General features: G+C 46.4%; 3 protein-coding genes and 1 long non-coding RNA gene across 12 annotated transcripts in view; 2 read left to right on the top strand and 2 right to left on the bottom strand.

The window, feature by feature from the left end:
- The first annotated feature begins 1,164 nt into the window (after positions 1-1,164).
- MKRN2OS (MKRN2 opposite strand) lies at positions 1,165-7,799 on the top strand. 3 transcript variants are annotated; one of them, XM_039231389.1, is made up of 4 exons: positions 1,165-1,417; positions 5,006-5,055; positions 6,056-6,218; positions 7,408-7,799. In XM_039231389.1, exons 1-4 carry the CDS (start codon positions 1,200-1,202, stop codon positions 7,646-7,648), a joined length of 672 nt encoding a protein of 223 aa, XP_039087320.1. In that variant the 5' UTR covers positions 1,165-1,199; the 3' UTR covers positions 7,649-7,799. The 3 variants fall into 3 exon arrangements, with proteins under 3 accessions (XP_039087320.1, XP_039087321.1, XP_039087322.1); XM_039231391.1 differs by lacking the exon at positions 1,165-1,417 and adding an exon at positions 3,551-3,613; XM_039231390.1 differs by lacking the exon at positions 5,006-5,055 and having other exon boundaries at positions 1,258-1,417.
- Positions 7,800-17,381: 9,582 nt separating this feature from the next.
- On the bottom strand, positions 17,382-63,304 carry TSEN2 (tRNA splicing endonuclease subunit 2). 3 transcript variants are annotated; one of them, XM_039231436.1, is made up of 13 exons: positions 63,217-63,304; positions 58,579-58,651; positions 57,345-57,546; positions 56,544-56,625; positions 50,150-50,186; positions 43,182-43,713; positions 41,915-41,992; positions 32,761-32,811; positions 29,686-29,824; positions 21,151-21,187; positions 20,322-20,433; positions 19,210-19,299; positions 17,382-18,249 (listed from the first exon to the last, which is right to left on the bottom strand). In XM_039231436.1, exons 3-13 carry the CDS (start codon positions 57,531-57,533, stop codon positions 18,190-18,192), a joined length of 1,407 nt encoding a protein of 468 aa, XP_039087367.1. In that variant the 5' UTR covers positions 57,534-57,546; positions 58,579-58,651; positions 63,217-63,304; the 3' UTR covers positions 17,382-18,189. The 3 variants fall into 3 exon arrangements, with proteins under 3 accessions (XP_039087367.1, XP_039087365.1, XP_039087368.1); XM_039231434.1 differs by having other exon boundaries at positions 63,188-63,251; XM_039231437.1 differs by lacking the exon at positions 58,579-58,651 and having other exon boundaries at positions 63,188-63,219.
- Positions 63,305-67,023: 3,719 nt separating this feature from the next.
- LOC120231324 lies at positions 67,024-75,754 on the top strand. The gene is made up of 3 exons (XR_005528304.1): positions 67,024-67,329; positions 74,777-75,059; positions 75,207-75,754. It is a non-coding gene; the product is annotated as an uncharacterized LOC120231324 (long non-coding RNA).
- A 31,338-nt stretch (positions 75,755-107,092) lies between these two features.
- PPARG (peroxisome proliferator activated receptor gamma) overlaps positions 107,093-121,704 on the bottom strand; it is a 134,785-nt gene continuing 120,173 nt past the window's right edge. For 4 of the 5 annotated variants that reach the window (XM_039231311.1, XM_039231310.1, XM_039231312.1 and 1 more), the window contains one exon: positions 107,097-107,550. In XM_039231311.1, coding sequence (XP_039087242.1) covers positions 107,303-107,550 — 248 coding nt within the window. In that variant the 3' untranslated portion in view covers positions 107,097-107,302. Of the gene's footprint in view, positions 107,551-121,704 lie in introns of all 5 variants that reach the window. The other variant, XM_039231308.1, reaches the window with a different exon arrangement.

Genomic DNA, 121,704 nt, shown 5'->3' on the forward strand with positions numbered 1-121,704 from the left:
GACTTTACCCGCCATGATACATTCTCTGTGTGTCTTCCCTCTTCCATTGATTTTCTCTGGAACTATAGGCATTGATAGGGGTTTGGCTGAATAAAGTGCGGTGTAGGGGTGCCTGGCTGCCTCAGTCAGTAGAGCGCATGATTCTCAATCGGGGCTGTGAATTCAAGCCCCACGTGGTGTGTATAGATTACTTAACAGAAAAAAAAAAAGTGTGGTGCAACCAAACTATGGATTCATTTGCAATCATCTGGGTAGGATGTAGATTGTAGATACATTTCCAAAATGAGAAAAATATACACATTCCAAATGTTTGCTGCATAACAACGGTGAGGGTTTTAAAAACTATGGAAATTTTCATTTAACGTAACATTCGTTTTCTAAGGGAACTGGATTTGATGAGTGGATAAATGTTATGGAACAGAAGACATTACCTTTTTTCCTTACATTTTTGTGCAGTTTCTCAAAATTATTTTAAAATTGAAGAATCATATAGCGCCTGTAGTAAAATGTCCAGCCTGAGGTATTGTCACAAAAATTTCACAAACTCTCATACAATCAAACCTTTGATCATGAGTCAGAACGGCTCCAGACCCCCCGAAACTCCCTCATGTCTTCTCCCAGTCAGTTCCCCCACCCATTTCTAACTGTGCTGTTAATTTTTTATGAGCAAGATTACTTCTACAATATAAAACATCAAAGGAAAACAGCCTCCACGAATTTCATTCCTGTATTTATCCAATATCAAAACAACATAACTTATTCTAGAAACACAAAAGTGAATGTGGGTTCTTAACTCCGAGAAGCTCACAGGCTAATGACTGACTAATCAAGTATCAGAGCCCTGGTAGAAGCGTGAATCTAGTCCCACAGCGCAAGGGACCAGTCGGGGAAGTGAAGGCAAGTTTCACAGAAAAGTGGGGCTTTAAATATGAGCAGGAGCTGCCAGTCGACAGTCGCAGAGCGTCCAAGGCTGGAAAGAACCTTTGTCAGTGAGCACAAAAGAAAAGTAGCCCTTTAAGACACCAGTTTATGGGGCAGTCTGGTAACGGGTTAATCCTATTTGGTTTGGCTTCCGAAGCCGTCAATCAGAATGACGTCATTGTCGGTCAGGTTCCTCGGGAGGCGTACCTTTGCCAGCCAGGTAACGACGAAAAGGAAGTCTCGGGAAGCCATCGCTGGTTGCCCGGGAGGGGGAAGCCATGCACCCTGCAGAGGCTGGAAAGCCTTTAATTAAATTCAACCACTGTAAGAAATACATCTACAGCTTCAGCGTGCCCCAGTGCTGCCCCCTCTGCCAGCAGGTCATGGGCTCGAGGAAGCTGGAGGAAGCACCTGTGAGCATCTCCAATCCGTTTACCAATGGGCATCAAGAACAGTGTTCCTTCCTCCTCCGACCGACCCAAGGGACGTTTCTTAGGTACAGTGCTTAAGTGTTACATTGCATTCTGTAAACTTTTCCTTTTGTGTTGTAGTCCCCAAAACGTTCTAACACGTACTACCCAGTGTGAGGCTTAGTGGATAATCTCGCCAGTGTTTGGGCATTAAATCCTAAAATGAAGATCTACTCATTTCATAAAGATAGATGGTGTAGGTACTTTCCTAGAGCGTAATTGCAAGAATATATGACTATGTGAAGGTCAAACCTGCTTATACAATCGTAAGAGAGGAAAACTGATAGCTTGGAGCTTTTTTTTACCCATACAGTTTGCGCCAAGAGGCTAACTGGGAAAGTGACCCAGCAGCTACTCCAGTCAAAATAATTCCTTTACTTCGAGTGAGCCTGTAATTTCTGTGACAAGCAGGTACCTTGCACAAAAGCCTGAAGAATGGCCACATACAGACTATTCTGCGTGGTGGTGAGTTAAGGTGAAGACCAGAGCTGGTCTGCCTCAATTGTGGATGCCACCTGCCTTTAAGAAAGATTTCAGAAATCAAAGGAAAGGACCTTACCCCCTTAGTGTCCCTGTGGAGTTCCAAAGGAAGCAGCCCAGTATGAGCCCGGTGTTGAGGGCACGGATGCTGAGGAACGATGGCACGTGCTTTAGGAAGCGTGTTCGTGAGCATCATTGTGGCCTAATGCCGAGAATCCTAGCCCTCGAGACCTCCCCTCTCCCAATACTCATGTGCCCTCAAGAGCGCTGGTTTGGGATAAGGCGGTTGGATCTGTCTATTTATTTCCCTGCCTACCAACTTCCTTAATTGCTTTCCTTCCTTTCCTTCTGTGGATGAAACGAAGCAAAGTCTGCAGAGTTTTGCATCCCTGACCCTTCCTGGAGGTCAAAGGATACAGAGAGAGTAGTGCAGGCCATGGTGCCACAAAGCCCCCAATTCCTATCCTGTTTTCAGACCAGCTCCAGACCCTCTGGAGTCTCTGTTCCTCATCCACAAAATGAGGGTCCTGCTGACCTTGCAGGGTGGTGAGGGGCAGTGAGAAGGCAGATAAACATGGCCCAGTCACAAAGTTGAGCCACCATGCTCCTTTCCATGCTATTCTTTTCATACTCCGTTCAGAACTGGCAGAAACTTCCTTTCCCGTATCTAAATCATGAAGCCCAAACTGTTTCGTGAGATCCCCTCATTCATGCTAATTTGCTAACATTAACTGGCTGGATTCTGAAAGCTTTTGAATAAAGGGATTAAAGTTCAGAATTCATTCACTATAACATTGATTCATTCAACACATCCTTACCAAGCATCTGTGTGTGGGAAATGCTAGGGATGTCACAGTGAATGAGGCACAGCCCTGCTCTCTAGAACATGACAGGCTTTCGGGTTGGCCCCTAATAAGCATTTATTTACTCTGTGATGTAGCGATCCTTATGGGCCTGGCCTTCCTTGGCATTGGCAGAAGGGAGGTGGTGGTGTTGAAACAGCATCCCTCCCAACCTCTCAGGCCAGGACCTTCAGAACTCCAAGTAGTCCCCTGCCCACCAGACCTTCTAAGGCCAACTTCTAAACTGTTCCTTTCTCTCTCATCCAATTTCCAAACTCTCAGGACTGACTCCCGCTATTCACCTTGAGACAATTTCACCTACTTTGTAAAAGGGAGCCTTCAATGACCCAAAGAAATCAGTGAGGTTCTCATCAAACTAAGTGAAGATCTCTCAGGGCTGCCACATATGGTTGTACAGGTTGTAGACTGCACAAAGGTGCTTTGCCAAGGTGATTTTGGGTCCTGAAACTCAGTACACCCTATACCTAGGAGGCAAAACCTGCTGGGCAGAGCTGCATCTGCAAGAAAAAGAGAAACCTTTTCTTAACTTGCACAAGAGTTGTATGGGGGAGGGGTGGCTCTGCCACTGCCCCCATGACATGCTGCTGTAACATTCTATATTTTTTCCCCTTTAGAGCACTTATCTATTAAAAGCTTGTTAAACTAAAGGTCTTCACTGGAAGCAAGCAAACTCCAAGAGGACGGAGACCTTGTCAGTCTTATTTCCTTGTGCTACTAGCCTTTTGCTTCAAATGACAGGCCCACAGTTCACACCCAATAAACATCTGTTGCCGGACTGAGAAATAACTGAAGGATGGGGGGAGGAGGAACACCTAGGATTTAGGCAGGAAACAAAGCACAGTGACACGCTCACGCAGTGATCTTCGGGTAGATCATGGGGTAAGTGCGGCACCACAATCAGACTCTTACTGTGTCGCTCAGCTTCATTCTTATCCTCTGAACCCAGAGGGTCTCAAAACCCTCAAAGCGGCTGCAACGAGATGACCTGGGGGGTCACTCAGAAGGTGGTGCAGCCATTTGTGTTCTCAGTCATCTTAAAGCCTCGGACTGCTCGCTTTAGTGGGGAACCTACGGTCTGATGAAGGAGCTTTATCATTTAACAATAACCTTTGATTTATGTATTAAAATTAAAAAAAATTTTTTAATGTTTTTTTAAAAAATTTATTTCTGAGAGAGAGAGAGAGAGAGAGAGAGTGTGAGCAGGGGAGGGTCAGAGAGAGAGGGAGAAACAGAATCTGAAACAGGTTCCAGGCTCTGAGCTGTCAGCACAGAGCCCGACGTGGGGCTCGAACCCACGAACCGTGAGATCATGACCTGAGCCGAAGTTGAATGCTCAACCAATTGAGCCACCCAGGTGCCCCAGTATTAAACATTTTTTAATGTTTATTTTTGAGAGAGAGAGAGAGCGAGCGAGCACCTGAGCAGGGCACAGAAAGAGACACAGAATCTGAAGCAGGCCACAGTCTGTGAACTGCCAGCACAGAGCCGGATGCAGGGCTCCAACCCACGGACCGCAAGGTCATGACCTGAGCTGAAGTTGGACACTTACCAAATGAGCCAACAATAACCTCTGATTCATTCAACACTTGTACATGGCAGGCACTCAACAGGTATTTTATTCTTGCAACCAGCTTGCTAGGAGGTTTATGATATTCCCATTTTCCAGATGAGGAAACTGAGATCAGAGAGAGAAAGTGACTTGCTAACGTCCCCGTGCTAGTAAGTGACGGCCTGGGATTGTACATCAAGGTTAAATCATTTGGAATCATAGATTTAATGAACAGTCTCAGGTAAAGAGTAATTTCAGGAAATAAGGGCTCTCCAAGAAAAGTGGGTGTGGCTCTAAAGCCCAAAAGACTCTCCTTTAGTTTTGAAGGTAGAAGCCACTGAGATGCACTCAGGATCCTCTCCCCGGTCAGCCTGTAAGCTCACCTACAGGCGCAAAGAATGAGGAGCCACTTCAGCACGTGGCTGCCTGCTGCGCCCCTCGGCTGGGCAGACGAGTCAAGCTGACTTTATGCTCCAGCAGCACTGGCCCTCCAGCCACCGCCTTGCGGGGAGTGGGGGGCAAGAAAATCCAGCTGGGGGCCGGGGGGGGTATTTTCTACCTCACATGTACTCTTGGCTCAACCAGTTTTGAAACTGCTTCCACTCACGTGGCCACTGATGCTAAGTTTTGGCACCGGCCATGATCGTTCTCCTACCTTAAATACGGACTCTTCTCGCCAGTCGTGTGCAAATGAGAAAAAACACAAAACGTGTTTCTTTCAGGGAGTACGATGGAAGGTCTGACCTTCACGTTGGAATAACCAACACAAATGGTGAGTGCACCGTCACGGATTTTTGTTTTTTAAAGCTTAAAACGTCCCCACAATCTCTAGCTAGGGGAGAGTGGTATTTCTAGAGGAAAAGTGATCATGACAGCATTTACTTGGGGAATTCCTCTTTCCCCTGGGTGCTCATACTGTACCGTTAGGTGGGGGATGCTACCCCCACGAGAGAAATAGTTGACTTTACAGTAACTTAGTACTACTGATGATGCTAAATATTTGAAAGTTTTAATGTTTTCTCAGCCAAGAGTATCACCATGCCTGTTTTGTTGGTTTTTTAAAGAGAGGAAGGTCTTCTGATCTCTTGGGCATGTGGTGGGTAGAACATCCGGTCCGCAGGAAAAGGGCCTGGGCCCCCAGTCACAGGGGGCCGTGGGCCTGGGGGCGGCGAGCCAAGCCAGGCGGCTGAGGCTGTGATCACGGCCCGGCAGGTCAAGGCTGACGGCAGCCTTTCTCCACCTGCTCGAGGTGGGAGAAACTGACCAGTGAACAGAAACCCAGGACTGGACCTCTGAACTCCGAGTTACCCACATGAGCAAATTTACCGCCCAGTCCACCAGGGGAGATTTATTGCGGATGTAGGGGAAGAAGACAGACTCATTTGTAAATAGAAAACTTGAACAAAAAATATTTGGAGATGATTATCCTGGCGTCTGTCGTCGTTTCCATTTCCTGGGGGCCAACCTGACGGTGCGGAAGAACAGGTGGAGCCAGAACCGAGCTTCCCTGGAAGAGCTTTGCTGAGCACCCGGGAGGCAGAGGCTCCACTGCCCTGGGACCTGCTCCCTGTCAGGTGGGGGGCTGCCTCCCGGGCTTGCTCCTGCAGGAGATTCTGCGGCCTCTCGGTCTGCTGCTCTGCGGCAGTCATCCGAAAGTGCATCCTGAGTTTCGGTTGGGTGGCTTCCCCCGGAAGCTCAGCCTCTGAACCCACGGGGTCTAGACAGAGATGCGTTTCCCCTTAGGCTTCCGTGTGACTCCAGTTTTGTTGCAGGGGTTGTGTATAATTACACCGCGCACGGGGTCCGGCGAGACGAAGCAGGGTGGGAGCAGAGTGTAAGCATCCCCTTGGTGCAGCCTGGCATGTTTGGACTGATGGGTCAGTGGGACAAGTACCTGGAAGAATTCTCCGCCTCGGGAGCCTGGCTGCCTCAGAGGTACGGGGCTGCAGGGACCACGCACGTGTGACTGCTGCTCGGAGGGCTCTTAAGCGGTTTAGCTCACGGTGAGCCTGTACCAAGCTAGTAGTACCTGTAACAAAGTTTAAACAGGGGTCGCATTACTTTGGGTTTTCTGCAGAACGTCTTTTTTTTTTTTTTTTTTAAATAAATAGTCATTTTAGAGAGAGAGAGAACATGTAAGTGGGGGAGGGGCAGAGGGGGGAGAGAGGATTCAAAGTGGGCTCTGCAGTGACAACAGCAAGCCTGATGTGGGTCTCGAACTCATGAACCCTGAGATCATGACCTGAGTCAAAGACGCTCAACCGACGGAGCCCCCCAGGGGCCCCAGAATCACCGCATCTTAAGAACTAAAAGGACCATAGCTTAGTACTCCAGTTACTGGACTAGGTATTTTACACATTCAACATTTAATATGTACAGCAAGAGCCATTTGATTCCCTTAAACATTTTTTAATCGTTTAAAATGTAAAAATATCTAACGCTTTTTTTTTTTTGATTTAGCAAATTTGAAATTTATTTCTCAATTTCTTGCTCCCTCAACACTTTAGATATATAGCATACTTGTGAAGCTAAATTGTTTTGAGGCTCTCCTTAAGCTAAGTTTAGACACTGGGATACCCTAAAACGTGGAAGTGGAGCTCCATTTCTAGAACGTCAGCTCCCAAAGCTGGCAGTTTCTGTACAATGTGAGTCTGCACATGTAGACATGTCCACTCCTATCTTATCTAAGTTGCAAGTGGACATGGCCCAAGCCACCAAGCGTCCCTCAGAACTGCACCTCTGGGAGCTCTGTCACCAAGGGGGTCGGACACAAAGGGGCCCAGTGCACTGAAAGCCCACTTTCAACTCTGCAAGTCCTTCAGCAGCTTCATGGCCTGTTCCTAAGCAGCCTTTTTTAATTTTTAAAAGAATGTTTAATGTTTATTTATTTTTGAGAGAGAGACAGAGTGTGAGTAGGGGAGGGGCAGAGAGAGAGGGAGACACAGAATTCAAAGCAGGCCCCAGGCTCCGAGCTGTCAGCACAGAGCTGATGTGGGGCTTGAACTCACCAACTGGGATCATGACCTGAGCTGAAGGCAGACGCTTAACTGACGGAGGCACCCAGGGGCCCCGTGAGCAGCTTTTAAATCTAAGCCTTCCCTCCTCAACACCCTTGTTTTGTAAGGTATGAAGAAGACCATCACAACTGCTACAGTTACACCCTCACGTTCATTAACTGCGTTCTGACCGCAGAAGGCAAGGGGCAACTGGACAAGCGTGAGTTCACGGAGAAGTACGTGGTTCCGAGGACAAGGAAGGCTTCCGAGTACATCACCCTCTACCGGGCGGTAGAGGGGCGTGGCTTCTATGTGACCGACCGCCCTGAGGAAGCGACAGACCCTCCTGAGGGGGGCGGTGTGTGCTGAGTGTGCCGTGTGCCAGCAGAGGGGCAGCTCAGGACTTCCTACCGTTAGAAGACACTAGAGATTTCTACGGGGGCTAAACTGTGGTTAATATGACTTTATTTTTAGCAAATTTCCACTCAATGCAATATAAGAATGTATAAAATTAATAAAGATTGCCGTTTTTAAAAAAATGTTTTATTTAGTGTGTGTGTGTGTGTGTGTATGTGTGTGTGTGAGAGAGAGAGACAGAGAGAGAGAGAGTGTGCATGTGAATATGAGGAAGGGGAAGGGCAGAGAGAAGGAGAGAGAATCCCAAGCAGGCTCTGTGCTGTCAGACTGAGCCTGACCCACAGCTCGATCTCACGAACTGAGTCAAAATCATGACCTGAGTCAAAATAAAAATCAAGAGTCAGTTGCTTAACCGACTGATCCACCCAGGTGCCCCTATAAGGGATTTTTTTTAAGAGAGAGCATGAGCTGGGGGGAGGGGACAGAGAGAGGGAGGGAGAGAATTTTAAGCAGGACCCATGGAGTGTGATATGGGGCTTGATCCCATGACCCTGGGATCATGACCTGAGCCAAAATCAAGAGTTGGATGCTCAACCGACTGAGACACCGGGCCCCATACCCTGGGTTGTACTGGATTACAACTAAATTATTCTCATAATGGTTCGAATTTTAAACTGAGATTCCATGATACAGCAGAGTGGCAGCATTTTTATTTACAGAATGATGAAAACTATTCCTATAATTAAAGCTGAACAAATTCACCTTTCTGTGTGACTCCAGAAAGTGGGAATTTGTAGAAAGGTGAGCAAGACACAATTAATGAAGTAAATTCACTGGATTGTTTTTATTTAAAAAGCACATGGTAGTCTTCTCACAGCAAGAGTGAAAGAAAGAGAAGAAAGAAGGAAAGAAATAAGGAAAGCAAGCAAGCAAGGGTCTTGGAATCTAAGAAAACATAAAGACTAATCTCAATTAGCCTTTATGAGCATATATGCAAAGTGGATGGCAATTCCTCACATCATTCTGTTTCCCTCTCATTTTGCCTGACCTGACATGAGATTGGGGTGTTGAGTTTACCAAGGCAAAGTACATCCCCTGCCTACTTTATTATCTTTTAAACTTTATCTATTTATTGAAGTCACCTCTACACCCAGTGTGGGGCTCGAACTCATGACTCCGAGATTAAGAGTCACATGCTCCACTGACTGAGCCAGCCAGGAGCCCCTCTACTGTCTGCTTTAAATGCAGAATTCAGGAAGGATACAATGAAAGGTGGACTTCTTTCTCTAACACCTTCAGAGGAAGCAAGGGAACAAGTGGGAGGGGTAATTATAAAGAAATGAGGTGACTTAACAACCACATCCTAATTTATATGCGCAAATAGTCACTGGACTTTAAATAGCCAAGGAGCAAAACGTTTCAGCATTCCTCTCCGGAAACTGCTTCCAGAGTTCACTTTTTGACCAAATGCGATATACAGCCACATCCAATCTTATGCCCCAGCAATGGCACCAAATAAATGATGTCTAATTTCTAAAAACCAAATCCATCTTCAAGGAGTCAATACTTTACTCATAATAAAGATATTCAGGGGCGCCTGGGTGGCTTAGTCGGTTAAGCGTCGGACTTTCGCTTAGGTCATGATCTCGCGGTTCGTGGGTTCGAGCCCGGCGTCGGGCTCTGTGCTGACTGCCGGCTCAGAGCCTGGAGCCTGTTTCAGTCTGTGACTCCCTCTCTCTCTGACCCTCCCCTGCTCATCCTGTCTCTCTCTCTATCTCCTAGAAATTAAAAAAAACAAATAAAATAAAGATATTCAGAAACCTTGCTACAGATCCTTAAAACATTTTTCCAAGGAGGCATTTGGGTCATGTTTCAGAACTTGGAAAATTCAGTGGGGAAAAAAATGCACGGGACACCAACATTTGCATTTATAAGTTCAGGTCCTTTGAAAAACAAAACTTCCCACCCAGAATATGATACTGCTTTCAACAGAATCGTGACTACTATTCTGCGGTGTTCAAGAAGTCATAAAGGCTTCACTGGGTAAAGGTGACAAATCAAGTGTTGAGTTTGGGACATGTTCCAATTTGTCCGCATTCTCCTAACACACCATTTTAGGACTCTACTTCTCTGGTCCAGTTCTTTACCCAATTACTGATGATCAGAGCAGCTGTAATTAATGAGTATTGGGGACTCATACTTGAGTAAACTTAATCTTTCTTCCCTTTTAATCCTTAAGGCCACTCAAGAAGTAGGTACTAACAATATGCCCAATTTACACATGAAAAGGGAAACTGAGGAAAAGCCTTGCCCAAAGTCACACAGTAGGAAAAACCAGAGGTCAGGTCTAGGTTTGACTGCGAAGTCCATGCACATAACCACTGGACTACCTGCCAGCCTGAAATCAACCAACGGTACCCAGGGTGCGCGGCAACTGGGTCACCCATTTGCCACCATTAGAGAAGATAAAGGAGAAAATAAACATTTCGCTTTCATCGATATTCAAATATGGGATGGAAGTAAATGTCATAAAAAATCAGATAAAAGAAGAAGGGTAAGTGTTAAAAATGCCAATTTCCTGCTCTCTTGGTGATGCATTCCTTGATTTTCAAACAAAGCTTTCACGGTCTCCAGTCCCTGTTTTAGGGGCTGCCCTCCAACCCGAAGGTGACAAGGCAGTAGTCAGTCTGTTTCTTCTTTCACTTCAGCAGGCTGCAAATTCCCTCATAAGAATCACAGTACCGCCTTACAAACGGCACCCCTGATGAAGGAAATTAAGCACTGACACACCACCAAGAGATGGCAATGTTGCTCAGGTTTGCAGAATTATGAACTGAGAATGCTCCCATTAAGCTTATCATACCAGCGGGGCGCCTGGGTGGCTTAGTCGGTTAAGCGTCCGACTTTCGCTTAGGTCATGATCTCGCGGTTCGTGGTTTCGAGCCCCGCGTCACACTCTGTGCTGGCTGCCAGCTCAGAGCCTGGAGCTTGTTTCAGTCTGTGACTCCCTCTCTCTCTGACCCTCCCCTGTTCAGGCTGTCTCTCTCTCTCTCTCTCTCTCCTAGAAATAAATAAAACATTAAAAAAAAAAAAAAAAAGCTTATCATACCAGCTAAATGCTACCTGAAGGACGAGGAGAGTCAGCATTGGCACCAACTCTGCCTCCCAGAAGAGTTCTCCCTGGCACCCCCTTCCCCCCACAATGCACCTCTTCGTCTCATCGTCTAGTGCTGCCCTGCACACACATCCAGTTCTCTTCAAACCTCACGCAATGACTGCTGGGCTCCTTTTCACTGCAAGGTCATAAACCCTGAAGCTGCTCAGGGTTAACGGATTTGAAAGTCTATAATGATCCACCCAGAGCATTTCCCCAAAGCCTTTAGGGCGTGCACGGAATTACTCCTATAACCAGGAAGACCCAATAAGCATTGTTTTAGAAAAAACACACAAGGGCCATTTCTGGCTCCACTTGCACAGGAGGCGCAAGTTCTCCCCATCTCCGGAGCTGTCTTCACCACTTTATCTCCAACTATTTTTCTGTCACCTCTTTCTCCTCCACTGTGTCACCTACCAGGGCATAAAATAGGCTTTGCGTTTCCTAGAGAAAACAATTATGGCAGTGCTTATACTTTTGGTTTATCTGAAAGGGGAAAAAAGTACACTTGCTTCATGCCAGACCCTTCCATTTAGTCTGCAAAACACACTCAGCTGGCTGCAAGGTCTCCATTTCACAGGCGAGGAAGCAAAGGCTCAGAGTGATAAGGGAAGGCTCCCAAGGGTTCCTGAGCGTAGACTTGGATTTTGGACCTAGGTTTTTCTAATTCCACTCTTTCTACTTTATCAGAAGTTGCCATTTAAAGGTTAGGAAGAGGGTCACCGAGTGGCTCAGTTGGTTAAGTGTCCGACTCTTGATTTTGGTTCAGGTCATGATCTCATGGTCAGTGAGTTCAAGCCCAACACTGGGCTCTGCAATGTCAGTGTGGAGCCTGCTTGGGATTCTCTCTCTCTCTCTCTCTCTCTCTCTGTGCCCCTCCCTAGCTCTCTCTCAAAATAAACAAATAAACATTTAAAAAAAATAAAAGGAAGACTATTTACCTGAAAATACAGTTTCTGAAAATGTAGAGATTCTAAAAAATCTTAAATGCTTGCAACCTTTCATTTTTTAAAAGAGTGAATTACCTTGAAATTAAAAAAACTCTACTTCTTAGTTTAACAGTTTCAGAAATGTGCTTTGTCATATCATGCATTCGTAAGGCATCCCTGTATTACACAAGATGGTAGAAAGACTAAGTTTTTTCAGCTTATATATAAAAAAAAAAGATTGAAGATAAATCAAGCATTAGATAGCTCTCAGTTTCAGAAATGGACCTCCATGGGGCGCCTGGGTGGCTTAGTCGGTTAAGCGTCCAACTTTCGCTTAGGTCATGATCTCGCGGTTTGTGGGTTCGAGGCCCGCGCCGGGCTCTGTGCTGACTGCCAGCTCAGAGCCTGGAGCCTGTTTCAGTCTGTGACTCCCTCTCTCTCTGACCCTCCCCTGCTCATGCTGTGTCTCTCTCTCTCTCTCTCTCCTAGAAATAAATAAAACATTAAAAAAGAAAAGAAATGGACCTCCGTTTCAAGGAGGTTAATATTCATAGTATAATTATTGAGTCTGTAATCAGATTTTTCATGTTGGTTTAATCCCTGCCAAGTGTAATGTATGAATCACTTTATAGAACTGAGTCTCCTTACAGGAGAACGTAGGCCAGTAGAGGATTTCCCCTCATAGTCTGGGAATGAAGTTGGAAAAATGCAGCCTCTGAAACTGAAGCTAAGAATCAATGTACAGTAAGTGACTGCACACATCTCTGCCTTAAGATGATGCGTAATGGTGGGTCTTAAGACAGAACTTCCTCTTGCCTCCCCAAGTGAATCAGCATAGCTGGAAATTACTGGAAGTCCATCATGAGCCAGGCATGCTAATATGCATCTTGTAAGGGCCAAGCCACTTAATCTTCCAGCAAGCCTCTGGGCATCATTATTATTTTTAATTACTTTTTTCATGGAGGGGAGATTCTTATCACATAAACCTATTTTAAAGGGGACAATTCTGCACTTAGTAGATTCAGTGTTGTGCAACCACCACCTCCACTTCCATAAACGAGAGTCTGGACCCACCAAGCAGTTGCTCCCTAGTCCTCCTCCCCCACTGCTCCTGGTACCCACTGATCTGTGTTCTCCACGGATTTATACCTGGAATCAGAAACTAGGTGGCATTGTGTATCTGACTTCCTTCTTTCACTTGATAGGTGTTTGAGACCCATCCACGGTGCGTGTACCAGCATGTCACTCCTTTTTGTGGCTGAACAGTAGTCCCTTGTATGTGAATGCTGATTACATTAACTCTATTTTATAGATGAGGAAACAGCTTCAGATCACACAGCTCGTAAAGGGATGAGTTGGGATGCAAACCTGTGTCTGACTCCAAACCAAGGAGACTTAGCCATCTTGTCATCCAGCCAAGGCCAATCAAAGAGACCAAGCAAGTGCTGACAGCCAGTCTCAACATTTTAAAAGTCCTGAAGATTGGGGGCAACTGGGTGGCTCAGTCGGTTAGGTTAAATGTCCAGCTCTTGATTTCAGCTCAGGTCATGATCTCAGGGCTTGTGGGATCGAGGCCAGTGTTGGGCTGTGCGCTGACAGTGAGGAGCCTGCCTGGGACTTTCCGTCTCCCTCTCTCTCTCTCTGCCCCTCCCCTGCTTGTGCTCTCTCTCTCAAAATAAATAAAAATACAATAAAAATAAATCCTGAAAACTGTAAGCTACTGAGTCTAACCTGAGGAGGTGGTGCCTTAAAGGCTGGGCAGTTTGCAATGCAGAACCATTTATCGGTGCCCCATTGCTAGTCTAGCCATGGGCTCCTCAGATGGCAGGATGAAGGTAAGGCAGTTCATTGTGCTGACAGAACAGCCCTTCTGGCCACCGAAGGCCCTCAGTTCTCCACTTTCTCTGTACAAGTCATACCTGCATGTTATAGGAGGGGCCTGACTTCCACAAATGCATTTCGGTTCTCACCCCAGACTTTGCTCTAAATATAAATAAACTGACATTGTGTCTTTTTGGTCTCTTGCCAGCTTGGTGGGCTTGCATCAAGCCTGGGAAGGGAGGGGAAATTCCATCACATGTCCAGTGCTTCTTGAGCATCTGACTTTGGCTAAGGTCATGATCTCACAGTTTGTGGGTTTGATCCCCACATCGGGCTCTGTGCTGACAGCTTGTAGCCTGGGCAGGAACCTTCTTTGGATTTTGTGTCTCCCTCTTTCTGTCCCTCCCCTGCTTGTTCTCTCTCTCAAAAATAAACATTACAAAGAAACCGAAAGGAGGGCTGAGATTTGACTGGTTCCTTTGTAGAAGGCTCACTCCATTACCTCACCTTCAATAAAATTATCTCTGTGAGACTAATAACAAGTTAAGAACCACACAGTGGTCCCAGGTTCGTAAGTGGGGTTCAGAGACGGTCCTCATGGAAACTGGCAACCTCCTGAAGATTATGCCGAGACCAGATGCAAGAGCATGTTCCTGGTGGGGGCCCAGGCTGCACCCCAACACTGAGGCGGGGGGCCACCAGCCAGCTGTATCAGCACGTTCCCAGCCCTGCCGGCAGTGCTGGTCAGCCTTCCGTTCTAACCTCCACCCAGGCCCTAACAGGGCCGCATTTCTGACTTCGCATGCTTTTCTAGGTTGGTGTCGCTTTAGATGTGGAGATCTTGTAAAGGCGCTAAATAGGACCGAGAGCTCTCGGGTCGAGTCCCCCGCTTGTACTCTGTGGCAGTGGCGTGAGGTGGTCACATCTCTGAGCCTCAAACCTTTGTCCTATGCAGGCTCCCACTATTTGAAGTCCAAAGTGTGTTGTGTGATTCTAAGATTTATACCTTAGTATTTCATGATTTATGTTATGATTTTAAATGGTGCTTTTATTTTTCAATTTCAATTTCAATTGTTCATTTATCTATAGTTGTTGAAGTAAAACTGACTTCCTATATTGGGAAAAAAAAGTCTATTGTGTGATAAGCCAGAACACAGGTGTCTGCCCCATCTTAAACCCCCATCTGAATATTTGCTACAACAATATGCAAAAAAATAAATAAATGAAAAGGTATATTGGCTATCCAAATACAGAATAATGAGTATAGGAGTCTGCAGCAAAATTGTTTAGGTTCTGAGTGCCCAGACCATAGGCCCCCCCGATGCTTGTGCTGTTTAGGTGTGTGGTGTATTGTCACATCATTTCTCCCAGTTTATTAAGTAAAAACATCTCTTAGGGAAGTGGAAAAGCCCATGAAGAAAGTAAGTGATTTTTTTATTTTTATTTATTTATTTTTTAATGTTTTATTTATTTCTAGGAGAGAGAGAGAGACAGCGTGAGCAGGGGAGGGTCAGAGAGAGAGGGAGTCACAGACTGAAACAGGATTTTTTTAAAAAGTTTATTTATTTGAGAAAGAGAGAGAGCATGCAAGCAGGGCAGGTGCAGAGAGAGGGAGAGAGAGAATCTCAGGCAGGCTCCATGCTATCAGCACAGAGCCCAAGGCAGGGCTCGATCCCACAAACCGTGAGATCATGACCTGAGCTAAGATCAAGAGTTGGATGCTTAGCGGACTGGGCCACCCAGGTGCTATGAAAGTGGGGGGTGTTTTAAAGGCCCAAGAAAATTCCCTTTATTAGGAAAAAAAAAAAAAATCAGAAGTGAGAGTTGAGAAAGGTGGTCCTATAAGATATAACCTTGGCCACGTATGTGTTCCTCCTTTTTTGTTTTTTATTTTTTTTGCACTGGGTAACGAAACACAATTTGTAAAAAGTGTTGGTTCCACAAAGTTCCACGGCGTTCTTGAGTGTGGCGTGCTCTTATAAAGCCAGTGAAGTTCTGTATGGACGGTGGGGGGCCAGTTGGCGTGGTGCCACTGGGCACGGGCTGGTGCAGTGGGCAGCTCAGATGCCTTGGGAGACCTGGGTGGGGTGTGTGTGTGTGAAGAACTCCAGTTTTAAAGCAAATCTCAAAGGTTCGAGATTTAAGAACCGCATAAAACATGCTTTGAAGAGAGTGGGTGAAGCAACTTCTGCTCTGTGAGGTGGCAGCATGTCCCCAGTGAAACTCAGCCATGCCTGAAGGCGGTTTTATCACAGCGAATTTCCAATCTTGCTGAACTGGAGCTTTTTTCTAAAAGCACATGCCATCTGTTACATTTATTTCAGAAGGGAAGAAAAAAGGGCCAGGACAGGGGCGCCTGGGTGGCTCAGTCGGTTAAGTGTCCGACTTCGGCTCAGGTCATGATCTCACAGTTCGTGGGTTCGAGCCCCACGTCGGGCTCTGTGCTGACAGCTCAGAGCCTGGAGCCTGTTTCGATTCTGTGTCTCCCTCTCTCTCTGACCCACCCCTGCTCACGCTCTGCCTCCCTCCCTCAAAAATAAATAAAACATTAAAAAAAAAAAAAAGAAAAAAGGGCCAGGACAGGGGCGCCTGGGTGGCTCAGTCGGTTAAGTGTCCGACTTCGGCTCAGGTCATGATCTCACAGTTCGTGGGTTCGAGCCCCACGTCGGGCTCTGTGCTGACAGCTCAGAGCCTGGAGCCTGTTTCGGATTCTGTGTCTCCCTCTCTCTCTGACTCTCCCCTGCTCATACTGTCTCTCTCTCTCTCTCAGAAATAAATAAAACATTAAAAAAAAAAAAAAGAAAAAAGGGCCAGGACATAATACATCTAAAGACAAGCCAATACTGCTTTTAGCTGGTAACTGTGAGGCGCATGTAACCCAAAACCTTTGCTGGTACATTGTTCCAGAACCCCAGGGCCCTTGCGAAATGCTGAGGAGTGTCTGGCCCGCTGCAGCGTGTTCAGTCGGTGTACATGAAGAGGGAAAATCTTTCCTACAAGGCTTGTTTAAAGGTGATGCTTTTGGGCATCCTTCTAGAGCTTTCAGTTACAAGTAATTATCTTTGTAGTCTTGTGGCTTTTCTACATCTTTACTGTAGCCTTCACATGAAGGGGTCACTACAACCTTGAAGGCACATTAGCAGATGATAAGGTATGTGATGTGGAGCTCTCACACGATGACAGAACTGTGAAGGATTCACGGGAGAGTTGTTACCATCAAGGCATATGATGCACTGATCAGGCGTGGAGAGAAGCGTCACCACAAACAACAAATGAAATAGGGAAAAAACAGTGCCTGAAATTTTTGCTGACTTTCAGAGTTTTCAGAAAGTGATGAGGCTTGAAAACAGTCTTTGACTTTGCTAAGGAGCCTGGTGAGGGCAGAGTGGGTAGTAAAAATGTTCGCTAACGAAGAGCAAAAAGGCCTATTACTAAGAAGCTCTTTCAAACTGATGATCATTACTGGTCTGCATCAAAGGGAAAAATAGGAGCTCCCTTACTTGAAGGCCAAATCTTTAAAAATGTAGATCGTGCAGATCTAACGCTTCTGTTGTGAGAGCAGGATGATGACGGGAACGGAAGGAAGCACCACGTTCCAAAACACAACGTCAGGCGGAATCTCAGGCCGTTGGGGCTCTGAGACCACGTGTCACGGGAACGCGAACATTCCAGCTCTCACCGTCCACTTCCGGGTATGCGGTGCCAATGCGGCCATTGTCTTGAATTTGGACACTGGACGGATCTCAGACATCTGCTTCCCTCAGGCTGTGGCTGGTTCCCCCGTGCTCATCTTCCCCTCCACCCCTGCCGCCCTGCAAAACCGTCACTGGTGCGTAACCAGTTTGAAAAAGGCTTTGTTTATTGAGCTAACCTCATTCATCATGTATCTTCATACATTACTTCACTACCTATTTTTATTTTACAAGTTCACTGAAGCACGATGCAATTTTTATCTAATACTGTATAATATTGTTGTGTACTGGACGCTAACGTGCCCATTGGTGAGCTCACTGAGAGTTCAAGATTAGGTAATGATGTTTTTGAAAAGGCTTTATGATACAGAACTCCTTGACAGGCAGTAAGTGGATTTTTAAGTGTTTGAGTAATTGGTTGAAGTTCTTAGATAAGAGGAGACTCATCATTTTTTCCATCTAACCTACGGGCACACAGGGTCTTACAATCCCCAAATCTCGTCTCCGGATATGAGTAACAGGAGACGCACGCGTACAAAAGTGCTTGGGAACCTGTACCGGGCCACACAAATGTAAACTACTGTCATTTTCAGGTAAAATCAGAGAGTAGCAGAGTTTCCTTGCGGCTGGAAGAGTCCTCCTAGAGCTCATCTAGCCCAGCACCCTTACTGAATGGAGGAGGACGCAGGCCCACAGACGCACAGCCCAGCACCGGTCAGGCTCAGCGCCTTAGTCAGGATCAGAGTCTGAAGGCCAGCACGACAGTCTTTGTTCTCTCCTGTGTCAGTTTATCTTTTGAAACAGGAATCGCTTTTTGGTGCTGGGAGGGCCATCCCCTTGATAACTTTTCAATTCTTGGTGATTATAATAAGAGGACTTTTTACCTCACTCAGAACTTGGCTTATGTAGGAGACTCAACAGTATTTGTTGGTAAATCAGAATTCTGAGGTTGAATTGTTAAAGTTCGTCTTGGTCACTCCTCTCTCGTGAAGAAACCCAACGGCGGAGAATCACCTCCTGCAACCAGTCAAAGCAAAAAGGTGACTAAAAATTTCAACATCAGAAATGGAAGAACATGCTAGGTGGGTGACATCATGGCAGCGTTTCACAAGGAACGGTCTGTACACTGATGACACCTGTTCTTTGTCACTGAAACATCTGGGGAAAAGTGAAGGGAGGCGGCACACACCTCATACACAAATACTACCCACACAACCACACAGAGATTTTAAAAGCTAAACTAGCCTTGGCCTTGGCATCCCACTGGCACATTTCAGGAACGGGAGCACGAAAGCCAGCATTTACCATGAGAGCCACATCTGAGACGGTGCTGGGGGATCTGGGCCGCACTGAGAAGGGGGAAGTGGACCTGGGCTGGCGTTTAACGAACAGCTAACCTAGTGGACACGGGTAAGACAGACTGGTCAGATGGGGTGCTGAGGCCGACTGGAGACTGGGGGGGCTGTAGAGGGACAGGGTGGTGTGAACAAGGGGACGGGGTGCAACGTTACAGATGGCAGAGGACGAGGGCGGCTGCATGTGGGGAGGAGTCACAGGCAGAGGGGACGGGCAGAAACAGCAAGTAATCCGCGGGGAGAGCCTGATGAACGTGGCGGTCCTGCTAGAGAAAAACTCGCCAGGAAGACTCAGGAGCCAGATGAGAAGTTCAAGGAGAGAGTGAGCTGGTAGTGACACTGCAGTTTCTGGGAATGGGGCCTGGGAGAGGCCTGGCCAGAAGGTCCCAGGCTGTCTGTGAGAGCAGTTTCAGCTGAATGGTGGGGACGGAGGCCAGGTGACATGGCAGGTAAAGCAGCAGCAGGAGTTAAGGGGCAGCGAGAGCGGGCAGGAAGAGGACCTGTGGGACTTCCCGTTACCAAAGCAAGAAGGTTTTCCTTTCTTTACCTGGGACCATGTGCTCCAGAGGACACAATATGGCGGACAGAATCTTTGGGATGCCCTGAATCTGAGTGTACCTACCTGAACTTTGATTCGTTTCATACACTCTGGCGACTCCATCTCTTTGTCAGTCATGGTAGAGGGTTTAATCAAATAGCACAGCATGAGTTCCTATCGAGAAATGAAGAACAATCTCTACATCGCGCACAGTAACAACACACATCTGGGGGCGTCAGCAGGAAGTGTGGGCAGTCTCCGTGCCCTCCCGCTGGGTGCTCCTGGAAACTCACAAACCACATCGGTTTCCTCCAGGAACACACCCGGGCCCGGGATCTAGACTGAGGACCAGTCTCATAAAATGGGTGCAAAACTACTGGAAACAGTATATATAGATTCCCTATTTCTAAAAGGTAAAGCTACTTTTTACAGGCTAAACCTAAGCAGCTTCACCTGCATGCAATGCAGTCACCCCCTGCCTCCGCTGGGCCTTCGGGCCCCACCTCTCACGGCGCCTCCGGCAGCAGTGGGACGAACCGGAGGGGGCTCGCCGTCTGTTCGGTTAGCACGTTACTGAGTAACAGCGAACACACAAAGCTTTCATCCTTCGTAGTCCTGGCATAGGATGAAATTTCCCTCCGGTCTTGACGGCAGCAGGATAGAGCCGGAGACGAGTCCCGCAGTCACACGACTCTGGGTCTGAATTCCCATTCTGCATATAAACTGCATGACCTTGGGTATGCACCTTAATATCTCTGACTCTGATTCCTCACCCTTAGGGATAAGGACACCAACAGGGTGGTGAGAAAACATGTACGGTGTTTAGCTATAAATATTAATTCCTTCCTCTCGCTTCAAGAGATCTGCTAGCTCTGAAAAGAAATCAATGTTTTGACTCCCTTGTGAATGTGGGTGAGTGACTTTTGAGCGTGTGCTGACGGCCGCCCCAGAATGGGAGGCAATGCTCCTCTACATCAATCACTAGGGATCTTTGAGGCTCAATTTGTGGCGCTCAGTACCAGAGGGTGGGGGCAGGGGATACGAGGGGAGGTCAGCTTCTAGCCTCACCTTTTAGAACCTCACTGGCAGGAACGCTGTGAAGTTCCTACAGATGACTTCTATGATTCTACTACATTCAAGAAAAAAAAAAATCAACCATTTAAGTGACACGTGAATGCCAAAGCTGATGTCATTACCTTGGAGACATTAACTGAAACTCTGCTCAAGGCAGCCAGTGACCTCCAGCTGAAAGGTCTGCGAAGAGAGCCCTCAAAATCGTCGTTGACTAACTCAATAATGACCGAGTAACTGAAAGACACACAGAGGGCATTAAAAAGCATGAAATCAACCTCTTTAAAAAGAATAATGCTTGTTCCACCAAGAACAAAGATATAGAAAATACTATGTACATTGCCTCATTCTAAATTCGCCTACAGTGTTATTGGGAAAAATATTAATGAAAAACTCCCACTTTATATTACAATCTTTCAGGCTGATCTCAACACTGATAAGGAGGGAACAGGAATACTTCGCCCAACAAAGCAAGCTGTGAATTCATTCAACGGTTTAGATATTCACTGATATTAAGATAACAATTATTGCATAGGTTAACTCAATGTGTAATACTAAAACGTAACCTATTTATTACTATGTACATAGTACAACATTAGTGTATAAGCCAAAGTTGCAGAGCATCTATTCCTAACAGGCCAAGAGAAACAGGATTGTAATTGTTTCTGTGGCACCGATTATACTGGAGGTCAGAAATTTCCTCCTGTCCTTTGAAACTACTGCCTTATTAAAAAAAATCACTGCAGGGGCACCTGGGTGGCTCAGCTGGTTGAGCATCCCAGTTTGGCTCAGGTCATGATCTCATGGTTTGTGAGTCGAGCCCCACGATGGGCTCACTGCTATCAGCCCGTCAGTGCAGACCCTGCTTCAGATCCTTCTCTCTGCCCCTCCCTCGCTTAACACTCTTACTCAAAAAATAAATAAAACATTAAAAAAAAAAAAATCACTCCAAACCTTGCATGGTAAAATGGAGGGCCTTTTCGATACAACACTGCAAAGAAAAAGAGAGAAAATGTATAACCTCTTGGAATCAAAATCTTACTTTATTACTGATGTTTCCTCTTCTCCAAAGAGACATAAATACCCAATTATCTGTATATGGTTATCTGCAATATGTCCAGTCATCTATTTTTAAAACCCAACTATTTTTTTTTTCCCCTTGGAACAAAATGAAATTAGTAAAGCAAATCTGTGGCCAGGACCCTAACATTCTCACACCACCCTCAGCCCACAAATGAAATCCAAACTCAAATACAAATGACTTTTGTCTTGCCTCTGGTCTTACAATCTCCAGAGGGAGAATGTGAAACAATGTCACAACATGTGAAGTTCATATAATGCGGACCAACATTTTGTTATTAATTTCACATCAGAGTAATTCAAAGTGTCCGAGCTACTCTACTCTGGCCAGGTACCAATTGACTTGAGTGTTGGTAATAGAGATGAGTCACCACACACGCCACTTGTGGAATTCAGTCTGCCCTACGGATTTAATCTATGGAGGTCAAAAGCCAGTGCCCAAACGAGCCTGGAGCAGGGACTCTGCCACGTGGACTGCACAGGGGATCCTTCCAAGGCCCATAGTCTGTGGAGGGAGTAGCTATTCGTTCATCAAACCTTGCTCTCCTCTCTTTCCAGGCACACGGCCAGACCATGTCTCTGTTTCCCAAGCAGCCAGGCTAGTCATAAAACTCTCCCACGTACCAAGCCTGTGCTTATTCCTTTTTGAAGGTGACCTTGAAAGGCATGTGGTGAAGACACGGAGCTACAAGGAAGAAGCCTGGGCTCCCGAAGCACCTTTGAGAGTCGACTGGCCCACCACAGACACTGGTTTTGAATTTCACATGCAATGAAATTGTTAGGCCTCTGAGATTTGGGGTTTATATGTAACTATAGCTAAAAGAATTATCTTTACTGATAATTACATCTGTAAGCTTGTGGCCAGTGCAAATTAAAGCAGAAAAACTTTTTATCCATTGAGGAGTTGATAGAATTTTCCTTTTTGGCCCTATCAGTAGTGTAGCTAATCACATTTCCCTTAGGCTCAGCAAGCTCAGAGGCAACTTTACAGCCTGAGTTAGTTATCCTGTAGGATCCTACAGACAATACAGCAACCCTTCACCTACAGTACATTTTCTAGGGTCACATTTCCTTTTTATTATTTTATTTCCTATTTAAAGTATGTTTAAAGGATTTGGCAAGCAGCTCAAATTCACTGTGTAAGGGGCACAAATTAAGTAAATACCCAACAAACAATCTTCAGTTTTCTGAGATGCAGGGGAAGGAAACTACATACTGGAATGAACTTGAATTCAGGAGTTTGTTTCCTGTCCATTCGCTGCCACTCTTGGTGGTGTGACTTTCAAACAAGTTACTAGTATCTCTGGGCCTCAGTTTCCAGATTTACAAAATGAAGAACAAGGGGAAACTGGGACCTTCTCTAGCCCTCAAGCACCATGTTTATGATCAGGCACACATCTTAAATCTCACATGCATCTGCCATGCTGGAATATTCACAGCCTGAAAGCAGCTCTTACCTACATTTGGGTCACTTCAGATGACTGATGATGACGGTATGGTTTAGAAGTTAAATGCATGAACACTGACATCAGAAAGACTCGAGTTCAAGCCTTAGGAGTGTCAAGACGACATGATGACACCCTGTGTTTCAATCTCCTTATTATGAAAAACCTGGTGTAGCGACTGAAGATAGAGGCATTGACATAGTGGCTGGCATAAAATAAAGGCTCAAAATGGTACCTAGGAGAGTAATCCTAATGATGACAGTGCATTCAGAAGGTAAAGTAAAACCGTCCTACAAAAATGCCTCTCAAGCAAAAAGATGAAAACTTCAAGTCTAAGAAATCCCGGGCACTCAAAAAAAAAAGTCTGAAAGAACCAGGAAATGAAGGGAAAGCTCCTTTTTGTAAGTGAATGCCAGGGATGGCTGTGGAAGGAATGACAGAATTACAAAATGAGTAGTACAAGTAATTAATTCAGGCAACTGTTGTAATTATTGGGGAACGAGATATGCACAGTCTCACCCTACTCGTTACTTGTTAATCACAAAAGGAAAAATGTAATTTTACAACAGACATCTGACAACGGTCACTTTGGTCATGTGATCATAAGTAGTCTCATCAACAGTGGGACAGCCTGACATTAAGTACCTCCCAATGGGGCACAATAAATACCCACAGCACCCATGCGTGCTAAAGAATGGTGGGCTGGAGTCTAATGATAAGGAAACAATCATATCTAGAATGTGGGATATCCTCTCAGACTCTTCAAGAAAACTCAACGTCATGAAAAATCAACAAGCTACAGAAACTGTTTTAGATTAAAAAAAGTCACAGAGGCTATAGTAAGGTGAAGTGTGGCCCCCAAAAAGTACGTCCAAGTCTTAATACCTGGATCTGGGAATGCAGCTTTATTTGGAGAAGGTCCTTTGCAGAGACTGGAGTGATGTGGCTATAAGCCAAGGGATGCCCGGCGCTGCCAGAAACACTACAGACAGGGGATTGAATTCCCTCCTGCCTTTGGAGGGAGAGTGGGCCTGTGAGCTGTGGTCTCCAGGACTGTGAGAGAGTTTCTGCTGTTTTAAGCCCCCCAGTATGTAGTAATTTATAATGGCAGCCCTAGCAAAATAAAAGAGAAACCTATAGGGGTGCCCGGATGGCTCAGTTGGTTAGACATTCGACTTCTTCATGGGTCCTAGATCATGCTGACAGCTCAGAGCCTAGAGCCTGCTTCGGATTCGATGTCTCCCTCTCTCTCAAAAATAAAATAAGTGTTAAAAAAAAAAAAACTAAAAAAGAAAAAAGAAAAATTCTGATTTCTCTCAGGTATTGTACGATATTACAGTTATGCAGGAGAACATCCCTATTCTTATGAGCTACGTGCAGAAATACTATGGCTTATTTGCACAGATGTGGAAAACATTAAAATATTTAAAAAACTTGACTAGAAAAAAACCCAAGAGAGTCCTGCAGGAAAGAACCAAAAAGGGAGACGGAAGAAGGCTGTTCTGTGAGGAGGACAGAGGAGCTGCTCTGAAGCCTCCCCCTGGTGGGAGAGCGGTTCTCAGTCTCCAGGCGGGGTGCCAAGCCCGGGGATGGTTCCCTCGGGCTCTGGGAACCCTCTAACTCTGCTGGCTCTTTTTTTTTTTTTAATGTTTATTTATTTTTGAGAGAGAGACAGAGACAGAGAGGCAGAGACAGAGAGAGAGAGCAAGGGGCAGAGAGAGGAGGACACAGAATCTGCAGCAGCTCCAGGCTCCGAGCTCTCAGCACAGAGCCCAACATGGGGCTCGAACCCACGAACTGTGAGATCATGACCTGAGCCCCAGTTGGACACTTAACCGACTGAGCCCCCAGTTGCCCCATAACTCTGCTGGCTTCTAACAGCTGCTGTCATTCCACTTGTCCCTCCACTTCTCATTTGCAAGCAGCTGTGAAATCACATGACCAAACTTAGTCAATGCAAATCTAAAACTGGAGTGTGTGGGAAGGAGGCTTGGGAGTAACTACATCTTAAGTCACACCAACCAGTAGCTGCCTGCGTCAGGAAAAACAAATCTACACCTGGTGCTGCACGTTACCTTCCTGGGGCGCAACAGCAGCTCCGTGTGGTGGAAGCACACAGAGATCGGACCCGACAGCCAATCTCTGCACTTACGTGCTGTGGGACCCTTGGCGACTCCCTTGACCCTTTAAAGCCATAATTTCCTCAGCGTCCTATAAAAGGAGGTGAATAACACATGCCTCACAGGAGTACCAGAGGTAAATAAGAGGAGGGAAGGAAAGCACCAAGGCAAAGTGCCCGGTCGTGGGAAGAGCCGGCAGCTGTGGGAGCTTCTGGGTGGGGAATGTAAGGGAAGGCTCCCACTTGGTTTCTAGTCTAGTTTTCATCAGTGGGTGATCAAGGTCAAGTAGCTGGGCAGCTGCCCCTGATTTGAGATCCATATCACTAGCTCGCAGTACCGCTCCTGGAATGAAATGTGACTGACAAGATTTATTCATGGGAAGAGTTTCCCTGATAAGATGTGAATTTCATAAGGGCCCTTTGTCATGAGTCATTACCTCTGTAAACAGAAACAATGGTCAAGAGAGGATGTCCTGGGTTTAACCTGTGTTGGCAGTTCTAGGGCATGTGTGATCAGGTCACCAGCCCTCAAAATAATATTGTTAAAAAACAGCAGCCACTGAGGAACTGTGCCCAGAGAAGAGGTGAAGTTTAGGAAACTGTGCCTCTTTTTAAATTTTGTTTTGTTTTGTTTTTTGAGAGAGAGAGAGAGACCGAGAGAGAGCGTGACAGAGAGCATATGTGAATGAGGGAGGGGGTGAGGAGCAGAGAGAGAGAGAGAGAGAGAGAGAGAGAGAGAGAGAGAGAGAAAATCTTAAGCAGGCTCTATGTTCGGTGCAGAGCCTGATATCAGGATCGATATCACAACTGTGAGATCATGACCTGAGCTGAAATCAAGAGTCAGATGGTTAACTGACTGAGCCACTCAGGGGCCCCTACTTTTTTTTTTTTTTTAAGATTTTAAGTAATCTCTACACCCAATGTGGGGCTCAAACTCACATCCCTGAGATCAAGAGTCGCAGGCTCTCCCGAATGAGCCAGCCAGGCACCCCAGGAAGCCGTTCTTCCTTTCCCAGGCTAGCACTGCTCATGAACCTCTGCTACAGCAGGGACTGTAAAGACACCTTTCATGCCACTGCCGGGCCAGAGGCCGGGTCTCCTATTAATTACACAAGCAGCTTGAAGTTATGTGATAGACCCAGCTGTAGCAAAGGCCTCCAGGGAGTTGGAAAATAGCAACTGTTTCATTTCTTTAAAAAAAAAAAAATCTGTCCTTTCAACCATCCCCATGAGGCACTTTGTTTTAAAATTACTCTTCATTCAAAAATATGGCTTAGTATTGAAAATACATGAGTTAAGTATGCTTAGAAGGCACTCAACAAAGGCCCGTGTCCCCTGCAACTTTTTAGTTTTTATAAAGAAGATGTTATATATATATATAAAGATATAAAGATATATATAAAAGATATATAAAACATATATATGTATATACATGTATGTTATGGCATTATCCATGTTACATGATGAGCAAATGGAAACTCAGAGAGATGAAGTAACCTACTTGAGATCACACAATAAAGAGGCAGAGCTGGCTGTGAACCCAGAGAGCTCCCTTTACTAGCCCCTGCTGCTTCTGAATGTATCCCTGCAGCCTTCTTGACTGGAAAGTTCTAACTCAGGTTTCACTCATATAATGAGAAAGCTGAAGAAGACCTGCCAAGCGTTTACAGTGAGTGGCTATTCTTACAGGGGTGTGGAAAGGAGAACAGGGCAGGAAGCCAAGGAGGGAAAAACAGGCACCTGACTTATTCAGGCATTGTTAACTGCGGCCAGCACAATTACGGGGACACCCAGCAAACTAATCTCAAGCTGGTCCTGATGATTCGTGTGGTAGCCCTGAGCTGGGGTATCTGTGCCTGAAATCCAGTCACAGAACGAACAAAAGAAATCATTTATCTTAGAGGGATAGAAACTCCTTAACTTTTACTTTGGACTGCTGACACCGTCCCTCCCTGCTTGAGAGTTTAGTGAAAGGTTAGGACTCTTGACCCATAAAAACACACCATCTACAAACACAGCATTTTGTATTGTGTTGGATCCTCCCCAAAACTACCCTATGATTCCTGGTTAAACACAGTTTAGAGCATTTACACACTTAAAAGACGGAATGGGCTTTCTTTGGGTATTTAAAAAGGCTCAAAGCATTTGGAAGGAGCATATGACATAGGTCAAAAAACCTCAGGAGCCATGGCTTCTTGGAAGACCTTTCAAATATCTTGAGGTTTTTGTTTGAACCTCACAAACAATTCTGAAAAGCATCCAGGAAGCACCCTCACTTGGCAGATGTGGGAAGTGAGTTTAAGGGACTTGGCAGACGCTAGTGCCGGGCACAGGCCTTAGGACCCACGTGCACTCACCGTGCCCGGGGCTCTCGGAGCCGCTTCCACAACAACAACTCCAAATTTGTACATGAGGGCTCTCCTGTGCTCTAAAATCATCTCTTTACGGATTCTCCACTGGACTTACTACGTCCAAAGCATGAATCCATGTATGTAAGCGTTATCCCTGATTCCTCTTAAATGAAGTTCCTACAGGGGCACCTGGGTGGCTCAGTCGGTGAAGCGTCCGACTTCGGCTCAGGTCATGATCTCAGGGTTTGTGGGTTCGAGCCCTGCATTGGGCTCTGTGCTGACAGCTCAGAGCCTGGAGCCTGCTTCAGATTCTGTGTCTCCCTCTCTCTCTGACCCTCCCCTGCTCACACTCTCTCTCTCAGAAATAAACATTAAAAAAAAAAATGAAGTTCCTACATCCATTCTGCCTGCAGGGCTGGTTGGGCTCAGTGGCCCTAACAAAGTCTATCTGCTAACATTTTTACCCCCTGCCCCTCATCCCACAGTCTACCAGTAACAGAACAGACAGAGGGTCCTATTCATTTAAGTCACTCCTTTACTCTAACTCTCCCAAGACTTCTAATCACCAGAATGACAACCAGGCCTTACGTGATCTGCCTCAGCTTAACTCGTAGACATCACCTCATGTAACTCTCCCCTAGGATCTCTAAGTTCTAGACACACTATATTTACGCTGTTCCTGAGACTTCCCTGCCTCAGGGCCTTTGTGCTTGCTGTTCCCTCTGTGCCTACCATGTTCTTCACTCTTCCCCTGGGATCTCTGAGTTCTAGACACCCTGTTTTTATGTTGTTCCTGAAACTGACTGAGCTTGTTCCTGCCTCAGGGCCTTTGCACTTGCTGTTCACGCTGGGTCTCCCACATTCTTAACTGACCTTTTCCCTACTGTGGTCACCTTTTGTTTGTTTTCGGTCACATCTTTTCAGAGACTTTTCCTACCTTTCTTGACTCTCTACACCTCTACTCTGTTTTATTTTTCTTAGTCCCTGGAACTACATTATATATTTACTTGTTTGCTTATTCATCTCCCCAGCCAGAATGTACGCAGCTCCATTAAGGCAGCTTTGTGTTTGTCTCACTCACTCTGTGTTCCTGGCACCTAAAAAGACCTGGCCCACAGGTGAGTCTCCATTATTATCTGTTGAATGAAGGGCTCATCAGGTCCAGAAGTCTTACTTTAAGATAAGAAGGTGCAGTTTCTAAGAGCCTGGGCTCCAGAATGTAAAAGCCCAGCTCTGTAAGTTACTGGCCCTGGAAACTGTTAGGGCACATGGCCCATTCACAACTGCAGTCTCACCATCAGAAAAAATGAGAATAATAAGAGTATCCTTTGCTGCTTTAGGGATTAAATAAGATAATGAATTTTTTTTTTTTTAGTGGTATATTTGTCTATTTTATTTTAACCCTTACATGAAATATTTTCAAACATACAAGTATCAAATAGCATAATGAACTCTTATGTACCCATTACTTGGCTTCAATAATATTTCAACATTTCCCCAGTCCTATTCTATCTATTCTTCCCACCTCACCACCTTGAGGTATATTTATTTATTTATTTATTTATTTTTTTGCTCTTTATTTTATTTTATTTTATTTTACTTTATTTTATTTTTTATTTTTATTTATTTTTATTTTTTTTATTTTTTTTTTACAAATAGTTTATTGTCAAATTAGTTTCTACATAACACTCAGTGCTCATCCCCAAAGTGCCCTCCTCCATGCCCATCCCCCCCTCCTCCCCACATCCATCAGTCCTCAGTTTTTGTCAGCATTCAAGAGTCTCTCATGGTTTGCCTCTCTCCCTTTCCCCCGCCATTTCCGCCCTTCTTCTCCCCCTTGTTCCTCCGTCAAGTTCCTCCTAATCCTCCTATACGTGCAAACATATGATATTTGTCCTTCACTGCCTGACTTATTTCGCACAGCATAACACCCTCAAGGTCCATCCATGTTGCTACACATGGCCAGATTTCATTGTTTCTCATTGCCATGTAGTATTCCATGGTATAGATAAACCACATCTTCTTGATCCATTCATCTGTTGATGGACAATAAGATAATGAATTTTAAAACGTTTGACACATAGTAGGTGCTCAACGAATGGTAGCTGTGATTATTCTTCTAATTCTGTGATTATTCTCATTTGCCAGATGAGACAATGAAGCCTAGAGGATGAGGGACTCCCCAAATCACAGGAGTGAGGGGCTAATGAGAGGAGGGGGCAGGGCTGTAAAACTCTCTTCAGATTACAGAATGAGTGAGGGAGAAAGCTTGAACATTTAGGCCTCCAGGCTTCTATCCCCAGGGGGGCCCCTTAGATTTCCTTTTCACTCTTCCAGGACAAACCCTCCACTCCACTCCAAATGTTCTTATCTGAGCCAGCAGGAAGGCATCATCTTAGAAACAACAAGCACCAGTACATAACCAGTTCCGTCTCCACCCCGGGGTCTGCTGCGAACCCTGGTCCTCGTACCTACCGAGTCAAGAATTACTTACGTAAATCGGTCCCATACTTCAGTCCCACTTTGGGGACCCAGCCCTTGCTTCGGAAGTAATGGTATGCCATGTACGTAGTCCTGAATGTGGGCTGAACGACAGGGAAAGCTTTCCAGAGCTTCAGGATTGCTAAAGGCTCCTGATGACAGTAAAAAACAACCAAAAAAACAAACAGAGGGGTCTGATTACGTATGTCAACTCATCATTCACCTGGTGAAGGGGACGTCCACACTGAGCGCGGAGCAGAGGCAGTTACCACCGTACCCACAGCAGCGGGACTTATGCTGGCTGGGTGGCAGCACCAGATATAGGCCCGAAGGCAGGTGTGCCTCAAGGGGAAAATACACATGGAATCTCAAAGACTTGGTAGGAAAACAAGAAAGTAAACTATCTCAGTAAGTTTGGAATTTCTAAGTTAAACAAATTTTGCAAATAATATAAATTAGTTTCACCTGTCTTTTTTCTCCTACCCACGCTCCCTCTTATTTTTATGAGAGAGAAAGCATGTGCACGTGTGAGCTGGGGAGAGGGGCGGAGAGGGAGAAAGAATCTGGAGCAGGCTCCATGCTGCAGCCCGAGACCCTCAGATCAATGACCTGAGCGGAAACCAAGAGGTAGACGCTCAATGGACTTATCCACCCAGGCGCCCTTTCAACCCCTTTAATGTGGCTACTAGAAAATTTTAAAAATGACCCACCTGGCTCCCATCTGAGGCTAATATTTATTTCTGCCAGAGAAAACCGGCCCGGAGGGCCTGGGAGAGGCCGGGAGGAGGGAGGAGGCCGGCGCAAGGGGCCGGTGGGGGCCTGCGGGAGGTGGGCAGGTGTGGAACACTCCGGCCAAGGGCACAAGTGTGTGCCTCGAGCTCGAGGGTGACACGCCCAGCACAGCCGGAGGGCAGCACGCTCCGAACTTTTCACACACCACGTGAGTAGCTACCGTGTGTCAGGCCACATTCAGAAAAGCCAAAATGTAATTCTGTAAAAGCTTAAAAAAAAAAAAAAAGATGCTCCGTTTAGTCCCTGAAACTGGAGGCACAGTGAGTAACCGACTGCTTCAAAGGGAACGGAGTTCCTGTAGGGGACGTGAAGAGACTGAGAACGGCTTGCTTCAGAGAACAGTCCGTTTTTTGGACGGTTTAGGGCTCAGTCAGTCAGACTTGGCCGAGTATGTCTCAGCCTAAGATTTTAAATCCATAAATAGGTGCTAGAGGTTTTTTTCTTCTCCTTATTCTTTTTTTTTTTTTTTGCAGTTGTTCCTAAGATAGAAACTCCATGTAAGTGTGGCCTTTATTTTTTTATTTTATGTATTTATTTTTGAGAGAAAGAGAGAGAGAGCGAGCGAGCGAGCATGCGCAAGTGAGCAAAGGGCAGGGAGAGAGAATCCCGGGGGGGGAGGGGAGAGAGTGAGAGGGAGGGGGAGAGAGAGAAGTGGGGCTCACCAGAAGCAGTGTTCGTGTTTTGCCCGAAGCGGGGCTGGTGTTCGCCAGAAGTGGGGCATGAGCTCACACAATGTGGGGCTCAAACTTATGAACCATGAGATTATGACCTGAGCCAAAGTCAGATGCTTAACGACCGAGCCAGCCAGGTGCCCCTACGCGTGGCCGTTCAATCCTCAGGAAAGGAAACACTCAGGCTCCTCCAACAACACACAGTGTGGCAGGAAGGCCGAACTTCCAATATGGATAGCCCGGCAAGTTTCAGAGGCTGAGGATTCTACGTAGCAGTGCAATGTTCTGACAGATTTTGGCTAAGGCCTGGGGAGGACGCAAGGTGGGCTAAGAATGGCCACCATCTGTGAAAATGAGGCACCCATCAGGCGACATCTGTTTCTAAACCACTGGAATACTTGTGAAAAGAATTTATATAATTGGAATTTGATTAATGATAAAATTATGCACTCCTAGGTACAAAATGTAATTCTCTATTTATTGTTCTGCTTACCTTTCTCCTTTTAATTTTAATTTCATTTGAATTATTTTGAATAGGTATTTTATTCATATGCATAAAGTGTACAGTGAAGTCTCCCCTTCTATCTGTGCGCCCAGCCTGCCAACGCCTCTACCAGAAGCTAAGCAATGGTATCGGCTTCCTGTGGGACTTGCTAAGGGCAGCAGGCTACAGTGCACATCACGGCTTTGGGAATGCCCTGACACAGCTTCAATTATTAGGTCTAACCGGACTAGCTGTGTGACCCTGGCTGGGTTCTTTCCTTCGTCTGAGCGTCAGATACCTTCTCTGTAGAATTCTTATCAGGCAGAAGCAAGGATATGCAGGTTAAGGTACCCAACACACAGCCTTTACTAAAGTTGGTGCTAAACACTGGCAGCTTTAATTTTTGTTCCTAATTTTTAGTACTTTTCTAATAGATTTCCTGATTATTATTTAAGATATTGCTCTGCTCCTAGTCTGGGAATGAAATCCAATCTAAAAGAGTCAAAGCTGGCTTCTGCCTTAATAGTCCCAGTTCAGGACCCAAAGCCTAAATGTACAGAAAAAAATCTGATCCAATTTTACTGGGTGAAAGTAGGCACGTTTGTATTATAGCAATGTGAAAATTATCACAAGCTGCTTTCAACATCAGGAAAAAAACTTTTTTTGATGTTTACGTTTGAGAGACAGAGAACGAGTGAGGCGGAGAGTCAGAGAGAGCGAGACACAGAATCTGAAGCAGGCTCCAGGCTCTGAGCTGTCAGCATAGAGCCTGACGTAGGGCTTGAACTCAGACTGTGAGATCAAGACCTGAGTCAAAGTCAGGTGTTCAACTGACTGACTCACCCAGGCACCCCTGGGAAAAAAACTGTTTAATGTTTATTTATTTTTGAGAGAGAGCGAGAGAGAGCAGGAGAGAGAGAGCAAGTGCACATGCAAGTAAGCAGGAGAAGGGCAGAGAGAGAGGCAAACACAGATTCCGAAGCAGGCTCCAGGTTCTGACCTGTCAGCACAGAGCCCATACAGGGCTCGAACCCATGAACTGTGAGATCATGAACTGAGCCAAAGTTGGACACCCAACCAATTGAGCCATGGAGGCGCCAGGAAAGTTTTAGGTGGACTGTATCTAAATAAGACATCTTACCTTCTCATAGTAGATACTGAGACATCCTAGAGCATAGACCAGGAAAAAGGCCTAAAACCAGAGCAAGCAGAAAATGCTCATTAACTGTCCCACATTCCTGAGTAGTTATTTTACAGACTGATTTCTCTTTGCCTCAAGTACAAACTAATGTCCTTAAATCATCTTCATAATGGTCACACATTTTCTTAACATAAATGACTCAGGCATATTTCAAGGATTTAATACTTATTTTTAAGAGAGAGACAAAGACAGAATGTGAGCAGGGCAGGGGCGAGAGAGAGGGAGACACAGAATCTGAAGCAGGATCCAGGCTCTGAGCTGTCAGCACAGAGCCCGACACGGGACTTGAGCTCAAGAACTGTGAGATCATGACCTAAGCCAAAGTCAGACACTTAACTGACTGAGCCACCAATGTGACCCAAATTCAAGGATTTAAAAACCATCTAAGAAAATATGAAAGTCACAAATTGGTTAAAAATCAACAAAAACCAAAGCATTTGTATATTATTTCCATGTATTTTCCCCCTTAAAAATCACATACTAAACTGAAAAATGATGTAAATAGCTGTAGCAACAGAAATCTTTGCTCACTAGATTCTCCTCTGTAAAATTAAATAACCATATTAAACTGAGAAAAAAATTTACAGAAAGAAATGTATGAAAATTTGTGAAAAGTAGGCAGTGCAGATTTGGCTCGTGTAACAAAACATGAGTTTTTCAGTCACATGCGCAGTAAAGTGATTTCCTATTAAGTAATCCCTATCTTTCCATGAACTTCATTATATAGTAATGTGTTTTTTCCCCCAAATGTTTATTTTTGAGAGAGAACCAGCATGAGTTGGAGAGGGGCACAGAGAGAGGACAGAGGATCTGAAGCAGGCTCTTTTGCTGACAGCAGAGCCTGATGTGAGGTTCAACCTCATAAACCATGAGATCATGACCTGAGCTGGTCAGATGCTTAACCGACTAAGCCACCCAGGCACCCCCATTATACAGTAACATGTTTTATTTGTATGAAGAGGCAGGAGGAAAAGCAAAGAAAGTCAGCTCTAGTTGAGTAAAATCATACTTAGATAGAAATAAAAATAGTTTTTTAAAAAAGTTCATTTATCTTTTTGAATAACCTTATACCCAACATGGGGTATAAACTCCCAACCCCGACTACCGACTGAGCCAGCCAGGTGCCCCAATAGCTTTCTGATAAAAGTTAAGGCAATGGATAGCACCAAATAGGCCCTGTTTTTCATTCTACTTGTAGAGGGGAAGAGGATTCACGTTTACATCTGAACAGACTTATGCGATATTGTTGTGTACTAATGGCTAAATGGTGGCTATTAGTACTCGGTTACTTTCTGTATAAAGATGAGGATGGGAGATTAATTTATAACCAAATGACAAACATTCTGCTGCCGCTGCCTGTCACAGATGAGGAGGGCCCTCTTATGCAGTGTGGTGACTGAGACGCAGTCCCCGGCCAGAAAGGAATGACAGGTTTTTATCAAGAAAGGATGCTGTATTTTGGCAAATGCTTTCTCTGCATCTATTGAGAGGATCATGTGCTGAATTGGAAAAATATGCAGCCAAGAATTCCTTATCCAGCAAGGCTTTCATTCAAAATAGAAGGAAAGATAAAGAAATTCCCAGAGAAACAAAAACTAAAGGAGTTTGTGACCACTAAACCAGCTCTGCAAGAAATTTTAAGGGGGACTCTTTGAGTGGAGAGAAAACAAAACAAAAAACACCAAAAGCAACAAAGACTAGAAAGGACCAGAGAACATCACCAGAAACAACAATTCTACATGCAACACAATGGCAACACATTTCTATTTCAATAATCACTCTAAATGTAAATGGACTAAATGCTCTTTTGGCAATACCAAAAGACACAGGGTATTAGAATGGATCAAAAAACACAAGGCTCCTCGATATACTGGCTACAAGAAACTCATTTTAGACCTAAAGACATCTGCAGATTGAAAGTAAGGGGATGGAGAACCATGTATCATGCTACTGGATGGCAAAAGAAGGCCAGAATAGTCATACGTATATCAGACAAACTAGATTTTAAAACAAAGACTGTAATAAGAGATGAAGAAGTACATTATATCATAATGAAGGGGCCTATCCACCAAGAAGGTCTAAGAATTCCAAATATTTATGCCCCCAACTTGGCACACCCAAATATGTAAATCAATTAATCACAAACATAAAGAACTCATTGATAAATAATACCGTAATAGTAGGGGACTTTCACATCCTACTTATAGCAATGGACAGATGATCTAAGCAGAATATCGAAAGGAAATAATGTCTTTGAATGGCACGATGGACTGAATGGACTTAACAGACATTTTCAGAACATTTCACCCTAAAACAGCAGAACACACATTTTTCTCAAGTGCACATGGAACATTGCAGAAAAGATCACATACTAGGTCACAAATCAGCCCTCAACAATTAAAAAAGATCGATATGTCCTGCATATTTTTAGACCACAATGCTATGAAAGTTGAAATCAACCATGAGAAGAAGTTTGGAAAGACCATGAATACTTGGAGATTAAAGAACATCCTACTAAAGAATGAATGGGTTAACCAAGAAATTAAAGAGGAAATTAACAAGTACATGGAAGCCAATGAAAGTTGAAAACGTGACAGTCCAAAACCTCTGGGTTGCAGCAAAGGTTGTCATAAGATGGATATTTAGAGCAATCCAGGCCTTCCTAAAGAAGAAATAGATGTCTCAGATACACAACCTAGCCTTACTCCTAAAGGAGCTGGAAAAAGACAGCAAATAAAACCCAAACTGAGCAGAAAAAGGGAAACAGTAAAGATTAGAGGAGAAATCAATGATACCGAAACCAAAAAAACAGTAGAACAGAGCAAGGAAATCAGGAGCTGGTTTTTCAAAAGAATTAACAAAATTGATAAGCATCTAGCCAAATTTATCAAAAAGAAAAAGGACCCAAATAAATAAAATCATGAGTGAAAAGAGATCACAACCAACACTGCTGAAATATAAATAATAAGAGAATATTATGAGCAATTATATGCCAACAAATTGGGCAATCTGGAAGAAACAAATTCCTAGAAACATTAACTACCAAAACCAGAAAAAATAGAAAATTTGAATAGACTCATAATCAATAAGGAAATTGAATCAGTAATCAAAAATATCCCAACAAACAAGAGTCCAGGGCCAGATGGCTTTCCAGGGAAATTCTACCAAACAATTAAAGAAGAGTTAATACCTATTCTTTGGAAGCTGTTCCAAAAAACAAAAAATGGAAGGAAACTTCCAAACTCATTCTATGAGGCCAGCATTACCTTGATTCTAAAACCAGACAAAGACCTCATTACAAATAACTACAGACTAATTTCTCTGATGAATACGGATGCAAAAATTCTCAACAAGATACTAGCAATGTGAATCCAACAATGCATTAAAAGAATTATTCACAACAATCAATTGGGATTTATACCTGGGATGTAAGGTTGTTTCAATATCCACAAATCGATCAACATGATATATCACATTAGTAAAAAAAAAAAAAAAAAAAAAAGAAAAGAAATAAAAACCACATGATCCTCTCAATAGATGCAGAGAAAGCATTTGACAAAATACAGGATCCTCTCTTGATAAAAACCTTCAAGAAAGTAGGGATAGAAGGAACATACCTCAAGATCATAAAGGCCATATATGAAAGACCCACAGCTAATATCGTCCTCAGTGGGGAAAACTGAGAGCTTTCTCCCTATGGTCAGGAATACAACAGGGATGTTCACTTTATCCACTGTTGTTCAACACAGTGTTTGAAGTCCTAGCCTCAGCAATTGGACAAAACAAATAAAATGCAAGCAAACCAGCAAGGAAGAAATTAAATTTTCACTCTTCACAGATGACATGATACTCTTTTGGAAAACTGAGAGACTCCACCAGAAAACTTCTAAAACGGGTAAATGAACTCAGCAAAGTTGCAGCATATAAAATCAATGCACAGAAATCAGCTGCATTTCTAGACACCAATAATGAAACAGCAGAAAGAGAAATCGAGGAACTGATGCCATTTACAATGGCACCAAAACCCATAAAATATCTGGAAATAAACCTAACTAAAGAGGTAAAAGATCTGTATGCTGAAAACTACAGAAAGCTTATGAAAGAAATTGAAGATGCAAAGACATGGAAAAACATTCCATGATCATGCATTGGAAGAACAAATATTGTTAAAATGTTGATACTATACAAAGCAATCCATATATCCAGTGCAATCTCTGTTAAAATAATACAAGCATTCTTCACAGAGATAGAACAAACAATTCTAAAGTTTCTATGGAATCAGAAAAGACCTGGAATAGCCAAAATAATGTTGAAAAAGAAAATCAAAGCTTGAAGCATCACAATTCCAGACTTCCAGCTATATTATAAAGCTGTAATTATCATGACAGTGTGGTACTGGGAGCAAAAACAGACACATAGATCAATGGAACAGAACAGAGAACTCAGAAATGGACCCACAATGTATGGCCAACTACTCTTCTACAAAACAGGAAAGAGTATCCAATGGAAAAAAGACAGTCTCTCCCCAGTGGTGTTGGGAAAACTGGACAGCAACATGCAGAAGAATGAACCTAGATCACTTTCTTATACCATACACAAAAATAAACTCAAAATGGGGGTGACTGAGTGGCTCAGTTCGTTACGTGTCTGACTTCGGCTTGGGTCACGATCTGATGGTTTGTGAGTCTGTGCCCCTCATTGGGCTCTATGCTGACAGTTCAGAGTCTGGAACCTGCTTTGGATTCTATGTCCCCCCCTCCCTTTCCTCCCCTGCTCACACACTCTCTCAAAAATTGAATAAACATTAAAAATAAGTAAAAAAAACTTCAAAATGGATGAAAGGCCTAACTATAATACAGGAAAACCATCAAAATCGTAGGGAACACAGGCAGCAACCTCTTTGACCTCAGCCACAGAAACGTCTTACTTGACGTGTCTCCCAAGGCAAGGGAAACAAAAGCAAAAATGAACTATTGGGACCTTATTAAGATAAAAAGCTTCTGCAGAGTAAAGGAAACAATCAATAAAACTAAAAGGCAATGGATGGAATGGGAGAAGATACTTGCAAATGACATATCAGATAACGGGTTAGTATCTAAAATCTATAAAGAACTTATCAAATTCAACACCCAAAAAACAAATGATCTAATGAAGAAATGGGCAAAAGACATGAACAGGCACTTTTCCAAAGAAGACATCCAGATGGTTAATGGGCCCATGAAAAGATGCTCAACATCTCTCATCATCAGGGAAATACAAATCAAAATCACAATGAGACACTACCTCACACCTGTCAGAATGGCTAAAACGAACAACGTGGGAAACAACAGACGTTGGTGAGGGTACGGAGAAAGGGGAACCCTTCTGCACTGCTAGTGGGAATGCAAACTGGTGCAGCCACTCTGGATAACATATGGAGGTTCCTCAAAACATTAAAAATAGAACTAACTTATGACCCAGCCATCACACTACTAAGTATTTATCCAAAGGGTACAAAAGTGCTGATTCAAAGATGCACGTGCACCCCAGTGTTTATAGCAGCACTGTCAACAATAGCTAAATTATGGGAAAAGCCCACATGTCCATCCACTGATGAATAGATGTGACATTTTTATGTATCTATGTACGCATGCATGTGTATATGTATACACACACACACTGAAATATTACTCAGCCATCAAAAAGAATGAAATCTTGCCATTTGTAACATCGTGGATGGAACTAGAATGTATTCTGCTAAGTGAAATAGAGAAAATCAAATATGATTTGGGCTTGGCTCAGGTCATGATCTCATGGTTTGTGAGACTGAGCCCCATGTCAGGCTGTCAGCAGGGAGCCTGGTTAGGATTCTGTCTCTCCCTCTCTGTGTCCCTCCTCTGCTTTCTTTCTTTCTTACTTAAAAAAAGTAGCTTGGCCCTTGGAAGTGTCACTTAAGCTCCTTCCTACCTCATCTAAAAAATGGGGATGATAATGTCTTATTAAAGATTTAATGAGATTAAATCTTATAACAACTTTAAAGGCTACACAAAGCACCTATCTGCTCGATTCATTTTAGTTTTCTTTCCTACGAAACCATTCAGATATTACACTCCGGAAACATTCAATCCTCTGCTTGCTAAGCAAGGACTCCTTCCTGGTGTGTAGAGTTTAAGTTCCTTATAAACTTACCATTATCAGTAAACAAGTGCTGCTCTAAGAACTGATGAAACCAATGCCTCACTAGTATTTACTGGCCTTAAATAAATGGCTTTTATGAATGTACACAAACTGCCCTCAGGCACTTATTACAGGTGGAGTGGATCTTAATTCAGTTGAGCTGGCTTTACTTGGAATTAAATCATCAGCAGACTGACGAAGTCAGGGGAGGTAGCGATTCTGTCCCTTGAGATCTCATTCCTAAGTTTTTACTATCAGAGCAAAATGGAGGGAAGAGTGTAATGAGGATTTAATGTCATTTCACTAAATCTAGTTAGAGCCCGAAGCATAATAATGGAAAAACAGCTCTCAGTAACAGATCTCTAAAACTCAGACCTTTAAGTCAGCTGTGGTATTACCATTCTCAAGGCCTAAAAAGACCTGCCCTGAATCACCACAGAAGGGCTGCTCGTGTTCCTGAGGACATTTATGGAAACACATTAAACTGTACAGCGGTGATTCATTCAAAGCAAATGTTCCAGAACAGAACTGAGAAGCAGAGCTAGTTTAACTGCATGCTCCCTGAAAACTGCAACGCTTCTCTGGAATGTCCTATGGAACGAAGAGCTTCCAAGAACATAGAGCAACCTCACCTACCTCCCAACACTCCTGCCTTTCTTCAGGGAGTGCTGGGGAGACAGCAGTGGACAGCAGCCCCTTTTCTTGTCAGTCAAAAGCATCAAATGGAACACAAGAGGTCACCTACTGGAGCAGAAAGTGATGCCAAACGCTCCCTCTCTGCTGCTGCTGCCTGGGGCCGAGACGCTGGCTGGCTCCTCCTGGCCTCAGCCATCCGGCCCACCCTCCTACCAATGCCAGTTCCGGTCCCTGCCCTTCCCCGACACAGCTGCCTGCAGTGCCCTGGTGCCACGCAGGCCAGGACAGACCCCTGGTAGACACTTACAGCTGTGCCTTCCACGGTCTGGCCCTCCCGCCGTGCCGCCCAGGAATGAGCTGCATGAAAAAGCCCGTGCTGTCCAGTGTCCCCATGGCCATCCCCCACTTATCCTTTAACCTCCACGGATGCCACTGACCTTGTGAAGTCTTCCCAGCTATAATGAGTAATCATAATTATTAAGCATCCTGGGTACAAGGATGCTAGAGGAGCAATTCTGGCACAATCCACAGACCGCACTGAATGCAGTTATTTCTGGGCTACCTAAAGGACCCAGCCACAGTGCGTTTACTTCTGCATCGTTACTACTAAGCTCAGTGCCCGGCACACAGGAAGTACCCAGTGAAAAGTTTTGCAAAATATTGATGGCAAAATTAAAGGTTCCAACTAGCTTTTGCAAGTGATTTATGTGTAATTTGTAAGTAATTTAATAACTTCATAATGATGATAATGACAAGAATAGCATGCACTAACACTTGCTGAGCATTTTACTATATATCAGGCATGTGCCAAACCCATTACATGCAGTAGTTAATTCCCAGAACATCTTACGAACAAGGTACTATATAACCCTCGTTTTACAGAGAAGAAACCAAGGACCAGAGAGCTCAAGCCCTTAGAGAATGGGCATCCCCAGTGCTGCCCAGCAGAACTTTCTGTGATGACGATGTTCTACACCTGTGCTGTCCAATATGGTTGCCACTATCCACACGCAGCTGCTGAGTGTCTGAAATGTAGCAGGCACAACTGAGAAACAGAATTCTGCATTTTGCTCAATTTTAATTAGTTTGATAGAACAGCCATGCGTGCCTAGAGGCTAGCTACTGTCTCTGACAACAGACTAAGCTGTCTCATATAAAATGAGGAGATGAAGTAAATAATTCCAAACATCCTTTCCTGGTTTGTGAGGCTATACCTTTGGCCTCACTGTGAGGAAGGAAGCACAGATAAGGAAATCAAGAGAATATGGAGACACAATCACTTCTCTGTGGACACGTCCATGAAGTTACCAACGTGGATGCATTCAACACACATTTCCTGAGAATGGTGCTAGACGCTGCTGCGGCTGCCCGAGACAGGCAAGCACGCTCCTGGGGAAGAGGCACATGAGTGCGAGGAAGGGGTGCTATCTGCTGGGGCAGAGGGGACACTTCTGTGGACAGTATAAACATAAGCAAACAAGGAGGGACTGAACGACACATGAACACAGCATAGAGGAACTTTAAATCAGAGGGGAAACGTATGATGCAATTAAAAAAATTTTTTTAATGTTTATTTGTGAGACAGTGACCGAGTGAGGGAGAAGCAGAGAGAGGGAATATGGAATCTGAAGCAGCTCCAGGCTCTGAGCTGTCAGCACAGAGCCCGATGCGGGGCTCAAACCCAGGGACCGCGTGATCATGACCTGAGCCAAAGTCAGGCGCTCAACCAACTGAGCAACCCAGGTGCCCCTGAACTGTCCACTTTATTTATTTATTTATTTTAAATATATTTTTTAAATGTTTTATTTATTTCTAGGAGAGAGAGAGAGAGAGAGAGAGAGACAGCTTGAGCAGGGGAGGGTCAGAGAGAGAGGGAGTCACAGACTGAAACAGGCTCCAGGCTCTGAGCTGGCAGTCAGCACAGAGCCCAACGTGGGGCTCGAACCCATGAACCGCGAGATCATGACCTAAGCAAAAGTCGGACGCTTAACCAACTAAGCCACCCAGGCGCCCCTGAACTGTCCACTTTAAACGGGTGAAAGGTATGGTATGTAAGCAATATCTCATGATATAGGGGAGTCCCCCAAATCTTAGACTTGATGAAATGAAGGCTAAGGAGTGAAAGTTAGGCAGGCCTACTTTGGAAGCTGCCTATGGTCATTTCAATACTGATTTATAACATTCAGTTACTGAATACTCACTAACTGAATTACAAACAGAATTGCAGTTACAGGTGGACTGCATTATAGGTTGCCCAGGCCCTGAGACCAAGAGCTGAAAACTTAACATGCAGGAAACGTACCTCTTCCAGGCTAAGTTGCAAATACTCCAAGATCCGATACGGATTTCTTCTGCATATCAATCTCTTTTTTGGTGCCAACTGAAGAGAAAGAAAGAAAATACACAGAGAACAAATGGAAGGATTACATGTTCCACAGGGAAGACTGCATTTTAAAATGAACATTCTTCTTATAAACTTCCCAGATTCACATTTATTGGCTTAATACTGTTAAAAAATACAGATTTTTTATTATTATGTGAAAAAATGAGTTTTAGGTTTTCTACTATGAACATTTTGATTTATGTCCTTTCTTTTTTCCCTGTGAATTTTTTCCCACAATTGTGATCCTTTTGCTGGTCGATTTTATGTCCTTCTTTTCACCAACCTGTACCTTACAAGTTGTGCGCCTAGGTTCTTAGCCAGGCTTCACAAACCTCATTCTGAAGGCTACGTGGTATTTCTTCAAATGGTGTTTCACGTACTACTTAGCCATTAGAGGTACTCATTTTTAGCTATTATGGATAATTCCAGAGCCACTGTCTGACTGTGGATCCCACACTGAGGGGGCTCTGGGTCTGCTTCCCAGTGCTTCTCCTGGGCTGGATGGCTTCCATGCCTGACACCCTCTGCTACAGCCAGGCTCAAGCCATGTGTACTTACCACAGCACTTCTTTCTCTCCCACCCAAGGGAAAGAATACTATTGCACCTGCTTTAATTTATACTTAAAAAAAAAATTAAGTTATTCACAGACTTGAGGTTTTAGTAGAAACGGCCCCCACAGCTACTGAGCCACCAGGGCTGGGACCCAGTGCCCACGGTTTCCCTCAGAGTGTCTCACCACCTCTCACATACCCTGGGCACTTAATATGGGCTTGCTGCCCGTTCTCAGTGAGGGACACCCTGTTAGCCCACATCTGCTGTGGGCCAGAAATAGATGGTTCTGGAGGAAGTGACTGATTTTCTTCTTCAGTCAATCCTGGAACAATGCAGGGTTTAAGGGTGCTGACCTCCTGCAACAGAAAATCTGTGTATCACTTTTGACTCCCCCAAAACTTAACTACTCATAACCTACTGTTGACTGGAAGCCTTACCGAGAACACAAACAGCTCATTAAGACATGTAAGTATCATATGCTGTATTCTTGCGATAAAGTAAGCTAGAGAAAAGAATATATTAAGAAAATCATATAGAAAAGACATTTACAATATTGTACTGTATCCAAAAAAATCCGTGTATAGTGGATCCATGCAGTTTGAACCCATGTTGTTAAAGGCCAGTTATACTCACTTCCTCACGTGGGGCACATTCCTCCTCACTCACATCAATCACATCTTCCTCCACCAGCACGTACTCATCACTGGGCCCTCTCTCTCTGGCACAGATGAGATCCACTTGCTGGCTCCTGTCCCCCGGCTGAGTGTCATGCTGGGGGAGAACATCTCTGCTGCAGTGAACTTGGGGCAGGGGGCAGTGCTGGAGCGTGGCAACCCCTCCCAGGTGTCCATCCAGCCCATCTGGAGTCAGTGGGCCAGGCCCCGAGCTCTCTTGTAGGTGGTCTGATTGCTTGCTGGGACCCTCCAGGTCTAGTGACTTTTCTGAGTCCCCATTCATCACAGAAGGTTCCTCTCTATCTGCAGTACCTTCGATTTTGGGAATGGTTTCAGAGTTCAGCTCATCACGCCACTGGAATCCTTCATTCCTTTTTATACCAGGATGCTCAAGTGGTTTTGTGTAATCCTCGAGGATTCGATGCACTGTCCTCTCATCCTGCCCCTGTCTTTGCATGAGCTTTGTGGCCCATTCTATACTAAGCTGATACCTGCAAAATGGAAAAACTGTCAGTAACACTTGAATTTCTTTTTTTTTTTAAATATCATTTGTTGTCAAATTGGCCAACATACAGTGTATATACAATGTGCACTTGGTTTTGGGGGTAGATTCCCATGATTCATTGCTTAAATACAACAGCCAGTGCTCATCCCAACAAGTGCCCTCCTCGATGCTCATCTCCCACCTTCCCTTCTCCCCTACGGCCCCTCTCATCAACCCTCAGTTTGTTCTCTGCATTTAAGAGTCTTCCATGGTTTGCCTCCCTCCTTGTTTGTAATATTTTTTCCCCTTCCCTTCCCCCAGGTCCTCTCTTAAGTCTCTCAAGTTCCACATATGAAGTTAACACTTGAATTTCAATATTCAAAAGACAACACAGCATGCAAAAGAGATGGGTAGGCAGGATGCTGAAATGTTTATAGCAGTTTTTCTCGGTGGCAGGCTATAGGTAAATGCTTTCTTACTACATTCTTTTGTGTTTTCTAACTATTCCGTAATAAGCATGTGTTATTTTTGTTTTTATTATTAGTGCTTCATTTGATTTTTTTGGCTTTTGAATATTTTATATGAGAAAGAGAAGGTGAGCAAGTGTGTGAGTGGGGGAGAAAAGGGGGAGGGGAGATAGAGAGAGAGAGATCTCAAGCAGGCTCCATGGAGCCCAGCACGGGGCTCGATCCCATGACTCCTGGATCATGATGTGAGCCAAAATCAAGAGTTGGATGCTCAACATACTGAACCACCCAGGCACCCCTAATTTTCTTAACTTGAAAAAAAAATGACCCCAGTTTAATGAAATATGAAAATTTATGTAATTTAAAACTGGTGGGCCACATGATTTAGGTAAATATAAAGAGACTATGACCATTTGTCAGGATTTCTTTTACATTAGTCTCAATTGTGGATATCATAATATTTTCCAAAAAATATTCCACTCATAATGTAAAGAGCCTTTGTTCAGTATTGCAAAATGAGAATTTCAAGTTTCTTTATTTATTTTGAGAGAGAGAAAGAGTACATAGAGAGAGAAGTAGAGAAAGAATCCCAAGCAGGCTTTGCACTGTCAGTCCAGGGTCAAACTCACCAACTATGAGATCACAACCTGAGCCAAATCAAGAGTCAGATGCTTAACTGAATGAGCCACCTGGAAGCCCCAAACTGAGAGTTTAATAAATATTTTTCATAGTACCTACTAAGGTCTCCACTACCTAGGAAAAGAAATGATTCTAGTGCTACACATACAACCAAGCATCCTAGCAGAAAGGGCCCTTGTTCTCACAATGATTTCTGAAGTATAGTTTGGTGAGGAAATACCTGCTTAGTTCCTTAAATGTAAAGGCAACCCCCCAACATGCCCCAAGATACATTCTCATCCGTGGAAGGGCTAAAGGCAACTTTTTGCCTTTACCTACGGCATTAGCCTGACAGCACTTAAGAAGGCACAGTTTGCTGGAAGACAAATACTCACCTTGAGTATTTTGCTTTGTGTACAGATAAATGAGTATGTCATAAACTGCTACGTCTCACACACAACTAACTGAACAAGGACACTGGCTCTATTTAAGAGATTTGTGGCTGCTTAATCCTGACTCAACAGAAGGATTTCCAAACTGTCCACACCCTGTTTATCCTACATAGGGGTGAGCACGCCTTCCTATCTATGGGAATTGTATTTTAGATTTAAAGGTTAAAACCTAGCAGAGCTCTTCTCACACCTGAGAGGCAAGGTGACACAGTGATTACGCGCATGAGCTATTGCACAATTCACGTTCAGCCTTACTGTCGCTTGTAACTGTTTGACAGAGCCAGTTACTTAACTTCTCTATGTTTGTTCTCCCACCCAGAAGATGGGGTAACAGTACTACTACCTCATAAGGGTATAAGGTATTACTTTTCATGTCAGAATAAAAAATGTAGCTGCTCATAGAACAGCAGGGTGACTCCTCACCTGCACGGAAAGCATGGCCACTGCTGCGTACAGTTCAAAGAACTTTCATTTGAGAGACGTAAAAAGAATCTTTGCTTTTCATACCACCTACAGCACTGGCTTTATCGGTTTCATGGATCTATGAATCTCCTTTATCTGAACACAAATTTGTGTGTCAATGTGTACTTTTCTGGGAAAGGGATCCACAACTTTCATCAAATTCCTTGACTCAAAATATGTGAAAGAACCACTGATTGAAAGGTTCAAAAACTGCCCCTTTGAATAAAAGAGCTGGAACTGACAGAGCACACACAGGCCTCTGCTCTGCTCTTTGCAATAGGGCGGTCAAGGCAAATACGGGTTCAAACTCTTGTTCCATTACGTTCTCGTACTAGCTGCATAACCCTGGTAAGACTCAATTCCTCCTCTGTAAACCACTGTGGGTTTTTTAGGGGAGACTTTAAAAAATAAAATCATTTTGGGGCACCTGGGTGGCTCAGTCGGTTAAATGTCTGACTTCCGCTCAGGTCATGATCTCGTAGTTCAGAGTTCAAGCTCTGCGTCGGGCTCTGTGCTGACAGCTCAGAGCCTGGAGCTGCTCCTGATTCTGTGTCTCCCTCTCTGTCTGCCCCTCCCCCACTCATGCTCTGTCTCTCAAAAATAAAGAAATATGAAAAAAATAATTTTGCCTCACACATATTACACTAAGAAATACAAATAACATTAACTTTTTTAAAAAAAAATTTAAGGTTTATTGATTTTTTGAGTGAGAGAGAGACAGAGCATGAGTGGGGGAGGGACCGAGAAAGAGGGAGACACAGAATCCAAAGCAGGCTCCAGGTTCCAAGCTGTCAGCACAGAGCCCAACTCAGGGATGGAACCCACAAACCTCAAGATCATGACCTGAGGTGAAGTCGAAAGTTTAACCAACTAAGCCCCCAAAGCGCCCCACAAATGACATTTTTAATGAATGGAAATGTACACCTTAATTAACCACTCTTGGAGAGCAGGGACAGCCATGTGGGGACAAGCACTGTGCCAGATCTGGGTCCTGCCGATGGCTCCTCTGTGTGATTCCGGGCTAAACTGCTTAGCCTATGTCACTTTTTTTTTTTTTTTAATGTTTTTTATTTATTTCTGAGAGAGAGAGACAGCATGAGCAGGGGAGGGTCAGAGAGAGAGGGAGACACAGAATCCGAAACAGCCTCCAGGCTCTGAGCTAGCTGTCAGCACAGAGCCCGATGTGGGGCTCGAACCCACGAACCGTGAGATCATGACCTGAGCCGGTTGGATGCTTAACCGACTGAGCCTCCCAGGTGCCCCAACACTCTATGTCACTTTTTGCTCTTCTGCAAAAGGCCAGAATCACATGTGCATTCCTGCCTCATAATGCCCTCAGATGCTCATTTATGAAAGCTCAGATGAGACAGTGGCTGCAGAAGCATGTGGAAGAAAGCCTCTGAGTAAGACTGGTGATGCAAACAGCCAGATACACAAGTGACTAAGTAAGACATATGGCCTGTGAGTCACAGACCAGGTGTCCGCTCATTGGCTGGCAATGCCTTAAAAAGCCAAATCCTGCTACGATCACCCCCAAACGCTGCTGGAGAAGCAGCAGGAAGAAAAAAGTGAAAAGTAAAAGTCAGGAAACATAAGGGGCAGAGTGGCAGGAGGAAATGGAGTTAGCTATGGTAGAAGCAACAATGAGGCTAGGGAAAAGCAGACTCATTTTAGGGCCACCAACTACAGAAAATGGTGTACCAGATGAAAACACCCTGCTTCTTCTGTTTCCTTGAACACACCTCTTTCTTTAGCATGGAACACCCTTCCCCACTGCCTATTGATTAATGCCTATTTATCACTGGAAGATCATAGCAAAATGGTTCTGAGTTTATGTGTAAGGTCTAAGTACTGGCCTTGAGCAAGTTACATAACCTCCTCTGGTTCCGCTTCCTCACCTCCCTCCAGGGGTGATGTGAGGACTTCAGAGATAGTCCAAGTGTGTTCTCAGCAGAGTACCTCGTACATGGAGTACACCCAGGAAACACCAGCATGTACAACTGCATTACTCTTCTCACTGAGTGGCAACTCCTCAGAGGCTCTGGAACTGACCTGCCTGGTTTGAGCTCATACAGTCTTGGACAAGCTATTTCTAGGTTCCCCATGTATGAGATGGAAATGACTACATCCACCTCAAAGGCTTCTTGAGAAGATGAACTGGGATGTCAGGTAAAGCACAGGGACTGGGGACCAGCGCTCCTGGAGCAGCTGGTACTTCCTATGACTACAGTGATGGTAATATCTCACCATGACACCGACTGCAGAAGAGCGCGACTGCTTACCTCTCTTCCTCTCCCACTGGAATGTAAGTCCCTCGAGAACAGGGATGCATTCTTTTCCTCCTCTTCTATCTGCAGCCCCTACCAATGCCTGACACACAGGCACCTGCTGATAAAGGACCACAAACGAGGAGGGGAGACCAGCAACCTCCTCAGGGCTGCTTCTTCAAGGACACAACCTACGGACTTCAGTCCCTTCGGGCATTATCTGAGGGTCCTGATCCCCGCCTCCAGGAAGGATTACACGGAAGGTTCTCATCACAATGTTGGAAAAGGCCAATCAGAGTGAATCCACTTGAGAAATGGATCAGAGTTTCAGATGGAAAAGTAAAGAAACAATTATAACAAGAATTTAAGCTGGAAAATTAACCTAAAATATAAAAATGGGCCCATTTCTCATAATGTTTAATATTTTTTATTATTTAGATTGTGACTGTAATTATTTTGGCCAAATCATGAATCAAGTATTGATGAGTTGCACTTTGAGCTGCCCCTCAAGGCTGCTGAGAATTTACTTATTTATTTATTTATATGTGTTTAATTATTTATTTATTTAACACACTTCTTAAGATTTTTTTTTTTAAGTTTATTTACCCTGAGACAGTGCAAGCTTGAGCCAGAGTCAGCGTGAAGTCTGACATGAGGCTCAAACTCACGAACTGTGAGTTAACTGTGACTCAAGCTGAAATCAAGAGTCAGGTGCTTAAACAACTGAGCCACACAAGCACCCCTAAATTTAAAAAAAATTTTTTTAATGTTTTATTTATTTTTGAGAAAGCGCAAGCAGGGGAAGGGCAGAGAGAGGGAAATACAGAATCCAAAGTGGGCTCCAGGTTCTGAGCTGTCAGGACAGAGCCCGATGCAGGGCTCAAACCCACGGACCACAAGATCATGATCTGAGCTGAAGTTGGATGCTTAACTGACTGAGCCACCCAGGCACCCCTAAATTTTTTTTAATGTTTATTTTTGAGAGACAGTGTGAGCGGGGGAGGGGCAGAGAGGGAAAGGAGGACAGAGGATCTGAAGTGGGCTCTGTGCTAATAGCAGACAGCCTGAGGCGGAGCTCGAACTCATGAACCGTGAGATCACTACCTGAGCTGAAGTCGGATGCTCAACAGACTGAGCCACCCAGGTGCCCTTATCTATCTATCTATCTATCTATCTATCTATCTATCTATCTATCATCTATCTATCTATCAAGTGTGTTTATTTTTGAGAGAGATAGAGTGTGAGAGAGCATGCATCTGAGTGAGTGGGGCTGGGCAGAGAGAGGGGGAGAGAAAGGACCCTAAGCAGGCTCCACGCTGTCGGCACAGAGCTCCATGCAGGGCTCAAACTCATGAATCATGAGATCATGACCTGAGCTGAAACCAAGAGTTGGATGCTTAAGTGACTGAGCTACCCAGACACCCCTCAATGAGGATTTAAATGCATGAACATTTAGTCAACAAAATCTTACCAAGGGACCACTAAGTGTTGGGGCTGAAGGCAGGAACCAGGCATGGTCTCTGCTCTCCAGGAACCGATAGTGTAACTCTGGGTACGTGGTGGATGGCCCAGGGAGGGGCGCCAAGGCAGACTGCGTGGGAGCTGGAGGAACGACCCCAAGCGAGGGGGTGCTGGTGGTGCCTCGAGGGAGGGGTATGAAAGCTGGATCGTGGGATGCACAGGGATAGCTAGGCATGCATGTATTCGGGGGGTCGGCGAGAAAAGTTTGGTGGAAATGGGAAGACTGTAAAGAAAAGCCAGAGGAAGGAACCGTGGCCATATGAGTGGATGAGGAAGAGTCTCAGTGAAAGCCTTTCTGTCACCCTGCAAGTATCAAGCAAGGAAGGAGGACAGGGCAGGAGGCCAGTTTTAGATCTAAGTGTATGCATCTTAGCACTTAAAGATATATACATTACAGGGTAATTATTCATATTTTGAATGGAATTCAAGTGACAAAAGATTAGGATTATTTAAAAAAGTAAACAGTACATTCAAATACATATGATCCACAATATTGCAAGATCTACAAGTGATAAATTCAGACATAATTTTCAAGGACATACGCTACCAAAAAAAAAAAAAAAAAAAAAAAAAGGCATGGACTACCACAGTGGAAAGGTTACCTATATACAGATCAGATTTAAGCTGTAATTCTGGCCCAGGCCATCATGACTTACTTCTGTGACGTGATTATAGGCATGTCTGTCTTCATATCTGTAACAACAAAGATGTTCTGTTAGTTCAGACAAATTTTCCTTAAGCAAAAACACCACTGAAAATCCAGAAGAGACAAAGGCAATTTTAAGAATCCCCAAATCACATATCTAGAAGGCTGACTAATCCTGTGCAGCCACTATGGCAAACACGTGCTTCATTAGCCATCACGCCCTGAACCCATCCCCTGGAAGGCGATCTGACCGATCCTGGTGTCTTGCTGTGCTCAGATGTGGCCCTCAAATCCGGCTCTACCCAGCCCTGCAGCTCAGCAGCAGTGGCACGCCAGAGGAAAGCCCCTTGCCGCCTCTGAATGTACATGCCTCTACTTTTGGATGAGAACATCGGGGCCCTAAGGTTGCGCACTTTATCACCACTGTCCAGTGCTCCACAAGAGCACCCGAAGATGCCCGGGTGCATCTTCGCTGCAAGTGCCCCCGCGTACCTCCAGAAAGGGTTGTTGAGGTAAGATTCACGGCAGTGTTGGTTCTGGGTATGGACCGGTGACTTCTGGGCTCTAGTTCTAGCTCTGGGAATCTGGCTGGTTGAGCCTTTCAACCTACAATGTTGTTTACTGGTCACCTGATGGTGTGGGTTTTAGTCTTCGTCTTCCTTCACTCTGCCTTTGGGCACGTTTCTCCTTACCCAAACTCAGCCTTCCCCCCAGCGCATTAGAGGGTTGGAACAGATGATAATCAGCTGTTAAAAGGCCAGGAAAGTGAGTTCACAGATTCCTACCTCCTTAGGAATTTGTCAGTTTTCTTTGTGTGATGACCTCCCTCCTCTGGTAATTTAACAAGTGACAATTTAGCGAGTTTTACCGACAGCCTTCCACGTGCCAAGCAAAGAGATAAAGAAGTAAAAAAGCAAATCCCCTCTCCTTGAGGTACAGTCTAATTGAGGAGACAGACCAGAAACGATGGATTCTCACCCAAGCTGACATAGGACCGAGTGAAGGATTAGAAAAGGACTGGTTACCTTTGCCTGAAAGGATCAGGGGAAAACACTGAGGAGGAGGAGGAGTGATGGAGCGGGGCTCTGCAGACGGAGTAAGAGTTCACCAGACAGACTGGGGGAAACAGGCAGGGGAAGCCGTACAGAGGCTGCAGGAGCGAATGTGCGGCAGGTCCACGGAATGGCCAGCAGCCCGAGGTGGCCTCAGGGCCAGCGAGCAGAAGAGACTGGACAGAGGGGGTGCAAGATGGGGCTGAAGCCAGAATCTGAACAACCTCCTAAAACGAACATTTGAGATTTACTCCTTCAGGGCAGCCCACAAGCTTAATTCCTGCTTCCTTGGCATAAACTCATTTCCTTCAAATTTCTATTACTGTCTAAAACTCAGTTCCTACACTGATCAGGAAAAGGTTCTCCATTATTAAGATTATTACACTATTTGAAAACTTTCCAGGGTTCTGGCCAAATATGACTAACTGCTGAAGCTGAATGGCCGTAATGTGTTTTTTTCCCCCTCTCTTTTCGAAACACTCACTATGAAAAATTCTCAGACATACAAAAGTAAAGAGAACAGTAAAATAAATTCCCACGTTCTCATCCCTCAGCTTTCATAATTAACTCATGGCCAATCTTGCTTCATCTGTCCTGCACGCTTCCCCGGCCCCCAGATTATTTTGAAAAAGACCCCTCACATCCCATCACAGCCTCTCTAAGTGGCTCATTATGTATTTCTATAAAGATTCTGTTTAAAAAACCTAATTGCTTAGAAAAAAGTATTTTAAGAAAAAGGGGCGCCTGGCTGGCTCAGTAGGTAGAGCATGCAACTCTTGATCTTGGGGTCATGAGTTCAAATCCCATGTCGGGTATAGAGCTTACTTAAAAATTAAAAAAGAAAAAAAAAGAAACATAATTGCAGTGCCATTACTTGTAAAATTTAATATTAATTCCTTATCCTCATCCAAAATCTATGCATCGTCTCAATTTTTTTTTTTTTTTTTTTTGGAGAGTCTGATTCAAAATCCATGTAAGGCCCATACACTGCAACTGATGGAGACACCTGAAGTTGGCTTTAACACATGTTTTCCTGCGATGATTTTTTTCCCCTGTAGTTCATTTGTTGAAGCAATGAGTCTTCTGTCCTCCCTGGTCTGATAACAGATGATTACATCCCTACTGTGCTGTTAACACGGTGCTCAACAAAGGAGGTCACAGGCCCACTGCTCGTGGACGGTCCAAGAAGGCCTTCCACCAGCTTTGAAGCAACCGACTCACTCAGCACACTGCTTAGTTCAGCTCATCTTGTTTTCACAGCCAGATTTTCAGAGCAGGAAGCTGTAAGTAAATAACTAAACAGCATGGGATCTATTTCCATTCTGGTGCAAAGGACTTACCTTGTGACACTTCAGTACTCTGAGTAGCACTGGCTTAATAAATATGTTCTTTGAAAGGGTTTCCTGTGAATTGGTGGAGTTAGAGACTTGATCGGATTCAGGCTCAAGTTCTGGGGCAGCCTACCTACCAGGGGTGGCGCTGTGTGTCTCCGCACAAGACAAAAAATGTCTCCTTGTCTCTTAGTATGTCAGCAGCACTGCTCGTGATCAGTAGAGGATGTAAAACAGTGATATTCGAATCCTATTATTCCTTCTTTGTTTATTGGTGGGAATCCTCTATAGAGAGAAACGCCTCACTACTTGCTTACCCTGAGAACCAGATCATGTTAACCAATTCCCAAAATGATGAATCCTCCATAGGTGAACAGTGAATTTCTTCTGGCCCGTATCAGTATGTACCAGTATAAATTAAAAGATGTAACCATTTGGGGGGGGGGTAGTATTACCAATGACTGGATTTTAAAACAAATTGTAGTATTATTCTTATTGATGCTCGAAAGTTTCCATGTTTAGCCTGCAGAGTCTCTTGAAACAAGCCTAGCAGTTTTTGATAAGCTTCCTTGCTTCCTGGTATAAGATGTTTCATGTAAAAACTCCTGGCTCTCAATCATACCAACAAATTAATCATTTACTTTTTTTTACACAATATACACATAACAGTCTCAGAATAACAGTACCAATGCTACAAAGTAACCTTTGAGGGGCTCCTGGGTGGCTCAGTCGGTTAAGCATCTGACTTCAGCTCAGGTTGTTAGTTTGAGCCCCATGTTAGGCTCTGTGCTGACAGCATGGAGCCTGGAGCCTGCTTCAGATTCCGTGTCTCCCTCTCTCTGTCCCTGCCATGCCACTGCTCACTCTGTCTCTGTCTCTCTCTCAAAAATAAATAAACATTTAAAAAATTTAAAAAAAATCAGTGCTGAAAGCAATGTGAAGATGATTTTGCCACACTTTCTTTCTTTAGAGTAGAGGGCAGGTTGATTGCACTGATGGCCCCAATTCTTGAGCTCTTCCATCTGCCAAACCCCTGGACTCTGGGCCAGCTGGAATCACAGCAAACATGCTGTGAGCAGGAAGGGCCTGAAAAGCACTGGCACACTGGGGCCAGGACCCTCCACCGTGACCACGAGCACGAGCCTGGGGCTAGCCAGCCGGAGGATGACACACATGGCGCCCCCTGCCCCTCGTCCCAGCTGAGAATATCCTAGACCAGCTGACAGCCAACTGACAGACAACCAGACATTAGTGAGTCTGGCTACATCCATTCCTGGACCAGATCCATTAGAATAGCCAGCTGATCTCCATAACTAACCAGATGGACCAGCACATCCAGTCAAGATCAGCTACCCAGCAAACCTGCAGACTTGTGAGCAGTGCGGTTGCTGCTGAAAACCCCTGGCTTGTTCAACAACACCGTGCCAAAGATAACTGACAAAAAGTCTGTCCTATTAGGGGCGCCTGGGTGGCTTATTTGGTTAAGCGTCCGACTTTCGCTTAGGTCATGATCTCGCGGTTCGTGGGTTCGAGCCCCGCGTCGGGCTCTGTGCTGACTGCCAGCTCAGAGCCTGGAGCCTGTTTCAGTCTGTGACTCCCTCTCTCTCTGACCCTCCCCTGTTCACGCTGTCTCTTTCTCTCTCCTAGAAATAAATAAAACATTAAAAAAAAAAATTAAAAAAAAAAAAAAGTCTGTCCCATTAGGACTAAACATCAAGTCACCATGTTTTACAGTCACTCAAAATACTTTTCCTCTGTGCCTAGAACACCAGCTTGATATGTAAAGGTACCATTTTTGGAAACCACTTTTTAAAATTTAACTGTGTTTTGTTATCATGTAGTATCTTTACAAGGTTCCAAAGTCAAATGTATGAAGTCTCACTTCTTGCTCCATCCTGTTCTGGCCCTTTGCCATAGACATTAAAAAGAATCTATGGTTTATCCTTCCTTAAAATTTAAAAATATATTTATAACCTCCACCTTCAGGTAAACCACAGCGTACTCTGCAGACCCCCCCCACTCTTAGGAACACACCCCTGTATCCCTCACTCCTAGCTCAGCTCCACAGCGCTTCATTATATGACTGCAGTGCAGTTTAATGACTGGTCCCCTTCTCATGCTCATTTGGATCATTTTCAATCTTTTAATACAAGAAACGGTGTTGAAATGAATAGCCTTGTGCTGTTTTTTTTCATATTTTTGCCAGTGTATCTTTCAGATAAACTCCTAGAAATGGAATTGCTGGGTTAAAAGTAAATGCATATACTGGGACAACTGGATATGCACGGGCAAAACACCATCGAAGCTGGATGCCTACCTTACATCATACACAAAAGTTACTCAAAATGGATCTGAATTTAAGAGTTGAAACTGTAAAACTCTTAGAAGACAACACAGGGGAAAGTCTGCATAAGCTTGGATTTGGCAATGGTTTCCTAAATATGATACCAAAAGCAGAGGCAATGAAAGAAAAAAAAACCCAGACAAACTGACTTCATGAATATGGAAAACTTTTACCACTTTACGTGGAGATGGCTATCATAAACAAAATAAAACACCAAAAAACCAAAAGCCAGAAAATTGGAAACGTTGTGCATTGCTGGTGGGAATGTTACATGGGGCAGGTGTTTTGGAAAACAGTTTGGCATTTCCTAAAAAAATGAAACTATAATTATCATATGATCCAGCAAGTCCACTCCTAGGTAGGTGCCTCGGAGAAATGAAAACACATCTCCACACAAACACTTGTATATGAATGTTCACAGCAGCACTACTCATAACAGCTCTGAAGTGGGAACAACCCAAATGTCTATATTTGGATGAACGGATAAACAAAACATGGTATATCCATCAATCAAATGGAGAATTACTCAGGATGAAGTTCTGATGCATGCTACAACATGGATGAATCTTTGAAAACATCCTAAGTGAAAGGCACAAATGGCTTCAAAATATGATTCCACTTATATGAAATATCTAGAATGGGCAGCCTCACAGACAGAAAACATATTAAGGTTACCAGTGGTTAGGGGGACAGGAGGACTGGGGGAGAAAGCTAATGTATACAGGGGCACCTGGGTGGCTGAGTCGGTTGAGCGTCCAACTCTTGATCTTGGCTCAGGTCATGATCTCATAGTTTGTGAGTTCGAGACCTGCGTCAGGCTTTGCACCGACAGTGCAGCATCTGCTTGGAATTCTCTCTCCTTCTCTCTCTTGCCCCTCCACCACTCGTTTTCTCTTTCTCTCTCAGAATAAATAGACTTAAAAAAAAAAAAAAAAGCAAATGTATCTATAATTTTGCTAGGCATTGTCAAATTCCCCTCTGTAAGAGCTGGGCCACCTGTATTCCCATCAGCAATGCCTGACAGTACTTCTCAGGGCCTCACCAAGGAGAATGTTGCCGAACTTTTGGATTTTTCCAATCTTATTGCTGAAATGGTACCTTAGCGCAGTTTTAAGTTGTATTTTTTCTTACAGTAAAATGTTTTTAAAAACCCTAATTATGTTTTAATCTGCTGGCATTGGTTATGTAATCACCATGAGACTTCCTTAAACAAATATACTAGGGTAAGTTACAGAAGTCAAGTTAAGCAAGTAAGAACCACGCACACTGGTTAATGTTTTAACCAATTCATTAATGTTATTGTTGTAAATTCTAATTCTAAAAATAAAAAGTAGAAAACTCATTTTGCATACAGGTGAGGAGGCACTTAATTACCAGTACCTTCTGCGTGCACAGTACCCTCCTAGTCAATGTTTAACAACAGAAAAGCCTAAGTAACATTTCTGATAATTCCAGAAATTAGATAAAACACATTTTCACGAACCATAAGAACCCTTCCGCCTCGATTAGAATTATTCTAATTGCTAGTTTTAGCAGTAAAATTGCCACTGTGCGCATTAACTCTTCTTCAGAGAATCTTCCTCTAAAATTTTAAAGAGTTTTCCTACGTAATCTGAAGCGTGAGATCAAAGACAAAAGAAAATAACTTGCCAAAAGAACTGAATGATGTAAGTTTACCTTTCCACTTAGCAACGAGCTTAGGATCTGAAATTGTGAAGTTTGGACGGCTTCTAGACAGGATACCTTTCCCAAAATAACCCTACCGGGAAAAGAGAAAACAAAGTTAGTTCATGTTTAATTACTAATTTTTTAGCAGAGGGAAAACAACTCTTTGAGTTAACAAGAGATTCATTCTACTTTTCATAGCTTTACATCTTGCCTCTAATTACTTTTTAAAAAATGCCCCCATTAATGAATTGGCTATGGAGGGAAAAAAAAAGTAAGCAAGCTACACCAATCTCAACCCACACCCATCAGTGATGGAAAACAGCAAAAACTAGAACTTGCCTTCATCTAAGAAGAGGTCCTCAATCAGAAGAGAGAACAGATAAGGAGCCAAGGACGTGCTGAAGCCTCATCTGTCCGTGACACAGAACAATATACCACTTAGGTTTACCTCTGGGGATGGAATGGGAGCGAGCAGGGAATTTTTACTTTTACCTTATTACATTTCTGTAAATTTCTGGACATTTTTATGAACACGCATGGCTTTTATAACTGAGAGACAGGAAAGGTCAATGCACTGACCTTCCTTTATTGTTGAAATAGGAGTTCGTTGAGGGGGGTGTATCCTAATTAACATATGGTTTCGGGGCACCTGATTCAAATTGTGCTGTTCCCATCCTACACTGCACCCAACGGCAAGGAAAGAATGTGGCTCAATTATAGCTTGCTTTTGGGAATGGATGGGAGAAGCAGAAAGGACAGCTGGCCCAGGGCTGTGAGGAAATAGCCATGCCAAAAGCAGCCGGCACTTACCTTCCCATAGAGCTGTTCAATATCTTCTGGGTTCCTCACAATTACATTGTTGTTTATCATTTCGGCAGTGAATATTTTGAAGTCTTTCTCAGGCCCACCGTCCTGACCAAAAGGGATTGGCAACGGAGACTCATAACTCTCATACACTCTTCTTTTCCGTTTTGGGGCATGGAAAACTGCTTCCGCCATTTCTCAAGCGTAGCTGTATTTTAAAGAGCATAACAGGGAGAAAGAAACAGAGAGCCAATCAATAACTATATTGATGAAAAATGGGAGTGCATTTATCTCTAGGCTCAGAAAATGTTGTAGTCTGTGGGAAGAATAAAATATTTATAAAGCGGAGAACTAAAAGAAAGGGTACTGAGAACATTTTGTATAAGCAGTGCAAATCCCAATCATGTAGAATATCTCAATTCCCATAACCATGCCCAAGAAGCCAGTGGCAAGATTTCTAATTATAGTGGACAAGACTGAGGCCTAGTGACATGCCCAAAGTCACAATGCCACACAAAAGTCTCCTGATAGCAAGCACAATGGGATTCCTGCCTTTTAGGCTTACTTCCATTCTCTCACTCAGGCAACAGACATTTACTGAGTACCTACCAGTGGCTCCTAATAACTAGAGGTGCTGGGGGTATAAGGATAAAATCAAAGGAGACACTGTCCACAAAGGTTGAATCTAGTCAGTATTTTGTTTTTCAAAAAAGGACCTTAAAATCCATTCTAAACATTAGGTCAACAGTCTCCCAATTTTTAAGGTAGATTGCGAGTGGCTAAGAGCAAGAACTCTAAAACCAGAGTGCCAGGATCGGAATTGGCATCACTATGTCCTAGCTGTGTGATTTGGGGCGAAGGTTACTTCATCTTTCCACGCTTCGGTTTCCTCGCTTGCAAGATAAGGATAAAAACAGACTCCATCTTAGAGTTAAGACCCATAAAGGGCCTAGAAGAGTACTTGGTACATAACGAGCGCTATGGGTGTATGTGCTTTAATTATTATTATGGGGTGAGTACTACCAGCTCCAGTTTACAGAGGAGGAAAACAGGTTCAGGTCAGAGAAATTTTGTAAAAGGCCCCTTCGGATGATCCCAGGTCGATGGAATTCCAAAGCCTACGCTCTTCTCTCTGGGTTCTGCTGCGAGCACAGGCTGCATCTGTCTCCCTTTGTCTCAAGACTCACTATTTCTCAAGGTTAGGAGCTAAAGGGTTCCGGAGAATGATGGAATTGCTTACTGTGCACTGAACACTCTGAGGAAGTAAAGGAAGCCAAAGTGAGTACCTCTCCCTTCCAGGCCGTATACTCAATCTGAGGAGACAAAACACACACACAAAAGCAAATCGAAGGTAACACAACAAGCTGCAATTCAATCATGGCTAAAGGAAGGAAACAGAGTTGAGTGCTCTGGGTGATAAAGCCACAGAGCCAAAGCAGACACATTTGACTTAGGAAAACTCAACGGCATGTAAGGAGGGAAAATGTAAACAGTGCAAGAGTTTGGACACTCCACTCTCCCAACAGACCCGCTGGAACAAGAAGGGAGACTTGAATCGGCTGCTCCCTCCGTCCCAGGCCTGGGCTCGATTTCGGCTGCGAGCATATCTAGTGCTTGAAGATACGGTGGAGCAGATCACACGTTTCATCTACATGGATCCAAAGAACAAAGTAAAACTGCTTATTAACATGCCTCCCGCACGTAACACCAGCATCCCCTTGGGCAATGGATGTGATCAAACCTGAAACAGCCAATGATGGTCACCAAATCTGAGGAAGGTAAGCGGTTGTATGGGTTTATGACCATTAACAAGAAATTGAATGGCTTGTCCAATGTGTGATACCTTCATCCATCCATCCTCTCAAAGAAACTGAGGAATTAGATGGGGACAAAGGCAAACACAGACCAAGGAAGAGTTACAGAGATTGATAAATCAATTACAAAGATAAATATGAAAAATAAGAATCAGCAAGTTGGAACCTTCATAGAATTGACCGAATATGCTAAGCAGCAAAATGTGAGAATAATTTAATTTTTAAGTAAGATCTCTCAATGGAATTACATACTGAGCATAACTCATATACATTTTATTTATATACACACACATTATTTTAAAGCATTCATAATAAACCCATGTATATTGCATGTTGATGGACAATTAAGAGACTTTCTTTCAAGAACATTTTATCTAAATTTCTACTTGCTGACTTATCCCTCAATCCAAGCCAACTATAGCATTGAGTATTCAACAGAAGCAGCAGCAACTTACTCTAAAACTTAAACAACAATGCTGTGTCGGCTTTTTTGAGGCAGGAGGTTGGAATCTAGTGAGAAACTTTCTAGAGATTCCCACGAACAATCTGGACTTTTGTGAGATTTTTCACTTTTATAACTTCTGGGTAGTATTTAACTTGTATAGGCTACATTTGGAATTTTTGAAAAAGAGGAAATGTTAAATGGCTAACTGCAAGAACTTCCAATTAAATTCTCTTGAACAAGTGAAAATGAAGTTATATTTTAATTTGCCTGGGTTGGAATCTTCCCTCAGATTGCTACTATACTTTTTTTTTAATTTTAATGTTTATTTATCCTTGAGAGAGTGAGAGAGACAGAGAATGAGCAGGGTGAGAGAGGGACACAGAATCTGAAACAGGCTCCAGGCTCTAAGCTGTCAGCACAGAGCCCGACACAGGGCTCGAACCCACGAACCGTGAGATCATGACCTGAGCCGAAGTCGGACGCTCAACCAACTGAGCCACCCAGGCGCCCCTACTCGTAAAAAAACAAAACAAGAATAAGCTAGGATACTTGGTGGCAAAAACCCTGTACTCCAACCCAAGTGTGTGTAACAGAAAGTTTCCTGCCGCAAAACACGCCGTTTTTCACAAAACTTCAGTCTGTGATCTGGGCTCACTTCTGCCCATGTAGACATGCACATCAAGAACCTGGCTCAGAGTAGGCCTCCTAGATATGCAAACCTGCATTATTATCATGTGAGCCCGCATAACCCACTTAAGCTTTCTGAGGCCTGTTTCTTCATCTTTAAATTGAACAGGACTGGAAAACAGTCTGGAAGTCATTTAAACATTAAACGCAGAGTGATATGATCGGGGTGCCTGGATGGCTTAGTCGGTTTGATTCTTGATTTTGGCTCAGGTCATGATCTCACAGTTTGTAAGGTCAAGCCCCGAGTTGGGCTCTGCACTGAAAGCATGCAGCCTATTTTAGGATTCTCTGTCTCCTCTCTGCCCATCCCCTGCTTGTGCATGCGCACACACACACACACTCTTTCTCTCAAAATAAACACAAAAAATTCACAAAGAATAACCATATGATCCAGCAATTCCACTTTGTACAGATACAAAAAACCCTAAAACATGTTCATGCAAAAATCTGTACCCAAATGTTTACAGCAGTGTGATTCATAACAGCCAAAAAAGTGGAAACAACCCAAATGTCCATCTACAGATGAATGGATCAATGAAATACAGTAAATCCATATATAATGGATTACCAGCAATAACGGAATGAGGTGCTAATACATGCTACAGAGTGTATGAAGCTTGAAAGCATTATGCTAAGTGAAAGCAGTCATAAAGGACCACATATTATATAAGGCCACTCATATGAAACATCCATTAATAGCAAATCCAGAGACACGAAGTGGATTAGCAATTTCCTGGTGCTGAGGGAAGGGAGAAATGGGGTTATAGGTACAGGTTTATTTTGAGGGTGATGAAAAGGTTTTAAAACTAAATTGCAGGGACAGTGATGGCTGGCCAATGCTGTGAATGTACTAAACATCACTGAACTGTACATTTTACAAGGGTGAGTTTTATGGTAGGTGAATGGGCTCTCAATAAAATTAAATAGGACAAACCAAATGATCTCTAATTTCATAGTTTTGTGAAAGAGTTGTCCTGTGCTGAGCTTGAAAGGCAAAGAGGGGAAGAAAGGACCGAATTCACTATTCTTCCTACCTGCAACAGGCATTTAAGCAATGTTTCTTTGGGGCTATTACAGACGCACAGCAGAATGTGAGAGGTGGCAGGTGAATAAAATTAGAGGCAGTGAGATCACCATCGGTAGGTGCAACACACTAGGCAGACTATGCCATATGCTACACGCATGGGTGCTACTTTTCTTACTTCACAGACCAGGAAACTGAGGCTTAAAGAGGACCAGTCAGTTGCCCAAGCCTTGATGCACGGACATAGCATTGCAAGAAGACTGGCCTAAAAGAGGACCCATGTCTGAAGCACACACAGGCTCAGAGGGATGACTGGGCCAGTTGTCAAGGGGTGTGGAATGTGAAGCCTCCTTCAGCCTTGGGAGTCAATGCAGACTTTTTTTTTTTTAACATTTTTATTTTTTGAGAGACAAAGGGTAAGCAGGAGACGGGCAGAGAGAGAAGGAGACACAGAATCTGAAACAGGCTCCAGGCTCTGAGTTGTCAGCAGGGAACCCGATACGGGGCTTGGACCTAGCGAATGCGAGATCATGACCTGAGCCAAAGTCGGATGTTCACCCGACTGAGCCACCCAGGCTCTCCTCAATGCACACTCTTAAATAGGGAACGCCGGCTGAAGAGAGACTAACTAATCTAAAAGCTCTCTAGCTTCGCTGCCCTTAGAATCACCCAGGGAAATCTTAAAACTCCTAATGCTCAGAACTTACCTGCAATTATATCAGAAATTCTGGGGTGGGGCCCAGGTGAGTTCAACATGCAGCCCAAGTTGCCAATCACTGGTGATAGGATGGCTTATTCAACCTCACTTAATCCCAACAGTCCCCAACAGAAGTACTATCACTATTCCTGTTGTTCAGAAGAGGAAGGGGCTCAGGGGCTGAGTGCTATGCACCTGTAAGGGGCTGTTGCTTTTCCTTTCCCAAACCTGGGCATACTGGGCTCCAGACACAAGCAGCGTTAAGCGTACTTACTATCAAAAGCACGGATTCTTCCCTTTAGCAAACACCGTTTAGGTGTTCAGTAAATGTGTATTCCAAATAAAACACAGAGAAACAAAAATGGGGGAGGTAGCCCCGTTTAATTTTCCAACCCACTTGGAACACCTTGCCAAATAAGGCTGGTGAAAACCTCCCACCCAGGAAAGCTACCTCCCAATTAAAAAATGTTTGAGGCCCCGACGGGGTACCTCTGGGCTCAGGGAGGCAAGGATGAAAGCGAAAGGCAAACAGTCCAGTCCCTGGGGGGCTTTCAGGTTAGGACCTGAGACTAAGCCACATAAACAAGCGATAACGCTTTGAAGGCCGTTGTGAGGATTCCGTGGGTAATTGTGTGAAAAAGGCCAAGGCGCCTCGTACTGGGCAGAAAGCGAGTCAGACGGCGGCTGCAACCGCAGTACAGGACTGCACACGAGCCAGAAAGTGTTCCGGGCCCACCAAATTCAGAACTCCCTGTCCTTACTTATCCCTTTGCGGATTTCCTTGACGCCCCAACAACCGCACTGGCTGCTGAGGCTCCCCTCCGGCACAGAGGGTGCCCGAAGCACCTCACCGTCCCCAGCCCCCAGCACTGAACGTGGGGTCGTGTTCTTCGGAAAGAACGAAGAAGAGAAGTAGGAAGGGACACAGGTGCTCGGAGAAGGGGAGAGGCGCTAACTCCGGCGGAACCGGGAAGCCTGGCTCCCCATTTCGGCCCCTTCGAGCCTGGCTGTGCGACCCTGGGAAAGTCTCTACAACTCTCTCGGCTCCCGCTCCCGGGGGCTTTCGAAGAAGCCGGACTTCTCCTCTCGCGGCAGACCCCCCCCCCCGCCTTCCCCCCAGCGAGCGGCCGCCGCGATGCTCAGCGTCACGAGTCGCAGATCGCTGGTGCCCGGCAGCCTTACCTTCCAGAGCCCCACGCGCCCCTCGTTACCTCGGCAACACCAGCCGGAGGGCGGACACCGCCGCCGTCAAGCAGTACGGTCGCAAAACCGGGCGAATGCGCAGCCGCAGAGTCGCGGGAGCGCCCGCCGCGTCTTTGCCGAAAGCGCCTGCGCACAGCCGGAAGGAGGGTTTTCTGTGCGGAGCGCTCCGCGTTTGGCGGGTGTAAACGAGTCGTCAGCCCTCCCCTCCCCAGGATTGTACGGACCGCTTCCTGCACAGATGCTGTTTTCGTTTAATCCTCATAACAGTCCCGCAAGATTCACTTTACAAATGAGATCTGAAGTTGTTTGTCCGATGTCACACAGCTAGGAGGTAGTGGAGCCGAGGCTGTAACCCAGGCATGGAGACTTACGAGACTGCCAGGGGAGAGGGTGGGGAGGGAGTTGGGACGGGACACTTGAGGCGACCAGACTTACTGTATGCCCTGGCCCTGAACTGACCTCCGCTGTCGCAGTGTGTATGTGTAAGCTGCAGCATGCCCGGAACCTGTGAGGAGTGGCCCTTACAGACACCTGGCTGAAAGGCTCTGTGTGCCCTGGTTGCCCTGTGCAGTGCGAAGGTCAGCAGCCAGCAGTCAGACCTGCCTTTGAATGCTCGCCTCCTGGGGTGTCTTGCGTGACTTCACTTTCCTACGACTCCGTTGCCTCTGCTACAAGTGGGCCGTTAGAATGATGCTGGGTGAGCAAAGCACAGGGAGTCCCATATATGCCTTCCCCAAATATGAATCCCAGGCTCACCGGCACACATACCACACTTGCTGGGGAGGTGGGTGACAGGGAAGGGTGGCAAATAATGACAGAGATTCATGGGGCTAGGGTGTGATAGGCTTTGAAATCTGGGCCTTTCCCCCAACTTTGTGTTGTCTCCAGGCCTCTACACACACAACTTGCGTTGTCCTAGAGCATCCTTCTCCCCTCTGTTTGCAGCGGTGATTCCTTAGTAATTAGGCCTCAGCTCAAGTATCTCTTCCTCCAGGAGACTTCCTTTTGACTCCCTGAGCTGACTTGGATGCCTTTCCTCTATGTTCCTGCAATATTCTGACCGACACTCTGTGCTCCCTGTTTCCTGGTCCTTAACCAGAGGTCTTCAGGGGATGGGGTGCCCGCACAGGCCTTAATTGCTCTGCTGAGAGTTCACACTTTAGATAAATCAAAGTCAGAATAGCTTCCTGGTTAGAGGGTCGTAGAAGAGGGAGAACTTCATCAAGGCTCACGGGACAGTGGTATCACAGGATCAATTGGCAGGGAAGAGGCAGCTGGTGGGAGGCTCTAATATTGGACTACCAGAACATTCCAGTTTAGGAAATACTGGTTTTAGAATGAGAGAGGGTTTCTTTTTTTTTTTAAAGTTTATTTATTTATCTTGAGAGACAGCAGGAGTGCGGGAGGGACAGAGAGAGGGAGAGAGAGAATCCCAAGCAGGCTTCACGCTGTCAGCACAGAGCCCAACAAAGGTCTCGAACTCAGGAACCATGAGATCATAACCTGAGCCAAATCAAGAGTCGGACACTTAACTGCCTGAGCCACCCAGGTGCTCCTAGAATGAGAACGTTTTAACAAGGAAAAGGGAGCCCAGAGGTTCTTCAGTTCAATTTCCTTATTTAACTGATAAGAAAAGAATGGTTCAGAGGCACTGTTTGTTGCCAGAGGTGGCAGAGCAAGTCTCAGGTGCCCCCGACGCTACAGCCATGTCTCCGGGACCTCTCAGCGTGATACTCTGCATTCAAGGGCGTGGCATTCGCCTGTAAGGAGATCTCAGGTGGCATCATAGAGAGCCCTGTCCCCACAGAGGTCTAGAGTGAAAGCTACTGAATAAGATACTCATCCCCCAAGATTTTCTCTTCGTGTTTTTTAAAACCTTTTGTTATAATAGTCATGTTCAAACACAGAAGTAGAGAGAATATTCTAATAAATCATCACCTCCACAATCTTCAACATTTGCTATCTTGTGTCTTTTATACTCTGCCTATATATGCCTTTATCCCACTGCTGTAATATTTGAAAGCAATCCTAGACATCATTTAATTTCACTCATAATATTTCTGCGTGTATCTCTAATAGATAAATAGCTACATTTTATTGCATATTATATATATTTCAAATGCATAGTTCATAAGTTTGTATATACATAGATATGATATATAATTGATTCTTATTATTCACAGTTCTACAGAGTCACCATGAACACCGAACTATTGCTCATGCGGAAATACAGGGTTAGGTTCTTGACAGACTCTGGCCACAATATTTTTATCAACGGATCAGTACATAACCTTGCTTTCTGTTTAAAGACACTTTATTTAATATCTACTGTTGATTCATTAACATTGAACTCATGGCCAACAGCACTGTAACTCATACCTGAACGCAGCTTATCTAACACAGGTATTTTTCCTCTGAAAGGTACATCACAGCCTTATTGGCTTAGGAACACTAGACAGTACTTCAGCACTCTGCTTGGTGTCCATTTTAAACAGTGAAATCACCAACAGAAAGCACCAAAATGAGAAAAAATGTGGTACTAAAGAAACTGCCAAAAGCAAACTTATTTACAGTCTGAGAGTTGAAACAAGAAGAATATCGACTGTTGACTTCGGCTGGGAACATGCATATTGGGAGGCTCAGATTTTTCTGTGCTCTGCATGTGCATGTCTGTAAACAGCCAGGTGCTATGAATACTGATTTTGTCATTACAAATAAATGTTAGCCAGTAGGTGAATTTTCAAAGACAGAATCCGCCAATTTGTATGTGTGAGTGTGTGTGCGCGTGTGTGTGTATATCCCCGACATCATTAGCAAACAAAAAAATGAACAATAATCCTTAGCATCATTTATCTGTGAAATGTTACATGGAACCTCTATGTAATATTTGGGATATACTTATACTAAACACAAAATCGTTGGAGTGCCTGGGTGGCTCAGTCAGTTGAGTGTTCTCTTGATTTCCACTCAGATCGTGATCCCTGGGTCGTGGGATCAAGTCGCAGGTTGGGCTCCATGCTGAGTGTGGAGCCTGCTTAAGATTCTCTCTCTCTCTTGCTCTCGCTCTTGCTCTCTCCCCCTCTGCCCTCTTTCCTCTGCTCGTGCTCTCTTTCTCTCTCTAGAATAAAAAAATTTTAAAGATCGTTTATCTGAAATTCAAGTTCAACTGGGTATCCTGTATTTATCCTGTATATATACCCCGTATATCTGACCACTCTAATGATGATTTGCTGGGTGTTTATATGTGCTGGTCTCTTGGCATACTGTTTTCTCACCACAGCCCTGTAAGACAGGTGTTCTCACTTCTATCTCACAGTTGAGGTTCTCTCTCTCTTCCAAGTTCCCAGAGCTGGGAAGTGGTAAAGGCGGGATAAGGGCCCAGATCCTGGGGGACTACAGGGCTTGAGATCGTTTTAATCCACCGCGTTGGACACGAGAGGGCAGTGCACTGACAGAGCACAGCTTCCAATATGAACTACAAAAGTAGCCAACAACAAGCGTTGGTGGGAGGTCAGGGAAGGTCTGGATGGGTTGGAGGGCCAGGGGGTCTTCCGGGAAAAGGTGGCCTTGAGCGGAGCCTGGAAGCGGGGTTCGCTTCGAGAGAGTGGGAGGAGGAGGGGAGGGAGACAGTGGGCTGGGGCACGCGGCAGATCCGCGTGCCGAGCAGGTGTGGGTTTTGAGGTGCTGGAGGGGAGGAGCTGGGCCGGCTGGCGGGGCAGGAGGTCGCCGCCGCCGATAAGGTCCGATAGGCAGGGCGGGGGCCGATTGTGCAGGCGCTCGAATTCCAGGCTTGGCAGTTGGACTTTACCCAGTAGACAATGGGGAGCCACTGGCGTTTCTGAGCAGGGCAGGGCGGCCCTAGACGTCGCCCCATTGTTTTTCCCAGACAGGGCCGAACTCTGCAGTATCGCAGCGAGCCCACTAGATGGAGATATTTTAGCAAATTTAAAGCGCCCGGCCTTTCCTGGACACAATTTCCAGGGAGAAAAACAAACACCGGGACCTCGCAAAACCGCCGCGTGTTGACTTGCGGCATCCGCAAAGCAAAGTCCAAGGGCTGGGAAACCAAAATCAAACTACCGACAGCCCAGCTTGACGCTGACAGTGAGACGAAACCTCAGGTAATTTCACTGCTTTGAAAGAGAGAGAAACGGTCCAGGGTGAGCCGGAAAGGGCACCGTTTTAACAAGTGCCCTGCGTTTATTATCTAGCATTGGGGACTCACAACAGCCGTGTGTGGTAGGTGTTAGCCCATTTTACAGGCAAGGAAACTGAGATGCTGAGAGGTGCATTTGCTCAATTATTTGGGGAGCTGACACCAGGCCAGGCCCAGGGATAGAGCCGACAGCATATGGTAAAGGTGGGTTGGGCAAGCCTCGCACGCATTGTTTTGTTGCGCCCAGGTCCCTTGTGCAAAACACAAAGGGTGTGCCTTTCCATCCTTCTTTGGTTGCTAGAAAGCTCTGTAACATGAACGGTGAGAGCTACCGGGCTCCTGCCGTTTGCTGTATTCCAGCTGCTTTTTAGAGATAGTCTCAATTTTCTCACATCAACCCACTGAGTTAGGAATTATCATATACCCACTTCGTAGGTAAGAAAACAGATTCACAGAGGTGAAATGACTTGTCCAAGGTCATACAGGGCGTAAGCACGAGAGGGGGAATGAATCCCAGGTATGCCTACTCCTGTCTGGTTCTTAACAATCCAGCACATTTGACTGAGGGGTAAATTCCTTAGAGAATCTTGGGCACAGATGTTCAAAGAGATATCATACAGAGAATTTTTAAAAACAAGGCATGATGGTTTGCAATTTTAAAAAGCGGGGGTGGGGGCGGGGGTGCGCCCGGGTGGCTCAGTCAGTTAAGCATCTGACGCTTGATCTCAGCTCAGGTCCTGATCTCAGGATCATGAGTTCAAGCCCTGCACTGGGCAAAAACAAACCAACAAACCAACAAACCAAAACTGGAAGCAAATATGGCCGTGGGAATATAGGTGATTGTCAAGTTATTTGTTGTGTTTCTTCACTGATTTCAATTTTTGCACAAAAAGATGCTTCAGGTACACAAAGAAATACAAGGATTGAAAACCACAAAACCAAAATATTTGTCCTGTTTGGCATCAGTGTTTTGATGAGGGCGGTTGCCGGTACCCTGGGTCTGAGGGGCGCCCGGGAGACGGGATCAGGGGCAGTGGCAGACAGCTTGTGGCCCGATAGGACTCTGCGACGGGAATGTGGCCAGCGGGGTCCAAGGCACCGGCATCTCCGCGTAAGAGCCCATCCTGGCCTTCTACACGTGGCTGTACCATGCTGTGACTGCTGTCCCTGCCAGGGAGAAGCCAGTGCTAGCTGAGGTCACAGGAGCCCCAAAGGGGGACAGGAGAGGAGGGGGGTCGGGGCCCTGGGGCAGATGTGGCTTCTCTGTGGCTGCAAATGGCCACACCCTCTGGCTTCTCTCCCTCCTTTCCTTTCCTTTGGTCATTTCTCTGCCCTTATGGTCACAGACTGTTCTTCATGTGAGTCCTGGCGGGGTCACACCCACTTTCCAGGCCCAGGTGCTCCAGCCACAAGCTAAGGGTAATCTCACTTTGCCCGTCTCCTGGGGCCGCGCTCGCAGGCGCGTAAAGTCACGAGTGCTAATGTTCTTTGCAAACTGCCGATCGCTATAAAGAAATAGAGAATTCTTTTTCCTCTTCCTTTTCATTTGTGTATTACACAAAATAATATGAGATACATAGAGAGCCTAGCACTTTCCTTGCCTTGGCTCATTTCTCCACTCATTTATTCCTCATAACAGGCCTATTAGTCAATACTTCTATTCTCCCCTTAAAAAAAATGTTTATTTATTTAGTGAGCAGGGGAGGAGCAGAGAGAGAGAGGAGAGGGAGAATCCCAAGCAGGCTCCAACTGTTCCACTCAGGGCTCGATCCCACGAACTGTGAGATCAGGTGTCAGATGCTTCACTGATTGAGCCACCCAGGCGCCCCTCTATTCTCCCCATTTTGGAAGAGGAAAGCGAGACGGAGGGGTTAAGTAATTTATCCAAGGTAACCCAGCTAAGAAATGACAAAGGTGGGATTTAAATCCATGTCCACCTAACTGCAGGACTTGATACAATATGTTTTATAGTCTCATAAAAGGTCTCTTATCCTATAAAGGAGGTACAGAGAACATTTTGTGGTTTTTACTTTCTCATAAAATTCTTCTTTGTTCCAAGTTGCTTTTGTCTTGTGTGTGACCCCTGAGAGGATCATAATTTTCTTGGTGGTTGAACAACTCTCTACTCTGTTCACAGGAGACAGGGGAGAAGCCCACCATGGCCCAAACCGGGCCTTCCTGCACTCCTGGCTGTGTCTGCCTCAGATATTAAAAGGCCTGGATTCCAGGCAAGCTGGCAATAATGCCTCAGTCATCAAATTTGAAACCAAAATTCAGCAAAGACTTGTATTTGTTGCCAGAAAGCAAATGGCTTTTTCTTTCTTTCTCGTTTTTTTTCCCAAACAAAACATCCTCTTATGAAATATGTCCAATTTGCAATATTTACTTTCCCTTTACTTAATAACAGGAAAGGGTTTGCAGGACTTTTGTTGATTTTTGCATTTCTTATTAAAATTCTTAAGGGGGTTTTGGGGGAACTTAATCAGCAAAAAAGGAGGAGGAAAAAAAAAATCTCATCTGCATTCCACAGGCCTTATTAATGGAGGAAACTTGCTGTTTGTTTAAGAGCGTTTTCTGATGGGAGAAGGCAAATCATCACGTGTTCCACAGCCCTTCCTCTGACTCTTTTTCTTGACTGTGCTTCCTTCTCAGCTGTCTCCAGAGCTCTGAATCCCTTGTTTCGAGCTTTCTTCCCAAGAACACAGAGCAGGGGTTTTGCAGCCCGCGGCCATGGCTGGGAGGGAAGCTAACACATGGATGACTGCACCCACAATCTCACTTCATCTCAAATCAGCCCTCTTGGCAGATGAGAAAACTGAGGCTAAGGACTGAGTCTCTGGTCCACGCTCCCTTTCCTTTTAGCTTACGTTCCTTGGGAGTAAAAGGAAAGGACTTCTGACATTCATGGTGTTCTACATCCAGCTGAGTCCTAACAGCAGCTCTCTGGGGGTAGCCGGGCAATGTCCAGCTTTCAGAGCTTAGAGAACTAATGTGACTTGTTAAGGGTCACACGGAGGAGTGCAGAACGCAGGAGACTTGAGCTGGGTTCTGCCAGCCTCTCACATCCACGTTTGTCTCACTTCACCACACTATTTCTTTGGGGCCAAGGCAGCATGATGCTTCTTGGAATGAAATAAATACGCTGTTCCCCCAAAGTGAAAACTCTCTCCCCGGGAGAGGTCTTAGTCTTGCTTTCCTCAGTTCCAGAACTAGACGGCATGTAACTTTAAGGGGCTTTGTTTTTATATTTTCATCCTACCAGAAATATTTATGTACATTATTGTATAATAAATACATACAATATATACAATGTGTATTATACAATGCATATATTATATGCATTATGTGTGATTGTTATAATGTGTTTATTTCTAGAACAGTGTCTTGTACAGAGGTGGTTTTAATAAATAACCTTGTAGATAGTCAGGTCCCAGTGCTTTCCTGCAGAGAAGGGAACTGAGGACTAGAGAGAAGAAGGAATTTGTCCAAGGCCCCAGAGGGTAAGAACCAGAGCCTGACTTCCTGATTCTCTCTGCATGCGGCTTCCCCACGGGCAAGTCTGCAACAGAGAACTTCTCGTTCATTCAGCCTTACTACGTGTGGCACCATGCTGGGCTCTAGGACCCCCAGAAAAACCGGACACTGTATTTGATGTCAGGGTCCTTCTGGTCTAGGAGAGGAGGGTGCTCGGAAAAGCTACACTCTCATAAAAGTGGTAAATGCCTTAGTGAAAGGTTTTGAGGAAGGAAGGGGCTCAGGAAAGACTCCAGGGAGGAATGGACATTTGAGCTGGATCTTAAAAAACAAGAAGGAGTGGGCCAAGTCGGGGAGGTCATCCCAGGCAGAAAGGCCTTGCCCAAGCCAAGGCCCGGAGGTGTGAACACGCACGGCGGATTCAGGAACCATCCAGCGGTCTGCTGGGGAAAAGCAGCACACCGGGAAGGGAAGGTTGAGGCCAGGCCATGAAGGACTTTGCATGCTGTCCTCAGGAATGTGGGGTTTGTCCCACGGGTAGTGGGCACACAGGAAGGGGGGAAGGAGGGGACTGAGTCTTTCAGATTTGGTTTAGGAGGATCATTCTGGAGGCCTGGGGTAGAGGAGGGTAAAGAGCGCTGGAGGCCAGCAGGAAGGAGACTGCAGCACGTTCAAGGTCAGAGAAACCCAGGTCTTGCCTGCCGAAAGTCCTTTCTCCTGCCCCAGGCACCCCCAGACCACACACCCAGCCGGATCCCCTCTTTCTGGTTCCTCTAGTTCTTTTTCTTTGGGCTTTGCCCTTTATACCTTCCCGTCCACTCTGAGTCTCCTACAGCGATGGATCTTAACCGTGCAGAAGTCAGAGGCCCCCCGGGAGAGTCTACGGAAGGGCTTGGAAAAGGCACTAGTACGTAAACGTTCTGAATGTGGAAGGTCTGGGCCCCCTGAAACTACTTTCACTTTATAGAAGGCGAGCAATTCCAGTACAACAAGGAGAGGAGCAGACGCCCCCAAAGCTATGGGCTACACTCTGTAAGTCCCCACGAAATGGGAAGGCGGTCCAAGGAGGTGCAGGAATTCGGGATGAGGATTGCCTTGAGAGTTCAAGCACACAACCAAGGAGGGATCGTAGGCCAGTGGAAGCCCTACAATGAATGTAGTAATGTGTCTAAAGAAAGAAGGGTCCTTCTGAAGAAGGGCTGGGTGGCCAGGGAGTCAGAGGAAAGAGAAGGAGGGAGGATGCCACGGTCAGGGATTCTGTGGAGCCCGGCGTAGGTCTAGCTTGCCCTGCTGCCTTAAATCCTGGAATTTGCTCATTCTGTGCTCACCAAGCATCTCCTGATTAGAATCTGGCATCCTGAGGCGTGTGCCTACAGGGAGCTGGTGTGTTGGCTGGAGGACACGTGTATCCGGTCCCCTTGGCAGTTACATTTCTCGTTGTAAATTAGTAAATTGGGAACAGACAATTCACAGAAGAAGCAATACAAATGACTAATAAGCACATGAAAAAAATGTTCGTCCTCACCAGTATTCAAAGAAATGTAAATTCAAACCAAAACCGAGATTGTTTGCTACCCATTAAATTAGAAAGGATTTCTTTCTTTTTTTTTTTTTTTTAAGTTAATACCTATTGCTGGGAAGGAGGTGGTGCAGAGGGCACCCTCGTGTGTGGCTGATGGGAGCATTGTGCTACCTGCTGGGGGCAGGCAAGTCTCCTTCCGGTGCATGCTTTTTAAACTCCAGCGGAATAGATCCATGCAATCTCACCTGCCTGGAAGGAATGGCTGGAGGGGTCTCTTCATGATCTGTTCACCACCTACTATGTTTACTGAGCACCTATTATGTGCCAGGCTTCTGAGGCACAGTGTGGAGTAGGGGCCACAGAGAAATCTTATCCTAAAGGCCAAATGATCTCAGCTCAAGAGTGAGGCTGGAGGCCAGTCCCTTGAGTGGCTGGAAAGGGAGGAGATGGAAGAGGAAGGGAGGGGAAGAAGAATCAGGTAAATTTCCTCTCTCCTCCTACCATCCAATTCTCTCTGAAGTTCTAGGTCTGGCTGAGGCTCTTGGTAGAACAACAGGCATGTCTTAGAGCCAAGGTTTTTGCTTGAGTCCATTCCCAGAGAATGATTTAATTGGTCTGGGATGGGCCTCACCATAAGTATCCCAGGTACTTTGAATGGGCGGCCTCGGTTGAGAATCCCTGAGACCATGGAAAATGAGAAACGCATACAAGTCATGAATAGGAGGGCAAATTTTAGGGCCACCAGACCTGTTTCAAGGACCAGCTGTTTACTGCCCGGGTCACCTCCGGAAAGACACTTCCTCTCTTTGAGCCTTGGTTCTCTTCTCTGTAAAACAGAGATCAAATACCTTCTGCGTGTTGTTGTCAGGATGAAATGAGGCAGTGCATGTGAAGTGCTCCATGATATTCACGGTTATGATTATTATTGATCAGCCAAATACCATTGTCGGCTGAGGTCTAGCACGAACAAGGGACACAGGGCTCCCAAGTTTTCTGAAAACTGCACGGGAGAAAAACTTTCAAATGAAACAGCCCTGACCATGAACTTGAGGTTTTTCCATGATTTCAGAGACGATCCCCATGGTTTTACTTGAGCTCCAGGAATTTCTATTCCAGCTGACTGTGCAGATGGGGAAACAATGTGTGATTCTACAATCATAACATGGGAAGGATGGAGCTGAGCAGCATCAGGGCTGAGCTAATTTACAAGGCCAAGTTTACTGGCTCCACTTCTGTGAAGATAGCAATTAAGAGCTCGGGGCTGTCGGACCTAATTCTGCCACCACCTACGAACTGTGTGAACTTGGGCAAATGACTTCGCCTCCCTGAGCCTCCGTCTCCTCTCTAACATGGGGATGCTTCTGGCCTTTGCCTCAACTGGCTTTGGGGGAGGATTAAATAGGTTAACGCGGGTAAAGCTCTGAGCCTAGGATCTGGTGTATGTTAAGGCCTCCGTGAATGGCCGCCATATGGGCCTCTCCCCAGCCAGAAATGGCCCTTCCCACAACAGTCTGACTCCCCTGTGGCCCTTACGCCCCACACATGGGGCTTGGGGGTATAATTGCTTATGTGTGTGTCTTATCGAGGGCCTGGCCTGATTCACTCCCTTCCTTTGGTTTCACGGTTCACCATTACATTTAGCCTCTGCTCAGGGAACACGAGTGGAAGTGAACTGACCTCTCTGTTTTCCCAGATAAGAAAACTGAGGCTCACGGGGGCGGGTGGAGCAGGCCAGGGGTAGCTGAGCTGAGGTCACACACCTCGTGTAGGGTCCTGAGGCTGGACTTGCTGAGGAAGGATTCTCACAGGGGGCACGTCTGCACAGACTGGTGGGACCTTCCATAAGCTTCCTGGGCAGTGAACTTTAAGGGGGGAGCAGTGGAGGAAAAGGTGACCATAGATGCCCCCTGGGACTCTCGCTAGAGGTGGGCGAGGCTTTGCAGGTGGCCAGAGAACTGGGTGAGCAAAGGAGGGGGAGGGGCCGGGCAAGCAAAACGCACACTGTTACGGGTAGGGTGACTCATTTGTGCCAACAGGCTGGTGAGACATAGAGAAACTCTGGGTACAGGAAGATCAGATGGGATAACGAATTTGAAAGTTCTTTGAAAATGGTAAATCACTCTAAAGAGCAGGGGCTCTGGCTTCTGATAGCCCTGGACTCAAAGCCTGCTTCTGGAACTTACCTGGATGACCTTGGGCAAGGGCTTCACCTCCTAGAGCTTCAGATCGCGCATTCCAAAGAAGGAGGCGGTAGTAGTCGCTGCCTCTGTGGGTTGCTCTGAGGATTAAGTGATGTAATGGGGATGAGGTGCCTGGCATGTGGCCATCCATGGTAGCAGCAATGATAGTGAGAAAGAAGTTGGGCCCTCGGCCCTCCTCACGGTGTCTCCCCATTTGTTTCCTGCCCGTCTTTCAGCCTTGCTGGTTTCCTGAGACAGAAAGGCCTTTTTCCTTCTCTACACTCTCACGCCTTTCATCTAAGCCTTCCTCACAGTGCTTCTCCAAGAAGGCCCTGCGTTCACTGCTAGCTAACGAGCAGGCCCGATGGCCTCCAGCGGCCTGGGTCTTCCTCGTCTCCACCTGCCGTGCCAGCACACGGCCTCGGCCCTGTCCAGAGAGGCATCAGTGAGCAGGGGAACGGCCAGGATGCAGAGACAACAGCTGGGTAACAACAGCTGCGGCCCTGATACCAGAACAGGGTATGTCATTTGCACTAATGAAGCACAGAGGTAAAAGGAATTTATGAATACATTTTTAAACAATTCTACAGACTTTTCTTGATTGATACAATTGAATTCATATATATTTTTTTTATGCATACAGTTTCCTGTTCGTTTTGTTTTTAGGCTGTGAAGCAGATGGAATGAAGGAGAACTTCCTATGTAACCCACAGCGTGATAAGTCTACCTGGAATGTTTGGTAAAGAGCCTGACAGGGGAAGTTGGCCCAGTTGTAGAAAGCCCTATCACTGGGCATCAGCAAAGGCCAAAAGAGATAAAAAGAAAGAGCTTCCACTCTCAAAGACTGGAGAATTCAAGAGCTGGCACTTATGTGCCCTGTGTGACACGACTCCCCCCCGGGAGGCCGCTAGTCGGTTACCTGTAAGATGGGGGAAGCAGAGCTAACGTCGTAAGCACGCGGAGAGCTCGGAGGATGACGTGCACGGGCCCTCGCTCTGCCCCTGGCAGGCAGTGGCTGCTCAAGGACGCCAGCTACTCTTTCTCTTAGTACTTGGAAATGACATTATCCACATTACATCACTTAATAAGTCAATTTTTTGGACTTATTACATACCATTTAAAACGAGTTGCGCATAAGAAAATGACCTGTATCTATCACTACGAGTGAGCCTCGCCTAACATCCTGTAACTGAATAAACCTTTCAAAATCAAAATCTTGGTCTTGCGTCTCTGTTCAATGGGTGTAGAGTGGAAGATGCAGTGGAAAGGTCAAAGAAGAATTGGACAGGGTGGGGTCTCCAGGAGCCACACGCCTGGCTGCCGGGGTTTTCTTCAGTACGGAAGTTCAGGGACTTTGACCAGGCAAGTGAACCTATGCTTTGTCCATTACCCATGACCCTGAAAACCAACCTACCGACCAACGAAACAACCAAGAAATAAAACCATTCATCTTAATATTCACTGAGCTGAGAAAACTTTCCTTTCTTCCTTCCTCCCTCCCCTCCCCCTCCCTTCCTCCCTCCCCTCCCCTCCCTTCCTCCCTCCCCTCCCTCTCCCTTCCTCCCTAGCACCCTCTCCATCAGTGTGAAGCCCCCTTTCTGCCTGGTAATATCCCCGATCTAATTCTTCAGGACAGAAACACCTGTGGCACTTCTCTGTCCTTCCTGCCCATCACAGGGTAAATACTCTGCTCCTTTGCGCCCCTGATCTGTAGCCAGTGTGGCTGGCTCCGGTGTCACGGGGCTGAATGGCCTGTTCTGGCTGCCTGATCCTCGGGCAAGTGCTGCGTCCTCCCCACTCTCTGCCTTCTACTGATACAGGTGCAGTAGGAGCAGGTAAGGCTTCAGGCCCTTCGGCTCCCCACTGTGACTTCAGGGAGGCCACCTGCGGGTCTAGAGCCTGACTGCCTAGGGTTCCTCTCCCCCCTCTACCACTTACTTCTGGGTGGCCTTGAACAAGGTGTACAATCACCAGTGGGCACACAGGGGGCTAATCCTGGATGCCCCCTTAGGGTCGGAATCAAAGGAGACGTGACATACTAAGATTTATACTTGTGCCAGCATGTAGTAAGCACTTCATAAATGCTCTCTGCTGTTGCGATTATACAAAAGAGGGAGCAGCAGCACCTCAGACTCCTCTCACACGCACCGTGGGGCCCCCTCCAGGATTCACTTTCTGCCAGTTCATAGATGCAGTAGCCTTAGTTGCCAGCGTTGCGGCATTTCATGATGTAACACTAGTGAAAGGGTGAGGTACAGTGGCTTCTAGAGGAACTCAGTCTAGGTCGGGGCCATGTCCCTTCTGCCCCGGGTATCCAAGGGCCCCCTGACCTGGTGCAGAGATGGACACATTAAGCCAGGCAGACTGTGTAATAAGCAAATCCTGTGTGCCCAGCAAAGGACTGGAGGGCACATGCCCAGCCTCCAAGCAAAGGGATCCAGTGAGGATGTCAGTGCTGTCAGCCACCGAGACCCCACGACCAGATCCAATCTGCAGGTCTCGTCATGGCGCTCCTCACACTGCCTGCATGCTTGCTTTGGGCTGCAGTCACGGTCCTCACCACCATGTGGACATAGGTATGCATGGGACAGCTTTATGGAGATGTCATTCGAATACCATGCAATTCACCCTTTGAAAGGGCGTGGTTGGTTTTTTCTACTATATTCACAGTGTCACCGCAGTCAATTTTAGAACATCTTTAGCACCCCAGAAACAGATGCCCTGCCCATCAGTAGTCATTCCTCTTTCCTCCATCCAGCCCCTGTAACCACTGATCTACTTTCTGTCTCTCTAGATTTGCCTATTCGGGACGTTTCATGTACATGAAATCTTACAATGCGTGGTCTTTTGTCACTCCCTTCTTTTGCTTGGCATAATATTTTCAAGGTTGATCCATGTTATAACATCTATCAGTACTTCGTTCCTTTTTCTCACAGCCAAATAATAGTCCACATTTTGCCGTCCGTAGGGACAGACCACATTTTGTTGCATCCATTCATCTGTTGATGGACCTTTCGGTGCTTTCTACTTTTGGGCTCATGTGAATGAATCATGGCGCTCTGAACATTCATCTACAGATGTTTGTGTAGCTACATGTTTTCATTTCACTTTTGAAAGTACCTAGGGGTGGCTGGCTGGCTCATATGGTCAGGTGTGCACTTGACCTTGTAAGTGCCGTACTGCATCAGTTTGCATTCCCATCAGAAGCGTGTGAGCATTCTAGTTGCTCCACATCTTCACCAACATTTGCTAAGGTCAGTCTTTTTATATTTATTTGTTTGTTTGTTTGTTTGTTTTTAATATATAAAGAGAGCAGGAGCAGGGGAGGGGCAGAGGGATGGAAAGAGAGAGAATCCCAAGCAGGCTACACATTCACCCAATGCAGGGATTGATCCCATGACCCCGGCATCACTACCTGAGCTGAAAACAAGAGTCGGATGCTCAACGGACTGAGCCACCCAGGTGCCCCAGGTCAGTCTTTTTCATTTTAGTCATTCTGATGGAGGAATAGAGGTGTCTAGTAGTTTAAATTTGCATTTCCCTGCCCTCATTCTGAACCACTGCGGTCAGCTGCCTGGCCCTGCATGTTCTGCCTTGGGGTGAACAGAGACAAGACAAGTAGATGTTGCTGGTGGCAAATCAGGCCAAGAAAAGAAAGAGTGTTGGGCTGGATGGGAGGGGGAGCCAGACAGGGGCAAAGCAGAGAGCTGACTTCGCAGTCTGCAGGTTGGCTGCCTTTGTTTTTCCAGCACATTGGAATCTCCTGGCTACTGGTCTTTTATTTCCTTTAATTAGCCTTCCCCACTGACAGGGACAGGTCAAGATTTCTAGGAAGTGCTCCAGACGACTCTGCCTGACAGACATACATCCCTAGGCATTCATTCCTTCGGGCTGAAATGCATCCTATTTCTCATCCTCTGAGCTGACTTAGGGGCTGGCAAAACACTGTGCGGAAGTGGTGGTGGTGCGTTGGCTTTTCATTCCCTGCTTTACCTCCAACACAAAAGAAGTGTGTTATTAACAAAATATCTCTATCGCCTAGAAAATATCACCCTGGGAAGAATGAAACAGTTACACATTAAAACCTTTCTAAAAACACGGGCACGCGTCAGCTGCCATTAGTGCACTGGCCGCTGCAGACCTGCTTGGCATCTCTTTGGTAGAAAAACAAGCTACTAAAGGTTGAAGGCACCGCTGGCTGGCTTGCAGGACGTTTGCTTGTACATCTGAGCGACCTCAGAGATTCCTCAAACAGCGACAGTCTACACAGTCACCATGCTGGGGGCAGGGGCGTGGTGGAAATTTCCTAAATGTGGTGAGGAAATTCTAAGGGTTTGAGACAAAGTACTCAGAAATCAATTCCTAACCTACTAAGCCTGTGGTCCCACGCAGGAGACAGATCTATAAAGAAGGAAATGATAAGATGGTGTGATAGCGGACACCAGAAAGAGGGCCGGGGCACAGAAAGGCACTGTTTGGAAGGTGGTTTAGGGCTATCTGACAGGAAAGGGGACATTGAAGTTGGGCTTTGAAGGATGAATAGAAGCTTGTTAGATGATAACAAAAGGAACAACCTACCAGTGAGAAGAGCATGCATCAGGCACTGAGATGTGAAACCACGGCGGGATGAGGAAACTGTGAGTCCTTGAGCGAGTCTAGAGCCCAGGGGGGGTGAGAGAAATGGGGGGAGGGAAGGAAGCTGGTGAGCTCAGCAGAGGCCATACCCTAAAGAACCTTGAGGGCCAAAATAACGAGTTTGGGCCTCAGCCACTGCAGGGTTTCGAGCAGAGGTGTGACTTGGTTAGAGTATGTTCTTGAGAGCACCGTGGTCACCGTGAGGGGGACTGGATGGAGAAACCAGGCCAGGAGCGATTTCAGCAGGGCCTTAGTGCCAGCTGTGGCCCGAGGACGTGCGGCGTGTCAACACCACGCTGTGTTCGTAGGATGGAGGTCGGCTGGCAGTACTCCTGGGGGGAGGCTAGGGTGTGCCAGGGCCCGAAGGAGGAGGGTGCGAACCCTTCCCAGTAGTGACCCATTTTATTCCCCACAACCAGAGGGGGTGCTGACCCTCTTCCCCCTCAGGGCCGATCCCAGGCACACGTATTGTTCTAGGATGTGAAAATGGCCAGGGCTCAGGCAGGGCCCCGTCGATCGCCTTGGTACTTGAACCCCTCATGAGCCAGTGTCCTAAGCCTGGTTGACGGGCCAGCTCCCCTCACAGCATTGTCGCTCCCTGGGGGTCAGGCAGATCGGGGCTGATTAGACCCCTTGCTTTTCCAGAGCTGGAGATGGAGGTACGGATGGGGGCCCAGGCTTAATCATCCCAGGATTAAGAAAGAAATCCCCAAGACTTGGACGGGGATTTTCAGATTCCTGAGCAGTCGCGTTTCCAGGCTGCTTGGCACAGAGGCTCAGGAAAACGAACACGGAGCCATGTGGTAGCCATGCTTTCCTTCTCGTGACTACCCCCGTGTTGCAGATGAGGAAACCGAGGCTCCAAACAGGTAAGAGAACTGCCCATCTGATGTCTGGAAGACGCATCAAGCTGCCTTCTCAAATCTGAAAACAGACTTGGAGCAAAAATCTCTTTCCACGCCGGGCCCAGTCAAGCCTGCGGGGCCGAGCAAGGGCTGACGAAGACACAGGTCCCTGGAGACGCTGATGCTTTCGGCACTGGCATGGCGAACGACTTGCAAAACACCACGGCGTTAAAAGACGTTTTTGCAACAGGGCTCTTGTGACAAGGCAAAGAGGCTATCATGCTCTGGGACTTGTGTTTCTTTTTAAAAATAATCCTTTTTTTTTTTCCTCTTTTTGACAAATAGTTCAGATCCCAGGCCACCATCGGGGCAGCGAGGGGAAGTTGCCCTTCCCCCCGGCGGCACCCACTTCCTCCGGGGCCCAGGGGAGAGCGGGCCTGCTATCTCCCGGGCTGCTCTCTCGGAGCCGGCCCCAGGTACCAGGAGTTTGTTTTATGGATGGGTCTGTCGTGAGTCAGTATGATAATGTTTCCTGTGAGAACTTTATTTCCCTGCATTGTTTGCAAAGTCCGTGTGTGTGTCTGAGCACGTACTCCTAATCTTGGTGGAGACTGTGCCCTGGTTATAAGACACCCCTGAGGGTGGGGGGTAGGGACCCAAGGAGACCAGACACGGGCTGTCCCCGTCCCCTCTGGTGGCAGGGAGAGCCGGGGGTGACTCACAGGCTTAGGTCTCGCCTCCAGCCTGTGATAGGCTGGCTCCTTTGCCGAAAGCCACTTCAATCAGTCACCTCTCGCTAGCACTCATTGTGGGCCCAGGCCGCCCCGGCTGCACCCACCTGTGGCCGTCTGGGACACTTCTGAATCAGGGCAGGAGACGACCCCCTCACTTAGCTTTTAGCTCCTTGGTTTGCAGATGGGGAAACCCAGAGGGGGTACATGACGTGTCTAAGCTGAAACCGACAGTGGGGGCACATGGTTGCAGCAGGAAAGTCTTCGGAGCTCCTTGGTCCTAGGTTCAAATCCTATTCTGCCACTTGTCCCTGGGCGGGCCACTTCATCAAACCTCGGACGCGTTGACTGACAAATGGTATTAATCGTACGCACCCTACAGACCAGCTGCAAGCATTAAATAAGAAAACAGACTCAGAGGAGGGGCCACAGGGGTTTGGAGAGTATTCTATTCTTTCCCCGTTTCCTCTGAAATCCAAGTTGGATTAAGTAGTAGTAAGTGCTACACCGCAGACGCCTCCAGGGAAGGCATCAAGGGGACACTGAGGCACCTTGCTCACGGTTCTCCCCAGACCACTCAGTCAAAGCCACCAGACTCCTGAGTTTCCCGAACAGAGAGGAAATGGCCCCCATGCTAAGAGATGGCTATCAGCAGTAGTTAGGAGCCTAGCCAAGAGTTTTAGAAGAAATAAGAAACTCTAAGTTGTCCGAATTCTCCTGAACATCTTAGCCTACTGGCTTCTCTGAACCCAGCCCGCCATGGCCCTCAGGGGCAGCCCTGCATTGTTGGTTCTGAGTTTACCTGTCTTGCTGGCATATCTATTAATTTTTTTCAGCTCTCATTCCACCTTTTGCTGTTATGGAACTTTTCTGGTGGAGATTTTTTTAAGTTTATTTTTGAGAGAGAGAGAGAGAGAGAGAGAGAATGAGTGGGGGAGAGGCAGAGAGAGAGGGAAAGAGAATCTCAAGCAGGCTCTGCACTGTCAGTGCAGAGCTCGACTAGGGACTTGAACTCAGAACCATGAGACCATGACCTGAGCTGAGATCATGACCTGAGGTGAGGTCAAGAGTCTGATGCTCAACTGGCTGAGCCATCCAGGTGCCCCAAGATTTTTAAAAAAGATCTTTGTCTTTACGTAATTACTATACCCAACGTGGGGCTCAAACCCACAGCTCCAAGATTAAGAGTTGCACACTCTACCGCTGAGCCAGCCAGGCAGGCACCTGGGAGACTGGTTGTTTTACTTTCTCCAGCGTTTACCTCCCCTTCTTCAGGAATCAGAACCCAGGTTTGGTTTTGAGCACCACCCCCACCCCTCACTAAATGCAGTCTTTACAGGCTGTCAATACAAGTGCCCAGCTATTTTTGGCTAAAGGACGGCATCTGATCCCAGCCGAGCCAATCGGATGCCCTTCTCTGAGACCCAAATCTTCGCGGGGAATCACACAAGGACTGAAGACGGTTAGAGCTGCCTGATCCCATAGAGGTTTCCCAAAGACACGAGCCAGGTCTGCTGCTGGACCCACGGAACAGCTTCTGACCCATCCTTTCCGTGGTGGGATCTGCTGGCCCTCATCCCCATCCCTTCCCAATTTTGTTTGCGCTCAAGGTGCAGCTCTAACTTGCATACAGTAGGCTCCTTATCCGTGGGGATATGTTTCCAGACCCTCCATGGATGCCTGAAAGCACAGGGGCTCCCAAACCCTACATATGCTATGTTTTGTCCTATATGCACAGGCCTATGAGAAAGTGTAATTTATAAATTATGCACAGTAAGAGATTAACAGCAACAATAAAATGAGGCAATGGTAGCAATGTACTGTAATTAAAGTTATGTGACTGTCTCTCTCAAAATATCTTACTCTAGTGGGGCGCCTGGGTGGCTCAGTCGGTTAAGCAGCCGACTCTTGATTTCGACCCCAGTCATGTTCTTGTGGTTTGTGAGTGTGAGCCCCACGTGGGGCTGTGCACTGGTGGTGCGGAGCCAGCAGTGTCTCTCCCTCTGCCCCTCCCCCCTCAAAATAAATAAACTTAAAAACAAATCTTACTGCACCGTACTCACCCTTGTTCCTGTGCTGATGTGAGATGATAAAATGCCCACGTGATGAGAAGTGATGAGGTGAATGACGTAGGCCCTGTGACGTGGCGTTAGGCCACTTCTGATCTTCTGCCGATACCTCAGAAGGAGGATCATCTGCTCCAGGAGCTCGACCGTGGGTAACTGAAATCATGGAAAACGAAATTGCAGATAAGGGGAGAGGGGGGCAACTGTCTCTATACACTGACATCTTGCTTTCCGAATGCGTCTCACGAGCAGGAACTGAGTCATTTATTCAGTCATGCATTTATTTATCCAACACACCGTAACCAGGTTCCTACTTTGTACCAGGTCTGTGCTGGGGGTTGGGTTTTTGGAAAATGAAAACACGGTGCTTGCCTCCAAGCAGCCTGAAGTCTGGTCCACCCTTGTGAAAATGGGCATTGCTCCTCAGTCGTTCACCGAATAATGCTCATTGGGCACGGACGGTGCGCCGGGTGCGGGGCTGGATGACAGTAAGGGAGCTAGGACTCTTGCACACACATAACCGTAGCGATCCGCACGCAGCAGGCGCGGAAGGTGAACTCAGGACTCCAGAAGGTCAGAGTCTGAGGCCATCCAGAATCCACTCAGCCCACTGGTTTTCAAACAATGCTGTGGGGGGACTGGGGACGGAGTGTCGCAGTTTCATACAATATTCTAGTCGTCCACAGCTTTGTGGAGGTATAATTTACATACTGTGAAATCCACCCACTGGAAATGTACAATTCGAGGCTTTTTAGCAAATGTCCATTGTGCAACTGTCGCCACAATCCAGTGTTTGAATGTTTCTATCACCCTCTACGGTTCTCTCGTGCCTGTTTGCAGCCAGTCCCTGCTGGAAGCATTCTATTTTTTAAATAAGCAGAAGGAGGATTTGAGAACCAGTCATCTACACTAACCCACTTACTCTACCGATGGGGAAACTGAGGCCCAGAGAAGAGAAAGGTCTCTGCTGGGGGTATGTAATGAGTCAGCAGCACTGCTGAGATTCAACTCCAGAACAGCCTGACTTCCCTCACTCATGGGAGGCAGTGCCCAAATAGTGGTTAAGGGTCCTGGAATCACGCAGTTGGAGCTCAAATCCTGCATCCGTCATTTATATGCTGTGTGGCCATGGGCAAGGCGCTCAACCACTCTGGGCCTCAGTTTCTTCTCTGGCTCGCCTGCAGAAGAACAGTACCCACCTGAGAGGGTTGGTGTGTGCATTCCATGAGATCATATACGTAAAGGGGCTTAGCACAGTGCAGGATGTGGAGTAAGTACTCTGGGAAGGTTAGCTAATAATGACCATTTCACCACATCACGGTCTCCCAATTTGCCCTCAGAAATTTGGAAGTGAAAAAGACGGCGATTAAACAAAACCAGTCCAGGCCCCAAATGGAAACGCATGTACAGAGGCAGCTTTCTAAGAACGTGGTGCAACATCCCACCCTGGGGCATCATCACCCTGCTTGGCGGAGGTGAAGCAACTGCTCGGGGCGTTGCTCAAGCCGCCTCGGACCCAGCAGGAGACGCAGCGGCTGCCGTTCCTTCCTCCCCAGTTTCAGCGTTGCCCAAGAGGCCCCACAACAGACACGTTTCATCAGCGTCCAGGGAGCCTGGCTTCCTTCCCTCTCCCACCCCGAGGGGCCAGATGTGTGATTCTGGAGGACGGTCAGGAGGGGCCAGGCCGCGCCCCCTGCCCCGCCCCCGCCAGCCCTTCTCAGCCTGAGACAGGGCAGGGCACCCAGGAAGGAAGGTGACTTATCACGGCGCTGCGTGCTTTGTGTGTGTTATCTCTGTCAGCCTCAGAAGGAAGCTATTAATATCAACCCCATGACAGTGGAGGAAACCGAAGTTCAGAGAAGGTGGGGGTGTTTGCCCAGGTAGAGAGATCCGAAAAGCCATTTGATCCCAGGAGAGGAGGGATTAGGTCCAGGTAATGCTGCCTGTATGAGGCAGAGTGGGCTTTGTTTTGTTTTGTGTTTGAGTGCGCAAACATCAGACACACTTTAGACGTCGTGGAAAGAATTCTGCCTTTGAAACTAAGCATATCTGACTTGGGGCAAGTTGCTTAACCTGAGACTTCATTTGGGAGCAAACAGTGCCTAGTTTGCAAGTTTGCCATGGTGATTAGCGAGCCTGCCTGTGCAAAGCATCCACCCTGGTTTAGGGAGCTGCTCCTGAGTGCGGGGAACGGAGGACACACAGCTAACAGACCCCCAACCCTAAGAAGTTCCGATGTATGTGACGGCAGACAAAATCCTGGGGTAATCAAAGTTCCATTTTTTTAATTTAAAAAATTTTTTAATGTTTATTTTTTGAGAGAGAGAGAGCGCGCGAGTGAGAGAGCATGAACGGGGGAGGGGCAGAGAGAGAGGGAGACACAGAATCTGAAGCAGGCTCCAGGCTCTGAGCTGTCAGCACGGAGCAGGACGTGGGGCTCAAACCCACAGACTGTGAGAAAATGGCTTGAGCCGAAGTTGGATGCTTAACCGACCAAGCCACCCAGGCACCTAAGTTCCATTTTGATGAAGGTTAGAATAAAAGAGCTGTGTCAGGGAAAAGCCCGCTGAAGCCAGACCATAAGGGACTTGAATGATAGAGATTTTAAACTTTATTGTGTAGGTCAAAGGGAGCCATTGATGGTGTCTGAGCAACCGCATGACCCGACCAAGGGGCCTTGAGCCGCTGGCAGGAGAACAGCTCCCCTTTTCGGGCCCTTCACCCCCAGACTGAAGGAGAGTGTGACCGCTGAGTGCCTGCCCGGTGCGGGCCACCTGTTGGGTTTAGAAATGCCTTCAGCAAATGCACCACTTTTACAAGGTGGTAACTCAGCCACCAGACAGCGGGTGACAGTCTGGTGAGCGGGGAGCGCTGCGGAGAGCGGCCAATCACGAGAGGTGCCGGCGCCCAGCTGGGAAAGCAGTACCACGGGTCAGTCAGGGAAACAGCGGAGGTCGCCAGTCAGGCCAAACAGCTCTGCGGCAGCTCCTCATGATGACACGGAGTCACTTGCGGTCCAGACACCCTGTTTGCCACTGCCGGGAATCGCTCCTTTTATCACTACCATGAATAAATAAGCAATGAGCATGTACCAAAAAAAAAAAAAAGGTGATAGAAACAGCTCGTCTCTCTGGGTCCCTGTCGGCTCTCCGGGACAGCCTGACTCGTGCTGCAGCGAAGCCAGACCCATGTGGGTGAAGCCACAGGTGGCTCCGGGGCAGCGAAGGCCACCCGTCTGCCATTGGGGTCCCTGGGGTAGCCCATCATTCACCCATCGTCCACCCACCAGGAACCCCTCCTCCTCACTGCCTGGTCTTGGGTCACCTTGCACAGATGTTGTTGCCGTGACCCAGGACAGTGGTCACCAGCCTTGGGCTTCCCTCCGCCCCAGATGATGCCACCGAGGCTTCCGCTGGGTTTCTGCTACTGTTCCATGGTGGCCATAAAGCACCAGGTTTGCCCTTAAGCTCGGGCTGACACTTCCTGTTCTGCTCCACGGACCCATCTGGGGAGGAACCTCTATGCTGTACCGGTGGAGATAAGGTCTGGGGACAGATGCCCTCTGTCCAATGTCATAACTCTCAGTCAAGAGCCACTCCTGCTTAGCCCTCGGCCACCCGACCCCTGCAGATCCCGACCTTGAGATGCTTGAAGACCAGGCTCCATCGTAGTGGCCTGAATCGCCCCATCCGGGGACCCTCTGATCCATGATGCTGAAGCCTCAGGAGTTCAAAAAAGGGCGAGGCCACTGAGGGCTGGGATGGCCAGGAAAGGGAACCGAGAAGGAGAAAGAGAAGAGCTTGAGTGGGGGGGGGGGGGGGGGGGGGGATGAAGAGAAGGAATGGAAAAGATGACAAGACTTGCATTTTTGCTTCACGCAGGTGCACGCTTCGCGCAGGATAACTTGTTGCCACATTAATTTCTGACTTGTTCTTGCTTAACATAAGGGGCTCAAGGAAGAAAGAGAGGTAGCATCTCTATCCCACCACATCAGCTTTCTCACTGAGAAGAATTTACCAGATTTTCCCCTGCTAAAGCCAGTGCTCCCAGAGTTGATGGTATTGGATGGTTCTGGATGAAGACGGGTTCAAGGGATCAGAGGGAACAGAAGTGGGGAGGAAAAGGTTGTGTCCTCCGAGACTTGGGGGGGGGGGTGCTGGGAGGTGGCCTGGAGGTAGCCGAGCCACTGACAGGTGCACTGGCACGCAGGCCCTGGGGCAGACGCTGGGGCTGGGACCTGGGGACCATAGCTCGGCTGAGAGCCGGTGAGGACGGCAGGAGCAGCCACGAGAGACTGCAGACCACAGGCCCTTCCTTGACTCTCCAGGTGGCTCCACCCTGAAAACATACTCATTTGATTTAGAAAGGAAATATATTTACCTTTATACTCAAATGCTATGGGGCAACTGGATACCTCCTTCTATCGGCCCAGAAAAATTGATGGAGAGGAAATCACCAAATACTGGCAGCAGTGCGTGATGTTCGCATTTGACCTTGTGACGCTCACGGTTTGCACTTTGCTATGAACAGGAGTTATTATTGTCATAATTCTGTTTTTATGACAATGAAGCGGATTTCCAAACGGGATTTTGGTAAAAAAAAATTTTTTTTTTTTGTAAATGTGGGTATGTATCCACTTAGACCAGAAGTTTAGGGGATGGTAAGGGCACTCGTCTGTCAGTGATCAGGGTGTAGTTGATGCTTAACATCTTGTTTTTCCTTCTGAAATGAAGAGAGCGTTTCATTTTCCATTGACTCTATTTTTTTCCGACAACAAAATGAGTGTATAGTAAAGAAAAATAAATGAAAATATTTTCAAAAGGGGAAGTAGGGCGTCTCCCCCTACCCCTCTGGGGCAAATGAGAAGAAAGACACTGGGGTGGGGGACATGATGTGGAGGCGGCCAAGGCTGAGGTGAGGACAGTCCCCATGGGGGCCTGTGTTGAGCAACGGGGTTGTGCTGGCCAGGCAGCGAGGGACTGGATTCCAAAGGCTGTCTGTCCATCACACCCTTGTCCATCCCCACGTTAGCATTTGTATAAAGGTGCGCTTACCTACCCCTGCAGAGTATATAGCTTCAGTATCCCCCTCCCAAATGGCGGGCGTTCATTGGGTCCCAGCTGTTGCTAGGCCCTGGGATGCACAGGTAAACGGGATAGGTCTGGTGGGAGGAGCCTGAGCTCACAGTGCTCATTCCGCCTCTTTGTGCATTGCAGCCTTCAGCGAGTTACTTACTGGCTCTGGGCTTCAGCTCATTGCTCTGTAAGAATGAGGAGAGGGGTGCCTGGGTGGCTCAGTCAGTCAAGCGTCCGACTTTGGCTCAGGTCATGATCTCGTGGGTCGTGAGTTGGAGCCCTGGATTGGGTTCTGTGCTGACAGCTCAGAGCCTGGAGCCTGCTTCGGGTTCCGTGTCTCCCTCTCTCTCTCTGCCCACCCCCCCCCCCTCCCGCTTGTGCTCTGCCTCTTAGAAATAAATAAAAGTTAAAAAAAGAATGAGGAGAATGCCACACTCCCTGAGGGGGCTGTCATCAGGATTAAATGGGATAACGGCCTACGCAAAGCCCCTGCGTGGAGACTGGCACCACGTAGATGCTCAACAGAAGTTCTGTTCCTCTGTCCTCCTCTCGGGTGTTCTGAAACTTCCCTGCTCAGAGCCAGAGGGGAGAGGCAGACGGACACGAGAGTGTTTACACAATAAGAGTAATGATGAAGGCAACGATAACGGCAATGGTGCTGCCATTTATTGAGCATCTATTTTGTGTCAATCCCTGTGCTAAGAGCATGAACAGCATTCTCAACATAACCCTGAGAAGACATGCCTGCTTTACAGAGAAGGATGTTAAGGGTCAAAGAGGCTGAGTAATTTGTCCAAGGCCATGGAGTTAGAAAGTGACAGAGGTAGACTTGACTCCAGATCTATCTGGCTCTTGACCACAAAACTGTATTTTTTTCTAATCTGATAAATGCCAACCCAGAGGTCTGTCCAGGGCATTAAAGGAATACAGAAGTGAGAACACGGTGATGGGAGCCAGCAAAATCTAGGGTGGCTTCTCAGAGGTGGTGTCATTTGTACAGGTCTGCTGGCAGCTCATTAGGTTCCATATTATGGCAGATGTGATGGTAAATAAGAAGGTGACTGTCCCTGAATGGGCTTCTCAGGCTCATGTGGAACTCATGGGGTCCCTGATCTCCCATCTGCCTTTAAGGACAGAGACCCAAACTGATTAAAAAACACCCGGTGGGTTGGTGAGTATCTATTGAGTGCTTTCAGGGCACTCCAGGGGCCTCAGCTCCTTGAACTCCTAGAGCAAATCACAACACAGAGGCTCCCACCCTATGCTGGGTTCCAGAAAATGGAGACCACAAAGGCTAAGGCACTTGGCTGAAGCCACAGAACTTGAAGTGGATCACGACTCGGACGCAGGTCCCGTCAGGCACTGAATGGCCCAGGTTTGACCTTGGATGACGCTGCAAATCCAGATGCTTGCTGCATGTGAGCATGCTTCCCATGGAGGACACAAAGAAATGGCCTCCCCCGCCCCCTCCCCTCCCCAAGCCATGCAGCCGCGGTGCAGAGAGCGTGGACTTAGAACAGAGGTGGAAGACTGGGGTGGGGGTGGGGGTCAGAGGGTCATATAATCCTGGGCTCAAATTCTGACTCAGGCACTTAATAACTGTGACTTGGGGGGGGGGGGGCGCCTGGTGGCTCAGTCTGTTAAATGTCCAACTCTTTGTTTCGGCTCAGGTCATGATCTCACTGTTCCGTTTGTGAGTTCGAGCCTTGCATCGAGCTATGAGCTGACAGTGTGGAGACAGCTGGGGATTCAATCCCTCTCCTTCTCTCTCTGCCCCTCGCCCACTTGCGTGAGCACATGCGTGTGTGTGTGGGGGGGGTGTCGGGGGTGGGTGTGTGTATGCCCTCTCTTTCTCTCAAAAAAATAAAAACTTAAAAAACCCCTGTGACTTTGGGTGCCATTTCCTCTCTCTGGGCCTCAGTTTCCTCATCTCGAAAAGCCCAGGAGTGCTATGAAAATAGGAACTAATGCATGCCCAGTGCCCTGGCCTGTGGCTGCCACTCAATAGATACCCAAGAAAAACTTGTTGTGTTTGTATCTAAGGAGCCCAGAATTGTTTATCGGGGCCTCTGACTGGCAAACCCTTGACCCAAACCGTTGCACAACATCGGTCCTGATCACATGAGCCTTTGCGCCAGAGCTCAGATCCCCTGAGTCCCCATGGCCTTATCCTAAGATGCTGAGCCCCATGCATGTGGTAATAATCGTCTCACATGGCGGCTGCCCTTCCTGCAATGAGGAGCGTGGAGGCAGCCAAAAGCCCGGTGGTGTCACCACTGTGTGCGCCATCCCAGGGCGGGCCCGGTCTGCTTGGGATTGCTAAACATGGCCCTGTGTCCCTGGCACCATTCAGGGAGTTCATGCCAGGGCTGGGGGGTGGGGGGCTGGAGATAAACAGGGCCCCCGGAGCCCACCATTGGTAGGGACGCAGATGTCCGACTTCAACCTGCCTACCTTCTACCCTGCAAGACCACTGCCTTACAGGCCAGAGACACTGGGGTTCAAAAGTAGGCTCATCCCCTTCTTAGCTATGTGACTGTACAGTGCGCTTTCCTTCCCTGACCCCATCTGTGAAACAGGATTTATCATTCCCACAGTTCAGTGTTGCTGTAAAGATTAAAGGACGTGGGGGGCACCTGGGTGGCTCAGTCAGTTAAGCGTCTGACTTCGGCTCAGGTCATGACCTCATGGTTCATGGGTTCGAGCCCCGCATCAGGCTCTATGCTGTCAGCTCAGAGCCTGGAGGCTCTTTCAGTTTCTGTATCTCCCTCTCTCTGACCCTCCCCTGTTCATGCTCTCTCTCTCTCTCAGAAATAAATAAAAACATTAAAAATTAAAAAAAAAAAGATTAAAGGACGTGCTGGGTGTCACGGTCCCAGCAAAAGGCCCAGACCCCAGTGGCTGTTGAGTATGTTTCCCTTTTCTCTCAGATGACCCCCTTTTCTCTCTGGACTTCAGTTTCTTCACATCAGACATGAGACCTGATGGCCTCTTGGGGTCTTTCTAGCTCTCACCGTCTCCAGGCCTGGCCCAAACTGGAACAAGAGTCATGGCTGGTGTGAGCCATCAGGCAAGAAACAGAAGGCAGAATCAGCCCAATGTCACTCAGCCACTAAGCTAGCGGCTCAGGGCAAGATGCAGATAGCAGGAGCTTCCTGCCCCAAACCTTCAGGCAGCAAGGAACTTCTGCTTCTATTCCATCAGAACAGGGGTGTGGCTGGCTCTCTGCCTGCCATCAAGGTGTCCGGACACTCTCCTGGGCCACTTTTAACCACCTGGGCCTATTCAATTTCTGGCTCTCTTGAGTACTAGCTTGTGCAGGCCTCTCGTTAGTAAATCTCTATTTTACTTTCTAAAAATAACATTAGCTCTTTGAGGAAGGGGCAGACCTCGCACTGTGCGAGGGCACAACACTCACCCAGCACTAACTGGGTTACCTGTGTATGGCAGGCTCTGGGCTAACACTGGGCTGGTAACCAGCCTCCAAAGATGGCCTCCAATGATTCCAGCCTCCTAGTATCCACACCTTTGTGCAGTCTCCTCTCAGAGTGACTAGAGCCGAGCTGTATGGCCAATAGGGTCTTGTAGAAATGATAAAATTGACTTCCAAGGCTAGGTCATAAAAGGGCAGTAAGGATTCCACACTGCTAGATCACTCACTCTGGAGAAACCAGCTGTCATATTGTGGGGACACTTAAGCAGAGGGGACCACGTGGCAAGGAACTGAGGCTTCCTGCTAATATCATGTGAGAGGGTCATCTTGGAAGCAGACTCCACAGCCCCAGTCAAGCCTTCAGATGATGCAGCCCCAGCTGACATCTGATGCAACCTCATGAGACACTCTGAGCCAAAACTTTCCAGCTAAGCTGCCTTCAAATTTCTGACCCGCAGACACCGTATGAGATAATCAATGATTATCATTGTTTTGGGCCACCAGATTTTGGGATAAATTGTTATGCGACCATAGATAACTGATACACTCCGAGTACAAAACGATATATCAGTATAATCGATCCCTCATTCCCTCTTTTGAGGGACTCTGACTGGCTCACAGCCCCCAGTGCCTGAAACACGGTGTCTTGCCCTGCATGGAAGTTTCCCCAACTGTGGTTTCCTGGCCATCTCTCTCAGGAACAGCTGGGACGCTTGCCCATAGTGCAGGATGCTGGGCTCCACACAAGACTTATTGGACAGATGTGTGTCTCTGGTGCCCACGTCACATGGCAGGTGCTCTTCTGCAGTCGCCCACAGATGTGGTGACAGTTTTGTGCATGCTCAGCCTCACCTTGAGCTATCAAGTGTCCATGCCTGGTGTGTGTCCTGGGACTTTCTCCAAGGTTGGGGGAGCCCACACAAAAACGTAGTCAAGATGCCCCGAGGGCAATCCTTGACCAATGAGGATGGGAACTGTCCTTCTGGCACATACTCTTGGAGTATTTATTTACTGAGAGAGCAAGCAGCGACCTCAGCAACGCACACCTATACTGACTTTTCCTCCTTCTCTGTCTTGTTCTCTTCATTCTCTCACTACCGCTTCCTCTAGTCATCCCCCTCGGACACCACCTGCACCCATGACTCTGTCTGGGCTCAGGTAGAGCGATCCTAAGACATACTGAACCGGAGTCTGCAAAGTGGGTCCCAGGAAACCGCATTTATGAGAGTTCCCTGGGTGATTCTCAAGCGCTGTCTCTTTGTCACTGTGCCTGGCCCCAGGTTCTGCACTGTCCCTGTGGTTTCTTCACACTCCGCCCACTCCTTTGTACGTAATCCCTTTATTAAACTCTTTGCAAATTACCCAGTCTGAGCATGCCTGCTGTTTCTTGGCGGGATCCTGACACGGTTCTGTTGTGCACCAGGCCTTGTTGTGGATGGAATAAATCATGTTGCCGTCACCAAACTGCGGTGGCCGCAAGGTGTGTGCTCCCCCAGAATCCATGTCCTTTCCCTTGCCTTTTGTTTGGAAATGCTCCCGCCTCCCAACGTGGTCCACCCTCTGTTTCCGGGAAGAGTTGGAACATAGGGATACGCTCATTGGCTTTTTGCATCCCTCTGGTCACAGTGATTGGTTAGGTGGTATGTCATGTGACTTGGGCTGGTCCAATCAGGCTGAAGTTCTGGCACGCGCTACCGGAAAAGAGCAGCAATTCCTGATCTGCGGCCGCCTGGCCACGGTGGGCTTGGGGGGTGGGGGGGGAACGTCAGAGCTTCGCCTTGGGCAGAGATGCAGTGTGGGAAATTGGCTCCCTCCCTTCTCGCCAACTTAAAAACTGTGCCCTTGAGTAACTTACTTAGCAGTTCTGCACTTCAGCTTCCTCTTAAAAGGGGGCATAGGAATTTAACATGTGCCTTGGTGGATTCTTTTAAGACTAAACAGAGAATTCGTGAAAAGGATTTGGAACAGAGATTTTATTAACGCAGCTTTTAGGTTTTACCCAGAGGCCTCTTCTTTCCTAGGATATGTCAGTGGAGCTGGAGAGAGTTACGTGACAGCTGCTGCTGTGCTCAGAATTGCCCCCACTGAAGACTTTGTTATCCAGTTAGGCTTCTCCACCCTCATTTCCTTCCTTCCTTCCTTCCTTCCTTCCTTCCTTCCTTCCTTCCTCCCTCCCTCCCCCATTCTCTCTCTCTCTCTTTCTTTCTTTTTTTCTTCCTTTCTTCCTTTCTTTCTTTTCTTTCTTTCTTTCTTTCTTTCTTTCTTTCTCTCTCTCTCTCTTTCTCTCTTTTTCTCTTTTTCTTCCTTTCTTTTTTCTTTCTCTCTTCCTTTCTCTTTCTCTTTCTTTCTTTCTTTCTTTTTCTTTCTTTCTTTCTTTCTTTCTTTCTTTCTTTCTTTCTTTCTTTCTTTCTTTCTTTCTCTCTTTCTCTCTTTCTCTCTTTTTCTCCCTTTCTTTTTTCTTTCTCTCTCTCTTCCTTTCTCTTTCTCTTTCTTTCTTTCTTTCTTTCTTTCTTTCTTTCTTTCTTTCTTTCTTTCTGTATGTATGTATTTATGAGAGAGAGACAGAGAGAGTGTGTGCACCTGCATGTGTGTGAGCAGGGGAGGGGCAGGGAGAGAGAGGGAGATAGAGTATCCTAGGCAGGCTCCACGCTGCCAGCGCAGACTGATGTAGGGCTCAATCTCATGAATCTGAGCTGAAACCAGAAGTTGGTCGCTTAACCGACTGAGCTACCCAGATGCCCCTTACGGGGACTGGCTTTCTGTGGCTCCCTTCCACTGGCTCACCTGACCTGGCCAGGAATGCCTGAATCACCCCTCCCCTGTACCCACATAAATTATAACGCAGACCCAATTCTCCCACATTTTCAATATACAGGGATCTCTGAGAAGAGCGGGAGCTGGGTCCCGGGGGGCATCCCACCAGGGAGAGGTTTCATGGCTGGTTTTCCCTGGCTGGAGACGGGGAGACCCGTGCCGCCCCACTGTTGACCTTCTGGTCTAATCCGTCCTCCAAAGCCCTGCGAGTCCTCGCTGCAGACATGCCCACAGCACCCTCTGCAAACCACCATCCAGTCACAGCTGGGCCTGGAGCGTTAGGGAGGCAGCACGAGGAGAGGTGGGGGACCTCGCTTAGCACCACTACCCCTCTGTGTCTGAAACGCACCCTCATCTGAGCTTCCTTCCCGTGGGGGTTAAACGCCGCTCTGTTCAGATTTCTCTTTAAAAAATGCAAATGTTGGAAACCCGAAAGGCCTTTTAGGATCTGGATTCTGTCTCATTTTCACTCTTCTTTCCTACGCGACATGTCCCATCCCCAGTGGAGGACTTAGTGTTTCCAGAACCAGGCCAGGCTCTATTATATCTCCGTACCTTTACCTGTACCTTTCCTCTACCTGGACACTTTCACACTTTCTCTACCTGATCAGCTCCTTTTGGAGTTTTAAGATTCAGCCCAGCTGTTGCCTGCTCCGTCCCTCACACCGAGTTCCGGTCTCTTCCCTGCGTCCCCCCGCCATCCTGAACGGGATTCTGTCATTGCCCATGTCACTCTGACTGGTAACTGCTGGTTTACTTGTCTGACTCCCTTGTTAGACACTGTCTGGGAGGCAGGGTCCACGGCTGGGTCACTCCCAGCACCCAGGGTCTAGGATACAGTAGGTGCTGAGGGTGTATGATTGTATGAACATACCCCGATTGTATGAATGGGTAAATGCCACTGTCTTAACAGGCTCCTGTCATTGTCAGCTGGGTATCTGAGTTTGAACTTGCCCACAAGCAGACTCTTCGCAAAGATCTGAGTGTACGTTTATTACAGAGGTGATGAGGATCCTGTCCAGGCCCTGGAATAGAAGTCCATCCCGTGGAGGGTGTCTGTAAGCTGGATCCTAAGCCCACTGGGCATCTCCGGGAGTCGGGACAGATTGTATCTGACCTGGGGAGTGAGGGGGCTGGGATGTCTCTCCCCCACACCTATCAGCCCTTGACTGGGCTGCTCTCGGAGAGCATGAAGCCGGTGGTAAATCCAGTCAGGCAAAGCGGTGCCGAGGCGGCGGGGGGAGCCGACCCCGTGCACTCAGCACTAAGGGCGAGGGGAAGGGGTGGGCTCCTACCCTCGTATTCTGCAACCTCCACTCTCCCCCTTCCCATCCTGACGGCACACTCCCCGAGGGCCGTGACTATCCCATTGGTCTCTATGTCCCCAGCATTCAGCAACCGTGGCCCGGCTCAGAGAAGATGCCTGGTGAGTACGGGATGAATGAAGGAAGGCTTGGGTGAGCGAGTGAAGAGTGATCGAAAAACAGCGGCTATCAGGTTGGCGACTTTCCTCCTCCCTGGCAGGAGGCGTGGGAGGCCCGGAGGCCCCTGGGAGCCCAGAGAGAAGGCAGGTGGGGGCGGGAATGGATGAGCGGATGGACGGAGGCGGACCGTCACCAGGAGGGAAGAGCACCCTGCGGCTTTGAGGCGGGCTGGCCGGGTGGCCGTGAAGAAAGGCTCATTGCCTGTGTTTTATGGGGTGGGAGGCTCCCCAGGCTCGGGCCTTGCTGCTGTGGGAATCGGTTTCCGCCCTGGGCCTGTGGGGTTGCGTGACTCCCGGAATGCTGGGCCCAGGGCGTGGAGGCAAGCAAACGCCATTAGCCATATCAGCGATCTCCCGGCGCCGATATGGAAGTTTGAGGAGGCCCAGCCGGCTCTGCCCGACTGTAAAGAGACCTGATTGAGGCGGGTCATGGGGAGGTGGCGGTGATTAAGGGGGGGTTGAGTCCCACGGACTTCCTGCCCAGCAGGTAGTGGCGACCCAAGGGGGGTGGTGGTGAGAGGGTGGAATATTAGTCATAGTGTAAACCCTCTCTGAGCTCATAAAACCTGGGCAGAGAGCTGGCTCAGGAACCTCCAATAGCTCCGGGGGGAGTAAGCTGATTCCCTGGGGTGGGATTGTAGTGCCCTGACCTTATCTTCCTAGGCTGGGACTGGAGTCTGGCTTCAGCCTTGGCAGTACCTGCCCTGAGGCCTGACTCAGGGAGACCGGTGCGGAAGACAGAGCTAACAAGGGCACAATAACTCCGTGGCCCCAGGATTTCTAGTTTATAGTGTTTGCGAAGCACTTTCTCCTCCCACTGCCTCATCGGTCCTCCAAACAGCCTTGGTGGGTCTGTAAAAAACGGTTATAACCTCCATTTTATTGATGAGAACACTGAGGTCCCAAGGTTTCAGGCCTGAAAAATATGGGGATGGAAAATATGGGGAGTCAGACTCAGAGGCTGAAGTTCAAAGACAGCAAGTCTAGCGGTTGGTGCTGGCTGAGGCCCAGGGGACACGGGTTGGGGGGAGGGGAGGGAAGGAGGTGTTTCCTAGTCTGGGAGTGGGAGGCAGTCACCTGCAGGGAGAAGGAATCTAAGAGTGATATAGGACTCTGGCCCTGGGCCCTGCCATCTGTCTGGGTCACTGCTTCCTGATAATAAAACTCTCTCTGAACGCAGAGACAGGATCTCAGGGGAGCTTTCTGCTGAGTGATGGGAGAGAATAGAGTCCAGTGAAGGAGTCAGGGCAAGGCACACGTCTTCAATGGTATGTGTGTGTCTGTGTGTGTAAAGATGAGACCGGAACACCACAGGGGCCCCATTTATGCAGATCTCTAAGCCCCAGTGCCTGGGGAGTGAGAGTGAGACAGAGAGAATAGTATTCATCTCTGAGGGTCACTGAGTAGGAGAAATGAGATGACATATATCCTTGCTTGTGGGAGGATCTTAAGAACTGGTAGTTGAGGGGCACCTGGGTGGCTCAGTCAATTAAGCGTCCGACTTCGGCTCAGGTCATGATCTCGCATTTGTGGGTTCGAGCCCCATGTCGGGCTCTGTGCTGACAGCTCAGAGCCTGGAGCCTGTTTCAGATTCTGTGTCTCCCTCTCTCTCTGACCCTCCCCTGCTCATGCTGTCTCTATCTCTATCTCAAAAATAAATAAAACACTAAAAAAAAAAAAAAAAAGAACTGGTAGTTGAATGGAATCCTGTTACTCCAGCAGCTCCCAGCAAGTAGAAAGCACTTGATACTTAGGGAACCAATGGATAAAAAGGAAACAGAGAAAGTGAAACCTCTTTTTGACCTCGGTGGGAAAACTGGGCTGAGAGAGTCAACGTGAATTTTTGGAATGCTTGTGGGTCTTCTCCATGACTGTCACTGTCCTATGACTGCCCTCACCCTTTTGCACTGCCGCGACTGCGCCCCTCCAGCCCACCTCGCCTCTCAGCTGCAGACTCCCGTCTATCTGACAGCTGGCTCCACCCCCTCCTGGATGTCCACAGGGTTCCCACCCTTAGGATTTCTAAAACAAAATCTGTTATCCTTCCCTCAGATCAACCTCCATCTCCTTCTTCTTCTTGTTTTAAAGTTTATTTATTTATTTTGAGAGAGGAGAGGGCATGAGCGAGGGAGGATTGGAGAGAGAGGGAGAGAATCCTGAGCAAGGTCCACGCTGTCAGCGCAGAGCCTGATGCAGGGCTCGAACTCACAAGCCGCGAGGTCTGACCTAAGCCGAAATCAAGAGGTGGACGCTTAACTGACTGAGCCACCGAGGCGCCCCTGAACCCCCATCTCAATAAGGAGCATGTCCTGTTCCTGCCATGTCATCAAGGTCAAACCCTGAGGATCACCCTTGTGTGCCCCCCACCCCTGCCCCCACATTAAGCAGGCCCTGGACTGTTCTGCAAAACTGTCCACCTGTTCTGTCGTCATTGCTGATGCCCTCCCCTCACTCATGCCACCTTCATCGCTCATCCGTGTGACAGCCAGAGCCTCCTAAAGGTCTTCCCACCTCCCCATCAATCCTATCTCCTTGCTGGCCGACAGGGTGAATGTATCTACACTTCCCGGCTTAACATCTGCCACGGCTCTCTGTTCCCCCTAAGATAAAGTCCAAACTCCTCTGTCCATTAGTATAGACCCTGCCTAATTTGATTCGATTCTGCTCCAGCCATTTCTCCTCACGCCCCCCACCACCCTTCCCCTCCAGCCACACCAAAATACTTATTCTGCCTAACATGCCATGTACATGAGCCTTTGCACGAGAACCCCTTGCTTGGACAGCCCTTCCCTGTCTGCCTGGTCAACCCTTACAAATCCTCTCAGTCCATCTCAAATGTCACCTCCTCCAAGAAGCCTTCCCTTACCCCCACCCAGAGTTAAACTTCTCCTGTACTTCCACGGTAACAGAAGCCATAGACCTCAGATTCTCTGGGAAATTTAAGATAATCTATTTTGACGTTGGATCACGAGTGCAATTTTTTAAAATATTTATTTATTTTTGAGAGAAAGAGACAGAGCATGAGCAGGGGAGGAACAGAGAGAGAGGGAGACACAGAATCCGAAGCAGGCTCCAGGCTCTGAGCTGTCAGCACAGAGCCCGACGTGAGGCTCAAACTCACGAACCACGAGAGCATGACCTGAGTCGGATGGTTGACCAACTGAGCAACCCAGGCGCCCCTCAAGTGCAGAGTTTGGTTGAAAGAGCACGGCTGTGCCATTTAGCCCTGGCGCGCACGGTCCTCGGTCTCGTGTTTATCGCAGCACAAAGACGACAATGAATTCACAGTTGCCAAGTCAAAGTGCTGCGTGCTTTCAAACCTCATCTCTTTTTCCCTCGTGGTAACTTTATGGTGTGAGTACGACCTTGCCCAATTATAAAGGAGGAATTAGAAAACCCTTCTAGCCCAAGGTCATACTACCAAGAACTGGCAGAGAAGGGGCTTTGAACCCACCTGCCTGCCTCTGAAACTTCTTCCTTCTGTTTGTCAGACGGTGTTCGCTTTGGCAGCTTATGTGCCTGTCTCCTCTAGGACGGTGGGCTCCTGGATGACCCAAGTCATGCCAGGCATGTCTGAGTGTCCCCAGAGCTGGGCACAGATAATGCCAGCGAATGTTTGCTGACATTGAGCTCATACTCCTTCCTCCACACCCCTCCCAGGCTGACCACTAGGGACCTTTTTCCCTTTTGAGGCTCTGTTTTGGCCAGGTTTCCTTTCTCTCCACCACGCAAGGAGCAGGGTCATGGGACTCCAAGTCTGATAGTTAGGCTATGAGGTGCTGGGCAAGTAAATTCTTTCCCTAAAGGAAACTGGCGCCTGTGCTTCTCAGAGTGGGGTACAGGGCCCTTTCCCAGGGGTACCTAAAGCCATCGAGAACACATAGCACCCCTCCATGGAGAGCCTTTTTCTCTTCTAATTCTTTGGTAGAAATAAAGTCATTTAACTTCTAAGCATTATTTTAAACATTAATTTACCTGTTAAAAAAGTTTATTTATTAAAACTTTTAAAAAAGTTTATTTATTTTAGAGAGACAGAGCATGAGTGGCAGAGGGGCAGAGAAAGAGGGAGACACAGAATCTGAAGCAGGCTCCAGGCTCTGAGCTGTCAGCACAGAGCCTGACATGGGGCTTGAACCCATGAACTGTGGGATCATGACCTGAGCTGAAGTTGGACACCTAACTTGACTGAGCCACCCAGGCGTCCCAAGTTTATTTATTTATTTATATTTTATATGTTATTCATTTTGAAAGAGAGTTGTGTGGGAGAGGGCAGAGAGAGAGAGGGAGATTGAATCCCAAGCAGGCTCCACACTGTCAGTTCAGAGCCTGACTCAGGGCTCCGGCTCACATACTTTGAGATCATGACTTGAGCTGAAATGTCAGATGCTCATCCGACTGAGCCACCCAAGCACCCCTATTAATTAATTTTTTTAAGTTTATTTATTTGAGAGAGCGTGTACACGGGGGAGAGGCAGAGACAGAGAGAGGGAGAGAGAGAATCTCAAGCAGGCTCGGAAGGCGCTGTCAGTGCAGAACCCGATGGGGGGCTTGGTCTCATGAACCGTGAGATCGTGACCTGAGCCAAGATCAAGAGTGGGACACTTAACCGACTGAGCTACCACATGCCCCTAAACATTAATAAAGCATTTTTTTTCTTTCGACATAAACTACAATGCTTACGTTAACTTTTAGGATGAAACTTACATGGGCTGCTTTAGGCTACATGCCTTAGGTCTCCAGGGATTATTATGGAAAGATGTGGGAAGTACCCAATAAAATTGTGCCAGTTTCCCAGCTACCAGGGCCCGCCCTGGCTAGGGGTATAAGGAGATGCTGAGTGCCTCAATCCTCCTTTTTTAATGTTTATTTATTTTTGAAAGAAAGAGAGCAAGCACGGAGTGTGGGAGAGGCAGAGAGAGAGGGGAACGGAGGATCTGAAGCGGGCTCTGCACTGTCAGCAAAGAGTCCGACGCGGGGCTTAAACCCACGAACCGTGAGATCATGACCTGAGCTGAAGTTGGACGCGTAACGGACTGAGCCAGCCAGGCGCCCCATACACTCCATTCGTCTTGTTCTGGTCCCTTAGGTCCCTCTCCCACAGCTGGCTTAATACAGTGGCAAGAACTATGTCTTGGAGCTACACAGACCTGAGTTTGAAAATCCCAGAACCGGCAGTTACCACTCTGTGACCTCAGACTTAAAATTCTCTGTTTCCTTTCAACATCATGGGCTTAATGATACCCCTACCCACGCTGGATATTCCGCTTGTCCTACGCATTGGCCCTCCTCCCTCTCTACCCTGCTCTGTGCCTGGGAGCCTAATGGTATCAATTGGTTCTTTTGTTCCCTGGCTTCCAGTAGGATTTGGCCAATGAGACCCTCAGGAGGGAGCCTGTGAGGGGAGAGAAGAGGGGCGTGTGTCTACCACTTTGCCCTCTGCCATCTAGGGGACAGCAGTGAGAATGTTCCTCACTTCCTTGGGCCATAGACATGCGGCCCCAGCGACCCTCTCTCGGGTTCCAATAACCTTCTCCCCACTGGCCTCAGTGCCCTGGCTAGCCTGGGGGGGGGGGGGGTCTTGTCCTGCTGTAGTGGTGTCCCCTAACCTTCCCACAGTTTGTAAGTAGTCCCCCCCCCAAGCTCTCCCCAGGGGTCCCTTCTGAGTGTGCCCTTGTTTCCTGTGGGCCACTGACCCATGAACCACCTCGCTGGGTTTGGAGAGGATTAAATGGCTGCAAAGCAGTTTATAAGTCAAGCTTGTACTTGATGTTTGAGAGGAATAATGGCTGCCATTGGCGACAGGGCGGGGAGACCCGGGATGGCAGACGCGGCCCTGGGCCGAATCCTGCCAGAAGGAGGCAGCTCCGAAAAACGTCGTGGGCCTTCACCGGCAGCCACTCCCTAGCTCGCTGCCCCGGAGCCCGGGGAGGCCTGGCTGCGGGCCGGCGTTTGCAGGGCACGGGGCCCGCGGCTGGGGCCGCCGCGGCAGCGTCCTCGGTAACACGCCGGGCTCCTGGGGGGCCTCCTGGCCGTGTCTCCGCTGGCAGGCTCGGCGGCCAGGGAGCCCCGGGGAGGGGCCGCCGGGCCGCTGACTCAGCACCCCGCCCCTCGCGCGGCAGCTCGGCCGGGTGGGAACCCAGCGGCCAGCGGCGCCCCGCCCCGCCCCTTGGAGGCTGCACCCCCTCTGGCTGGAGCCGCTCCAGGCCCCTAGCGAGAGCGGCCTGGCGTCGGGTCCAGGCCCCCGGCCGCGCTGGGGGAGAACGCGCTCGGGCCGCGGAGAACAAGGCATCTGTTGGTCAGCCAGGGAACCCTGTCTTCCTTCCAGCCTCCCCTAGAGGCTCCCAAGGACCTGGGGTGTCAGAGCTGGAAGGACAGATCAGAGCCTCTGACTGGGTAGATGGGGAAACTGAGGGCCGTCGGGCCGACGCTGGACAATTCCTCCCCGGCTGGAATCTCAGGGCTTCTTCTGTGGTTGGGGACACAGACACACCGATGTCCCCGGGTCAGAGCAAGCGCCTTAGCGGATTGTGTGAGATCGTCTTTAGAAGATGTTAATTGTTTAGGGGCTCTGGGCATGTCACCTGCATGTGACCTCTAGTGCTCACAGCAGCCCTGGAAGGTAGGAACTGGGATCATCACAAACCTAATGCTGAAGCCCAGAGACCGGAAGCGGCTTGCCCGAGGTTGCACAGCTAGTATGTGGCAGAGCCAAAATTCAGACTGGAGTCTTTTATGCCATAAGCTTGTCTTCTGCCAACCAGGCAACTCTGTCTTTGCGTATCCTGGGATGTGGTGGGAAAGAGCCCTAGATGGGCCGGGCCTCAGGAAGCCAGAGGTCTAGCCTCAGCCCTACCTCTAACTTTCCTTGTGTCAACTTGGGCTACCTTCCTGCACTTCACTGGGGCTCACTTTCTTAGCTGCGAATATGGTGATCAGGCCTGCCCTGATTTCTATAAGACATGCAGGGTAGGTGCTCTTACTCCCATTTTACAGATTGGGAAACTGAGACCCATTCCCTTATTCATGAATTAGATGTGATGTGCTGAAGGACTTCTTTCTATGGGTCAGGTTCTTTGTCCCCAGACGAGGAAAGCGACTTACTCAAGGCCACACACCTAGAAAGTGGCAGAGTTAAGCCTCAGACTTACTCCAAGATACACTTCATGGCCTCCAGTATGAAGCAAAAGTGGCCACGGGATCAGTTTTCCAATTCTTGTGGAAAGCCACTTGGATCCTCCTTGAGTTCAGCCCATGGCACTAAATAGACCCTAGGAATGCTATTCTCCTGGGAACTTTCGGCCTGGAACATATTTACAAACTCTAGAGGGGATGGAAATATCCCAACCCACTCCCTACAGACCCAAATTAGCAATTTTCTTATTCTTTATAACCCCTCTGGAAACGCAAACTATGTAATATTAGTCTAAAATTAGGAGCATAAGCCACAAGAGAAAAGTCCCACTACTTCGGAGAAAATGTTTTCCTAGCCTCATCCCGGCATTTTTTTCTAAATCAGAACACAGCAGTCGTCTTTCATATAATTATTTTCTTCTAGTGTTTATGGGCTGGAAGCAAAATACTTTTGGGAGAATGTATTTTTCACTGCACTGCCAAATGCTGAAATCTAATCCCTTTACCTGGCTTTTCAGTCTCCCGGGATATTCAGGTAAGGCCTAGAATACTTGAAGGGGAAGATCCTGTTCCATGAGCCCAGGATGCTTTCTTGAATGAAGAGCACTTTATTTTTATTTATTTATTTTTAAGAGAGAGAGAGTGGGGGAGAGGGGGAGAGGAAGAGAGAATCTTAAGCAGGCTCCATGCTCAGTGCTGAGCCCGACGCAGGGCTCTGTCTGGGATCATGACCTGAGCTGAAATCAAGAGTTGGACACTCCACCGACTGAGCCACTCAGATGCCCTGAAAGAAGGGCCCTTTAGTAACAACAATGGCCATAATGTTACCTGTAGCCAACACAGATTGACCCGTTAAGATGTGCCAAGCAACCGTGTGAAGTGTTTTACAGCCACTATTACATTTAATTCTCATGATTACCTCTAAGATGGGTATTATTGTCCTATTTTCCATATGAGGAAGCATCTACTGGATCCCAGTTGGTTACGAAAACCCAGTTGGTCTGAGGTAGCTCCTTACCACGGAGGGTGAGGTTTGTTACAGTGTGATGCGGACTTGGCCACATTCATTTCGCACTACCTCAGCTCTGGTAGCCACACCTAATTTCTTGCTGTTTTCTGAACACATGATATGCTTTTACAGTTCTGAGTCTACCCACATCCCGTTAATCTTTTTTCACACCTTTGGGCAATTCATCCCTTTGGCTGACTTGTAATTACGCATCTGACTTTGTCAACAGATGAGGAGCCCCCTTGAGGGCCCGGCCTGGTCACACTCATCTTCATAGGGTGGCATAGTGAGTTCATTGATATGAACTGAGTACATAGCAATGAATGAGGCAGGATTCGATGACATCAGGCAGTCTTAATGCTAAGAGTCTGCTGGTTGTTTTTTTTTTTTTTTTCATTTCAATAAGCATTAAAATGGTGGGCCAACCACGTCCAATCACATGGTGAGGGTTGTGGATACACAGATAATAACAGTGCTAATACTGTGAACAGAGACAACAGGAGTCAGGGCCAGGAACCAGGATGTGGTGAGGACAGAGGAGAATAGGGAGGTGGCTACCTAGCGAAGAACGGGCGTCCTGGTCTGTCTCTTGGCCCCAAACTGTTCCAGTGAGTGGGTGGGAAAGAGGAACGAGAAAGCAATGGGGATGATCCTGCTGGCAATGAATTTTGGTTCTTTTGGGATTTAGAAATGAGATTGGCTTTGTTTAGAAGCCTCCACCCCTGCTTCCCAGTGGGTATTTCTAAGGGAATAGGTATCTGGGGGCCAATTTCCAACCCCTCTCACCCCTGGCCCACTGTATCAGCACTACAGAGTTAGTAACAGATATCCAGCAAGTTGGGCCTGTCCATAAAAAGGGCTTGGCTTCGTCAGCCTCTAGGGACATGAGGAAAAGTCACTGGAATCCAGTAGCAAGTAAGTAGGCGTACCACAGAAGCCTAGCTCCCCATCACCCCTTTTCCCTTCAGTGGCACTGATGCGGCTGTCCCCCGGCTCTGCCCCCTGGGTTAGCAATCAGAATTTGCAGTGTGGCATCAGCTAGCGCCTCCCGACGGAGTTCCTCTTGCTCCCCTCCCAAATTAAAAAAAAAAAAAAAAAAAAAGAAGTCGGAAACTCAGATCAGCCCAGTTTTTGATGGTGGCTACGGAACGGGGTGTGTAGATATGATCTCTCTCACGGGAACCCCGCTGTTCAGTGCTCCACAGGCAGCCGGGAGCTAGAGGGGAGCCAGGCCACATTCAAGGGCGGCGCTGGGTGTAGGCTCTCATGGGAGCCCTGAAAATCTCCCCACCTCCCTTTTTTGGACTCTTGACCAAAGTCACTTTTCTTCCTATTTTTATTAACACAAATCCCTAAGTGTGTTTATGTCCGGAGAAAGCACTATGAATAACTGATGATACATTTGTTGATTAACTTGTGAATCATCCTGGGGGGAACGGGAGACCAGAGAAAGGAGCAGGAGCTTTGGAGGCTGTAGAAGATGTGTCGTAAAATATTTAGCAAATGATATTCCAAACCACAGGGAAGAAGTCAGAGAGATGGGAACTTGAAAGCTGCCAGGGTTTAAAAGCTATTTAATGCTAACCATCAGTGCCAAAGAGTTGAGAGCGTCTCCCTTCCTCCCCACATTGGCAGCCACAGCTCCGAGAATGTGGAAAGGGTTTGGACCGGCCGCACGGGGCTGGTGGGAACACAGAGCGAGAGTGTGCTGAAAGGCTTTTTGTTTAAGAAATCCTGTAAACAAGGGATCTCCTCTGAGGTGGAATCCTCACCTTGTCTACTGCGCACAAGTTCTTTTTTTTTTTTTAAGATCTGCCGGATGATAAGTTCTCCACATGGGACAGCAGTGAAGCCTCTGGTTAGTCATGGGGATGTTTGAGAATATCCTGATGTTTGGCATCAAGGGAAAAATAACCATGTGATGGACTGAGTTTGTGACTTTTCTTTTCAGTGTTTTGATAACACTTTGACAATGACTTCAGTCTCTAGTCCCAAAATGCTGCGGTTGTATCTAAAGGTTTCAGCTACAAAGTCATTGCTCCTAAGGGGTTAGGGATCCTACATTTCCAGGGCTCACTTCTGTAACCAGACTCTTTGGAGATATTTATTTCTGGGTAAAGGATGAAAAAGTGTTTCCTGATATTTTGGCCTGAAAGCCTGAAACATGAAGTTATGTCCTCCTAAGTATTAGCGCCATAAGGAAAGATAAAACTAAGGCAGCAGCAGCAGGGAAATAATTTTGGTCAGTGGACAGAACCATCCTGCAGTAGAGAGCTCAGGAGAGGTTCCTCTTTGGAGGCACTCTTCAAAGTCACTGTATTTATTCAAAGTCACTGAATTTGGTGGCTTCAATCAATGAATCTATCAATGTGCCAAGAAGGTCCCTTCTTTTAGGGAACACATAACCTGCATGCCGGGGAGGTCTGCATCACCTAAATGATACAGATAATTAGACTTTGAGGTTAGAAAAGTAAGAGATCTCTGGGCACCGTGGTCCCAAGGAGGGCGTTAGGAGTAGTTATGGTAAAGCTGGTCTGTGTCCATCAGAACTGGAGCGTGGCTCTTCTCCTGCATCCGTGGTTGGCTTTGGTTCCTTGGTGTCGTTCTTGCTGTTTTCTTTCCTGGAACGCCTCTTACTCTACGCTCTACCTATCCCAGATCCAACACATCCTCTGAGACCCACTTCAATGAATTTAGAGTCACGCTTAACTATTCCAATCTTCATCAATCCTTACATCCTTTGAACTCTCACAGTACTTAGAGTCTGAGCCATGTATTGGTACAGGATTATACTGAGCATTATACTGTTTTTAAGAAAGATTCATCTTTTCTCCTTGATTCAACTCTAGGTTCTTTTTGGCAGGTGCCCAGTCTCCAAGCCCCCGTTCCCCACGTATCCCAGCAGTTAGCACGTGCCGCCGGGTACAGCGCGTGCGCCTTGGCATCCCGCCAGCAGGCTGTTCTCGGTGAGTGCACGTCTTGGGTGGGGGTGTGGAAGAAGACTGGGTTCTTGGGAAATGCCCCGGACTCGCACACACAGGGTAAGAAGCACAGGCTCTGAGAAGTTTTTGGTCCCGAGGTTTACCTTCCTTTCTTAGTTGTGCTTGTTAAGGCAGATGGAGGGTTCAGAAAAGTTGTGAATTGGAGGAAAAATTAATTTACCGAGAATGAAAGTCGATCCGCAGTTCCATTCCCATTTTGACAAAGGAGTGCGAAAGAAGAGGGATGGGTGGGAGGGAAGGAAGGAAGGGGAAGGAAATAAGAGGAAGTAAGCCTGGGGTGGGGAGCTGGGGGAGGGAACACCTAAGATGCAGTCTTCAAACACAACCAGCAATTTCATAATGTGGTAATTTTTAATATTAAAAGTAAATTGTAAATGTATCTTTATAAACAATATGCATAAAATAGATCTATTATTCTAAAACCTTTTCTTTTTAAAATGCTTTTTCACAGTAAATTTTTTTAGGTGTCAGATTTTCCCTCAAAATAATAGTGCAATTGGAAGAAGGAAAACATGGTCAGTGAATTCGGACTTCTCTGCTAATACAAGTCCTTGTAAATTTCTTGTAGGAGCGGGTGGAGACTCATGTCTGTCTCTGTTTTCTTTATGACTTGCAATAGCTGCACATGTTCTGTTACAATCTGTCTGAGGTCGGTCATTTTCTGCAGCAGCTTGGCAAAGAGCTGGGAGGACTCGGGGTGGTTCAGCTTGAGCTGGAGCTCCAGGGCTTGCAGCAGGTTGTCCTGTATGTCCTCAATGGGCTTCACATTCAGCAAACCTGGGCGGTCTGGGGGGGCAGAAGAACAAGAGGTTCCGTTACAGAAGTCTCTGGCCCCACATCTGAGGCATAAGCAGCCAAACTCCTCACCTGTCTTTCTGATGGCTTGTTTTGCTCTGGTTCTAAAATGAGGTGGGGAGGGAGGTTACGTAGACAGTGGGGCAGGAGGGTGGACTGAAAGCAAGGCTATCAGAGCTCTTTCCGGGGCATCGCTTCCTGGCTGGGGCCAAATCTGTCTCATCAGCTGACATAACATGGTGGCAACGCAATCCTTCCCCCACACCGAGGACTCTTCTGCCAGCATGTTTCTACTCACTCAGAAATCTCATTTTCAACTTCTGCTCCTTCCTGATGAGTCTGTTTTATAACCTCCACTTACTTTCTCACCACAGCTTTAGATATGCTTTTGAAACCAGCTTTGCCTTGAGGCGCCTGGGTGGCTCAGTCGGTTGGGCGACCGACTTTGGCTCAGGTCATGATCTCATGGTCTGTGGGTTCGAGACCTGGATCGGGCTCTGTGCTGACAGCTTGGAGTCTGGAGCCTGCTTCCGATTCCGTGTCTCCCTCTCTCTCATTCTCCTCCCCCCTTGTGTGCTATCAAAAGTAAGTCACATTAAAAAGCGTTTAAAACCAGCTTTGCCTTTTCCCCTTAATATAGCATATATATATATTTCCTTATATAGCATATGTATATTTTAATGTCTGTTTCTGAAGATGAAAGAGAAAGTGTGAAGGGGAGAGAGAGAGAGAGAGAGAGAGAGAGAGAGATTGAGAAAATCCCAAGGGGGCCTCTGTGCTGTCAGCAAAGAAGCAAAGATCCTAAAGTGAGGCTTGAACTCACGAACTGTGAGATCATGACCTGAGCTGAAATCACAAGTTGGATATTCAACCAACTGACCCAGCCAGGTGCCCCAGCATGTACATTTTCAATAAGACAAGACATATTTTTAAAATACTGGTATAGTTTGAAAGGACAGAGCCCCAGATTTTAACAGAGCTATGTTCTGAGTGGTGAGGTAATTTTCACTTTCTTCTTTATATTCTCCTTATTTGAATTTTTAAATGATATAATTTACTTTTAAACTTTTCATGTTTTTCTTCAATTGGATCTTGTTAGATGAATCCTTAAATAGTGTTCTTTACTTCTTTAACTTACTTCTTTTCTTAATAGTATTCTATGCTTCTTTTTCATGATCTTTTCTAATATATCCCTGCTAGTGCTCGGAAAAAACTATTGATTTCAGTATACTGAACTGAATACATTCCAATTTCCTAGACTCTTGTCAATTCAAATAGTTTTTATCCTGGATTTATTTTTCTATTTTGGGTAGACAATGACAGCTGCAAATAATGGTAGTTTCATTTATTTCTTCTTTTCCAGTGTTTACACTTCCCATTTCTTTTCCTTGCCATAGTGTATTGGCTAATACCTCTAACATGGCTGTTAAATAACAGTAGTGGTAGGAGGCATTCTTATTTTATTCCTAACCATAAAGAAAATGATTCTTAATGGCTTACCACAACTATGATATTTAGATTATGGTAGATACATTTTACTCCTGGCTTTCCAAGAGTTACACAGTTTTTAATTTGTTTAAGTCAGGAAGGTTGTTGCATTTCATCAAATGCCTTAAACTTTTTCTCTCTAAAGAGATGACCATATGGTTTTACCTTAATCTAGTATGGTACATACATTACATTAATAGATTTCCCTACATCTTTGTATTCGCTCCTATTTTGAGTTTTAAAATTTGTGAGATTGATCCAGAAATGTGTTTTTTGTGCCATCCTTTGTCTGTTTTGGTCATAAATGTTAACTAGCCTTATAGACTGAGGTGACAAATTTTCCTTCTGTTTCTATGTAGTAATGATCTGTTCCTTGATGGCTTCTTGGAATTCACTGGCAGAACCCTCTGAGCCTGATGGTAAATCTTTGGCTCGCTTTAATTTTTCTTCTACAGTGTTAATCTCCTTAGTGAGAGCTTAGTCAAGATTTAGTAAAGACCTTTTACTCCTTATAAAAGTAAAATTTTTGTAATTCATATAGGAATAGAGCTGTAATGACATTCTCTCAGAACCTGAAATCTCCTATCATTTCTATTTATCATTGAATGCTTTTAATTTTGTATATTCTTTCATTTAAAAATCTGATTTGCTAAAGGCTTATCTTTTTTTCTTCTTTTTGGAGAAACACAGCTTTTGGTTTTATTAACTTTTTAAAAATTCTATTTTATATTCAATTTAACTAATTCATTCTCCTAACTTTCTTTAAGTTTATTTTTTTCTCTTTTCCTAGCTTCTTGAGTTGAATGCTTAATTAATTTAGTTTTAGTATTTCTTGTTCTCTTGTTAGATGCACTTGAGACTCTAAAATTTCCTGAGTGTCACTTTGGTTTTACCCAATAGCCTTTGGTAAATAGTACTCATGTAGCTCTTTCCCAAATAATATGTCTTACTATTTTGATTTCAATTTTAATCTAAGGGTTATACAGGAGCAGGTTTTAAAATTTCCAAGTGGAAAGTTTGGGTGTTTGTCTTATTTTCTACGTTCTACGTTTTATATTCTAATTTCTAAGTTTGTTGCATTGTGGTTAGCATCTAAGGTTTTCTCAAGCAAGCTCACTAGAGGTGCAAGATTCTTGTACATCATTCAGGACACTCACCTGATATCTTATACTGATTCCGAATTTTAGCTCTTGAAGGCTTTTCACCTTGGCTCGTCTCCCCTTCCCTGTAAACTACAGCACCGTGGAGTTTTTACTTACCTTTTACTATACCCTTCATCCTCTAGCCTCACTTTCTGGAACCATCCTTCTGTTCTAGCCATACTAAGCTATTATCATACTAAGTCCCTCAAATATCCTATTTTCTGTCATGACTATGCTGAGGCAGATTCTGTTCCTCCCTCCTGAAACAGTCTTCCTTTCCCTTCACTCATCTTACCTAACTTTCTTTAAGTTTCTTACGGACTTCAACCTATCCCTCAAAATACAGCCTGTGTCTCCTATGTCCTGGGAGCCCTCCTTGACGTTATCCCTCCCCGCCCCCTGTTCTCCTAATCCCCTCTCTCTGGACCCTGTAGCACCTTATGAACACTTCGATCTCTACCATATGAGACTACATTTACTGAACGGTTATTGTTTTCCAAAGAATGTGCTAACGGCTTTATACACAACATATCATTTGATCTTCACAATAACTCCATGAGGTCAGTGTCTTATGGAGGGAAAATGAAGATTTAGAGAAAGGCGCTAAATCTTGCCCAAGATCTGCCACTTCCAAGCAAATGGCAGAGCTGAAATTTGAATCTAAGTCTGTTTAATTTCAAATGCTGGATTATAAGTATATTGTACTTATAAATTGCATAGTAAGTATTGGTTTCCTTCTTTGCCTCCCCTGTGAGGTCATGAGGTATCAGAGGGCAGACACTATGCCTTGACCGCCTCTGAGCCTCTGTGGAAACACAGGAAGCACTCACTTGGCTGAGTTCATGAGTGAGAAGGTTGTTCTGGCTGAGAGTCCTGGATTGAAAAGTACTGTTCTCCTCATTGGTGAACAAGCCCAAACGCAGGATCGCTGCACAATGAAGAAGTCTCCTGTGAACAGTGTTTTCCTGTGTCTAATAAACTCTAGTAACCTCTATCCCCTGAGGTGAGGCACAGGAGAGAATGTTAGCAAGGCCTCATGGTGGGGTTTTCAGGACTGTAAACATTCTCTTACATTAAGTTTCTTTTCATTCCCCCCCGCCCCTTTTTAATTTCAGAAGGAAACTCTGGATCGATTCTTTCTTCTAACATCTCTAACATATCCCACTGACTAGAATAAGTATACTTTCTCTCTCTCAGCACTTATGTTTGGAACCATCAGCAAAAATCTCAGGTTTTGAGGCCGACACAAGTGATGTCGTCCTGGCCTGGAGAATCACGCCCCGGGAGGGCCTGCGCCTGTTCTCAGCGTTGCCATGCAGTAATGAAAACCCTGCTGCCTCAGCCTCTGACAGGCCCTGGACCGGTGCCTTTGGTTTCACGACTGCTGATTCTCTCCCTGATGAATGTTCCAGGTTTCAATGGCCAGTGGCGATGCAAATGCATTTGCATCTCAAGTGGCAGCCTTCTGTGTGAAGGGAGGTGTTGAACGTGGCTATCTCCACGGGCTGGGACCCCACACCCTTGTGTGGAACTTCGCTCACTGGGACACTGGCTCCTTAGAACCCTTTCTCCTCCTTCCTTCCTCGTGGGCAGCATCAGTCAAAACTTCTGTGGAACAGATTACATTAACCCAGTAGGTTTCATTTATCATGACGGCTCAAACAACCAAACCCTAACATGCAGCTGATCAGGCTTGCTGGAAACACTTGGCTTCAGTGCAGTGTAATGGAACTGGCTCCTCGAGCAGTGGAGAAGGATCTGGTTTGGATTTTCAAATCCCTCTTTGGCAAGTTATTTTTTTTTTATTATGTGACAGATGAAGTTTGGCTGAAGGGCTAAAATTCTGTGGCCACTGATTTATATTTTCTCCAGTGACAAGTTAGATCATTTACAGATCTGTCCCACTGTCCCCTCAACGGAGCCTCAGTCAAGGCAAAACGCAGTGCAGTCGAGTGGGAAAAGTACTACACTCTGACCAGCTCTGTGACCCAGAGCAAGTCGATCAAGCTCAGGGGGCCCCAATTTTCTCCTCTGTAAATACATAATTCACGTAATTAAACTGGGGGAAATACACTCAAAATTTAATTCGAAAAGTATATTAACAGGCTTACACTTTAAATTTAAAACACATGGCCTCTTTACAAAAACAAACAAACAAACCAAAAAGCATCCTTTGGTCTTAAAGCAATCCCTAGAATCAAAGGCAGAAGGGATTTCTCAGGATTGCTCCCCACCTTCTACTCTGTAATGAGCTACAAGGCCTTCCCTCTCCCCTTCCTTCCACAGACACTCAAACCCTTGCTGAGCTGAGCGAGGCCCACAGGCGGGCCGGGCAATCTGTCTCAGCATCCAGAGCCACCGTGGGTCCCCACCCTTCCCTCTCCACTCCTCAGTGGCTCAGTGCCTGCTCAGATCCTGTTTTTAGAAGGCCCGTCTGAGATTTCTCTCTACACCTTGCTGAGGGTCCGAGTTGAGGTCCCTGGATCAGGGTCAAGGGACCCCATTTACTGGCCTAGGACTCTCAACAAGGCCCTGATGGGAAAGTGAGTGTTGACTCTCATACTCCAGGACACAACCCTCGAGGAAGCTGGAGTCAATTACTGGCTGGGAGTAAGGCTCCCAGGCTGCAAAGAATTGGGAAAGCAAGCTTTCCGGCCCCCACTCACACAGTGCTGGAACTGATTAGAGAGAGCTGCTGATCATGAGCAAACCTATAAAACCCCCATCTATCCAGATCTGGCTCTGTTAAGTGGAGAGATACCTGAAAAAGATTTCAGTTCTCTTGACGCTCCTGGGATCTGCCCACCTGGGCCAGGCATTTCCTGAGCACAAATTTTTCTCAGAAGGTGCCTTAGGGAACCAGAGGGCCCCAGTGGAGACTCCTGGAGGGAGGCAGAAAAACCAAAGTGGTTGGTCTGGTCTCTACTGTAGGACTTGCTGTTAAGGCTTTTCCAATCTTTGTGTTCTGGCTTTCTGATACAGACTAATCTGAAAAGGACTGTATCCAGGGGATTTAGAAAAAAAGAAGTCTGATAGCTGGGCAGCTGTAAATTGATCCATGGACAATGAAAGGCCTTAGTTCAGGTGCCCGGTGAAAACCAAAGGGGAGGTAGGACTTCCTTTTACATTTCCTCTCCAATATCTTTATTCCATTCTTCCTCAGTTCACAGATGGGTTGAAAAGAGCAATGGATCTGGAAACTGAAGATCTGAGTCCTGTCTCGCTTCCACTTAGTTTCTGTATGATTCTGGACAAGTCCTCTAATCTTTCTGGGTTTTGGTTTAATTTTTTAGGACAGTGGTATTTCTTTCAAAAGGTTATGGTGAGAATGAGCTAGGTACCAGGGCTTTGTAAGATATTGTTATTCTCTCGGTTTGTTTAAATAAAGGCAGTTTCCACAGGGATGAGGTCAGGAGTGTAGGTAGGGTTGGGCTGGCATATACACAGTTGGGAAATGGAAGATGTCTAAACTGCTCCTGGTAAGAGCACAGTTTCAGGGGTACAAGGAGATAATTCCTGATGCAGACCCATGTTTGAGGGGTTTGGGCAGGTTCTCATTCTTGTAGTTGAATGCATATAAGCAAGACAGTCTAAGAGCAATAATAAAACAAGGAAGCCACTGGTGCTCCAATTTCCTTCTTCCTTGAAGTGATGGTATTAGGGATTCTGCAGTAATTTTCTGATCTATTGGAATCATGGTGGGCATTAGGCAAAACTGTGAATTCAGCCAACTTTATCTTTGGCAACCCATGATACGGCACACAGCAATTCTCTCCCACATTCCTACCCCTGGGGGGGGGAAATAATGTAAGAAAGTTTCACATGTATTCTTCTTTTCATATTTAAATTTCAATTGGAGCTTGATGGAGTGTAGTGATTCTCAACTTTGGCTACACGTTGAAATCATGTGGGGAGGTTACGACCCTGCCAACGCACACTGGGTCCCACCTCTAGAGATTCTGATTAATTTGCCTGGAGTATGACCTCCAGTTTTTAAAAGCTCTCTGGTGATTCTAATGCACAGCCAAGAGGAAGCACTACTGCCTTGATGAGAAGCAGTTGAAATCCTACCCTTAAAACTTGCTGGGTAACGCTGGGCAAGTTCCTTAACCTTTCTGTGCCTCGGTTTCCTCATTAAAAAAATGGAGACATAAGAATAGCCCAACTCATAGAAGGAAAGCGCTTAGTGCACTGCCTGACACACAGTAAGGCAGCTACTTCCATTTATAATAGTATAATGTGTCACTTTCCTCTTTTTCCTTCCTACCTTTCTTCTTTCATTTCTCTGATTTTCTTGGGTTCTCTCTTTCCTATTCTTTTCCCCTTCAATTGCTCCCTTCTTCTCAGCCATCTCTCCACTATCCCCCCTCCCTCCCTGCCCTTTTCCAGACGCTATTTCCTTTCCACTCCTGGAGCTGCATCTTGCTGGACATTCGGTATTAGGAATATTAGCAGGGCAAGCCTATTCATCAGAAAGCTGCACCATGGATGATTTTAACAGCAAGGCAGTTGACAGCAGCCACCTGGGCAAGGGGACAACATAACTAAAAGATCTTGTAAACATGTTATCAAACAGATAAAGATCTTCTTTAACGGGCACATTCTGCCATGAGTGCACATGTAGCCACCAGAGTCCTTCACCCTGCAGTGAGTTAACATTCTAACGCTTCCCTGATTAATGCTTTCTCTATGTCCAAATGACAACCACTCCTCACAACAATAACACATATGATGTGGGCAAGATGGTGAAGGGGGACAACCACCATGATGAAACCAAGCCAGGCAATATTTTCCTTTATCTGGCCATCATAGCCATTCCACACCAACTTCCTTCATCTCAAACACCCAATTACTCAAAAGCCACCTCTCCAACTATGGCAGTGAACACAAAGCTATCTAGTAACAGGTGGGTAGCACTTTCCTCTTTGTTATCTTCAAAGCTCTTTGTATTGCTCAATGGTACCTCCATGGAGTGAAATGAGCTTGGGCTTGGTTTTATTTCCAGGTCTTTCAGAATGTAAATTTTACTGGAGATTTCCATCCTACCCTTGGGAAGTCCCTGCTTTCCAGTCTTCCTTCACCCTGGAGTAGGGTTCCCTTGTTCTAGTCATTCAAGGTTGCTCAAATGAAGCTCAGCCACATGGTTTGCTCCCCTTCTCTGTGTCAGAGCCAGGGGAGCAGTGTGTTCCTCCTTTGAGCTGAGGGATATAGATACACTTCTGCTCCTTCTATGTCCAACACTAGATCACGACTGGAAATGGGGGGTGGGTGGGAGGTAGAGGAAGAAGGCTGGAGAGGAAAGATGCAGGACAGTGGTTTCTTCTTTCTCATCAAGCCGGACACACTCTTGCTACAAATCCAGCCACTCTTTCTTGCTTCCTCAACCTCTAGAAATGCCAATAACCAAAAGTTCTCTGCAACATTCCCTCCATGTCTTCCTTTCCAATTGTTTTGAGAAGAACCTGTGATCTTAAAACAAAGGTGTGATCTCTAGCTAACTCCAAATATGACCTCTCCACACCTAATGTCCCCAAGTTTTATCACAACTTGGGAGTGTGCAAACTCACCATTCTCCTGCTATTCTCTATCTCTTTGAGGGACAAGGGAGCTTAGAGTTCTCCCCTTAGCTTGTCAGGCCCCTCCCCTTCCTCCAGTATCTCTTTCCCTTGGGGTTTTGTTCTCAATCCACAACTAATCCCCTTAAAGTGATAGCTGATAAAGGGATTAGCTAGTATCTCCCTAGGGGCATTTATATTGTGATAAGGGATTTTACGAATGACTATTGCTGGAACTGCAGGCAACATGACCAGTAGGATTGCTGTGGAGCTACTTCAAATTCTACCATACAGGGGAAAGGGAAAATTAGCATTTACTGTGTGCTTACCATGTCCCAGGCATTGTGCCAGAGGCTTCACGTAATGTTATTTCATTTGCTTAGGGTACTGATAAGGAAATTAGGGCCCAGGGAGGTAAATAATCGAGTGAAATCATACATCTAGTAAGTGGTGGAGACGGGGGTGGGGTTTGAACTCAGGGCTGTCCACGTGATTCCAAGGCTTTCCAATGCCCCATCCTGCGTCTTCTGGTTTTCTTATTTGTGAAGCTGGCAAGACCCTTGAAAGGTGCTTCCCCTGGGAGTGCAGGATTCCTTCACAACCTATGTTGGCCTCTCTGTGATAAGTGACTTGAACTAGTCCTCAAGTTTCATTCTTCTTCACTTGCAGATGATCAGTCTGAATGTCTTGGCGAACTGTGCCAGTCTGGAAGGCTGCCTGGGGTCACCCAGAGTTTAAACACACATTGTGAGAACCCAAAATGATAAAGTGCTCCAAAAAGCAGCCCACTGACTGACTGACTGAACCTTTTCCAAGACTGCTGGTGTGGTGACAGGAATGACTCAGCAGTTTGGCTTTCAATCCCATGTCTGTCACTGAGGTCAACACAATCATGTGCTCGCTCACTAAGATGAGTCCAGCTTACCAGGCCCAGCGAGCGGAAGAGATGGTATTTCTGAGCAATCACAGAGAAAGATGCTTCTATACTCTACAATCAACAGGAGCCTGTGCATGTGAGTATGTGAGTGTGTACGCGCGCGTGCATGTGCCTGTGCATGTTTTTTTTTTTTTTTAAGTTTCTCAGATAATTCTAGAAGGGTTCATCTTCTCCCTGTCCCCCATCTCCTGCCAGCTCTTTGGTTTTTAGAATTTGCATGCCAGTTGAGAACTCCTAGATTTACCTCATCTCTAAACCAAGTCCACAAGGTTATGAAGAGTAGACTAATGGGACATTTCTAGATAACTCTAATTGAGTCACTACTCAGAGCCATCCTAGTCACCTGACAAGGGTTTTCCTGCTGGTCATGGAAGCATTGTGGGAAGACAGAAGAGACGAGCACTATATACTATGTAGACACAGTGTAGGTGCCCATTAACTAGTTTTCAGTTAAAAATGAATGCTATTACTCTCTGACATCATCACGGCCCAGATGGGGGATATGAACCATATAATAATAACACTCTTCAAATGTCCCGCTCAGGGCTTAGTCACATGAGAAATCATATGTCCTTGTTTATTCTCAATGTCATGAGAAAGAAGTTAGAAAAACAACTTTTACCATTTAGGCACCAGCCCGAGTCTTGTACAAAGAACTGTATGGATAAGAAAGCTGGATATTTAATTGGCATAGGAGAGTAAGTTTTAAACTATTTTGGGTTGTGTCTTCTCCCAGTTAACTAAGGCTGATGCCAGCAGACAAAGAAGATGTGGGGGCCATCAGGCCCTGCAGAATCAGAGGTGTCGAGGTTTCCTCAAGAAAAGTGGGGGCCCACTCAGGCACCTGTGCTCTGTCTTCTGTTTAGAGAAGTGCTATATTGTTTGTGCTACCTCAGAGAAATAGTTCTGCAGAAAATGGAAAGATTACATACGAGATGGAAATAGCCTCAAGATTCTGAAGGGCAGTTAGGGATGGGGAAGAGAAATGGAAACTTCAAACTCGGGAGTCCTCAAACCCTGTGCCTGGGAACTGGCATCACGTGCTTGTGGCTATAGCTGAATGAATGTTGGTTTGATTGTTTCTGAATGACAAGAAGAAATTAAGTTACTGGATGATATTTTAACAATTTAAAATTTCTCTCATGAATTTTTTTCTGCAACACTTATCTCTATTAAAACCTGGTTGGTAAGATGGTATCTGATTAAGAATACATTCACTTCATTACTTGAAGCTTATTGCCAGTTTCTGTGGCGGGTGCCATATCCAGTGCCATGGTTTCCAAGGGCCGTGCTACCTGAACAGGTTTAAGAACCTGGTACCAGTCTTCAGTGTTATACTGGGCCCTGTTCCTTCCCACAGCGATTTTCAAACTTAGGGTATAATTTTGTGAGGTTAAGATGGTGTTTCAAGAAGGGCTTTGGATATTAGTAAGTAATATCTGGACTAAAACCTGAAAATTCTTGATTGAAATTTTGGAGGCAAAATGAAATAGTTTTTGATAACTGCCCCAAACTCCCAGATCAAGGTAAGTAACTAGGATGCTTCCAAATCCCAATACACAGAAACGTATCAGTTTTAAGGTCAGAGAGACCTGGGTCTGAACCTTGGCCTTGCCATTTAGTGGCTCTGTGCCCTTGGGCAAGTTGCTTGATCTCTCTAAACTTGTTTTCTCAATTTGTAAAATAGGGATAATAACAAACTTTGCAGAGCTGCAGAAAAGGTTAAACAAGGATTGTGCATGTGTGTAAAGTGCTCAGTATATACTGGCACACAGTGAAGTATTTGATAAATGGTAGCTGCTGCTATTATTATTATTATTATTACTATTTGACTATTACGGATTCAACATGCATCTATTAAGTATATATTCTGAACTAGATGCTGTCCTTTGATTCTAATTCCAACAAATTAAAAAATAATACACACACACACACACACACAAGTGTCATGACCAAGGGTAAGAAACAGAAGCCTCAGGTTACTGACCTGACAAAAGTGGGACTTACTCAAACGTCTCAGAATATCTACCCTTCCTTGATCTGCAAATGTACAGCCATGAGAACAATTCTCCTTTCTCGCACCCTATTCTCCCTGTCCCCTGCCCTCTCAACAGCGGAAACACACAGGATCACTCCAAGAACAGCTGCCCAAAGGTGCTTCACCGAGAAGGAACATGGCTGGGCTGCTGGAAGAGGAAGAGCTGCTGAAGAGGTGGTGTGTGTAGCTAAGCTGGACTCAAGAGGGTAAATGAGGAGGCTGATGATTTGCCATCTGCGGCCACTGTATCAATATTTACAGCTTCTCTGTCATTAGGATGACAGTGGCAAACTGCCTCAAAAAATACATTGTAAAACCCACTGAATTTCCTCCCCCCTGTCCTGGAAGTTTGGGAAGAACTGTAATGGATTCCAAACCGTTCTGAATTAACAAAAAAAGCTTTTTCCTGTTGCAACGTTCCAGTTGGAACCTTCCTATGCTTTTCTTCACTGAACAGCAAATGCTCAAGGGGGCAAAGTGTCCATGGAGTGTCCTGGAGCTTGTCAGCTTTCCTGAGCTTTATACTTGGCTTTGGTTGCTGGGTAGTTTGGGAGCTTGCTGGCGTGGCTGGCATGAAGCTGTGGCGCCGGTTGCAAACATGCCCTTGCTGGAGGCAGTTTTATTACTCTTGACACCACCCATCCCAGAGGGAGCAAGGGAAGCTAGTACTTATCACGACTACTGAGGAAGCACCACTTCTGAACTGTGGGCCCATACCTTACGGAGCACTGTGGAGAGAGCACAGGCTGTGGCCACCAACGCAGGTGTGAGGAGGGTGGCCGTGACCCACTGGCCAGGTGGAAGGGGACAGGGTGTGTGGCGGAGGGGGCACCCTGAGGTGACACCTGGGTTCCAGCCCTAGTTCCACTGCTCACTGGTTGTTAGGTTTCAGACAAATTACTCAACCGAACCTCACTTTTCCTTCTATGAAATGAGAATGAAAATACAGAACTGTCAGGATCTAACAAGAGAATGTATCAGAAGTGCTGTTAAAAGCATACAAAGTTCTGTCCTTTGATTCTGGAGTGTTGTTCTTTTTAGTTCCATTTTTTTCTGCCTTGAGCTTCAGACGAGAAAGAGAGATAGAGGAGAAAAACTTGAGAAGAACTAGGTCATCTTTCTCAGCTAGCTTGGTTTGAGAGTTGAGTAAACAGCAAAGATGCTAAGCACCAGGCCAATCTAAGTACCAAATCTAACGGTATCAGCAGTTTCTAGGGTTGAAGTTGAATGACAGTGATCTTACTATAGCAACTCCAGTTTCCTCAGCAAATACTTTGTTGGGTCAAATCAGATACTTTCACCCCCCCCCCAATCCCCTTTGTTCTTCTGGGGACCCTTTGCCCTTAATCTCCCTAATTCCCCACCACTCCACTCTTACACGACGCCCATCTTCCCACTCTGCCTTCAGTCTAGGGTCATGGTGCCTTCACCAGAATGAAGCTCTTCTGTGATTTTAAGGCTAGCTCCGAATGAGGTCAGTGGGACCCCTGCCAAAGCTCTTCTTTCTGAAGCCATCTACAGACTTCAATGTCAACTACACAGGAGAAGATGATCACTCTTGTTAAGAGTAGGAAGGATCAGAAATTTGTTTACTGGATCAAAGCCTCTTGCTTATATGAATGTTCTCCTTTTCTGGAAAACCCAGGATAGGTAAAAACTTAAAATTAACTGAGAAATTACCTGTCATACTCTAATAAACTACAATCTGAGATACTGGTCTCACCAGACTACAGATGACTGGGAGTCTGATCTTGCTAGAGTCCAGTCTCTGGACTGGAAAGGCTTTGAGCAGTACTTTCTTTGGCCTATACCCAATTGGCTTCTCTGAGTAAAGAAGAGAATCAAATTCTTGTGTGTTGAGCAAACATGGGGTCCAGTTTATTCATTCTTATCTATTGCCTGTAGGTAGACTTCATCTACAAAAGCAAACTTTGATCAGGGAAGATTTGCCTTCTGTGATATGGGAACTAGTCAATGGTTAATTCAATTTTTAAAAGGAAGTCTAAAATTATTCACAGGGTTTTCTTCTCATTATAACCACAGATATAAGATTTTAATCTATGGCTGGCAGCTACCTTCAGATTTCTTTTATTGTTGTAAGGATCCAGTAAGACCTGGATATGGGCTTCTGTTGAAGTAGTCTGTGTAAGACCAAAAGAAATTCATTTTTACAGCATCTATATTTAAATTGTATCATTTAAAAAAATAAATTGTACCATTTAAAATTCTTATAACTAAAAGCCAAAGCCTGCAATATCTATTAAACCAAATCAAGCTATTTACAGTTATTTTTTTTACCAATTAATGAAAAATTTAAAGCCTAACAAATCACTGTTGTTTTTATAAAAATAATCTAGCTTTTAAATAATACGTGAATTATGAGCAGTAATGGCATTTTTTTCAAGGCAAAAACACCCTATTGTTTCAAATGCCTGTAAAACAATACTGCTCAAGTTTATTTTATTTTATTTTTTTTAATGTTTTTTATTTATTTCTAGGAGAGAGACAGAGAGAGAGAGAGCGTGAGCAGGGGAGGGTCAGAGAGAGAGGGGGAGTCACAGACTGAAACAGGCTCCAGGCTCTGAGCTGGCAGTCAGCACAGAGCTCGACGTGGGGCTCGAACCCACGAACCGTGAGATCATGACCTAAGCGAAAGTCAGACGCTTAACCGACTGGGCCACCCAGGCGCCCCAATACTGCTCAAGTTTAAAAGTCCAGAATTATCATGACTGCTTCTTGTCTAAACCTTCCCTGGCTAGAAACAAATCATCTTGGATGGATTATTTCAATGGCTTATTTCAAATGCCTCTGTTAGAGTATCTATAGTGGAAATACAAACTGGTAAAATGCTCTGGAGAACGATCTGACAATGACGTGACAAAAGACTTAAAAATATTTATAGCCATCTACCCAGCAATTCTACTTCTGGTAATTTAGAATGAGAAAATAATTTTGGGGGGGGGGCACCTAGCTGGCTCAGTCAGT

The sequence above is a fragment of the Hyaena hyaena genome, unplaced genomic scaffold (assembly GCF_003009895.1).
Source record: "Hyaena hyaena isolate Hyena2069 unplaced genomic scaffold, ASM300989v1 scaffold_56, whole genome shotgun sequence".
In the NCBI taxonomy this organism is placed as follows: Eukaryota; Metazoa; Chordata; class Mammalia; order Carnivora; family Hyaenidae; genus Hyaena; species Hyaena hyaena.

What these genes read in the sequence shown, in the direction of transcription:
- MKRN2OS (XM_039231389.1), top strand. Translation starts at nt 1,200, where the DNA reads ATGCACCCTGCAGAGGCTGGAAAGCCTTTAATTAAATTCAACCACTGT. An exon ending in ACCCAAGGGACGTTTCTTAG is followed by an intron (nt 1,418 to 5,005) that starts GTACAGTGCTTA and finishes TGTTTCTTTCAG; the next exon opens with GGAGTACGATGGAAGGTCTG. An exon ending in TGGAATAACCAACACAAATG is followed by an intron (nt 5,056 to 6,055) that starts GTGAGTGCACCG and finishes GTTTTGTTGCAG; the next exon opens with GGGTTGTGTATAATTACACC.
- TSEN2 (XM_039231436.1), bottom strand. Translation starts at nt 57,533, where the DNA reads ATGGCGGAAGCAGTTTTCCATGCCCCAAAACGGAAAAGAAGAGTGTAT. An exon ending in CCTCCATTTTACCATGCAAG is followed by an intron (nt 20,434 to 21,150) that starts GTTTGGAGTGAT and finishes TGTGTCTTTCAG; the next exon opens with TTACTCGGTCATTATTGAGT. An exon ending in TTTCAGTTAATGTCTCCAAG is followed by an intron (nt 19,300 to 20,321) that starts GTAATGACATCA and finishes ATTTCTCGATAG; the next exon opens with GAACTCATGCTGTGCTATTT.